At 43.7% G+C, this 144,179-nt stretch overlaps 1 protein-coding gene across 8 annotated transcripts; it reads right to left on the reverse strand.

The window, feature by feature from the left end:
- Nucleotides 1-11,285: 11,285 nt before the first annotated feature.
- On the reverse strand, nt 11,286-115,441 carry GOLGA7B (golgin A7 family member B). 8 transcript variants are annotated; one of them, XR_012221583.1, is made up of 6 exons: nt 58,890-59,087; nt 31,738-31,863; nt 27,975-28,127; nt 22,485-22,629; nt 14,765-14,813; nt 11,286-13,210 (listed from the first exon to the last, which is right to left on the reverse strand). XR_012221583.1 is itself a non-coding variant. In XM_073552840.1 (6 exons), exons 2-6 carry the CDS (start codon nt 92,689-92,691, stop codon nt 16,448-16,450), a joined length of 507 nt encoding a protein of 168 aa, XP_073408941.1. In that variant the 5' UTR covers nt 92,692-92,960; nt 115,284-115,349; the 3' UTR covers nt 16,194-16,447. The 8 variants fall into 8 exon arrangements, 7 of the variants coding, with proteins under 7 accessions (XP_073408940.1, XP_073408939.1, XP_073408941.1 ...); XM_073552840.1 differs by lacking the exons at nt 11,286-13,210; nt 14,765-14,813; nt 58,890-59,087 and adding exons at nt 16,194-16,558; nt 92,677-92,960; nt 115,284-115,349 and having other exon boundaries at nt 22,528-22,629; XM_073552839.1 differs by lacking the exon at nt 14,765-14,813.
- Between the last annotated feature and the right edge of the window lie 28,738 nt (nt 115,442-144,179).

Raw genomic sequence — 144,179 nt, forward strand, 5'->3', positions numbered from 1 at the left:
AATATTGACTTTCCTAGGCGCTTCTTCTGTGACCTGACAGGTCTGAGCGCTTTTATGTGGTTTCATTACACACTGCAGATAGAAATCACCTTGAGTCCGAGCAGAATGTGTTTATTGTTTCCAGTTCTTCCCGCCTGGAGATGGTCAGGAGTTTCTTCTTAGCGTGTGATGTTCTCCTGCAGCTGTTCCATCAGGTGCTTGGAGGATCTGTCAGGAGATGTATCCTTTCAGACCAGTAACCTTTAGCTGTGTTACTTCTGCAGCATTTAATAAAGGTACTGTGTGCTCTTTGAGGTTTATCAGATTTTGTATAAAGAGGAGACTGTTTTACAGCATAGAGTACATCAGTGACCCAGACGATGATGTTATTAGTGACTCTCCTTCTTTCGAGAGTGGAGAACCATGCGACGAGGCAGTAATAACATTCAAAAGGTCACCGTCGTCTCTTTGACACGTCTTTGTGGATAAGAACGACGACTCTTCTTAGTAGGACTCTACTTAGAATGTTACAAAAACATTAAAAAAAAAATCATACAAAATTTACATAACTAAACTCACTCAATTTAGTAAGTTTGCAAGCGTTCGTGGTAGAAAATTGCTATCTGCAATGTATTAAATAAAGGAATGTGACAAGAATAGTGAACCCTCTCTAAAAGAGCAATTTTTTTAAGTATATTGGTATAGAACAGATTAGCCAATGCTGGGTTTTCAACTCTCTTAGAATTTTTATATATGGATCAGGATGAGAGGACCAACTCTAATCAGAGTCGTTTAGAACTTCCCAAAATTCATAGAATTGTTTTGGCATTCAATTCCCAAATATGGCCATCATTTTGCTGGGCTTATATGGACTTGGGAGTACTCAGTCACTGTTCCGGTCTGAACACCGAACACAAACTTTCTTCTGAAGCCAAGTGCAATGTTCTGGATAAGTCTGTGGTGGCGCGGAGGAGAGAGAGAGGAAAGAGAAGAGAGAGGGAGGGAAGAGAGGAGAGAGAAGAATATAAATATATGTATGGCCAGTACAAAACACTGGCACATGACTTATTCCTTCCAAAGACGATATTAAGGACCAGGGGGCACTTATTACGGGTGGAAAAAGGCAATTCCGGGAGCTATATAGTTCACAGAGCAATCAGACTGTGGCATACCGACCACAAGAGGTAGTAAAGGGCTGGATGATTTCCTTGACACACATCATTGTGGGTTATGGTGGAGGAATGTTGAACTTGATGGACCTAGGTCTTTTTTCAACCTATGTAACTATGTAAGAGAGATATTTTTTTTCTAGTCTTAGCAGTTCGGGCGTCCATTATTTTCAGAGGGGTTCGGGTTCTGGTGGAAGTTTGGGTTCTGGTACCTGAACCAAACTTTCTAAAAAGTTCGGGTCAGGTACCAGAACCTGAACTTCCACCGGTCTGCCCACGCCTACTTGAGAGCTGTTAAAAAAAAATAATAAAATGTCATACTTCCCTAACTCAATGCCTGTCCCACCAAAGTAGCGCCCTGTTGGTCCTCTGCTTTCTCCCTAAGTAATCAGCTCTGGATCTGGTTTCTCTTTCACTTAGGGTACCATTACATTTAGCGATGCACCAGCGATTCCAACCACAATACGACCTGTTCAGGATCGCTGGTGCATCGCTAAATGGTCGCTAGTGAACTGCCAAACAGGCAGATCTCGCCAGCAACATAGCAGCGGTCGGCGGTCATTACTTACCTGTCAGACGAGGCGATGAAGACGTCCTCCAAGTTAGAATGGATCTAACTTGCTGCATGATTGCAGACAGATATACGTTTGTGGACCAGCGTTTCAAAGAAAATATATTTCAAATATCCAACTGCGGACAATAGCCGGAGATGAGACTAGTCAGAAGTTGCTCCGTGTCGGCTTTTCCCATCTCTCGTTATGGAAGAGACCGGTTAATCACTTGATGCTGCGCTAAGAAGCTAGCCGGGAGCGGTGCCTTATTAGTCTCATGTGATTTTGGCACATTCTTCCATGCAAATACTCTTCACATGCTGAAGGTCCCATTGGCTCCTTCTATGAACTCTTTTAGTTCCATACATTTTCGATTGGATTCAGGTCTGGTGATTGGCTGGGCCATTCTAGCAGGTTTATTTGCTTTCTCTGGGACCAATTGCAAGTTTCCTTGGCTATGTATTTGGGATCATTGTCTTGCTTATTTCTCTCACATATATATGGTTGAGGAAGTAAAGTGTGAAGGAAAGATGAGGGCATAGCTATAGAATAATATGATGCTGTTTGCAGGGAATGCAGGGCAAGAGTCAGTAATGAAGCCAGTGATGAAGCAGAAAAAAAAGGATTTGGGGGGTATTTCAAAGCAAAAGAAAAGTCAAAGATGCTATAGCATTTTTAAAGGGGGGAAAGGGTGAAGTGGTCAAAAATGATGTTGAGAAGGCCGAACTTTGAAATTCTTTTTTTTTCATCTGTGTTTACTAAGAAAGCAAATGTAACATCAACTGATCTTCATGATGCCATCAAAGGAAGAAAAGAATCCACACTATCCATAAATAGAGAGATGGTGAGGGAACATTTAGCTAATTTAAATTAATTTAAATCTCCTGTTCCAGATGAATTACATCCTAGGGTACTGAATAGTTACCAGAGGAAATTGCAGAACCACTAGTAAGAATCTTTGAAAAATCCTGGAGAACAGAAGAAGTCCCAGAAGATTGGAGAAGGGAAAATGTTGTCCCTATCTTCAAAAAAAAAAAAAAAAAAAGGAAAGAAGACTGAGCGAGAAAATTACAGGCCAGTGAGCCTGAAGGGCCCATCACACATAGCGAGATCACTGATTTTGTGACGCATCAGCGACCGGCTCCCCTGCCGGGTATTACTGATTGTGCAGGAATGTCCTGGGCCATTTTTTGATCGTTGGTCTCCCACTGGCCAGCATGCATCGCTGCGTGTGGCAGCGGGAGACCAACGATCAGCGAGCTCCCAGAACTGTAAGCAGACGCTGGGAGCTGGTATCCAAGTTAAATATCGAGTAACTAAGCGCGCGCGTCGCGCAAAAATACTGAGGCCACACGACCTCTCCCCCGCTAAATCAGAACTCTGATGTAACTGGACGCAACCAAAAGATACTGATATAACGGGATTAGAAATACTGCAAAGACTGACATAAGCTGTGGCAAATGAAACAGAGTCCAGCACAGGTCCCAGCAGGGAACCAGGCTGGACTCACACCAGCAAGGCATAAATCAGAGAAAAGCAAAAAATGGATCAAATGTAAAAAGATTCAAGCAGACAAATAACTTATCTGAAAGTTGCAGAACGAAGCAGGAGGCAAGCAGACATCCAAAATGCTCAGGGCGAAAACCAAATCACCGGCAAGAGCTGAGGGAAGGTTGCTCACTTAAATCACTCCAGTCTGACCTCCAGTCATCCTGCTCAGGTGATTGACTTCAGTCACCCAGACCAGCACCATTACCAGCAGCAACCACCAGAGGGAGCCCAAACTCAGAAGCCAGGTCAAAAGTGTTCACAACAGATCAAGGTACCAAAGTGCTGTACTCAACTTCCACCATGCATTAGAAGCAGTCAAGTGTGATCGTGCTCCTACAATCAATCCTAACTGCAATGGGGAGAGTAATGGGGTTCAGGACCCATGTTCTCATCCTCAGTTGGAGGTCATCAGTAGGGATAAATGGACCTGTGGAAGTGCAGGTTCGTCGGGTTTGAGCGAGGTTTAATCCATAGTTCGGTTTGGGTACCAGAACTTGTCCCAGAACCCAAAACCCAGAGAAGTCAATGAGGACCCAAACTTTGTAGCTTGAAAAATGGAAGTACTAAGGACTAGGGGCTGAAAAAGTGTCATTTTTTCTCTCTTACCAATAAAATGGATTTCCGGCAGAAGTCCGTGTTTTGAGTTCAGCACCAGGCACTGGATGTCCGGTATGAACCCCGAACTTACAGTTCCGGTTCACTCATCTCCAGTCACAAGTTATCCAGACAATTAATGACCTTTTCTTTTGACTTACCATAATATCCTGAGATGTGTGGGGCAAAATTACAAACTTTGAAAAGAAAAAATATATATATTTTGACACTCTTGTCATAAGACGCTTACGCTATATAATGTTAATCTGTGTACACTGGGCAGTTTCCATGTGCATTGTGGCAAGTCAAGGATTTTATGTTGTAATTTTAAGGACCGTATTTGCATATTTTTAAGTGTGAGGAGGGGATATTTATGCAAAGAGATTTTTTTTATTTTATAAAATTGACCCCATTGTTTGTGTCTAATTGAGAAAGATAGTAGGCTATGAGCCCCATTGGGAACAGGGACTGGAAAATGGGAATTAATTATCTCTTCTTAGTGCTGCGGGATATTTTGTTGCAATAAGGTACAGGAAATAATATATTCATTTACCTTTCTTATATTTTAAGCACTTTTGATGGCCTTTCAATGTTATGCCTTCTCCTTCCCTACAGCACCTAGTGAACGGGCTGGCAATAACAAAACATGATGGTTACCTTCAGGATAGCTGTCAATGCAATATTACTTTAACGAGTGAGTAATGGACTCTCCAGGGTAATCTGTACTAGTCCGTCCTTCCTAATACACAGCACTTTTAGAGATCTACAAACTTTTATAGGGTCGTACAACTACCATACAGCCAATTTGGGATGAATCTGCATCAAATCACCTAATAAATCTGAGTTAATTTGATTTTTATGACCACTTATTAAAGTAAAGCCATGGCATTTCACTTTCAAAATATGGCAGTACATTATCCTAATCTAGTAGAAGCTGATTTTTTATTTTTACAAAAATCACTAGAACTACTAATTAAGTCAAAACACTTAATTATTAAATATTGTATTAGTGTATTCTCTGCGCTGCATACTAAAGCCCGGCCGCTTATTTCATTGTGACTTTAACTTGCCCTTGTGTAAAAAAAAATAAAAAAATCATGTAACACTAAGTGAATTCATCTTGTATTTAATTTAGGAGACCTATTAACTGTCAATGCATATTTAATGCAACTCCGGAGTCCTAATAACATACTGACTAATTGCCAGGTCATTCCTTTTGGAAGAGCTAGCAGAAAGCAATTTAAATAAAACCATATTTTATAATAACTGTGTAATTCTGCCATTAACCTTTCTTATCTTTAAGCAATTTTGTGTGGCTTAGCTTCTTTTAAAGTGGCCGGGTGATGCAAAGACATTAACTATTGACTTACTATTAAATATGCAGAACTTCGGCTGCTTTCTGGGGTCATCAGTTGTGTCAAATACGGGTAGTGTAAACAATTTTGTACCATAGTATAAGATAACATGGAATGGGCAAAGATGACCCTTGGAACTTTATGGTCATCAGCAAGGAGCTACATCATCCTTCAGAACCATCGGTGTGGAGTCCTACACATGATGGAGCGCCCGCCAGGGCAGTGGGGATACTTGGTACCGCGCCATTTCTTAAAGGGGAAGTGTCACAGCGGCAGTGACCTGGTCCGGGGCGTCCAATAAAAGGGGATATTTACAAGGGATAATAGAGGTTGTAATAAAGTTTATAATAAAGTGTTCGTGACGCCAACTGTGGTTTCTGGTCAGAGGTAACAAGTGCTGCATAGCAGATCCTCTGGGACTGATGGTGATGCAGCAGAGTTGGTACAGCTCTCCACAGGCAGAGCTTAGTCCCAGGGCAGATGTAATATATTGAAGATGGTAATGATGTAGTATTTGGCAAAGGATGTAGCATTGCTGAGTGGGTGTTGCAGAAAGAATTCATAGGACACAGCTGGGTGCAGTTTCTAATGCTTTACTCACAGTTCTTGTGTACATGGATGCCCGTTTGGCACTGTGTCCTCCAGATGAGGGGTCCAGCAAACTCCCAGGTAGATCAGGATACACCTTCCCAGAAGTCCCTTCAGTATATGCCTCTCCTGCCATCTCACGGTGTTGCCTAACCTCCTCTCCTGCCCAACACCTCACAGTCAGTGTCCCAAGCCAGCAGCCACGGACCTTGTCGGGCGATGTCCTCTTTGCGCCCCCTTGCTCCTATTTTGCTGCCTTTTCAGCGATGTAACTGGCTATGGCTGAAACACCTACAGGTGCCTCTGCCTCCGGCTTGCTAGTAGATTCTGATGATCTCTCCACTAGGCTAGGGGGCCGGTACCCCACTACGACCTGATCCCTCCACCCGTTAGACGGCGTGGAACGAGTCCCACGGGCAGTATGTTTGCTGCGCCGTGCCTCTAGGATCCTTTCTGTCCTCCTGGGAGCTTCCTTCTCCCTCCTCACTTCTTCTCTAACTTTCCTGTCAGCACTCTTACAGACCAGTCCTGTCAGCTCCTTCCTCCAGCTCTCCCTCCTGCTGACTCCCTCTTCCAGAAACTTCTTTGATCTCTCTCTAAGCTCCTCCCCTACTCCTACCATCTCCACCAACCTCCCAACACCCTTTACTACCCAGACAGGGATGAGATCATCCTCCCTTAGGGTACATCCAGGGTGCCCTGCTGCTATAGTGTGTGTTGGGTGCAGGTGTTAGAGTCCTGGGTAGTGCTCCCTCCTTACCTGAGAGTGGGGTACCACACCTCTGGGTGAGGTGCAGTGCCTCTGTGGCGACTGAACCCTCAGGGGAGCCACAATTACATAAGGCCTTCATCATCATTGACATCTTGTTTTTGGTTACATTTTACCTGAAACCCAAGAATGTGACTTAAAGGCAAACTGCCAGCAGGTTTTTAGACCCTAAACTAATATCTATGTAAATTCCCTGTAATGTTGATGAAGTCCATACCATTGTGTTATAGTCCGTGCCTCCATATTCTCATAAATTCAGGGGCTTAGCCTATATTTACAGCTCTTCGGCCTCTCTGTCTTTCTGTGACCTGGACTCTTGCCTGAAATGTCGCACAGGTACCATTAGTCCCAGGAACGGTGCATGTTAAGATCGATATTCTGACTCTCATAACCTCATCAGGACCTTAGTTGTGAATTCGCTTTCTAGCCTACCTCTGGTTACTAGTGAAGGTAGTGGAGCTGGTTATTTTGACAGAGGGGTCGAGAGTTCTCTTTCTGGGCTCCCTCTGGTGGTTACTGGAGGTAATCGAGCTGATCTGATTAACAGAGGCTTGCCACCTGATAATGAGTACGATTGGCGATCTGGGGTTTCAGACTGGATTTAAGACAGCCGACTCCCTCTATTCCCTGCTGGTGATTTTTTCCTGCCTCCTGAGGTCTTAGTTTCCAGCTCAGTCCCTGCATGCTCAGCTAAGTGTTCTTTTGCTTTTGTTCACATTTGATCTGGTTTGTCTATTTCAGTTTTGTGTGGGTCAGCCACCTCCGGCTGGGACTGTGCTGAATCTCCATCCATATGTTACTGCTTGTGCCAGCTTTTTTTGTCCCTTATTAGATTGGTATATTCTGAAAGCAGAGCAAAAAAGAGGCCAGAGTGCTGATATAGTGGGCAAAGTCGTGCGACTTCAGTATTTTTCTATCAGACGTGTTGGACATTTTATGCAGGGTTTTTTGCGTGATTGCGGACGGTGTCTTTCCTTTCCTGTCCTGTTAGTGTGGGCCCCATTGTTTGCTCAGTCTCTTTTCCTGCCTGCATTTGTGTTTTCATCTTGTCTCACCGACAATGTAGGTTTGGGGGCTGTCTATTCCTTTGGGGTCTGCTCTGGAGCAGTTTAGATTTCCCCTTTCTTGCTTTAGGCTTATTTAGCTCTCCGGCTGTGCCAAGGCGTTTAGGATCATCGTGGGTGCGCTCCACGGCTACTGCTAGTTGTGTGGATAGGATCAGGGGTCTGCAATCCGCTTAGTTACGAACCTCTCTGGTTTTCTGTGTCTTAGCTTGGTCTTGCTCTCCTCCTCGGTGACCCAATCACAACAGACCTTACTGCGCATACACCGCCTCCAGGAATGATGGCAACTACACGAGTTCTCGAGCAGGGGAGCAGGTCAGAGAAAAGAGTGACCTGTGACTCACAGGCAGGAGGCTGGCGATGGGAGGAGAAGGAAGGGGTGAGGCCAGAGAACTTTAAGTGCAGGCCAAGCCCCTCCACATTCATGCTCATATGCATAAACATTTACCAATGGATTTCTAGAAAAGGGAAGCACGGATTTATAATACAATATAATATAATACAGGTATGGATGTCATCAACATTTCTGATGCTTAACAAAGGTGGCATTAGTTTAGGGTCTAAAGACCTACTGCTTGATCACATTTAAAGGAATACCTGCACATCTCTAGCACTGACAACAAAGGATTTTTATAGTAAGTTTTTGAGCATACAGAGATTCCCAGTTATGAGAATTCTACAGTCTCTCAGCTAGATTTATATACACCTCTTTCTGCTGCTAACGAGTGTCGTTTGACTACAAAGTTAACCAGGTCTCATTTAAGGCCCTTTTACATAGGCCAATATGAACTGTATGGGGCAGAACAATTGGTCATACGATCGTATGATCCTTATACAGTTTTGATGTTCTCAACTGCACATTCCTTGGTTATACGTGGAGACATGTTGCTGATGATTATTTTAAGGTCTGTTTAAATGATCCAATCAGCAAGTACATTTTTGTATCATTCATGGTATTGGAACAATTGGCTCTTATGAATGCCTATTCGACTCAAGATCACCCCAAGTGAAGAGACAAAAGAACCTTATGAACATAAAAACAGATCATCACTTTTTGATATCATCTGGAGACTTGTTACATCCTTGTGAAGCTTTACCAAGTCTGATTTTCACTTCGGAGTCCAAACACCAAATACAGTTATGCTCAAAAGTTTACAACCCCTGGCAGAATTTTTGCTTTCTTGGCCTTTTTTTCAGAGAATATGAATAACACCAAAACTTTTTCTCCACTCATAGTTTGTTGGTTGGATGAAGCCACTTATTGTCAGACCACTGTGTTTTCTCTTTCTATATCATAAATGACAACCCAAAACATCCAAAGTACCCTGGTCAAAAGTTCACATACCCCATATTTCTTATTACCGTGATCGCCCCCCCTTTAACATCAATGCCAGCTTGAAGTCTTTTGTGGTAGTTGTAGAGGAGGTTCTTTATTTTCTCAGATGGTAAAGCTGCCCACTCTTCTTGGCAAAAAGCCTCCAGTTCCTGTAAATTCCTGGACTGTCTAGCATGAACTGCGTGCTTGAGATCTGTCTAGAGTGGCTCAATGATATTGAGGTCAGGAGACTGAGATGGCCACTCCAGAACCTTCACTTTGTTCTGCTGCAGTCAATGACAGGTCAACTTAGTGTTGTATTTTGGATCGTTGTCATGTTGGAACGTCCAAGTACGTCCCATGTGCAGCTTCTGGGATGATGCAAATTTGCCTTCAGTATTTGCTGATAATGTGCTACATTCATCTTTCTTTCAACTTTGCCCCTTTCCTATGCCTTTGTAGCTCACATATCCCCAAAACATCAGCAATCCACCTCCTTGCTTTACAGTAGGAATGGTGTTCCTTTCATCATAGGCCTTGTTGACATCTCTCCAAATGTAACGTTTATGGTTGTGGCCAAAAAGTTAAATTTTGGACTCATCACTCAAAATTACCTTGTTCCAGAACTTTTGAGGCTTGTCTCTGTGTTGTTTTGGGTAGTGTAGGCAAGATACTTTGTGGCATTTGGCGACTCAACCATGCAGCCCATTTTTCTTCAAGTGCCGTTAGTGTTCAGAGAGTCCAGTATTTCAGCTGATGTTATTTGTGGGTTTTTCTTTGCATCCCGAACAATTTTCCTGGCAGTTGTGGATTAAATTTTTGTTGGTCTACCTGACTGTGATTTTGTTTTAACAGAGCCCCTGATTTTCCATATGTTGATCACAGTTTGAACGCTGCTGACTGGCATTATCAATTCCTTGGATAACTTTTTGTATCCCTTTCCTGCTTTATACAGTTCAGCCAGCTTTTCCCGTAGATCCGTTGACAAATCTTTTTGTTTCCCCCATGACTCACAATCCAGAAACGTCAGTGGATGTCAAGAGTCTGTCTGGATCCCATAAACTCACTCAGCTTTTATGCCCACACACTGATTACAAGCAAACAGGTCACAAGTGAGGATGGTACCTTTAGTAGCCATTCAAACCCATTTGTGTCAACTTCTGTGCATGACACCAGGGTATGTAAACTTTTGATCAGGGTCATTGAATGTTTTAGGTTGTCATTATTATTTAAAAAGAGAAAAACACAGTAGTTTGACAATAAGTGGCTTCGCTCAAACACTAACCATGAGTAGAAAAAAGTGTTGGTGTCATCATTCAGATTCTCTGAAAAAAGGCCAAGAAAGCAAAAATTCTGCCGGGGTTTTGAGCACAACTGTATGTAGAGGTAGATAAATACATTATCTATAGAACAAAACCACTAACAGTGTGGGGCCAGAAATGTGATTAACTAGTAAAAGGGGTCAATTTATAAAGAGGGGTCAATTTATAAAGAGATCTACTCTAACAACAAAGGAATTTGTAATGTGATACTGTAATAATCTTATCTTGTGTGTTCCTTGGTAAAAGAAATAAGAAAATAAATGCGCCATTTCTCCAAGGTGTCCCTCACGTATAAAAAGTTAGTCTAGTCTAATTTACAATATTTTTGGTTCTTTGATTTTGCTGAAAGCTGAAGTGTAACTGCACTTTTAAAAAATTCTTGATTTGTTATCGAGAAGTGGCAGAAATTTTAACTCGATGGAATCGGGGTATTGAGACTTTCATGCATGGCTAAAACGATGGTGCAGAAACAGTCTCCTCTAAAGACTGACAACAGAAAATTGATGCTTGATTCTTCCGTCTCGCGAAAGACCAGTTCAAGGTGGGGCATTCTTTCTTTTTGTGAAAAGAGGTCTCAATAATTAGACCACCACCAATAAAATCTATTATAGAAACCTTTTAAGATAACCAGGGCCACACTGGCCCAACAGGGAATTCTTCACTGAACTCATCTAATGGGCGCAAAACGTCAAGCAGAAAACAAATATAATATACTGTGTTTGGAGGTGACTTTAGAGCCAAATCATCCTCTGGGTTTGTTCCCAGATAGACTATGGGATCGAACAAAGATTACAATGCAATTAAAAGATGGATGTGCACGCGTTCTGTACAGAAACATGGAGGACCTTATTCCCTCCCTTGACTACAGACACTACAACTATGACATTTACAGTAAATGAGTACCTTCTTACAAGGATTGTTGCTAGTGGTCCCCCGTCATACACTGACCATACTCCTATAGGGTCACAAATTCCATCAACGCTATAGCCAAGTCTAGCACACAAACGTAGGCAATAAATGAAGGCACATTGGAAAAGTATATATTTATTTATGAAACCACAAAGATTTACAGCATATACTGTACATCAAAAAAGAACATATGTTTTCGATGGAGAGCATCAGAATGTCTACATAGAGGATCATTATCGCATTATATAATATCAGTGTACTGCATGCTCCATTCCTGGCCAAGCATGCAAGATAACCCATGGAAAAATGGTTTCTTCATTTCGTTTCATCCATTACCCAATGAAACATGAAAAATATTTTTATGTCTGATGTGCAAAGACTTGGAAGATCTGTAATCCTTTGGGATACGGCAGTTGACCAGTGTTGGGTTTTCTGCGGTTTCAAGTTCATTTGGAAGTGGCTCTGCCATCTGCTCAAGGTCTGAATAATTCAATAATTGTGTACATCCAGTGAAGAACGTTCTACATCTTGAGGAATGAATGAGGTAATCTGTACAGTAAGTGCAACATGAAACAGTCACATCGTACAGCACAATTCAGTTACCGGGAAGGAATACAAATTTGGATGTGTCCTATACATCCTGTACAAATATAAATTTTACTTTTAATTTTATTTCAAAATTTTTACAAAAAATACATGCAAAGTAATATTGTACACACATTACCTCTAAGACACAATTATCATGCGTCTCTTTAATACTTACCAACATTTACAGCTTAAAAATTTGAGACACTTACCTGACCTCAGGACAACCCAGAAATGTCCCAAAGACTCCCACTTTTGAGCACCTTTATAGGATTGTTGTCCCTTTGTGGATGGTGGGGATACAAAGGGTAAAAATAATCTTCTGGAGCAAAGAGGCAATGAAGGTCATAGTAACTATTGCCTTGTTTGTGAGAAGTATGAAGATGGAGAATTGGGACAACCCTCGACCAACCTTTGCCGAGACCTTCCATCCCAAAAAAACCATAACAGCTGCAGGGCAGCTTCTGCAGTACACAGTCTTGAAGCTTTAAAACCTTATGCTACGTTCCCAGGATAATCTTTTTTGGTGAGTTTTTGATGTTGCAGATTTTCTGCACCCATTAAGATAGGTTAAATTTTTTTCAAATATACTCAGCATCAAAAACTCATTGTGGGAATATAGCCTCATGGACACTGCCAAGTTTGGGTCTTAACACAACATTTTTTCTGTTTTCTATCTCCACATTGTGAAACTTTTTTTTTTTGGTTGACATAAAACTATTTTATTTTTAAATGTCACAATCTATTGTACAAATAACAGAAAACTGACAGTACATCAAGAACTAGTCTGAACAAGTGCATACCAAAAAAACGCTTACTTATCAAAATTAGGAAATGGTTGCACTCAATTGCAGAAGTGTGAATAGCGTAATGGCTTTTGAAATTTAGGAAAAACACATGAGATGCTTAACACAAAATTTGGCCAAAAAAATGTGAGCCCATCCACCAACGTCAAGGTAATCTCATGGATCGGATGGGTCCCTGACCTAACTGCCTAGTGTGATCACTTAACTCTGGCTAATAACTTGGTAAAGCCTATTTTTATAGGAAGGTCGGAACCAAATGTGATTGGATGTAATTAAAACCACAGCATGGTGAAGGGCGGAGTGCTCAGTCAGAAAGCTGAAAGCTTAAAAGATAATAAAGTATCTCATATTAATACCATTACATTGCTACAGATTAAATATATATATATATATACACACACACACACACACACACACACACACACACATATACACACACTCGGAAGCATCAATTCTACAGACATCACCCTCTTGTTAGCATAAAGACATAATTATCAACATTAGTATGTGGTCAGGCAGCAACTTATTGGCCATGTCCTCCTTTGCAATCAATAGATTTTGCAGCAGTTTTGTTCGTATTGTCTCCATTAAAAAATTGCTGCCGTCTTGTGTATACAGCTCTTCTGCAGACTTGGTGACTCCATGATCACAGACTACAAACAAAATGAAAGTAAAATTTAGACTCCTGCAGAAACCTCTCACTTCTGACCTCCCCACTCTCCCCCATTCCCTTGCAGACAGTAGATGAGAAAAAAGGTGAAGGAGAGGATCACAGAACTGTAGCAACAGACTACACAGTGTTTGTAGTCTGTTACCAGGGAGGCAACAGATAAGTCTTGATAGGAGACATATAACAAGGTAATAAATTGTTGTTCAAGAGTCAGACTTGCTTAATTTTTTAAACATATTACAGGTTATGGGCACTAGATTCTATTTTTGGACGTTGATCCAGGGAACTAGCCATATGTGGAGTTGGGAAGAAATATTTCCCATAATATGAAGTTATTAGTTTTTTCCCCATGGGGTTCTTACCTTCCTCTGATGAACTCGATGGACTTAAGTCTACCTTCAACTTTTATATTAATATATTATATATTTGAAAACTAGAAGTAATAAGTCATGGCGGTAAGCCAAAATGCGCCACTTCTCCCGGTAAGAGTTCTACTGCTTACAATTTATTTGTTCCCGATTCATACTTTATACCAGCTCATTTCATGGCATTTAAAGAGTTTTCCTGGGGTCTGTCCATCAGAAGAAGAATCTGTGAACTGATGGCCGATGTGCCAGAAGAGGTAGTTGATTGGAGAGTCTAATGCCAACCCGAGAAAACGCTGCCCAGTGGGTCACCCAGTTCTCTTTGGGGGGCCCACTGAGCAACAGTTATCACCCTCATATTCTTTAGTAAGGCCTGGATATTGCCAGATAGAGACTACATGGGCTGACCTCCAGATTATTACTGCTTAAAGGCCCCCCACACACATTAGACAAAAGTTGGTCAAACTGGCCGATTCCATCCAAAATGAACAGTAGTTGAGTGGTCTGGTGAAATGAAAAATTGTTCGTTTCAAGTACCAATGGCTGACCAATAAACATTTGTTATGTTTGAAAGCAAAGTTTGTGTTGGATTTTTCCGCTTCATGATCGGCACAGCATCGTTAGTCGGATGCTGTGTGAAATGAGGTTTCTGCCCTAACAAAAGACAAATGAGCAAACCAACAAAAGACACAACAAACGATTCATCAGCCCATTTTTTCCAATGTGTATCAGGGCCTTACCATTTGGTTAGGGTTAGTATAGGTACAAAAAAAGGGAAGCTTGTGGGCCTCTATTCAGGCCACCGCTGAAAGATCTGGGAAGAACGCATTTGTAAGCCTGCAGAAGGGTTCGTTCTGGAGTGTATGCAGGGTTGCGAGTGCCATCAGGCATAGAGAGAACCATGATGAGTTGAGTGACTCTTACACATAGCTATAGAATCTATGTTCTCCAGGAAAGAAACGTTGGCCATCAGCCTGGAAGAGACTGGTGAGCAGTGTCCACCAAAGGGTCAACTGCCTTGAGACCTGCAGCATGGCCTGTATGGTTGAGTCCTAGAGTGTGGTGCATGGAAGCATGGTAGAAGTGGTCATTTAAGGAAGGATACCAAGACTCTCCTCTAGCTCCAAGCTCGTAAAATAGTAGAAGGAGCAATGCAAACAAATAGAATGTACCTGTTAAAAGATGGCAGCCAGTCAATTGGGACTGTAGGTAGGCTTTCTTCTAGAAAAAAAAAAAAAAGCTTGCCATTGTCAAGGTGGACATAACCTTTAAGTCAGTTGCTTGGCACTGTAGATAGATTTGGCAGGCAATTATAAGCTATTCTATTATATTTACTTTCATTTACGAAAAGGCAATGACATCGAAACTGGATTTTCAAAAATATTAAATGCTACCTACAGTAGATCCTCCATTATACTCTATGTATGCAAATGCTTCAACCAATCATACAATCAAACCTTACTATATTTAACATTTGGTAGAAACTTAAACATTATCTACAAATATCAATATGAAATGGGATTTATACAAAAGATGACTTTATACAGTGATAACTTAAGGCAAAACCATGTGATGAGGTTTAATGTGATGTTACTGGAAGGCAATCTTATCCAAGCTAAACAGCACCGTAAAAGGGATTGTAAGACATTAGAAAAAAGAAACAGTGCCACTCATTTACAGGCCACATCTGGTATTGCACTTCATCACTATTCTGTAGAAGAAGCTGTAGACAAGGGTGGCACTGTGTCTCTATTATGTCAAACTCCTTCAAGGAAAGGCTGTCAAAGAAGGCCGTTTATGGGGAAAAAAAAAAAAAACACAACTCCTTTGTTATGTTCATTATTATTGTTAGTAGTTACTGAAGCCTATGAGAGCGGTCATAGCTTTGTTGGATTTCATAGATTTCTGTACTAATGGCATGGTCATACTACATTATGCCTCTTTTCTTAAAAAAAAAAAAAAAAAAAAAAAAAGGGGGTACTGTGACACTACTACTTCTACACTGGTAAGGATGGGCACTATTGGGGTTTCCCAGGATTGCAATACTGATGGTTGATTCTTAAACTGGATCAGATTGGTGGGTCTCTGCAACTCCTCTGATTTGCTTTTTCAAGTGGCTATGACACTCGGTCAAGCACTGCAGCCTCTCCAATGCTATCTGCTAACTGTGCTGACTCTTAACTTTCATGCTGCAATACCCAAAGCCAAAACTAAGTACATGCTACAGCTCTTGCATGAGTACAATGGCCCCTGATCAGATAGGATGCCAAGAGTCAACCCCCTTCTAATTTGATGTTTATGGCCTACCCTATAGATATCAGACCAGACCAATCTGATGTTGATCGCCTATCCTAGGACATCTATACTGTCGCAGTAACACCCCCCCTGAGATTTTAGACCCATCTAATTGACATTTTATGAACGTGTTATTCGTACCCCTATTTACTGTTCAATTGGTCTCATCTTTATCACCATTATTGACACCATCATCACCACCATTACCATCATCATACAGTAACAATCATTGTCACCATGATTGTGTGAAACAATGAAGCAATCATCAAAGCTTGGTCCGGTTGTGGAAAGAAATCCTCAAGGAAGTCATTTTTTTTATAATTTTTTTTTTTTTTAAGGAACAGGTATATGTTTATTTTAGGCATGATGTAAACAATGTAAAATTATTCTTGTTCATGGCTCAGATCAGTCAATGGCAAAAATACTATGGTGTTAATATTTCCTTCCTAGTTCTAGGCCATCTTAAGAGCCTAGAACCTTGTGCTCTGATATCTCAGTCTTCTTATTTCAGAAAGGCCATCATCTCGGCAGTACAGGTCCCCGCAGGGACTCTCTGCCAGTCATCGGGCACGACCGGCTACTCCTCCACCTCCGGTACTGCTGGCAGTGCTACTGCTTCCACTGCTGCTGCTGCCACTGCTACATCGGTCTTCATAGATGGAGATTTCAATCTTTGTTGTGGAAGTTAAGAGAAATAATAATAATGATAATAATTGCCAGGTAATGTATATGGTTGTAGAGCGGAGCAAAAAAAAAAAATAAAGTTTGCAGGACCTTAGCCTGACATCCACATTGAAGCATCGTGGCAACGAGACCTGAGCAATGTGATAGTCTATGGCTGGAACTCAAATCCTGAGCACCTCCTGTAATTACTAGTTCCCCCGCGATTTCATGACACCCTGGCACGCCTAGTGACTACACCTCATGCAACCTCATGATGTTGTGGTGGCCAAGTCACAAGAGATAACCACAATGCTGGCCAGGGAGGTTCACACTGCCCTGGTCCAGTTGTCGTGGAGTAGTGACTTGGATGAAGTTCAAGGGTCCTGCAAATTTTTTTTACTCAACTCTAGTAACTTTTATTGGAAGTTTTTAATTTACTTTACTCATACTTTTCCTAATCAAGCCAGAGTAATATGCTGAACTTAGGCTGGCTATACAAAAGAGCTAAGGGATGCAGGTAGGTACAGTGGTTTGTGAAAGTATTCCCCCCTTGGCATTTTTTGTGTTTTGCTACTTCACAACCTGAAAGGTCATTGTTTATTTTGAGTTTTTGCATCAGTTCATGTAAAGAACATGCCTACAACTGAACATTGTTGTTTGCTTCACAAAAAAAGAAAAACAAAATAGGCCAAAAAAATTGAAAAACTTCAGTGTGCATAAATATTCACCCCCCCTAAAGTCAGTACTTTGTAGAGCCTCGTTTTGCAGCAATTACAGCTGCAAGTCTCTTTGGATAAATCTCTGTGAGCTTTCCACTGGGATTTTTGCCCATTCCTCAAGGCAAAACTGCTCCAGCTCCTCCAAATTGAATAGTTTCCTCTGCTGAGCATCAATATTCAAGTTATCCCACAGATTCTCTATTGGATTAAGGTCTGAACTTTGACTAGGCCACTCCAAAACATTTACACGTTTCCCCTTAAACCACTCGGGTGTTGCTTTAGCAGTCTGCTTTGAAACATTGTATTGTTGGAAGGTGAACCTCCATCCCAGTCTGAAATCACTGACAAACAGGCTTTGCTCAAGAATTTTCCTGTGTGTTTCACATCATCCATCTTCCCATAGACTCGGACCATTTTTCCTGTCCCTGCTGATGAAAAACATCCCCACTGATTGATGCTGCCACCACCAGGTTTTACTGTGGGGATTGTGTTCTTGGGGTGATGAGCAGTGTTGGTTTTGCGCCAGACATAGCATTTACTTTGGTGGCCAAAACGTTCAATTTTGGTCTCATCTGACCACAGCACCTTCCTCCATACACATTTGAGGAGTGTCCCACATGTATTTTTTTCTGCCCATAACTCCATATATGTCACCTCTATGGAGTGCATGGCTTATTGTGGTTGTATGGAGAGATACCCCATGCTCTGCTGAGGAAGTCTGCAGCTCCTTCAGAGATAACTTTGGTCTTGGTTCTGGCGCTCAGATTAATGCCCTCCTTGCCCGGGCTGAGAGTTTTGGTGGGTCACCCTCTCTTGGCAGGTTTGTTGTGGTATCATGTTCTTTCCATTTGACGATATTGGCTTTGATGGTGCTCCAGCGGGGTACAGTGGGGGGGGGGGCGCTCACCAGAGGTTGGGATTTTTTTTATTTTTTAAATAATCCAACCCTGGCTTGCACTTCTCAACATTTTTTTCCATCACTTGTTTGAAGATCTCTTTGGGCTTCATGGTGTTGTTTGATTAGTGTAGTGGTGCCTCTTGTTAATGGTGTTGCAGCCTCGGTGGCCTTTCAGAAAAAGTTTAGTATATATACTGACAGGTGTGACACTTAAGTTGCACATAAGGGGATTTCTCTTCATTCCTTCATTAAGCATGTGACTTACGAAGATAATTGCTTGCACCAGAAATTTTTAGGGGCTTCATCGCAAAAAGGGTGAATCATATGCCAATTTTTAATTATTTGAGCCCATAAATTTAATTTATGCTTATATTTGTCTCACTTCACCAACTTAGCCTATTTAGTGCTGATGCTCACACAAATCGGATTACAAAAATATTTAAACACAGGTTTTTAATGTAAAAAAATAGGTAAAAAGCCAAGGAGGTGAATACTTTTGCAAGCCACTGTAGGAGGCAGCTCACAGGGCTCATCTTGGACTACTGATGTAGCAACTGGACCAGCAAATCGATTTGCACATTTCTACAAAATATGCAGTTCGGTTTGGGGGACTATCGTCTAGGCAATATCAAAAAAACTGCGGACAAACATGTTAGCGCAACGTTATGTGACAAAATGGCACTTCGGCCTGCGGAGGCACCTGGGCATCCTTATTGTTACTCCTAGTCATTCCTTCTGTAGAAAGTTACATGATTAATGCCATTCTTACCATTTGGAAGGAAGCCACTCAACAATTTCCAACGGCCAAGGTACAAAATAACATGCAGAATATTAAAGAGATTGGAGGAAATATGTACAAAATGATTACTTTGGAAACCATGCCTCATACAGAGAGCTATGAGTAAGGGCTGATAAACATGTGCTGAGATTACACATTCATCCTCTAGTCCTGTTTGTAATTGAAAACAATGGAGAGATATTGAATTTTCACATGCGCTTCCAAGTACGAGATGGAAACGGAACAACAAATAGCAACGGAAAAGCAATACAAGTTCACTGCGAGTTCATGCATCAATTAGGAGAGGGCCTAGGAGCTATGGAGGGCTGAGCCCAGCGCCGCCTTATCGGGGTTCCTCATCTCAGTTTTATTAGGAATTAGAACACTGGAGTAAACAGATTTAAGGAGAGATCATGTTATTAAGGAGCATTTCCGATAGAAATTACCTAAAAATACCCCTGAACGCCTTCATAATTGAAACCTTTTAATATTAGGTGCATACATATTGGATCTCTCTCCCTATACACAGTTCTTTGTCTCGCCGGAACGTTCATATGTTTTTAAGGGGGATAGCAGGGAAAGTCACTGCGAGACGTAAGATCATGAGAAGGGGGGTTCCCATATCTCCTGTTTGCATGATGTGGTGGTCATACATGTGCACCAATATCATTTTTTATAGATATTGAGTGGAACAGTAATGCACGCGAGACCACTGCTCAATTCAAATATGAGACAGGGACCCCGGTTTTCATGATCAGTAGAGACCCCCAATGGCTGTACATTTGTCACCTGTCCTGTAGATGGTTGCTAAATGTTTTTTATGGTCCACCCCATATAAATACCACTTAAGACCCCCATACACATTATACTAAAGTTAGCTGTAACCACCGATATCGACGGTTCGACAGAAAGTCTTGTTTATGGGGGCGCTGGCCAACTAATGGTCGGGAGAGATGGCGATCACACATGGCCAATTTAGGACTGCCGATAGCTTATTTCAGGGAGAAAAATGCAATTGACCAATATGTCAGTTGACGACTTTCTCCTAGAAAAAAGGAGCACGCGGCCAAAGAGTTTGACTGCCATAAAGCACTTTAAATGGCACGGATGTACACGTTTAACTTTTGACTGGAAAGCCACTATGTCTCCATTAATCAGTCAATGGAGGCCTGTAAAAGATTGCTGAAAGGCCTCTAGGTCCCACCCATGTTAATCTTCATATGATTTCCCTAGACCACAAATGTTTGTTTCAAACTAACACAAAACTGGTCCCAGTACCCAAATATCACAGAGATGTAGTTTCCTTATAGTTTAGACATCACAGGCGACTTTTTCACGTCTATGTCGAGAATGGGGGTCGGCTACTTTGGCCAATAAAAGGGGGTGACAGCTGGAGAATAGTTTGGCTGTTTTAACTCCTATAGAAGAGAATGGAGAAAGTTATGCACTTATTTTCTCCAAGTGGATGAGGTGAGCACTTCATCAGACCAGCATTGAAGATGAGAAAAAAAAAAAGTTAACATGTATCGGGGAACCTAGTAAGTGGCAGAGGTCTCCAGATGTGAACAGAGGACTTCCGGCACCAAGGAGGATCAAACTGGTTGCCGGACCAGGGTAGTTCAAATCTTTTTGCTCATCTCTAGCCGGTAAATTTAGTGTATATCCTGTGGATATGACATATACATGTCTGAAATGGAAAAGCTTTTTCCAACAAAAAATCTTCCCATTTATAATATATGGAATCTGATTGCTCCTCCGCTTCACAAGGAAAACAAAAAGAATATGCAAAAGGAGGACCTCAAATCCAAAAAAAATGTAACTTTATTATGAAAAAAAAAAAGAACACATAACACAGCAATTAAAAATGCCAAAAGCTGTGTATGAGAACATCTCAGCCCAAGATAATGATCGAGAATAGAACATGTCCTTGAACCGAAAAATGGGTAGAGATATGTAGTTGGAACACAAAAATCAGAAAAATACCCCCAGTAATTATAGTGTAATTCAGTTAAACAAATATGTAAAAAATGGGTGTGTAATAAATATATTTCAGAGCCTAAAGGGATGATGAGAGAATAAAAAATAAAGGAAAAAAACGCTAGAGGTGTGTAACGGCAACGGCGATATTGGACAAAATAGAAGAACCATGCATGGTAGAGAAATAGAGTGAAAAAACACTGTAAATAATGAGGACATCAACCAATAGGGGAAAAAGAAAATAAAGAAGCAGATCTAGTGAACTGTATTTGTAGACAAGGAGGAGGTGGACAGATAAGCCCAACAGCCCTGTGTAAGGCGATAATCGTTGAAAAACGCCGGCCATAATGAATCGAAGCTATGATGTGTCATCCACAGAGTAAGAGTGTGTGAGCGTGTAAAGATTTAAAAAAAAAAAAAAAAAAAGTCACACACTTAGAATAGAATATATTTCTATACCATGCACGAGACACTTAAAGCAACAACACGAAATTGCATCAAATATTTGATGACATGTACTCTTGTTTGTTACTATTGTATTGTTTGACACTTCCTAGTGACCTTCTTGAAGGGTTTGTTTAAGACTCCAATACTGATGATGTGTCTTTAGGATACATCATAGATCTCAGATTTTTGGAGGTCCGGTGTCACTGACCAATGAAATGTAACTAGGTCCGGAATCTGCCAGAAGTACACAGTGCAGAAGTCCAGAACAGTGACACAAGAGAAAACCAGCTCGCCCCTCTGAAGGCTACTGTGTGGTTCTTGGCACAGAGAAAGCCACTCCTGCCTGATATGGCACAATGAAGATCCAAGGAAGAAGTTGCTAAAGCAGAGAAAATGGTAAACCTTATTCCAACTTTGTCCTTGTCCTACACATTTCCGACCATATTTAGTCCGTATTTATGGAGATTATCTATGAATAAGGACCAAGTATGGCCTGAAACGCGTAGGTAAAAGGAAAAAATAAATATTTGGATATATTTAAAGAGGTCACACTCTTAATAAGATTGAATTAAGCTTAGCATTTTATCCAGAAAAACAGACAAAGCCAGAATACCTTTGCTCAGTGCATGGTCTAACAGCTGTTTTGGGGTACTGTAGTCATTTAAAGCGCCCACCGCACAGTGTAGGTAGCTGTGGCATTCTGGTTACATATACTGTGTATTTCCAGCAGCCACCGGAATCACCAATCGCAGTGGAGTCAAACTAAATTTTCCTATACATTGTGGACACTGTTGGGCATATACCCCAGAAGTATACAATCCCGACAGAAGGCTCATACGCTATGTGCACTTTGCTTTATTGCGTTTTCAATGATCCTGACCCATGCAGCTCCCCCTCCAGTGGCACCCGCATTTCCTATTGGTGTTAGTTTCAGGTTGGAATGCCACCATTTGTCAAGTTCAAAAATCTAATAAAAAAGATATATGAAATCTAACCATATAATTCTGAATTTGACGACATACAAGAGTATTTTTTTATCTTTGAAATCCCAATGATGTTGTATTAAATATATTGTAGGGGTATTAGTAATAAGAGCATAGAAATAGACGACTTACCCAACAAAAGAGCACAATAGCAGATTTATTGTGCAAAGGATACAACGCGCATTCCCCGCTCTACCGGGTCAGTAATTAGGAGGCCCCTGGGAGCGTATATCTTTTCATTCTGCTCTTGGATGTATTTGGAGATTTTCTTCAACACCTTCAATATTAAATCAGAGATTAGTCAAACAATGTAAGGTTCAGTATTTAAGACAATGGATGGGGAAAGCGTTACAATGAGTCCCTGAATGGCCGCTCCTGTAGGTTACCTGGGGGATGTGACACTATCTTTCTGAGCAATAGCCACCCACAGAGCTTACATAAAGGCCAAGCATTTCCAGTCCAGTCTTGTATTGTCCTTACATTGTATAAAGTTTAGAAGCAATGGGGTCTTAGGACATTGGGAAGGTCCTGAAGCCCCCTCCCCCTTCTTGCTGCAATTCTACCTATTTAGCTAACCATTATCAACATCTTTCTTTTGTTTTCGTGATCTGGGAACCTGTCCAGATTCCGATGTTTCCAGTGCACTTCACTGTAAAGAAGCTATTCGAGTTGTTCCTGGGAGTTTAGGCAGACGGGAAACACACTGTGCCAATTAAGAAATATAAAAATAATGCAAAAAATTTTACATTAAAAAATACAAAAATTGGGGATGGGATTTTGGATCAGGTTTTAGACCTTTCCTGATCATTGTATTGGCAAATTTTTAAAAAGAGGTTAAGAAAAAAAAAAAAGTTTAGAAGAGTACTGTACACTTCTAAATTAATTTTCCGAGACCTAAAAATTGCTTTCAAATGGGCGGAGAGTTAATATGTCTTATGCCTGGCCATAAGCGATGCTACTGCTATGGCCAGCTATTTCCTGATGTCGTCATGTCATTTGCAGAAAAGAAAGTGGTGTACAATGACAATAGGACGCAATGGTGGGACAATGTGAGCTGTGGGGCACGAACTGTACCAAGTGGTTGGCAAAATTCAAAGAAATTTTAAGGGTTGAAAGCGAGAGATATCAATTTGCATGGACACCTTTCCAAACTTTTTCTGTCTGTTAACCAATTCCCCAGGTAAGACTATGGTTGGGTTTTTCTTTATACAGTCTAATTTTGCATTACATTTTGGTTGCTTTTCTTTGCGCCGGAAATTGGTCCAAAATTTTGGCCTACAGCATTTCACCTTAAGTTAGGCTACTTGTCAAACAAGGTACAAAAAAAGTCTAAATATATAATAAGGCATATATCTCTCCTAGTGTATCTTTGGCTACAAATACTTATTACTAGAAGACAAAGTCAAGAGCAAATGCACATCTTAAAGCTTCAGGGTTCCAATGAAAAATTTAAGTCAGAGCCCCTCATATACCACTTATAATTCGGCTACCCGAACACCGGGGTCTGATTCAAATCCTGCCTGTGTGCTTCCTGTATCTTTGACCAGATTTAAAATCCTTTTTTTGTCTTCAAGCTCCGGGAACAGCTCCGGGAACATGTCCTGATTCAGATGTTAGGATTGCACTCCTTGGATAACTTTTAGAGATGAATGATTCTCCTGACATTCTAATGCACCAGCTTTGTCAAATTTTTACTTACAATTCTATTTGCAGCAAATTGATTTGCAAGAACTGCAAAGCCTCCAATTGCCATAAAACAACATGTATAACACTCAGTGGTCTCGTAGAACTGTATGGAATTTTTTTTTAAGCTCTAGCAAAAACACAGCCTTAGTAATGTCAAGATGACCTCAGCATGTTTGGCTATGGTTAATTGGACGATAGCTGTTTTTCACTAACAGACACTACAGTATCTATAATGTTTATCCAGTATTCTAAATCTTTCTCTCCTTAACTCTATTGCTAACTCTAAGTTGTGATCTGTGATATCCTTTCATTATCCAGATTCACTACAAAAGTGGCTGCTGCATTCTCTGCTTCTGCTTTTATGCAGGCTAGTATAGTTCTTACTGATTGGCTGTGCTATACCATGTGATATGATAGCTGCAAGACATTATGGGGAAGCCCGCATAGTCTCTCCTGAGGTCATGTGAACCTTTTCTGACTCTCACAATATTCTGAATTGTGTAAAATGGGGGTGGGCATTTTTTTGGTAATTTGCGTGAATCAAATTGCAAGTATTTTAAATTCCCGAGGTCCAGATAAATTCCTGAAAATTTGATTCACATCAAACTGATTTGTTCTGTCACAACTACACTTTATTTTTTTTAATAAATAAAACAGTATAAGTGATGGCAACAAATTTTATGGTACATCTTACAAAAAAAAGTCTCTTCTCACTTATCTACTTTTTTTTCCTCTCCCTGCATTGATAATTCTCACTCTCAAAAACTTTTCATTTGTGCTTACATATCTGTCTTCAGCGAGGGATCAAATTACAACTGCTGCCTATAAAAAAGTGTATGCAGAGGGGAGAAAACTAGAGAGAAAAAGAAGAGGAAGAGACGGAGAGAATCTGCTGAGGCTTCTAGTACATAGGAGAAAACTGCTAAAAAAAAAAAAAAAAATGCAGGATAAAAAAAATATAATTATCAAAATCACATTGGTCACAAATGGTTTTAGTTCACATGACAACTTATTCTGAAAAAGTCACCTGAAATGACAGGTACACTTTCACTAAGTATAGCCTATTACTGGGGATTCAAAGAGATCAATGGCTAGTTTTAATGCGAATGTGGTGGATTTTCACATTCATTATAATAAATAGGACCTTTTACATCATTTGCATTGGGCCCCAGGGCTATAGTTACACAATACAAAGGGTCAGGACATAAAGATACATTTGAACACAGATGTTTACATAAAATACATACAAATAGGGTATTGAATATGTATATTATTATATTTCCTAAGTATTGTATGTAACTGTGCCATAATATTTTTAATTTTGTAAAATTAAAATGTGATACAATTAGGAGAACTAAACATAATAGCTGCATCAAATGCATGATTATAATATGGTAATTTGTGGTCCAGAATACTAGGCCTTCCCTAATGTTATAAAACCAATCCTAGCTGTAGCAGAACTAATGAGGGAGGGTCTGTAAGACCATGCACCCTTATCAAAACTTGTTACTTCTCTCAGTATCAACTGGGGCCGAAGTGGGAATAGAATCTGCTGGGAAATTAATTTCCAATGTACAAAGGTTGAGTTTGCTTTGGAAAACTGCCGAGATCGACAGGGTGATATAAAAGAAATTGGGCAATTATCCCCCCACCAAAAAAAAAAAAAAAAAAAAAAAAAAAAAAACTTACCCTGCTGAGTGGCTGCATGTTGAAACAACCTTTCCCAAGCATTTGAAGAGAGGATTAAATCTGCTCACCAAGAAATAGACAGATAATAATGTGAAATACCCAGGTCTGACGTGTGACTCCATCCTGCTCTCAAAAGTCTAGTTGTGTCGATCTTGGATGGAGTTCAAAGCGGTAACGCTGCACGGAGACTTGGTGACTCTTTGCAAATACAAATCCTATTTTATACAAGCCAAGCATCCTTCAGGAAAGAGTCAAAATATGACCCAATTTCCCACCAACGACTTCCTTTCCTGTAATTCGCTTCGGCTTAGAAGATTCAGAGGAGAAAAAAAAAAAAAAGATGAAAAACTGTTGAGCCAAGAAACTTGGCAGGACGCATGGATATCGATATGGATAGAACATGAGAACACGCTAATCCTCCTTATCTCTAGCCCACTAGATCCAGGCTGCTGGAAATCTTAATGTCAAAGTCGTATTGAGATGGAATAATCTAATTTCTAAGGGAGAGTGGAAATTAAAATTCACATATTCCCATCAAAATGTATCCAGGGCATGCTACAAGTTGTAGCTTTACAACATGGTTGGGGGTCTACTGCCATAAAGACAAAAGTCTGAAAAAAAAAAAAATTTCCTCTTCAGTCTTCTGTAATTCTACTTCCACAGCGCTCATGCAAATTGGCTCTTTCCTAGAAGGAAATAAAACAGTTTCTTGTGTAACTTATGGAGGTAGGTACTATACCTTCTAAGCCAAGGTACAACCTGGTACTGACTTAGAGGGTAGCCAACTTTAATAGTTACTTTTGCTTCCTCCTGAGAAAGAGCTATTTTGCACGTTTTTATCATTGAGAATTGCAAAAAGGAATCCATATTTTTCTGGATTTAAGAGTTTTCTCTAAAAGATGCATCTCATTCAGCCAGACAAACCTTGCTAAGCCGTGATGAGGGACAAGTACCCCGAAACTGCTGTTTGTAAATGGGGGTCTGACTTGGCTTAATGTCTCTAGTTGTAAGGCTTGATAAAGAGTGCTTCTGGTGACATCATTTTCTTTCCTTTCGGGAAGGAGGGAGCTAATTTGCATGTTTTTCTAACAAAGCATTGCAAATAAGATTTCATACTTAGCTGGTCTCCGTAAGAAGAGACAGTTCCCTCAAAAGCTACGTAGCTCTTAATAAGCTTCGAGCAAAGACTCAGGACCGGTTTTCAGCAGGCGCAAACCGAGGGTAATGCCAAATAAAGTCCGTCATCTGCGGTTTGTGATCACCATGGGTCTTAAGGTTAGTAATAAAGCAATAATATTTACACTTTGTATAACAATGTTATTACATCAATTTATGGAGCCTTTATTTGGTCCCTGTAGAGTGGGGTTTAATGACACATTGGGGGGTATTTATCAAGCTAAATGTGCTACAGTTCTGTTGTAGTTTGTGACAAAAACCTGTCTTTATATGACCTGTACCCTATTTATCATGTCTTTTAGGCACTTTTTTTTTTTTACTTGTCCAACTAGTCGGTGTGGTCTTTTTGAAAAAGGTTGTGGCTTAATATGCAAAATAATAAAAAAAAAAAAAACCTCTTAAAAATTGTGGTGCATACTTCAGCCAACTAATAGATGGGGTGAACTATAAAGTCTTAGATTTATACCGATTTATCAAGGAAAAATGAACCACTTTAATAAGCTCGGTACATAATGGTTGTCTTGGATAAGAATCTGCACTGACACCGTGTGTACGCTCGGCTTATGCAGTGCCAGAGACTAAACTCAAGAAGCGCTCGCTGTGGGCCAGCAAATGCCATCAAATAAGGTAAGGGGAAGTTTGTGGCAACTAGACTGAGAGGGCAGAATGGTGGACTGAGCTTTTGGCTTCATCGAGGGTGCATTACTTACATGTGAAATAAAACAGTTTGTCCAAAATAAAGAAGTATAAACTATACCGCTGGTATGGATTTTTTTATGGGCCAAGTCCCCTATACAACTGTATAAGTTGTTTAAATCATGTTTCAGGGTGACAGACTCTTAATAACACATACAGTTACATCATTGTACCATCAGGGAGGAAGATACTGTAAGATTAAATCGCTAAATTCCCTCCAAGGCCCTACTAATTCTGGAGTCAGTGTGGCATCATATGGCCCCTAACGCAAAGTCTCAATTGGTGAGTACAGACCATTGCAGATCATTGGGAACCAGTAAATGGAGTCTTGACATGCCAAGACAACTAAGAAAGAAAATAAATTTGACAATGTACCTTCTCATAGTGTGTCTCCATGCAGAGGAAGATAAAATAAGCTGTGGCACAAGCCAAGCACCCCTCGAGGTAAGAGCTGCCCCCGATTTTTTCAGCTTCCATGTAGTACATGTTAAGGGTCTTCACGGTCTCTTCAAATAGTTGCTTCTCAATCTAAAAACAGAGGTCATAAAAATCTTCATTATTACCACTGATACAATTACAGAAACTTGCTTAGATAGGTAAATAGATATATGTACACCCCCTTTGAAAAGTAAGATTTTAATCAACATCTCACAAGAACAATTTCTAACATTTTGACAAGACTGAGTTTAAGGGTATCTGCCTTAGGCCGGTATCCCTGGGCTTTGGACACAACGGATACCACACACCGCCCAAAGTGCCGCCCCCTGTTGTACGCACGGTGATTCCGGATGTGTTCGTTGAACACACCCGGAATCACCGCATCGTATTCATAGACTGGATTATTTATCTTGCAGAGACTGAGCGTCTCCGCAAGATAAATAGACATGCTGCGGTCTATAAAGACGCACCGCATATCCAGTTACGCAGGGCCGCCGGATGCGGCAGTGCATGCATAGTGGAGACGGGATTTCATAAAATCCCCTCCACTATGCTGCAACATCTGGATTCTGCGGATTGGACGCTGTGGCTGTATGCAGCGTCCAATCCACAGCAAATCCTCAAGGATTCCGGCCCGTGGAAACATACCCTGATAGAATATTTTAACTCAAAACATAAAAGCAAGGTTAATAATAATATAACTTTCACTACAAAATTATCAGTTTTCCACAAGTTAGTTTGTAGAAAAAGGAGTACATCCCACATCAAACAAATGCTACATCTAGTATTGTGTATGACCTCCATGATTTCTAAGGACAGCACTGAGTCTTCTAGGCCTGGAATGAGTATGTTGGCGACATATTGTAACATCTATCTTTTTCCATTCTTCAAGAATGAGTTCTTAGAGTCTGGATGCTGGATGGAGAGTGTAACTTGTCTCTTCAGAATTCTCCATAGGTGCTTGGTTAGGGTCAGATCAGAAGACACTTTGCCACTGAGTCACTGTTACACTGTTCTTCTGCAGAAATGCATCAGTGGCCTTTAGATGTGCGTTTTGGATCATTGTAATGTTGGAAAAGTGCTCGTTTACCAAGGGCACGGAGTGATGGCATCATCTTCTCTTTCACTATAGAGCAGCACATCTGTGAATCCATGATACCATTTATGACATGTAGCCCCCACGACACCAGCAGCTCATGCCTCCCCACATAAGGACAATGACACCACCATGTCTCCCTGTAGGCGCCATGCATTTTTCGAAATTCATATTTCTGTGGTTCTCCTCATGAAGTCAGTACGACTTAGAAACACGTAGAGAATAAAACTACTTGATTCTTCACTACAACGCATCCTTGGAACCCTTCTCACCAGCAGAGCAGCATTTATCTGCTTTTCCTTCATCTTCACGTCACAGTACGGCAATAAAACACAGTAGAGGTTACAATACAGGGATTATACACATAGTGATGTCACAGTACTAAGATCATAAAAAACAGCTATTTCACCAAACAGGTAACAAAGTCACAGTGATGTTACAGTAAAGAGAACACACTAGCGAGATAACATACACAGTTAGGTTACAACACAAATAATTTGCACATTGTACATTATCCTTGTACTACAACTTCAATGCCATGTCTATACCACAGAAATAATTCACAAGAAAAAGTCACCAAGTTTAATATAACAGCAGTACAGGGGAAAACACTAGATATCACATCACAAACAGCAGGGGCTACCATGGTTTTGATCATTATAAAACAGATGACAGACATATCATATAATTTCAGACTTGTATATGACATAATTGGGTCCTATATACAAAGCCCTCATTTTTGCTCCTTATACCCCTAGTATTCCTTAAAACAGCAGTTAAATCACAAAATCTCCAAATAACCCAGAGTGCATGCCGAATTTATATTAGATTTATGCCACAATGTAGAATATCTGTAATTTATTACGACATCCCATCTTTTTCTGTACCAAGAGCCATTTTTCTCTGCACATTTCCGTTCCTTTGCTCTGCCAAAAATAATAGGACAATTTAATTGAAGTGTTTTTAAATGCTATCAAAAAAGTCCTTTTCCTGCCTACTGTATGTCGAACTTCATTCCAGTAATTAGAGCCAAGATGGCATAACTAGCAGTCTCTCTTTAGGCCCCCCATGGCTATTCTCCTCATTGAAGAAAGAGTCCCCTAAGAACCTTCTGCTCTAATGATTAATGACTAATCTCCATTCTGACAAGCAACGAAAGGACCCAAGACACTTCCGAGGAGGAACGGGAGGAGTGGAAACCTCTTAGAAGTCTCTTAAAATAGCACAGTGTGGGTAGAGGAACGATCTCTCATGACATTCACAGTCATATTGGTATCTGGGCCATCACTAGTGATGTAGCATCACCAATAGAAATGAGAGAATTGCTGAAAATTTGACTTCACCTGCTTTTTGCTGAAGATCAAATCTCCTTTAGTGAACTAGACAAAAGACAATAGATGTGGAAATGTTAAAATACCAATCCATATTTTAGTTTTCATCACCAGATTTTCATAGTTTTGCCCATTCCTAATTACCAGTCAGTCATAACATTGAAACCTAAGATTATGTAGGCCCCCTAGGTTGTGCCACCAAAACAGCTCTGACCCATTGAACCTCTGAAGGTGCCTGTGAAATATGGCACCAAGACATTTTCAGAAGATCCTTTAAGCCCTGTAAAAAGTGAGGTACGGCCTCCGTCTATCAAGACTTGTTTTTCTGGCATATCCCACGGATGATTGATCAGGTTGAGATTTAGGGAATTCGGAGCAATTCAACACCTTGTAAAGTTCCAAAATTACACTTTCATCCCTAATGACCACAACTATTATGGCATCCCACTCCTTTAATGGCGTCATTCTTGGTCTGTACAATATTTAGGCAGGTGGTATGTGTCACATCTACATGATGCCAGGATTTAAGGTTTCTCAGCAGAACATCACCCAGTCGACCCGCTTATCACTTATGACACCTGGATGCCTTCTCTTCCACAGAGCTACATACACACACAATTTGTTAATCTGACCAGGACACCTTCAATTGCTCCAGTTTTATGATCACATGCCCAAAATTGGCACTTTTTGCTGATTGACAGGTGTCAGCTGGATTAGTTTGTATCTACGCTGCCCTATATACTGTAAACTTCCATGCTCTCCATGTATTGAAACCTTTGTATCATAGCCAGAAGGAGCTTTTCTTTAGAAAGGTATACCACAGTACCTCTACTTTAGGATCGGACCAGGTGGACTAGTCGTCACTTAATATGTGTATCAATGAACTTTGGATGCCCATGTTGCCAAGTGCACCAGTTTTCTTTCCGTGAACCACTTTTTGACAGGTATTAACCACATTGCAAGCTGGGAACAACTCACAAGACCTGCCACATGAAGAGGCTCTAACCCCGTCATCTAGATAGCGCTTGCCAAAGTCACCAAGATCCAGACTGTGGACTTGCTGCCTGATATATCCCACCCCTTGACAATGGCCATTGGTACCTGGCACAAGATAACCAAGATCATCAACTCAGTAGTTCTGGAGAACCCCAATATAAATGTTATAGATAATGAATTAAAAAAACATTTGTTTTGAATATAAAAAACAATAACAATAAAAACGTACAATGATCTGGCTCCAAATCTGTGGTATAATGTTATAAAATGGTCATACCCGACTGTCCAGCTCTGCTGGGAACTTGGTTTGGAATTGACACATGGTTCCTTCGCTGTAATCCCGTTGAATGAAGACTTTGGTGGCCAGCGAGGCACTTCTTCTCAGCTCCTGAAGATTATGCATCTGAGAAATGAACAAAAAGGAAGAAAAAAGGGAAAAAAAAAAAAAAGTAAGAGCAAGGCACTGAGCCGAAGAGGAATAAAATCCCAGCATAATATTTTCTTTTTAAAGATCATATAAAGAGTCTTTTGAGGGGAGTGTGAATGTCTCAGTGGGATTATGAATATCATTTTAATATATTGAGACGTCTGGAAGAGCGGACATAATAAACAAACAGGAAGTTTGAAGTCCGATGTGCCACTATATACGGTATATTATATAATAGAGCAAGGACCAATTAAAATGCCTCCTGTGGACAACTGGATGCTCACGGTTATTGAAGAAATGCAAATTTCCCATTGGCTATGGTGTTAATAGTGTAAGTTATAGTCTTCTTCCAAATGTCATATGGGGAGATGCTTCCTGCCGTCAGGTCATGAGTCAAGTGAAGTTTAACGTATGGTTACCAAACGGTTTAAAGAGTCATCATGAAAGAATTTAGTAAATTTGTCCACACTGTAATAAGTTTCAAGTGGAAAAGTACCAAATGGATTAAATTCGGCAATGGCTAAAATGTTAACACGATTTTACTGGGTTTAAGGGGGTATTCCAGATCATCTATCCAATGAATAGGTGATAATTCGTACAAGATGATGAATATAGACGCTTGTGACCCTTATTCTCCTGTGGCTATAAGACCACATCCAGTAGATGTTAAATGGAGCAGCAGGTCACACATACACCCTACATTGTCTATGGCACTGACGAAGGTGGCTTATCACAGTGCCATAAGACCTAGCATACAGTGGCAGGGAGCATGGACAAACTGCATTTTCACAGCCACAGGAAAACCAGGAGAATCCCTTGTTCTGTTGACTGGTGCGGGGTCACAACTGTGAATAGATGATTTATGTAGACCAAAATGCCCCTTTAATTGATATTTTATATTTTCATGTTAACTAATATGAAAATAAAATGATAGCACGAAGAAGCCAACTTATGACTCCCACATCGGTGACAGCCACAGGACACTACTAACAATGACTCGCAATACAGTACCTGCCATCGGATCCACCTTAGGCCGGGTTTAAATGGCGATACTGAAAACTGGACCAGTTGCAATTGCAAATTGCAAAGTGACGGGCTATATCTGCTCGATGGCATCACGGACGGGTGCCTGAACTTCCTTTTGTTGCATATATTTTTCTGACCCAAAGTAGTGCCTGATTTCTTCCATGCAGACCAATTGGTCTGTGTGAAATACCAGCTATATGCACTTGCACACTGGCTATAATGGATCAGTGGCACACAAGTACCGATTAAACGTTTGTATTAATGAGCCTTTAGGGTATGTGCACATGTCGCAGATTCTGCTGCGGATCCGCAGCAGATTTGGCCCTCTGGATCCGCAGCAGATTCTGCTGCGTTGTACAGTACCATTATAGTCAATGGAAATTGAAAAATGCGCAGAATAGCTGCAGTTTTAAATCCGCAGCATGTCAATTCTTTGTCCGGATTCCGCAGCGGTTTGAAACCTGCTCCATCACCAGGTGTCAAAACGCAGGGGAAAAGCGCAGGCTAATCCGCACGCAGTCCGCAGTTAAATCGTAGGTCATTTGACCTGCGGATTTAGCCAAATCCGCGCGGAAAAATCAGCAGCAGATTCCGCAACGTGTGCACACACCCATAGTGTCAGCGGCAAGCCCTCAATAACATTTATAGATGGTGGACTTCTTAAATACAATGCAATCCACAAGACCTTCTTATAATAGTAATAGGAAGAACTCCAGTCAAGTAGGATATATAGGATTTATGTGTCGTCCATTTATCATCCGTTTTGCATATGACAAGAGGATGAAGAGGAGCGAGAGGCATGGCTTGAAAAGGGCAATGGTTATGAAGCACTCTTTGGCTTCTGCTTTGTGTGTCGCTCTGAACATCCTCAAAAAGTTGGTCATGCATGTCTTGCAGTGGGCTCTTATGTCCCACTACATACCAGTGCTTGAGTGCGACAGTCTTGGATCCAAACAGATCTTATAAGATACAGGATTAGAAGCTGCAATACCATCATCGTTTATGTCCAGTACTAGTAAATTTGTGGCACTAGATACTATACACTAGTGAAGTGGTGCTTAAGGCTTCATCCATTGGTAATATATCAAAGTTTTAGATTTTCCATATCTAGATGTGTGTTTTTCAGGAGCGATTTGCACGTTCGGGGTCATGTATAGAGCACTCCGCCATCGATCCTATGTTAGTGACTCAGGCTATTAGTGTTGTGGGTAGCTCGCTAAGCTTTAGAGAAGTATTGCTAATGGCACTGTATCTCCGCTTTCATTAATGTTCTTATGTAGGAAATGGAAACAAGAAAACCACAATCAATTAGTTTTATTCTCTCCAGTTGAATAAAGACGATTATACTGTTGTGGCATGAGGACTGCTACAGTCAATTATCAGATCTGTTTAAGCTTTATTATATGATTTATTTATAGAGCACCATTGATTCCTAGTTGTTGTACATGAGAAGGGGTTACATACAAGATATAAAAAATTAAAATACGGTGAACAAACTTACAACAGACTGGTACAGAAAGGAGAGGTCCCTGCCCTTGTGGGCTAAAAGTCTACAGGATAATGAGAAAGGAGACAGTAGGGTGGGGGGATGCGGCATCTTCTCTTCTGTGGTGGTGAGATGGCAGCAGGGTTATTGAAGGTAAGCCTTCAATAGAGGTGGGTTTTCAAGTTCCAGCTGAAGGTTCCAAGTGTGGCAAATAGTTCGATGCCTTGGAGGCGATTGAGTGAGGAACATATCAGTGTGGGGGCAGAGAAGGAGGTTTTGGCGGGACCAGAAGTTACATGTCGGAAAATGTCAGGTTGATTACTTCAGAGATATACGGAGGAGGCTTTGTAGGTCAGTGTTAGCAACTTGAACTGGATACGTTGGGGAATTGGGAGCCAAAGAAGGGATTTGCAGTGTGGAGAAGCAGAGGAGTAGCATGCAGAGAGGTGGATTGGTCAGACAGCAGAGTTAGGCTGGGATCACACATGTGAGAAACACGGCCAAGTCTTGCATGTTAATACCCAGCACTGCCGCCGGCACTCGGATCGGAGCGTGCAGCCACATAGCAATACATGGAGGCGCACGCTCTGCTTCCGAGTGCCGGCGGCAGTGCCGGGTATTAACATGCGACACTCTGCTGTGTTTCTCACATGTGTGATCCCGGCCTTAATGATGGACTGGGGAGGTGCGATAGTGTTAGCAATGAGGCCATAGAGGAGGATATTGCAGTAGTCGAGGAGGGAGATGACGAGGGCATGCACTAACATTTTAATAGATTCGGGGTTGAGCAAAGGACCGACTCTGGAAATGTTTTTGAGGTGTAGTCAGCATGAGGTAGCAAGGGCTGGGATGTACAGTTTAATGGGTAGGGAAGAGTCAAGGGTAAGTCCAAAGCAACAGACTTATGGTAATGCGGAAAGGATGGTGTTGTTAATTGTGATAAATCAAGTAGGGTGGTTAGGTGGGATGGAGGAAAAGTTATGAGTTTCATTTTGTCTACATTGAGTTTTAGGAAGCGAGAGGAGAAGAGAGGATATGGCTGACAAACACTCTGGGATTCTGGACAACAGACAGCCAAATCTGGGCCAGAGAGGTAGATATGGGTATTAATCAGTATATAGGTGGTAATGGAAGCCATGGGATTTTAGGAGTTGTCCTAGGCCAAAGGTATAGATATAGGAGACTAGGGGTCCCAGGACAGAGCCTTGAGGGACTGCAAAAGACAGAGTGCGGGTGAAGAGGAAGTATGGGAATGGGACACTAAACATATGGTTAGTGTGGTATGAGGAGATCCAGGAGAGTACAAGGTCCTTGACGCCAAAAGAAGAGAGCATTTGTAGTAGGAGGGAGTGGTCGAATGAGTCAAAGGCAGAGGACAGATCCAGAAGGATAAGTAACGAGAATTGTCAGTTAGCTTTGGTGGTAAGTAAGTCGTTAGTAATTTTGATCAGAGCAGTTTCGGTGTAGTGGCGAGGACAGAAACCGGACTCTAGGTCAAAGAGTTAGTTAGATGCGAGGTGTGAGGAAAGTTCAGCATGGACATGCTGTTCAAGGAGTTTGGAGGTGAATGGGAGCAGTGATATGTTATGATAGCAGGACGCATAGATCGGGTCAAAGGATGGTTTCTTTAGGATAGGTGTGATTGTGGCATGGGGCAGCACGGTGGCTCAGTGGTAAGCACTGCAGCCCTGGGAGTCCTGGGTTCAAAAACCACCAAGGACAACATCTGCAAGGAGTTTGTATGTTCTCCCCATGTTTGCGTGGGTTTCCTCTGGGTTGTCCAATTTCCTCCCACACTCCAAAGACATACTGATAGGGACTTTAGATTGTGAGCCCCATCGGGGACAGGGATGATAATGTGTGAAAGCTGTAAAACGCTGCGGAATATGCTAGCGTTATATAAAAATTAAGATTATTATTAATTATTATTATGCTTGAAGGCAAAAGGGAAGGTCCCAGAAGATAACGATAGGTTGAAGAGATGGGTTAGGGCTGGGTTAAGAGTGATGGATATGTTGGAGAGGAGATGTTATTTTAACCATTTCCCAGTGATTATCCACATAACATACAATATGTACAAGATTATATGTGTAGATAGTTATACATTTTCATACTTTATGTAGGTAATACAATTCTCAACATGAGATTTTTACACATACTTGTCAACTCTCCCAGAATTTCCAGTAGTCTACCACAAGAAGAAGAATCCTCCCGAATCCTGAGGTCAAGTTTACAGGGGCTCAAGACAGCTCTCCTTGCTCCTGCAATACTCTTTGCTCCTAGGTAATGCTCAGAAAAGGTGCTTGGACTGCCATCGGTGCCAGGACATTCTCTGCAGTGCTACCCAAGATAGAAAAGTACTGCAAGATGCAAGAAAAAGAGGAGGGGAGTAGCTGCAGAGTTTGGTTTGGGGTCCTGTACTTGTTCAGAGGTTTGTTTTAGAAGTCTATATTTGATTAGGGGTATGGGTTCCAATCTGAGGTTAGATCTGGTTGGTTTAGCGGTTGGATCTGAGGTTTGTATTTCTGTAGGGGGTCTGGGTTGTGGTCTACATTTGTTTAGGAGTATGGTCGAGGGTCTATATTTGCTTAAGAGTCTTCTTTGGGGTCTATATCTATTTAGGGGATTTGTATGGTGTTTGCATTGCATTAGAGGGTCGAGTTGAGTTGAGGGTCTGCATTTGCTCAGCAATCTTGTCTGGGCTTGACTATGTTTCGGAATTTGATCTGGGGTCTGTATTTTATTAGGGTCTTAGTCAAGTCAGTTTTGGGTTTTGTATTTGAGGAAGGGTCTTGTCTGCAGTCTGTATTTCATTGGGAAGATTAGACCATGGTATCTTGTTTATGGATCTAGTCTGGTGTTTATTTATGGAATTTGCCTTGAGGTCTGTATCTGTTTTGCGGTCTGCTAAAAGAACAGCAGAACTTTTTTCATAGAGTGTTTTTTTTTATCATTTTGAACACACTATTCCATGAATGTAGTGGAGCAATGGCTTCTCCACTTGGTCTGATTTTCTAACGCTTTAGCATCTCCCTAATACAGAAGCAGGTAACAATTACAGGGATCCTGACAATGCAGGTTTTGTGTCTGCTGCCAATCACTTTGGAATCGGCCTCCAATGCAGCAAATTTGTTAAAGGATCGCCCTTCTTTTATTTTGCCCCTAAAAGACACAGAACTGGGGCCCAATTTGTCCTTTACGCTTCCCTAGTTGACCAATGACACACTCTGCTAACTCAAGGCAGGTACAGTGTCTTGTATAGTTTTGGGGAATTTTTGTGAATGGGATTCTTCTGAAAATAATTTTTTTGCGTGTTGTAAGATTTGTACTTGCTTTGTTGCGGTTTGAGGTAGCCATATGAGACGGATTCAGTAAAATGTCCAGGCTGGTTTATTAAACTCCATAAACTGCTCAGGACAACACAGCCTGTTTGGGCACTAAGTGAAAGCAAAGCAAATAGTCAATACAGTAGTGCGGGTTCACCTGCTTGGGTTAGTGTCCTGGTCTTAAGTCCTTATAGCCCAGACAAACACACTGGAGGTCTGCACACCTGAACATACAGACACTAGATGGTACAACAGGTCTCCTTTTTATCTGCAGTACCACAGTGGCATGTAAAAGTTTGAGCACCCCTGGTCAAAATTACTGTTATTGTGAACAGTTAAGCAAGTTGAAGATTAAATGATTTCTAAAAGGCCTAAAAGTTAAAGAGGACACATTTACTTTGTATTTCAGGCCAAAAAAATTCATCTTTAAAATTTTTAAAGTTAAAAAACAAAAACGGGCTGATGCAAAAAGTTTGGGCACCCTTGGAGATCTGTGTGCTCAGATAACCCTAACAGGCTAATTAAGCTCTGCACCTTTCATAAAAGTTATGACTTGTTCACTGTCATCGTTAGAAAAGGTCAGGTGATGCACAGTTCCCAGTTTTAAAAAAACCCAGCCTCCTCTAACCTTCTGCCAAAAAACAGCAGCCATGGGTTCATCTAAGCAGCTGCCTAGCACTCTGAAAATGGTGGAGGCCCACAAAGCAGGAGAAGGCTATCAGAAGATGGCAAAGTGTTTACATGCTACTGTATGTCTCACCCATCTCTCTGACTGCTGGTAAACCAGGTGCTGGCACGCCTCATTAATTCTCTTAGCACTATATGTGCTGGAGTCTGCTTTTCTGGGCTTACATCACCGAGGCTACCAACTTTGATGATACATATACACATCTCACCTCACCTTGAGGACCTGTATGACGGCCATCTTAAAGCATTCATCCCTCTTCGTGATACAGCAAAGGTATAAAACCCCTACCGTATCCATGGCAAACAAGGTAATAGCCTTCCAGTGCCAACTAGGGAAGGTAAGAGCCCTGAAAGTAGAATATGCAGACAATACAACCTGAGATTTCTTACACAGGCTTTCAATATGCCGTTTCTGGCTCTCTTCTGAATGGTCCATTAAAATCCCTTGTGCCAATCCACATGTGATCTAGTCTAGGGAAAACGTGTGTAAATGGGTAAGTAACTTAGTGATAGAAAGCAGAGGGTGGTTATAAATGGTATATTCTGTAACTGGGTCGCTGTGACCAGTGGGGTACCGCAGGGGTCAGTGTTGGGACCTATTCTTTTCAATATATTTATTAACGATCTGGTAGAAGGTTTACACAGTAAAATATCGATATTTGCCAAAGATACAAAACTATGTAAAGCAGTCAATACAAGAGAAGATAGTATTCTGCTACAGATGGATCTGGATAAGTTGGAAACTTGGGCAGAAAGGTGGCAGATGCGGTTTAACAATGATAAATGTAAGGTTATACACATGGGAAGAAAGAATCAATATCACCATTACACACTGAACGGGAAACCACTGAGTAAATCTGACATGGAGAAGGACTTGGGGATCCTAGTTAATGATAAACTTACCTGGAGCAGCCAGTGCCAGGCAGCGGCTGCCAAGGCAAAGAGGATCATGGGGTGCATTAAAAGGTCTGGCTACACATGATGAGAGCATTATACTGCCTCTGTACAAATCCCTGGTTAGACCGCACATGGAGGACTGTGCACAGTTTTGGGCACCGGTGCTCAGGAAGGATATAATGGAACTATAGCGAGTACAAAGGAGGGCAACAAAATTAATAAAGGGGATGTGAGAACTACAATGACCAGAGAGATTAGCAAAATTAGGATTATTTAGTCTAGAAAAAAATGACGACTGAGGGGTGATGTAATAACGATGTATAAGTACATAAGGGGACAATACAAATATCTTTCCGAGGATCTGTTTATACCAAGGAAGGTGACTGTCACAAGGGGGCATTCTCTGCGTCTGGAGGAGAGAAGGTTTTTCCACCAACATAGAAGAGGATTCTTTACTGTTAGGGCAGTGAGAATCTGGCATTCCTTGCCTGAGGAGGTGGTGATGGCGAACTCAGTCGACGGGTTCAAGAGAGGCCTGGATGTCTTCCTGGAGCGTAACAATATTGTATCTTACAGTTATTAGGTTCTTTAGAAGGACGTACAGTAGATCTGGGGATTTATTCTGACAGAATATAGGCTGAACTGGATGGACTAATGTCTTTTTTCGGCCTTGCTAACTATGTTACTATGTTAGTTTTTACACTGCTGACATTTATGGGGATAGACGGCTTAGCAAAGAACTTATAATTAATTCACAGAGGAAGTAACTTTACTGTCACACATCATTTTATAATGTAGAAATGAATGGCTGCGCCAGTAATTTCCTGGCCAGGGGGCAATCCTACCAGTCACAGGCTGGGATTTACAGGAGGTCATCATCTTCACTATATACTACAGTAATGTAATAATGTATTATTTAGAACAAGCAAGCAATCGCTGGTTCAATTAATGAAATGAATGGTAACGTTTTGAAAAATAACATTTTTAAACTAACCCACTTTTCCCTGTTTAAAAATATATTGTGTATTTCCACATTACAAAAATCAGATCAAAATATACAATTATTTAAACAATAAATGGTGGAAAGTAGAAACACAAAATTTAAAAAAAAAAAGCCAGAATTCAACATTTTTCGGTCACCACTAGAGTTGAGCGACTTTTGGTTTTTTAGGGTCGCGTTTCGTTTCGTGAAACCCGACTTTTCCAAGAGTCGGGTCGAGCAAGATCGTCCGATTATAGGGAAAAGTCGGGGTCGTCCCGAAACACGAAACCCAATGTAAGTCAATGGGGAATAAAAGTCGGCAGTGAGAGGAGGACAGGAAACACACCTACAGTGCCCATTTGAATGCCAAAAGCATCAATTCTTCTTACTTAAGCTTGTCAACCTTAATTAACTTCATAATACAAGTTACGCACTGAAAAATGGGGGTTATTTGGCTAAAGTTGTGGGGGGGGTGCTGGCTCCAGGTTTTCATGTGCCCTGGGCGAAAGAGCGCCCCTTTAACACATACCAAAACTCATCATGCTCCGATACGGCAGAGAAATAGCGGTATAGTACAATGAAAAATACTTCACTTTTTACATCTCATGACGAGGCCCATCTATTTCTCCATACAGAATCATTGGTCCCATATAATGTTTGAAACAGCATATGATGAGCTCCACATAATGCTACAGTATATGTTGGTCCCCATGGATGAAGCTCCACTGTCTTATGGGCCCAAATAATGTTCCAAACATAATGGGCCCCATTTCTACTGCTCTAGTGTATAATGGGCCCTGTAAATGCTGCTCCAGTGTCTGATGTCCACCTTTGGAATGTTCCAGTGTATGGTGGGCCCATCTATCATTCTCCAGAGTAACGTGCTCCCCAAAAATTGCTGTCCCAACATTGAAAACAATCAAATAAGTCTCCTCGCTAGGGAATCCCTGTACTAGTCTGGACTCCTCGTCGTCCCCATCTTCCATCTCACTGCACAGTATTTCAACCTTGCAAGTGCTGTGATCCTGAGCAAGCAGGGGGGGCCCACTCGTTGGCGACGGCACTGGCACAGGGCCCCTGATAGTACGGTGGTGTGTCTGATGGCGGGTGGGCCGAACCTGCACTTTCATCTGCAGCTTCCTCTTTGTCACCGTGTAAGATGGAACTGTATATGGGAAGGGTAACCTGAGTTTCATCAGGGTCAGATTCAGGCCGTGTAGCGTGCGAGGGGAATGTAGTGGTCTGGGTCAATGTACTAGCAGATTCATCGAGCAGTGGCTGGGCATCAGTGCACTTGTGTCGCCCCCAGGAGTACGGTCGCCACAGTGGCATTACCTTCCTCCTAGGGAGTGTGATGTCATGCTTGGGAGCAACGAAGGATCTCTCTAGCAGGTTAACTGATTGGGCGGCATTATTCCCACGAGTCATGACCCTCCAAACAGCGTTCATGAAGGCAAATTGTTTGTTTTACGTGGGCAGTATGGTTGCAAAGCTGAACCTTAAAGGAATGTCCAGAAGGGCACCACCAGGAGTGGAGGCTACGGTTAAATTCGACTCCACCTGGGAAACCTCAACCATGCCAGCTACAGAACAGATGCACACATTGCAAGCTTAATTCCGTTAACGAACGAGACTCCGTCATGCCCCGCGGTCCGAGTCCGGCTTACTAGAGGGACACGTGAGGCTCTGGAACATGAGATTGGCCAATAACTGGTGTGTCATGCCCTTACATGTCCGTGGCTGCATGTGCGCTACACTGAAAAGGCCAGCGTTTGTCGCTTACAGGTGCAGATAACCCGCTGAACAACGTTAGTGATGGGGATCAATGATTACAATTATTACCCGCGAACAATGATTTCCCAGTAAGTGCAGGTCAACTGCAGTTCCGGAATTAGGCCTAACCGTCATTCCTGAAAAAATGAAAAACTTACGTGTGCAAACCACAGGTGCTGTAGCTTGCTTAACAGCTCGCCAGCCGTTCTCACGCCCAGTATGGATTACACGTGATTGCACAAAGGTTAGAAAGGGTACCGTATCCCCAGATAACATGTATGGATAGCGTACACATTCAAAATATATGTCTCAGGAGGCAGGCTCAGACGGTGTTAGGCCCAGTATGGATTGCACAAAGGTTAGAAAGGGTACCGTATCCCCGGATAACATGTATGGATAGCGTACACATTCAAAATATATGTCTCAGGAGGCAGGCTCAGACGGTGTTAGGCCCAGTATGGATTGCACGTGATTGCACAAAGGTTAGAAAGGGTACCGCATCCCCGGATAACATGTATGGATAGCGTACACATTCAAAATATATGTCTCAGGAGGCAGGCTCAGACGGTGTTAGGCCCAGTATGGATTGCACGTGATTGCACAAAGGTTAGAAAGGGTACCGTATCCCCGGATAACATGTATGGATAGCGTACACATTCAAAATATATGTCTCAGGAGGCAGGCTCAGACGGTGTCAGGCACAGTATGGATTTGACGGCCCAGATTACACAGCGGAGGAGCAGGGAGAGGTAAAGATTGCAAATGCTGGGGCCCTGCCCAAGCAAGGGGGGCCCACTCGTGGGCGTCGGTACTGGCACTGGGCCCCTCATAGTACAGCGGTGTGTCTGACGGCGGGTGTGCACCACCACCGTCAGAGACACTTGATTGCACTATGAGGGACCCTGTGCCAGTGCCCGCGCCCAAGAGTCGGCCTACCCACCTGTCCAGGGCAACGGCACTCGCACGGTGTCGTGCGCTAGGTGGTGACCCCGGCCATGGGGAGGGAGGCAGCACAATTAGGGAGTTTTAGAAAGTGGTATATGTTGATGTTGGACATTCAGCTGATGCAAAAGGCGAAATAGGTCAAGTCCCAGGAAGAGGTGGACCAAAGCAAGCCATTTTTCTGTCACCCTATGTGTCATCAGGGGAAGGTGGGACAAAATCCTTGGAAACCCATGCATGGTTCATTTTAATGAAGGTTAGATCATCCACATTTTGGGTTGACAGATGGGTCCTTTTTTCTGTCAGGATTGATCCAGCTGCACTGAAGACTCTTTCCGATAGCACACTTGCAGCTGGGCAAGCGAGCTCCTGTAAGGCATATTGGGCCAATTCAGGCCAGGTGTCCAGTTTAGCGGCCCAATAGTCAAAGGGGAATGACCTGTGTGGGAGAACATCGATATGGGAGGAAAAGTAGTTTGTAACCATGGTTGACAACTGCTGTCTCCTGTCACTTTCCATCGATGCAGTATTACCAGTTGTGTGAGCGGTATTTGAAAAATCAGTCCACAACATTGTCATGAAACCCCTGTCTCCAACGCCACTTCTGCTGTGTGCACCACGAACACCTCTGCCAAGCTGCCCCCGGCCCGTATGGCTCGTGTGAGAACCATCACCGCTGCTGTGTGCGGGGAATGCCTCAAGCAGCCGATTTACCAGAGTTGCTTGTTTATTAGCCAATATTAGGTCAAGGTTCTCCTGTGGCATGATGTTTTGTAATTTGCCTTTATAGCGTGGATCCAGGATGCTGGCCAACCAGTTGTCGTCATCGTTCATCATTTTGGCAATGCGGGGGTTCCTTTTTAGGATCCGCAAGGCATAATCTGACATGTGGGCCAATGTTCCCGGTGTCAATGATGCACTGCGAGTGCTGGTTGGAGGAGCACTTTCTGGCAAATCCACATCCCTCCAGTCACGCACAAACCCTGTACCAGACCTTGCCACGCCAACATTTTCACTTGCCCCACGAGATGCATCCTCCTCCCCTAAGTAATCATCCCCATCATGATCCTCCTCCTCCTCCTCCTCTTCTTCCTCCACCTCGTCCAGGAGAGGTCCCTGAGCAGACAATGGCTGAATGTCATCAAGAATTCCCTCCTCCTCTTCCTCCTCATCAACATTGGCTGCAGACGCCTGCTCCTTAAGGTGCGTCAAAGTTTGCATGAGCAGACGCATAAGTGGGATGCTCATGCTTAGGATGGCGTCGTCTGCGCTTACCAGCCGTGTGCATTCCTCAAAACACTGAAGGACTTTACAGAGGTCTTTCAGCTTCGACCACTGCACACCTGTCAACTCCATGTCTGCTCTCAAAGTGCCTGGCCGTGTATCCTCCCACAAATGCATTATGGCCTGCCTCTGCTCGCACAGCCGCTCCACCATGTGCAGGGTGGAGTTCCACCTTGTTGCAATGTCGATAATGAGGCGGTGGTTGGGAAGGTGGAGCAATCGCTGCAGCTTCTGCATACGAACGGAGTGTACAGGCGACCGGCGGATGTGCGCGCACAGTCTTCGCACCTTCTGGAGCAGGGCTGTTAACTCCGGATAATTTTTGAGGAAGCACTGCACCACCAGGTTCAAGGTGTGAGCCAAGCAAGGTATGTGGCTGAGTTTTGAAAGGGCTATGGCTGCCACAAAATTACGGCCGTTATCACTAACTACCTTGCCTGCCTCAAGATGTACACTGCCCAGCCATGACTCAGTTTGTCGCTTCAAGTACTCGGCCAGCACCTCGGCGGTATGTCTGTCGCCCAAACACATCATCTGCAACACAGCCTGCTGACGCTTTCCACTAGCTGCTCGATAGGGGGACACATCGTGTGCAACAGTGGCAGCTGCAGATGGAGTGCTCGTACGACTGCGCTCTGTGGACGAGCTTTCGCTTCTGGAGGAGGAGGAGGAGGAGGAGGAGGGTGGAACGCCTACAGCCAACTGTTTACTATACCGTGGGCTAGGCAGCACTGTCCCACCACCGCTGTCCCCTGTGGACCCTGCATCCACCACATTAACCCAGTGCGCAGTGATGGACACGTAATGGCCCTGGCCATGCCGACTGGACCATGCATCAGTTGTGAGGTGAACCTTTCCGCTCACTGACTGCTTGAGTGCATGGACAATGCGGTCTTTCACATGATGGTGGAGGGCTGGGATGGCTTTGCGAGAGAAGAAGTGGCGACTGGGTAGGTCATAGCGTGGTACTGCATAGGCCATGAGTTCGCGGAAAGCTGTGCTTTCCACCAACCGAAAGGGCATCATCTCAAACGAGATTAGTTTGGCAATGTGGGCGTTCAAACCCAGTGTACGCGGATGAGAGACTGAGTACTTTCTTGACCTACTCATAGTGTCTGGGAGGGTGAGCTGGACTTGAGAGCTGCATATGGTGGAAGTAGCGGTGGACAGGGCGGACTGAGAGAGGGTTGATGATGGTGATGGAGTTGGTGTTCTTTCTGATGGCCTAGAATCAGTCTTTCGTTGATATAACAGTGGGATTCCCTGACTGCTGTGGCCTTGCAACGACACCTCAACATTTGCTGCTGTGCTAACCGGTGGGCTTACAGTGGGGGAAACAATGTAGCGTTGCTGACTACCTTCGTTGTGATCAGTTGCACATGTGGCACTTGAGGTTTGGTGTTGTGTCCACGCTTGCAAGTGCATGCTGGTTAAATGTCTAAGCATGCAACTGGTATTCAAATTTTTCAGATGATTTTTCCCTCGGCTAAAGGTCTTTGCGCACTTCTTACAGATAACATTGGCCTGATCATGAGGATTTTGTTCAAAAAAGTGCCACACTGCACTCTTCCTACTTTGGCAGACATTTTGCGGCCTAGCACGCTGTGATCTTTTGACCCTCTGGACAAGCTGTCCAGCAACTCTTTTGATGTTTGGAACCTGTCTTTGGAGTGCTCCGGGCCTGCCAGATAACAGCTGTTGCGATGTCGATGTCTGCTGTGGATGCTCCTCATCTGAGCTATTGGAAGCAGCACCCTCTTCCCCCAATGGATGCCAATCTGGGTCAACAACTGGGTCATCCATCACCTCCTCTTCTATGTCATGTGTACCTTCCTCTGTGTCACCGTGTATGGTGGTATAGTGTGCGGGAAGGGGCACCTGAGTCTCATCAGGGTCAGAATCTGGCTCTGTACACTGCGAGGACAATGTAGTACTCTGAGTGAATGTACCAGCAGAATCATCCATCAGCGGCTGTGCATCAGTGCACTCCATGTCAGATTCATCTTGGCCTGGGTAATTCACCATTTCACTTGATAATCCAGGCATGGTATGTGAAAACAGCTCCATGGAGTAATCAGTAGTATGGCCTGCGTCATCCTTCAATCTTGGTTGGGGTGAAGGACACAAGGAAAGGTGTGGTTCATGAACATGAGCCTCCAATGACGACTCAGTGCTTTTACTTTTTACAACTGAAGAAGAGGAGGCGATAGAGCTGGAGGCTGAGTCAGCAATGTAAGACAAAACTTTTTCCTGATGCTCTGGCTTTAAAAGCGGTTTGCCAACTCCTAGAAAACTAAGCGTTCGAGGCCTTATGTAGCCAGACGATGACGCCTGCTCAACACCTCCTGCATTCGGTCCTATTTTGCTCTTGCCACTACCATCAGATCCACCACCAACACCATTATTACCAGCTGCCAACCCCCGCCCAATTTCACGGCCTCTTCCACCAGCCTTCCTCATTTTTGGTAGAAATGTAGACAAAATCCAACAAACTATATAGTATGTAAAACAAGGTACAAGGTGTCTATAGGACAGGGGAGATTTTGAATTTCTGCACACACTTTTGGACACTGGACACTTTTGGATTGTGTGAGGCCCAATGAATATCTGAGCGCTATGTGACAGGCTCGATGGCACAGCTGTGACCTAAGGCCTCTTTCACACATCAGGTTTTCGCCGTCAGGCGCGATCCGGCGCTTTTGACAGAAACCGGATCCGGCGAAATGCAATGCCGGATCCGGTTTCCCCCCCATTGACTTGCATTTGCGCCGGATCGCGCCGGATGGCCATGCGTTTCATCCGGTTTTCGCCGGATCCGGCAATGTGTCGCGATCCGGCGTCTGGAAAAAACGGCTACTGTAATGTTTTTTGTCTCCGGCGAAAAAGCCAGACACTCCGGATCCGGCGCGTCCGGCTTTTTCACACAATGAAAGCCTATGAGCGCCGCAATGCGCCTGATCCGGCGAAAGCCGGATCCGGTGGCCGGATCCGTTTTTTTTGGTCTGAGCATGCTCAGTAGCTCTGCCCACAAGACATATATAAAAGCAAGACAGTGGGACCCACAGCCACACCCAACATGCCACCCAAGAAAGCAACCAAGCGCAGCAGGAGAAGGCAGGAGACCACTGCAGCACCATCAGCACCACCACCACCCCAAATGGAGCAGCAAATGGAACATGCTGAGGAGGGGAGGCCAGCAGCAGATGAGAGACGGTAATTATCAAATCCCCCATTCCTCCAAACTAGGGCTATTGAATATCAAGATATTCATTGGCCCTTTGTTTCTCTTTATTCAACAGCCGCCCAATAGATGCAGCAGCAGCAGCAGCAATGGCAGCAGCTGGAACACCACCCACAGGCATGGAGTGTGGCCACCAGGAAGACAGCACATCATCTTCTGGGAGCCCTCCCTCGCATCGTCAGCGTTTGACGGTAAGTTTTTATTTCCAAAATCCATCATCTCTGTAATATATGTCTATTCATTGCCTTTTATTTCAAAACAGGATTCACAAGATGAAGAGGAGCTCCCAGAAGAAGAAGGAAGGGGTGGACAGACACTTGGAGTGGGCTCACAATTGGTAAGTTTTTTGCATCAAACGCAGAAACACAACATCACACTACACACAACACATAGAAAACAATGTTCTGCAGACCACACACAGCAAACAAATGCCTACATCCAAAGACATAACATTTTTTGTTTTCTTCTCTAGTCTTCCCAATCTGGTGCTCAGCCAAGAGGTCCTCGCAGTGCCTCCCAGGGTCGTCGGCGACAGCAACGCGGCGGTCACCAGCGTGTAAGTATAAATATTTTTGCTTTGTTTTTTTGCACTTTTTATTTCATTTCTTTTGTGGAGGCTAATTATGCTATTTTTGTCTTTTTCTTTAACAGCCTTCACAGCGTGCTCCCGACTCTGACGGTGAGGATGGAGGACTCGATGTGGACCACCTCATCGATCTCGTCAGAGAAAGGGAGCCGCTCTGGAATATGGCTGACCGCCGCCACTCTGACCTTATCGTTACCCGACGACTCTGGGAGGAAATCTGTTCGCTCCTTGTGGGCCGCTGGGAGGACCTCGATGTTCGGGCCCAGATTAGGCCGGTTTCACATTAGCGCATTTTATGCGCGCGCACGGCCGGGGGTAGCTCCGCCCCCGATCCGGCTCTCTGCCCGGCGTGCCCGCCCCTTCCTTGTAGCGCCGCCTCCTAGCGGACAGCGGCGCCTGCGATCGGCGCACCCTATCTTTAGCATAGGGTGCGCCGATCGTGCGCAGGTCGTGCGCTAGTTGCGCTTTGACCTGCGCTGCGCACTTTTGACGGTGCGCCGTGCGCGCCAAAATCGAACTTTTCGGATTTTGGCGCGCACGGCGCACCGTCATAAGTGCGCAGCGCAGGTCAAAGCGCTACTAGCGCACGACCTGCGCACGATCGGCGCACCCTATGCTAAAGATAGGGTGCGCCGATCGCAGGCGCCGCTGTCCGCTAGGAGGCGGCGCTACAAGGAAGGGGCGGGCACGCCGGGCAGAGAGCCGGATCGGGGGCGGAGCTACCCCCGGCCGTGCGCGTGTTGAAAATGCGCTAGTGTGAAACCGGCCTTAAAGAGCGTAAGTATATACAGTACCGGTTGCTTGATGTAAACCAGTGTTTCCCGAACTCCAGTCCTCGTGGTCCCCACGGATCATGTGTTCAGGATTTCTATTTACTATGGAAATCCTGAAAACATGACCCCTGGGGACCATGAGGACTGGAGTTTGTGAAACACTGATGTTGTATACTAACCACTCCTTTCTCGTTTCAGGGAACAGAATTGTGAATCGGTGGCGGTCTGTGAGGGATCGTTTCAAGAAGGAGTTCAATAAAGAGATGCGGGCCCCGAGTGGATCTGGAGGACGCAGGACCAAGTACAAGTACGCACAAGCCCTGTCGTTCCTCCGGGAAACAATGGTCACTAGAAGGTAAATATTACACACCACATGTGAAAAAAAATGTTAGATGTAACTTTTTTTTTTTCAGCCAGGGCCATACCATGTCAGTATTTTAATTGTTTTTTTTTCTCTTTATTCCACAGCACAGTGAGCAGCACTCGGGAGCCTGCACGATTGGACCCTTCTGAGGCGATCCCTGAGGAGACCGGCACCGAGGGACACTTCGACCGCCCCGGTACATCTGCACCTTCCCAGCCTTCCCACACATTCGACCCATCTGTCCCATCCACCAGCACAGGAGCATCGTGGCCGCCTACATTACATGAAGCTGCTGGTGAGGAGATCGCTTTCCCTTTACCCCACCCTTCTGCCCCTGCCACCTCTAGTACACCTGCGGGTACTGGGCGACAGCGGCAGAGGGGTCAGGAAAAGAGTTATGCGCCAGAGTTCTTGCATCTGAATGCATCTTTCCAGAACTGTCTACAAGTCTTGTCAGAGCAAATCTCCGCAGGCTTTCAGCAGATCAACTCCAGCATTCTGGAGGTGAAGACACTTCTGCAAACCATGCATTCAGAAGCAAGATCTTCGCCGAACCACACCTTTTTCAGGTCTGTTGTGGAGCGCATGGCAACACTATCTCCTACCCAGCAGATGCATGTAATGCATTCGTGCCACGGTGCTCTACAGCAGGTTACCTCCCAACCTCCACCTCCCACCACTGTAGTTCCTCCACCTGCACCCCCTCCAGCCACTTTCCATCCTCCCCCTCCTATTACATCTGCACCCCCTCCAGCCACTTTCCATCCTCCCCCTCCTATTACATACCAGCAATCTCACCAGTACCAGCAACCTCCCCAGTACCAGACATCTCCCCACTTCCAGCAACCTGCCCCGTACCAAACTCCTTCCCCGTACCAAACTCCTTCCCCATACAACTTTCCATCAACATCATCTGCTCCTACAGTCCCTGCCCAACCCTCCACTCCACCGCCCACCACCTCTTCTGCCTCCCACATGTCCACCCATTCTGTATCTTTTTCCACACCATCACCTCTAACTGTTCCTTCCCCACCACGATCCCAGTCCTCTCTCCACACTCCCATTGTCGAAGTGTCCCGCAGCCCCTCCAGCAGTATTTCCACCCCACACTACACCGAGTTATAATGTTTTTTTTGTAATAAAAATGCCCATTTGGTTGGTTTCAAACCTTTATTAAAAAAGTTTTTTTAACTTTAAAAACAGTTTACACAAAAAAAAATATTTTAAATAAAAGTTAAATTATTGTTTACACTGGTTGTCTGTCATTTCTTTCTGCGGCGAAATAGGTTTAAAAAAAAAAAAGGTTAAATACAGGGTATTTAAAAGGTAAAAAGGTATTCAAAACCAGGTATATAACTGTGGGTAAATTTTAGCTTTTTGCCACAGTTGTGTTCCTGGTTGTGTTTGAAGCAAAGTATTTCACCTGAAAAGTTGTGTTTATTGTTGGTGATTTCCTAACAATGTACACAACTTTTGTTAAAAGGTGAAATACTTTGCATAAAACACAACCAGGAACACACCTGTGGCCTAAACCTAAAAATAGAGACCATGACAAGATAGCCAACTTTGGTTGGCAAAGGTATATACTGTTGGTCCAGAAGGTACACAAGTTTGGTTAGGGCACAAATCTTTCACACTCTGTCATCCTGCCAGTGTACTCTGCCTTGAGGTGACAAAGTATAGTGCAAAATTGTCCCTCATTACTGAAACCGTCACAGAACTTCTAGTGGTAATATTTCCAATGACAACATCCATCTTCGCCAGTAACTTGCTCTTCTCTCCAACCTGCACTTTCTTCTCTACAACCTGTCAAAGAAGGGCTGTAGGAACATGCTATAGTTTTCCAGTAGCCAATCCCGTTCGGAAGGCCACAAGGGTCAATTTTAAAAACCGGATCCGGCGTAATCCGTCGAAAAACTGATAGAAAAACGGATGAACCGGATGAGACGGATCCGGTTTTGTCTGTCAAGAAAAAGACGGATCCGGCATAAAACCGGATCCGGCACATCAGGTTTTACAAAACATTTGCCGGATCCGGCATTCCGGCACGACGCCGGATCGCGCCTGACGCCGAAAACCTGATGTGTGAAAGTAGCCTTAGTGACTAGAGGATAAGGGAGATTTTGAATCTCTGCACACACTTTTGGACACTGGACACTTTTGGATTGTGTGAGGCCCAATGAATATCTGAGCACTACACTATGAGACAGGCTCGATGGCACAGCTGTGACCTAAGTGACTAGAGGATAAGTGAGATTTTGAATCTCTGCACACACTTTTGGACACTGGACACTTTTGGATTGTGTGAGGCCCAATGAATATCTGAGCGCTATGTGACAGGCTCGATGGCACAGCTGTGACCTAAGTGACTAGAGGATAAGTGAGATTTTGAATCTCTGCACACACTTTTGGACACTGGACACTTTTGGATTGTGTGAGGCCCACTGATATCTGAGCGCTATGTGACAGGCTCGATGGCACAGCTGTGACCTAAGTGACTAGAGGATAAGTGAGATTTTGAATCTCTGCACACACTTTTGGACACTGGACACTTTTGGATTGTGTGAGGCCCACTGATATCTGAGCGCTATGTGACAGGCTCGATGGCACAGCTGTGACCTAAGTGACTAGAGGATAAGTGAGATTTTGAATCTCTGCACACACTTTTGGACACTGGACACTTTTGGATTGTGTGAGGCCCAATGAATATCTGAGCGCTATGTGACAGGCTCGATGGCACAGCTGTGACCTAAGTGACTAGAGGATAAGGGAGATTTTGAATCTCTGCACACACTTTTGGACACTGGACACTTTTGGATTGTGTGAGGCCCAATGAATATCTGAGTGCTATGTGACAGGCTCGATGGCACAGCTGTGACCAAAGTGACCAGAGGATAAGGGAGATTGGATTGCTTTTAAAAAAGCAGTTTGCGGAGCAGTGGGTAAACAGCAATGCCAGCCTGTCAGGAAGCCTTAGAAGGCAGCCCAACAACCAACACCACTATATAGCCTCCCCTTGCACTGCACACACAGTGACTGGTGTGTTGTGCAGGCCAAATTGCTATCAGCAGCAGAAGCAGTTTTTTTTTCTTCTCAGCAGGACAAAAAAAAAAAAAAAATTGGGCTTGCTTTTAAAAAAGCAGTTTGAGGCCCAATGAATATCTGAGCGCTATGTGACAGGCTCGATGGCGCAGCTGTGACCAAAGTGACTAGAGGATAAGGGAGATTGGATTGCTTTTAAAAAAGCAGTTTGCGAAGCAGTGGGTAAACAGCAATGCCTGCCTGTCAGGAAGCCTTAGAAGGCAGCCCAACAACCAACACCACTATATAGCCTCCCCTTGCACTGCACACACAGTGACTGGTGTGTTGTGCAGGCCAAATCGCTAGCAGCAGAAGCAGTTTTTCTGTCTTCTTCCCTGCCTAACGCTCTCCCTACAGAATCAGCAGCAACCTCTCCCTATGCTAAGATCGGCAGAAGTAAGATGGCGGTCGGCGTGCACGCCCTTTTATACCCCCTGTGACGCCCACCAAAGCAAGCCAATCACTTGCATGCCCTTCTGAAAGATGGTGGTGACCCGTGCCTATGTCATCACGTTGCCCACAGTGTCCGTGGATCCTGATTGGCTGAAAAAGAGCGGAAAACAAACTTTTGAAATGCGACTTTGGCGCGCAAGTCGCCGACCTCGTGGCCGACCTCATCCTAGGGTCGGGTTTCATTTCATGAAACCCGACTTTGCCAAAAGTCGGCGACTTTTGAATTTTTTCGACCCGTTTCGCTCAACTCTAGTCACCACTCCTGCTTCGAAAAGTGCACTAAAAAACATGTACCTCAAAATATAAATCAATTAAAACCCATCTAATTGCCCTGTATAAAACTAATCTCTTGCAGTTGGATTGATAGAAAAACTAAAAATAAAAACATAAAAAAGTTACGGGTGTCAGAAAATGGCAACACAGGCCAAATTTATCTTCTTACAAATTTTAGATTTTTTTTCCACCGCTTAAATAAAAATATAATAAACATCCTAAGAGCAAAATACACAATATTCGGAATTGTGCTTTTTTTCCCCACTACAGATGAATTTTTTCTTGATTTTTTGGGACATTATATGGTAAAAAAAAAAAACAATTTGTCCAGCAGAACACGAGTGCAATATCGATTTAAAAAAAACAAAAAAAAAAAAACAAATTGTGATTTTTGGAAGAAGTGGAGGAGAAAAACGAAAGCGTAAAAAGGAAAAATTGACAGTGCGTGAAGGGATTAAAAATAAAATGGAGTGAAAATTTTTGTTAAGACAGCGTCTACCTTGGGTTATACATGGTATTACAGCTGGGACAGAATTAACACATTAATTAACGCATTTGCTTGCCAGTCCATGATCTCTAGTCACGTCGCTGCACATGTCTGGCATCCCGCTGGTGATTGCATGTGATAATCTTTTTATTTATATTGTGTTTTTGCCAAAGCTCTTCAGACCGAAATGCTAATTAGTAACTTGTGTTGAGCATCACTACTATTGCCAATGCCAAATCTGACAAAGTGAGCACATGTAAAAACTGGCCGGCTTCCTGGAGCAATGGTATGAAGTGAACAATTAGTAATACTGCGACAGAGTGATTAACCACATATTAGACTCATGTATGATATAATATACAAGGCTTTTTGGCAGATATAGCAACGGGGGTTACTAAGGTCGCCGAGACTGCTTATAAACTGGCGCCACCCTGTCCATAATCACTTACGGAATAATGGAGGCGAATTATATTGATCATACACACAAGGCCTCAGGCCTTACTGCAAAACTGGATTTGTTGCCCATAGCAACCAATGAGAGCATAGCTTTCATTTAGCCAGAGCAGTTTATAAAATGAAAGCTGAGCTCTGATTGGTCGCTATGGGAAGTAAAGTCAGAGTTTCACTGTAATGCAGTTTTGATGAATCACTAGGCTATGGGGGAGGTCTACAGTCACCAATGATTTGAAAAAAAAAAAAAAAAGTTACTGCAACCGGGATATTTAGGAGGCCAAAAATGAGAAAGGAGGGCAGGGGTCTTGCTTTCGACACCCACCGTCTTCCCGGTAATACGATCAACGGGCCGATGGGCTACGTTAGCACTAGCGATGAGCGAACGTGCTCAGAAGGATAAGTTGTTACCGGAGCTTGAAAATTATGGTTGAGTCCCTGCGGCTGCATGTGTTGCGGCTGTTCGATAGCACATGTAGGGATTTCCTGTTTGCTAGACAGTCCCTGCATGTGTTGCTCCTGTCGAACAGCCACAAGACATGCAGCCACGGGGACTCAAACATATTTTTCGAACACGCCTAAGACACTCTATTTGCACCCGAGCATGCTCAGATAACACTTTATCCGGACACCTTCAATCATCACTAGCTATTACACCTATGAAAATAGTAAACCAGCAATTATACAATATACTCCTCAACTCCAGTGGAGCAGTATACTATATAAGCGACTAATATTGTAAAAAATTTATTGTTTAAAAAAATATATAAAAAGGAACAAACAATATAAAAGTTTTTCAACTTCATCATTGTTCATGCAAATTGGAAAATAATAAAAATTGAAACAAGAAAGAAAATAGATAAATACAGTATGTACCGTAGATACTTGGTATCAAAGTGCACATAATTGTCTGAACTAATTAAAAAAAAAAACATTTATCCCATACAAAACACTACGAAAAAAAAAAAAAAAAAAAAAGATAAAATTGAATAATTGCTGTTTTTTTTGTCACATCAGCTCCCCTGCCAAAATAATAATAAAAAATAATAAAATTAAACTATAGCTCAAACAAGCACTCATGATGCAGCTCTAAAAAGCAAACAAACATAAAACAAAGCGTCATGGCTCTTAGATTATGGCAACTTAAGAAAAAAAAAAAAAAAGGCCTTTTTATTATTTTCATTTATGGCTTGTATTTTTTTTTTTTTTTAACAGAAAACAAAAATTATATTATATTATAATATATATATATATATATATATATATATATATATACACACATATATACACATACATACACATATACACACACACACACACACACACACACACACACACACATACACACACACACTACCGTTCAAAAATTTGGGGTCACTCAAAATTGTGTTTTCCATGACAACTCATACTTTTATAAATCAAATGAGTTGCCAAATGAATTTAAGATCTAGTCCAGACATTGACAAGGTTCGAAAAAAAGATTTTTTTATTTGAAATAATTATTTTCTCCTTCAAACTTTGCTTTCTTCACAGAATGCTCCCTTTGCAGCAATTCCAGCATTGCAGACCTTTGGCATTCTAGCAGTTAATTTGCTGAGGTAATCTGGAGAAATTTCACCCCATGCTTCCAGAAGCCCCTCCCACAAGTTGGTTTGGATTGATGGGCACTTTTTGCGTACCATACGGTCAAGCTGCTGCCACAACAGCTCAATGGGGTTGAGATCTGGTGGCTGCACTGGCCGCTCCATTACAGGTAGAATCCCAGCTGCCCGCTTCTTCCCTAAATAGCTCTTGCATAATTTGGAGGTGTGCTTTGGGTTATTGTCCTGTTGTATTATGAAATTGGCTCTAATCAAGCGCTGTCCACAGGGTATGGCATGGCGTTGCAAAATGGAGTGATAGCCTTCCTTATTCAAAATCCCTTTTACCTTGTACAAATCTCCCACTTTACCAGCACAAAAGCAACCCCAGACCCTCACATTACCTCCACCATGCTTGACAGATGGCGTCAGGCACTCTTCCAGCATCTTTTCAGTTGTTCTGCGTCTCACAAATGTTCTTCTGTATGATCCCAACACCTCAAACTTGGATTCGTCTGTCCATTACACTTTTTACCAATCTTCCTCTGTCCAATGTCTGTGTTCTTTTGCCTACATTAATCTTTTCCTTTTATTAGCCAGTCGCAGATATGGCTTTTTCTTTGCACTCTGCCCTGAAGGCCAGCATCCCGGAGTCGCCTCTTCACTGTAGACGTTGACACTGGCGTTTTACATGTACTTTTTAATGAAGCTGCCAGTTGAGGACCTGTGAGGCGTCGATTTCTCAAACTACAGACTCTAATGTACTTGTCTTGTTGCTCAGTTGTGCAGCGGGGCCTCCCATTTCTCGTTCTACTCTGGTTAGAGCCTGTTTGTGCTCTCCTCTGAAGGGAGTAGTACACACCGTTGTAGGAAATCTTCAGTTTCTTGGCAATTTCTCGCATGGAATAGCCTTCATTTCTAATAACAAGAATAGATTGTCGAGTTTCACATGAAAGTTTTTTTTTTCTGGCCATTTTGAGAGTTTAATGGAACTAACAAATGTTATGCTCCAGATTCTCAACTAGCTCAAAGGAAGGTCAGGTTTATAGCTTCTCTAATCAGCCAAACTGTTTTCAGCTGTGCTAAAATACCTGCACAAGGGTTTTCAAGGGTATTCTAACCATCCATTAGCCTTCTTACACATTTAGCAAACACAAAGTACCATAAGTACACTGGAGTGATGGTTGTTGGAGATGGGCCTCTATACACCTATGAAGATATTGCATTACGAACCAGATGTTTGCAGGTAGAATAGTCATTTACCCCATTAACAATGTATAGAGTATTTCTGAATCATTTAATGTTAGCGTCATCGGAAAAAACTGTGCTTTTCTTCTGATTGTTTCTTTCACACATGGGACATTTTTGTTATCATTGGGGGTTCCAATGGTCAATCCCTCAGTGATCATACATTTATCACCCATCTAATAATAATCCTAGCTTCACTACAAAAGCCATTTTAATTTTTAGCAACTGTGGAAATATCATATAGTCATAAGTTCATTACGTTGATGTAAAAGTTGAAATGGCAAATTCTGTCTTGGAAGTTCTTACCTAAATGAAGACTTTATTATATTTGATTGGGTAATGAGCTACATGAAAAAAGACATTTTTGCAATTCTTAGGAGTTTGCAACTAGGGAAGTCACATCTTAAAGGGTTTTTTTTTTTTTTTAAATTCATATGTCTTGTTAGAGAAGTTTTTAGAAGGGATCCTCTCTTCAGGATCCTTATCTCATGCTTAGGGCTCATACTCACATGCGAGAAACTCTGACGAGTCTCGCACGTCAATACCCGGCTCTGACACCGGCATTCGGATCGGAGCGTTCAGCTGAATAGAAATACATGCAGCCGCATGCTCCGCTCCCGAGTGCCGGCAGCAGTACCGGGTACTGATGTGCGAGACTTGTCAAAGTCTTGTCAAGTTTCTCGCATGTGAGTATGAGCCCTTAGAGTCTCTTACAAATTGCACCTCTCTCTCTGAAGGGCCAGTCTTGCCCTGCATCAATTCATTTAATAAAAAAAATTTACAATCAGTAGTCACAACTATAGATTTTCCCCCTGGTGTAATTGCTTCTGTTCTCCTGAAGCAGGTGTTTTCCTTTTGCGCCTCTCCATTTCTGAGATATGACCCCCTCTTCCTTGCAGATAAATTTAGCCCTGGCAGCCAAATGGGCGTGATCATCCAGAAGATTTACATAAAATTGGAGGACCCTTTCCACTGGACTACCAAGACTAGAATAATTATACAGAGAAGAGGAGGCCATATCTAAGGAATGGAGAGGCGCAGGGACAAAAAATATGCAACATTTAAGGAGAACAGCAGCATTTACAACAAGTCACAGGTCCTTATAATAAGATGCATATTTTTCCCATTTAAATCACTTTTTTTTTTCCCGCACAGCCAGCCAAATGAGGACTTGTTTTTAGAAAGCCAAGACAGTTTTTATTGGTACCATTTTGGGATATTTATAACATTTATGATATTTATACAATTTTGGGATATTTATAAAATGAACAAAAACGGCAATTCTGGCATGCGGATAACTAATATGATGATTTTATGGTACGTGTTGTTACAAATGATGCAAAGAGAATATTGTGATTGATTCCTTTAACACAAAAATCGCAATCATAAAAAAAAAAAAAAATGTGGCCATGTTCACACATTCAGTATTTTACATCAGTATTTGTAAGCCAAAACCAGGAGTGGGTGAAAAAAAAGCAAAAAACGGTGAAATATTTCTACTATACTTTTCCTCTCCACTCCTTATTTTGGCTTACAAATACTGATGTAAAATACTGACCATGTGAATGTGGCCTTAACCTGCGGATTCACCCCATAGCAATAATGTTTGTAAAGCGCTGTGGAATTAATGGCACTATATGAGTAAAATAAAAAAATAAAATATCTGCAGGATAACTGCATTCTAAAGCCGTGTGGCCGCTGCACTGAAAACCAGGCTACCAGTGGCGTAACTACAAAGGTATGGGCCCCGCTGCGAACTTTCAAATGGGGCCCCCCATGCCAAAATGCGCACACACACACACACACACACACACACACACACACACCTCCGCACACACGTGGCTCCATACACATTATACACACACGGCTCTGCTCCGTACACACACACACGGCTCCGCTCTGTACACATCGCAGACAAGTGGCTCCTCTCTGTACCCCTCGTACACACACGTGGCTCCGCTCCATACACCTCGTACACACACAGCTCTGCTCGGTAAACCTCGTACACACACTGCTCTGCTACATCCACACTGTAAACCCCTCCTGACCCCACACAAACTTACCCCAACCAGCACAGCAGAGTCCTGCAGACACGGAGGCCCCTGATCATGTGACCCCTGACTTCTCCCCTCCTGTGACCTCATCACAGGTCCTGTGCACACATAACAGCCATCGTGCGCTCCTGAATGCGCCCCTTCTCCCTGCACTCTGTAGTTACGGAGCTCCATGACTGGTCACTAAGAGGTGTCGGCAGCAGGTCTCATCCTACATCACCTGAGGGGGGGTGGAGTGCAGAGTTCAGGGGGGGAAGAATAACCGAGTCCATGCTGGAGGAGGGGGCGCAGGACGTGATGGATGCCCCGGTCCCACATGTAGCCGGCTGCTTCATTGCTGGACTGGGCGGGCCCCTAATCACTCCAGGCCCCGTCGCAGCTGCGACCTCAGTAGTTATGCCCCTGTGGGCTACCAGGAGGAAATGAACTTTATGCCTCCAGGCTGCCTTCAGCTTTCAGTCAAAGAGGCGTGGCTGACATGGCCTTAGACAAAGGCGGCTGTAACCATTCCACTGCACTAACTCACAGCTGGCTCAGCAGTGCTTCAGCACAGAGCCGGCTGTCAGTCAGTGCCTGGGGTGCAGTAAGGGTGTGTGCACAAGTTGCGGATTCTGCTGTGGATTTTTCCACGCAGATTTTGCTAAATCTGCAGGTCAAATGACCTGCATTTTACCTGCGGATTTTGTGCGGATTAGCCTGCGGTTTTCCCCTGCAGTTTGACACCTGTCATGGAGCAGGTGTCAAACCGCTGCGGTTTCCGTACACAGAAGTGACATGCTGCGGATTTGAAACTGCAGCAAATCTGCGCGGAAAAATCCACAACGTGTGCACTGCGTTTTTCATTTTGCATAGACTTAAATGGTACTATACAATGCAGCAGAATCTGCAACGTGTGCACACACCCTTACGGCTACTGCTCATCATGTACCGAGCGGTGACTGAAGCAGGGCCAGACGTGCCTCTATGACTGAAAGCCCGAAGCCACCTGAAAGACAGGTTCCCTTTGAGTGGATTAAAAAAAAAAAAAACACAACTTTTTTTTAATAATATTTATTTGTTCTACAAAAATGCTTAAATTTGCAATCATTTGATTGCTAACATAATATATTACATGGCCATAATAAAGCAAACATTTATAGTACAGGTTGTTTTGCTTACACAGATAAATAAATATGTATTTCTACATTTTTTTTTTTTACTACTTACAGTATATCATTGCCTTCTCCTCTATTAGCATATACTAGTTGGATACAATGATCAGCATTTATTATGAATTGGTGCACAAATAGCCTATTAGACTGTACTGATCATATTTCCTATATGTGTAATGCAGGAATTCTAGAGTGAAGTCAAAAGATTCTGGTCGCCCCCAGAGAACATTGCCATTCATGTTAACATATTCTACACCACTATTCATTTAAAGGCGCCCATGTCATTCTGTCACCATGTATTTGCTACCTAATCTGAGAACAGCAAAATGTGGGGCAGAGACCCTGATTCCAGCAATATATCACTTACTTGGCTGCTTACTGTTGTTTTTATAAAGTCATTGTTTTAATCAGCATAGGATTATTAAGGATTACTTTGGCCTGCTGCCAGGTAGTCCAGCCACACACCACCACTAATTGACAGCTTTCTGCCTATGCACAGTGTGCTCACATAGCTACTAATCAGAGTGGGGTTATACAGAGCTCAGTATTTAGAGAACTGGTAGATCTGCAGCAGATGAAAAAAGCACCCAGTAAAGTGACACGTCCCTGGAATCAAGGTCTCTGCCTCTACATCATGCTGCTCTCAGATGGGGGATTTCCTTTAAGGAAGTGGGTGGACTGCAGAATCAAGACAGGTTACCAAACTTGGGGTTTTTCAGTTTGGAAAAATGAAGGCTTAGAGGTATTCTTATTTTAATGTGCAAATATATGAAGGGACAGTATACAGCACTTTCTAATGATCCTTTTACCCCTAATTCTGAAATGACAATGGAGGATCAACTACATCTAGAGGAAAGAAAGTTTACTCTTCATCAAAGATGAGGATTCTTTTCTGTGCGAGCAGCGAGAGTATGGATTCTTCACTGTAAGAGCAGTGAGATTATGGCACTGTCTGCCAGAACATGTTGTACTTGTTTAGTTTATCAACCATTACAAGAAGGGTCTGGATGCCTTTCTGTTAAAATATAACATTACAGGCTAAAGGCTACTAAACCAATTCCAGTATCTAGAGTCAGGAAGAATTTTTTCCCCTAATATGAGGCAATTAGCATCTGCCAAATGGGGTTTTTGTCTTCCTCTGGATCCCCATGTTAGGATAAACTCTATGGATTTGTGTATTCCTTCAACTTTAATATCAGAGTCTATTAAGCCATCATATTATAGGACCGTGGGTGACACATATCAGCATAGGCAGAAGAGGCAGATAAGACCCTGGTTGCATTTGAACCCAGGTCTTCATTGCCATTCTTGCCGCCTGCAATATTTTGTGCAATGGGTACAACGGAGCTGTTAATATTAATTCTAATGAGTTGCGGTTAACATTTCAGCCTCTCAACAGAATAATGAGTCAGAGGAATGAACCAAAGCCCTATCCACATACAATGTGCAAGTCTCAGATCCACTGAATACACAGCCTCCCACTCATCTCACCAAAATAGCACGATTTTCCCTTTACTCGCCATCACCCACACTATTTTATTTGCTGACTATATTGTGTGCTCTGAGAATGACTCATTAATGCTAATAATACGTGACAGTTTGGGTTCGTTGTCTGAAAAGGCATTCTTTATATAAAGTAGAAAACTTATTTTTAAAGCTCACATTAGGGAGTTTGGTCACTAATTTGGCACTTCCATCTATTAGCTGGAGAACAAAGCAGGTTGATTTTAACGCAACACGTTTACCCTCTGATTTGCTTCACCTGCCTTCCATGCTCATGGTCGCCATCGTCATCCTGCACAGCATCCTGATTGCTAAATGTGCCACCTGTCGGGGATCTCTGGGGCTCAATCTAGTTGCCTAAAAACCTACACCCAGGCTTGGACTGGCCCATAGGGCAACAGGGAAATCCCCCGGTGGGCTCCTGTGCAGATCTGGGGCCCCAACCTTACTGTATGGGCAGTACTTGGCATAATTCACTTGATTCACCCTGTACAGAAAAAAAAGCAGCATTTCATCATTCATTAACCAAACTGCCCAATTTATTATTATATACAGATATAGGTAAATTTGTGAACGAGGGTAGTGTAATATTTGTATGCAGGTGAAAAGTGGGCCCCCCAAAGTCATTGTTACTGGTGGGCCCTTGGCTCCCCAGTCCGACACTGCCTACAAATATACATCAGGTCATCAGGTGAGCGCTGTCCCTTTAAGAGGCCAACATGACCCCTCAGCCCTCAATCAATGATCTAGGACCCGTCCCACATTGCTTCATGCCTGGACACTTTTTTTTTTGTTACGTTAAGGTGTATTTTTCTCCTAATTTATCTATTCCGGTACTGACTAATCCAGTGTTTTCTCCATATTCACCTGTCCACTCACTGCCTGTCATATATAATAATTCTGAGAATTATTCTCAGTTTAGCCCCCCCAAAAAATTAATTGAATTTGCTTCCTAAGGGGTCCACATCTCTTCAGGAAGGCTCATATCCTAATGAACAACATGTAATACTTAATTTACCCTGTGGGGGAGCTGTAGGAAAATGTAACGCTTCCAGGTTAACACATTAACACACATATCACTGGCTGTATATGAGCAATTTTTATTTTGTGTTTAGTGTAAAATATTACCTAAATGTATGAGTTTTTCTAATCTTTTCCATACACATGCTGTTTCGCTGATCTTTCCTGGAGGCTACTGAAGACAAATGAGATAGATTCAATGTGATTCCTGTTGATAAACAACATCTGACAAAGAGATATTACTGCTCATCTGCCCTGGGCAAATGACTTAAGTATTCATCATCCTCATGAAATGTATGGAAATATTACTTCATTTTCAAATTGCATAGGTTTTTACCAGATATAGATAGATATATACACTCACTGGCCACTTTATTAGGTACACCATGCTAGTAAGGGGTTGGACCCCCTTTTGCCTTCAGAACTGCCTCAATTCTTCGTGGCAGAGATTCAACAAGGTGCTGGAAGCATTCCTCAGAGATTTTGGACCATATTGACATGATGGCATCACACAGTTGGCGCAGATTTGTCGGCTGCACATCCCTGATGCGAATCTCCCGTTCCACCACATCCCAAAGATGCTCTATTGGATTGAGATCTGGTGACTGAGGAGGCCATTTGAGTACAGTAAACTCATTGTCATGTTCAAGAAACCAATCTGAGATGATTCGAGCTTTATGACATGGCGCATTATCCTGCTGAAAGTAGCCATCAGATGTTGGGTACATTGTGGTCATAAAGGGATGGACATGGTCAGCAACAATACTCAGGTAGGCTGTGGCGTTGCAACGATGCTCAATTGGTACCAAGGGGCCCAAAGAGTGCCCAGAAAAAATTCCCCACACCATGACACCACCACCACCAGCCTGAACCGTTGATACAAGGCAGGATGGATCCATGCTTTCATGTTGTTTACGCCAAATTCTGACCCTACCATCCGAATGTCGCAGCAGAAATCGAGACTCATCAGACCAGGCAACGTTTTTCCAATCTTCTACTGTCCAATTTCGATGAGCTTGTGCAAATTGTAGCCTCAGTTTCCTGTTCTTAGCTGAGAGGAGTGGTACCCAGTGTGGTCTTCTGCTGCTGTAGCCCATCTGCCTCAAAGTTCGACGCACTGTGCGTTCAGAGATGCTCTTCTGCCTACCTTGGTTGTAACGGGTGGCAATTTGAGTCACTGTTGCCTTTCTATCAGCTCGAACCAGTCTGCCCATTCTCCTCTGACCTCTGGCATCAACATGGCATTTCCGGCCACAGAACTGCCGCTCACTGGATTTTTTTTCTTTTTCGGACCATTCTCTGTAAACCCTAGAGATGGTTGTGCGTGAAAATCCCAGTAGATCAGCAGTTTCTGAAATTCTCAGACCAGCCCTTCTGGCACCAACAATCATGCCACGTTCAAAGGCACTCAAATCACCTTTCTTCCCCATACTGATGCTCGGTTTGAACTGCAGGAGATTGTCTTGACCATGTCTACATGCCTAAATGCACTGAGTTGCCGCCATGTGATTGGCTGATTAGAAATTAAGTCTTAACACACAGTTGGACAGGTGTACCTAATAAAGTGGCCAGTGAGTGTATATACATACACACATATACGCTCATAAATGGGGAAAAGGGACAACATCTGCCGGAGGGAATGCAGACTGCTGGCCAATGACTCGTTGTATCCTGACTGCATTTCATCTGCATTACTGAAAAAGGGAGAAGACTCGCACCAAGCAATTCCTAGTGCTCGGATGCTCTTTTCGAGTAACGAGTATAGTGGGAGTCAATGGGAAATCCGAGCATTTTTCCGGCAGACCCTACAAGGAGGTATGGGGGGGGGGGGGAGGGGGGAAGTAAAAATGTTGAAATGGATGTAAAATGTTCTGAAAAGAAGGAGAATAGCATGGGGAAGACCCCTGGAAGTATCTCTGGCTCCCAGATCGCTGCTGAGTACAATAGTGTCACACTTTTACTCTACTTTAAAGGACTGACATTAAAACATTCAAAATTGAAGAGAAATTAACAGGAAAAAAAATTACGTTAAGAAACAGTTTTTACTTGAAAATGACGTGGATATAAGACAAAATGTTAAAAGGATTTAAAAAATAAATTACACTGAAGTTTATCTAAATTATGAAGGAAACCAAGAATGGCCAAACATTTGATGGAAGAGAGACTCATGCACATTCTGTTCAAATTGTCATGTATTAATACTCCTACACTTATTAAAAATGTGCAATAAGTGCAAAACCTTCTAAAAATTAGAAACATGGTCATCCATACACCCATGAAGGCAACAACTGTAGTACCTCTATCAAATGTTGTGAACAAAGTAATTGTGGTACTTCTGCATTCATTAAACCTCTGCACACAGTGCAAAGCCAGAAAAAAAATTCTAAGGAGCGTCATCCACAGACCCTAGAGGGAAACAACTGGCGAGCCTCATTCAGATATTGAAGATTAAAAACACTATGTGCTGCTGTCACCTGGTGATGTGGAAAATTCGGGGCTAATCCAGGCTTTATTCATTTTTATCAGAGTGACCTTTCTGTTGACATGCGAAAGCGCCTGTGTGTTATGACCCATCAGCGGCAATAAAACCCGATGAGACCAGACGCTAGCGGCAGGGCAGCACAACACCTCAAAAACATAGTAGGACAGCTGATGTCAGGTGTCCAGCCTTGAGACCCAATAGTTGAAAGTCGCAGAGGAATTAGGACTAGGCTGGTTTGGTCAACCAGTTACTGCTTGACCATCTTAAAAATCTTTTCACTCCTTGTCAAAATTACCTGGTCATCAGGGACGGAACGCAAGAAGGGCGTCATGAAATTGGCCCAGGCCTTTGACAGTGTCGCCCTGCCTCTACTGTACATGTTTTGTGTCTCCCTTGCCTCTCCTCATTGGTTGGGCAAGGAAGATTGACAGCGCTGCTAGCGTTGTCTGATGAGAATTTTTTCAACATATTTTCCACAATGGCCTTCGGGTAAAGCACCATTACAGTAGACCTCTCCACATCAGGAAGAAGAGATGAAAGGTTCTCCTTGTAGCATGGGTCTAGCAGGGTGACCAACCAGAACTTTTTTTGCCCAAGATGAATATAACACGAGAGTCACGGGAAAGGCAGCAGTACATAAAGTTGGCCATATGTACTGCGGTCCCTACAGCCAACAGTTCCTTGTCTCGCCACCATGGAGACCACCCTCCCATCTCCTCCTACTCATACCCCTCCTAAGCCCATCCATGTAGGAGAGACGGGACGAAGCTTGTGTGGATACTAGACATTTGCTCTTCCTAGCTCCTGTTCCTCTTCCTCCTCAGCCTCCACCTACTCATTGTTACCCGATCTGCACTGAGCAGATGAGGCTGGGCTGGGCAGTATCTCTATGTCTTAGGTCTTCCTCTATATCCACCTGGTCTGCATGCAAAGCTTCATGTTTGTCAGCAGCCACTGTCTAAGTAGGGTCAGAAGAGGAATCGTTGCTCTGATCATAGGGCCATCACCACTCACCATCCTTGGAGTCCTCAAAGTTGTGGAGAACAGCACAAATGTCAGACATCAATGCCCGCTCTTCAGTTGTACTGTGCTTAGGCTGACCAGAATACAGGCGGGCGTATTGGAGCTAGCATTTCACAACTGGCCTCTGCTTCTCACAAAGCCTTGCAAGTACAGTTCAGAGTTCCAGTGTATGGTAACATTGCACCCCAGTCGGTGAGCAGGCACTTGCATGGGCTGCTGCAGCACCGCCGTAAATGGACGCTGACATGGCATACCTTGACCAGAAGCGAGTTGTGAGGTCTCCTTCGATGGAAGTCTTAAAACAGAGGCTGGATAGACATCTATCTGAGATGGTTTAGTGAATCCTGCATTTAGCAGAGGGTTAGACATGATGACCTTTGAAGGTCCTGTCTAACTAACTTTCTAGGATTCAATGATTCTGCTCTGGCAAATCTGAGTAGGTTTTCAGAAACCGCGGAACTACCAAGTTGAGCATGTGGGCCAAGCATGGTACGTTTGTGAGCTTGCCAAGCTTCACAGCTGCCTCCAGGTTACAGCCATTATCACCCATCATAATGCCTGGTTGGAGGTTCAGCGGCGAGAGACACAGATCTGTCTGGTCTGTTATTCCTTTCCATAACTCTGCGGTGGTGTGCGGTTTGTCACCTAGACAAATTAGCTTCAGCACAGTCTCTTTGGACGTGAGACTGGACCATGTGAAAGACTTGGTGGTGCTGGCATGAATGCTGGAAGCATTATCTGCTATCCAGAACACTCAGCTGCCAGGCACCTCTTTAAAGGGGTATTCCAGTACTGCGATACTGATTACATATCCATAGAATTAGTTATGAGTATCAGATCGGTGGAGGTCCAACACATAGGACCCCTACTGAATAACTGCGCTATACAGTGTCAGAACGGTGTAGTGGCCATTCTCGGGTACTGCAGATCAACACTTAATCATTTCAAAAGGACCTGAGCTGCAGTACCCAAGCATGGCAACTACAAACTGTATAGTGCTGCGCCAATCTGGCTCCATACACTTAACTTCTGGACTTTGACGGAGCAAACAGACGATCAGTGCAAGTTCTGGGTGTCGGACGGCTAAATTGCTGATATTAATGACTAATCCTGTGTATAGGCCATCAATATATCAGTTATGGGCAAGCCAATTAAGTTAACCTGCCCAATATAGGTTGGTCCTGATAAAATCAGTAAGATTGGGTGACTGTACAGTGCAAAAGGGGTCTTTACTGATTGTGTAGTTCTGACTGCTAGAACCTTGATGGTCCCGAGAACAAAGTGACCGGTTGCTTTAATTATTTTCTTTTCACAGGGTCACTCGAAAAAAATCCCTCTTGACAAACTATGTGGAAGAAAGCTTCTCATTCAAGTTAACGGACCGACGCCACAGTACCTGTGCCAAGTCAGGGAAAGCACTGTGCTGAAAAATATGAGAGCAGGGTGCTGCACTTTGCCTAGTCCCAACATTCTAAGGGTTGGTGGGTCCCAGCGGTTGCACCCCATAGATAGACCATTACGTACTGTAGTAGGAAACTTCATTTAATAGGTTTACAAGCAGTGACTTGGGCACATTTCTACAAAATAGTCAAAATATATAATTGCAAAGAAAAGCAAGTAAATAACTGTGGAACAAGAACTACAAGGCATAATAGATACAGTATGCGAACCTAATGTGAAGCCAATGAGTAGGAAGTTAGAAAAATAAACTACTATAATACTTAGTAAGATCAAGGAAATTATAACATGAAATCTCCAAAAAGTAACAAAGGCAGCACGTACCCAGGATCAAAACTGGGGGGAGATGGGGGGGGGGGGGGGTCAAGCCATGGTCATTCTGGTTGTAAAATTTTAGTACAAAAAAGGTGAATGAAGCGAAAATGAACAAATGACCGCCATACACAACACAGTCCCCCATACCAAGCCCAATATTACCACATACAGGGGAGAAATACCACCACATCATTAACAGATCACATAGTTACTGAATAATACCACATAAAAGGAGAAATACCGCCACACCATAACTAGAATACATGGTCCACCTCATAGTGACTGAAAAATACCACATACTAGGGACAAATACCGCTACACCGTAACCAGACCACAAATTACCACCACACAGTGATTGAATACTACAATACTGATCATGAATACAAACCACAATAATAACAACACTGTTATTTCCACCAGTGCTATTATACACAGAAGCTCTGCATATAGTGTATAGGTAATACAGTGAGCACCAGTGACATTATACACAGGACCTCTGTATATAGTGTCAGTGTAAAGGTAATGCAGTGATCAACAGTGAAAATATACACAGAAGCTCTGTATATAGTGTACAGGTAATACAGTGAGCACCAGTGACATACATGGGAGCTCTGTATATAGTGTACAAGTAATGCAGGGATCACCCTTGACATTACACTCAGGAACTCTGTATATAGTGCCAGTGTACAGGTAATACAGTAATCACCAATGACCTTATATACAGAAGCTCTGTATATAGTGTTTTCTGCTGATTGCTGATGCCCTGGACTGGGGCGGCTCCTTGCAGAGGACTTCCACTACTACAGACCAGTATGCTGTGGTGAGCGGAGTTTCCTTTTCCCCTACCCTATTTTTTGGTATATAGTGTAAGGGTACAGGTAATACAGGGATCACCAGTGACACTGTACACAGGAGCTCTGTATATAGTGTGCGTGTACATGTAATATACTGACTCATCAGTGACGTCTGTAGTTGAAGTCCTTCGTCTCTGCTTTTGTTCATCCAGCACAGACCATCACTTCTTGCAGCAAGGGCTCATCTCTACAAAATATAACAGTCGTCAATAGCTTTCCCCACTTTTTTCCATGACTTTAACACTATGTCAAATGAAAAAAAAGCAACATCTTGCCACACTGTATAGTGACAAGACCCCCATTTTGCTCCCTCCATGGCAAACAGTTTCCTAAAAAGTAAAATTATATGACAGTATTAATAATATCCCTAATTGGATCCTAAAGAAATTATGTTACTAACTTGTGACCATAAACTAATACAGCATGTTACTCATTCTGGCCTCCAAAAAATAATTAAGTCCCTCTTTATTTAATAATCTCGCCCAGCCTGGCACCCTTTATTTTATAATATGCCCCATCCTGGCCCCCCCCATGTCCCTTGTCTAGCCTGGCCCCCAATATCTGCAGCCTGGACCCAGATATCCATCCTGCCCCCCAGCTTTCCATACAGGCCCCCATCCATCCCTTGTGCTGCTCCCCCCAATATATCAATCAATCATGGGCCCATGTGCTGCTCCCCCCCATATATCCATCCTATTCCTTTGTGCTGCCACCCCCCATATATCCATCCTGGCCCCTTGTACTGTTCCACCCCATATATCAATCATGTGCCCATGTGCTGCTCCCCCCCATATATCTATCCTGGCCCCTTGTACTGTTCCACCCCATATATCAATCATGTGCCCATGTGCTGCTCCCCCCCATATATCTATCCTGGTCCTTTGTGCTGTCATCCCCCCATATATCCATCCTGGCCTCTTGTGCTGTTCCCCCCATGTATTCATCCAGGCCCCTTGTGCTACTCCCCCCATACATCCATTCTGGTCCCTTGTGCTGCTCCCCCCCCAAACATCCATCCTGGTCCCTTGTGCTGCCACCCCAATATATATATATCCATCCTAGTCCCATGTGCTGCTCCCCATATATCCATCCCGGTGCCATATGCTGCTCCCCCCATATATACATATGCATCCTGGCTCCCCCCATACATCCACCTTGGCCCCCATATATCCATCTTGTCCTGCCCAGCATATGTATCCATACTGGTCCCCCATATGTATCCATCCTGGCACCTTGTCCTGCTGCCCCCCAAGTGTCTCCAGCCTGGTCCTCCCCCCTAAGTGTGTCCAGCCTCATCTGCCCCCCATATGTCTCCAGCCTTGTCCCCCCCTCCCATGTGTCTCCAGCCTGGTCCTCCCCCCTAAGTGTGTCCAGCCTCATCTGCCCCCCATATGTCTCCAGCCTTGTCCCCCCCCCCCCATGCACACACACACAAAAAAAAAAAAAATCCTCTTTCCTTCCTGTGCTCCCAGCGCTGGGCGGCGTCCTCCTCTCTGCAGGTCCACTGCACACAAGGTAAAATGGCCGCCGGCTTAGCATAGGCCGGCGGTGAATGTGTGCGCCTGTCGCGTGACACTGACATCATACGCTGGGTGCACACTTGCCAGAATACATCAGGATGCACAACACGGCGGTTCAGGTAACGAACGCTGCGTGCGCCCCTGCACATACGCGGCCTGCGCTTTTAAAGGATCTGCGCCCCTTAATACTGCAGACTTTTTTTTCCCCCCCTTCTCTTCCTCTTCGCCTTCCCTCAGCCAAGGGCCGACTGGTGGAATCCCCGATACCCCGCCAGGCCAGTCCGACCCTGGCCGTGGCTAGGTGTTCTTTCATTGTGCGGCCCTGCTTCTAGGGGAAGGGGGGAGCGGCCCTCCCCCTGCCCCTTTGTGGGTACGTCCATGAAAGGCAACAAAGAGGTAAAAAGGAGAAATCTCGGGGCCTCAGGTAAGAGGACTGGTTTACAGAGCTTCGGCCATTTACACAGTGCTCAGAATAAGCTGCATAGGGATCACAGTAGGGATCACCGTGTGCTCACAGATTCGAAATAAAACAGCTGCGACCCTCAAAATCGCCTTTGGAGATTGAGCACACAAACTTTTAAAAGAGAACCTGTGAAGTTAGTTTTCTGAGGCAGAATAAAATAGAGATGCAAACACCGAGCTCGGTCTTGCTTTCCAGATCCTCCTCTCGTATGAGAAACCTGCGAGTCTGTCTTCACTGAAAAATCCAGAAAACCCTGCTCTCTTTGCCCAGCCAAGGGGACTGACAGACTCTCCTGTATAAGTTGAACTGTCAATCACAGCATGTGGGCAGAAGATGCAGAAATTACTGACTTTTTATATGGGTAGATGGAAAACCGGATTCACAGGCTCACCCTATAGGTAAGGGGAAGAAGCAGGACTCAAAGGCTTACTCTATAATTGAGAGGGAGAATAAGGATTCAGAGGATTTTCTGAGTGGAGATAATAAAGACTCACAAGCTCTCTATGGCACTAAGAGGGGAAAGCAGGAAGGAGCAGGACTCACAGGCTTTCGCTGAGTAGGTGAAGGAAGCAGTACTGACAGTCTCTCTCTATGAGTGGGTGGGGAATCAAGACTCACAGATTCTCTAAATGAATGACTGGGGAAAGCAAGATTCACAGACTTTTATAAGTGTACAGGGAGGAGCAGGACTCACAGGCTATCGCTGAGTAGGTGCGGGAAGCATTACTCTCAGTCTTTCAATGAATCCTGGCAGCAGTTAATAAACTCTTTGAATGAAAATATAAAAACTCAAATCATGATTATATCCCTCAGCTGAGACACTGTTCTTCCTTGGTAGCCCATGTGTCCCTCATAAAGCTGATCTGTCAGGTGTCCTATATCATTATGGAAACAGTCTTAAAAAAAATATATATATAAAATAATAATAATAATAATAATAATAATAATAATAATAATAATAATAATAATAATAATAAATATATTTATATTTTGGGTTTTTTTTTTTGGTAAAAGACTAAAATAACAGTGCTTGTATTGTAAACTGGATAACCCAAATACCTATGTTGGTCCAATTATCTGATCATTTTTGACACACAAAGAACGCACACCCAATTGTTGCCTTACACTGAAGTACTAATGGGGTGTTCAACCTGTCAGGCAAGTTTTAGACCCCAACCAGTTTGAACAAGGGTAGGACTTGGTATATTTTACTTTATAGATACTGTGGCCATTCAGATTATATCCTTGTACACGAGATCAGGTCATTGCTTCATTCTTTTAAAGCCATTACAAAAGTTTACTATTTTTTTTTTTTTTTGCTTCCTTCATGCAGAGTTTACACATATTCTACCATCTACGCTGCATAAATATTCATTGCCAAATCCGAGTAGTAGCTGATGCCGAAATATTGCATTTAGGATTTCAATGTAACATGTCACCTACAAAATGAGTAATCGAGTTATTATATGCAAGGCCATGCAACAACTTAAAAGGGAGTTTCCAGTGAAAACAAGTTATCACCTATCCACAGGACTTGCAGATCGGTGGGGTCCGACCACTGATCGGCAGAGTTTTTAATCACAATATGCAGCGGCAGGTGGGACGCCCGACCACTACTCTATTCGCTCTCTATGGGGGCTACCGGAAAAAGACGATCGGCAGCCCCAAAAGGAACGAATGGCACGGAGGTCGAGCATGTGCACTGCTGCTCCATTCTAACAATGCAGGTCCCGGAAGTCAAACCCGACCGATCGACAAGACGACCCCATTAAGTGCTAGTGTAGTATAGGCAGATATTACTATACCGATTAGCCACTATTAACTCACGATAGTCATCGGTGTGCAATAATGCATTATTAGAGCCATTTCTAAAGCTCATGACTGACCACAGTTCCTACTCAATCCAATAAACAGAACAGATCCATTGCAAATCAGCAGCTCCAACTTCCATTCATTAGCAGTATGACATGCTGATGCTGCAGAGCGCGGGGACTTACTGTACCTCGGCCATGTTTGGTGCAGGGATGAGACCCAGACAGGGGAGGCTGTAGGTCCCAGCACAGGATTGGGGTGAGATGCAGCTCCCTCCTTCCCTCCTCTAGTTCTGCTGGCTGCTACTTTGTATCAGTGGGAGAGCTGCATCTGCTGCTGCTTTGTCCTTGGAGATCTTGCTGTATCCCCCCTTTGCCTGGATTGCTCACACCTTGGTTTTTGCAGGGGGGATTACACCGGGCCCCTGGCACCCAGATCTGCAGATCGCGCTGTCCCTGGTGCTGCAGACGCTCCTATTAGCGGCCGCCGCTGTCCGTGGTGCTGAAAGGTCTGGGCAGCTCCAGCTTCCTTCCCTCCACTAGTGACGGCCAAGAACATCCGCACCGTCTTGTGCTGAGCTTGGAGGAAGTATGGGAGGAGCATGGCATCCTGGAGGCTACATCCTGACACCTATGGAAGACGTCAGCTCTCTCCTACTTACAGGCATTGTTCTAAATGCCGAGCAGTGCTCAGAGCACTTAAAAAGGGGGCTGAGCACTTTACAAGAAGAAAAAAAAGGCTCATCCTGCATGTGGCATTGAAATGCACTGAGATTGCATGGCATATATAAAGCAATAAAGTGCAAAAGTAAGAATGCTTACAGAAATTGAGATTGTCCACTACCAGGAAACAATTTTTGAAGAAAATGGTCACCCTAGTAAAAAAAATGAGAATCCATCATATTGTTATGACGGCTAAAGCACATTCACACTGAAAGCATACAAGGCAGGGAAAGTGACAGGTCCCTGTTCAGACTAGGAAAAGCCCTACTCTAATCCTAATCAGGTTCTGCCTGAGTGTGGAGGTTGGCACCTTTAAATAACACAATGGTGCCCCCACCTCGACGATGGCTTGCCCTGAAGGTGCTAAAATCTCTAGAGTAGCAATTCCCTAAGTAATAAATGAAACACACGCAAAACTGCTGCAAACAACAGCAAAGCAAATGAATCCAACAAGACTATGATGATGAAAAGGAAACAGCAATGGAAGGTATATAAAAGCTGCACCCAAAAGGTGATAGGACAGAGTAAATGAAAAACCACCAGTACCCAAAACCGACAAACAAAAAAAAGAGAACAGAACTAAAGCAAGCAAAGAAAATGTGCATCTGCTGTAGCTCAGCAGGAAGAGACGTTGACCCCAGAACACACGATCACGTGTTCGAATCCAAATGACGTGACACATATTCACTTCTAGGCTAACGCTTCTTCCGCTTGTCCAAGATTCACGCCTTTGGGCGAAGTTTGCACAAGAGGAAAAAGTAAAAAGTAAGAGTATAGCGGCCAATGATTGTCTGCAGGATTGGGAGACCCAGCGTTGACATCACTGGAATGCTGTCGGCACAGGAGATGAGTATATTTTCTCGTTTGTTTTTTTTGGTTTTTTTTTTGACAAGAGTGACCATTTCATTTATAAAAGGGATTGTGTAGTTAGTGGACAACCCCTTTAATAGTTTTTTTTATCAATTAAAATAAGTGAAAGGACTAATGAATATTTGGTGACTGCCCTTTGCCTTTATCAGTTCTAACAGGAACTCTTGCAAGAGCACTGGGATTTTGTAGGATTCGGTGAATGTGTAACTAATTATGACAAACAGGTAATAATGGTCAGCAAGGTCTTATGTAGGCTGAAACACAGACAACAGAAACAGCTATGTAGAAGACTTAAAACTGGGTGTGCAGGAAAACTCTGCTACAAAAAGGTGAGGTTTTAAAGTAATTTCATGTCTCAGGTCATACACCATGGTAAGGCTGAGAACAGCAAGGTAGTTATAATGCATTAGCATGGCCTCTCCCAGGCAAAGATTCCAAAGCAGACTGGTTTCAAGATGTGCTGTTAAAGTCGTTTTGAAGAAGAATCAAGAAATTAGCAAAGTTAAGGACCATAGATGCAGTGGTCGGCCGGAGAAACTTAGTGCAGCAGTTGAAAAACACATTATGCTTCACTTCAAAATCAGATGACCAGCAGTACCATCAGCTCAAAAATGGCATTAACCAGTGGGATCCACAGTTCAGAGTAGTACCGTCAGTAGTGGTCTTTATGAAAGAATTGGAGGTAAAAAGCCATACATGAAATAAAGACCAAGTGACTTACAGTAACGCTTGCACAATACTATGTGTATCTGCTGGGCTGCCACTAGGAATTTCAGGGCCCCATAATGGCAAAATTTTCAGGGCCCCATTGAGACTCTGCCCAGGCTCCACCCCAACCCCGCCTCCACCCCTTAAACTGTTCACAGCCCCACCGCTCACTTGGAAAAACTCCACTTCACACCAATGACATCACACAGTTCCCATCACCAGATCACACATATAGCTGGCAGCTTTTATTTTGGCCCAAACATTTTTTAAGCCGCCACCACAACATGGTAGACAATTTTGGCCAAACTCTACTCTACTATAGCCTATTAAATATTTGTTAAAATATGCAATACAATTTAAGTATATTTTTATTTATTTTTCAATTTTTAAAATGACCAATAACATCACATACAAGGGACAAATACCACCGCACCATGACCAGACACAATATTACCACCACATAGTGACCTATAATACCACATACAAGGAATACCGCCACACCATGTCCAGACCACATATTACCACCACAGTGACCAAATAATATCACATACAAGGAACAAATACCAACACAACATGACCAGACCGCATATTACCACCACAAAGTGACCGAATAATAGCACATACAAGGAACAAATACCGCCACACCATTGCCGGACAACATATTACCTCCACATAGTGACTGAATACTACAATACTGATCAGTAATATAAAAAACAATACTATCACCATAAGTGCCATTATACACAGGAGATCTGTATTTAGTATGCAGTGTCTGTCTATAGGTAATACAGTGATCAATGACATTATACACAGGAGCTCTGTATATAATGTATAGATAATAGTGATCACTGGTGACATTATACACAGGACCTCTGTATATAGTATACAGTGTATAGTGTCAGTGTATAGGTAACACACTAACTCACCAGTGACGTCTCTAGATGAAGTCCTTCATCTTCACTTTTCAACTTTCATCCAGCACAGACTGCCATAGCTTCTTCCAGCCAGGGCTCGTCTCTGCAGGAAATAAGAGTTATCTAGAGCTCTGCTTACAGAACACATTAACTTTTTTCCCCCAACTTCTACATTACACCACATGAAGAAAAAAAGGCAACATAGTATCACTCTGCACAGTGGCAGGACCCCCCATATAAAACAGTCTACTCAAAAAATAAAATAAATCACTGCAGTAATAATATCCCTTAATTAGCCTCTATGGTAATAATATCCCCCATCCTGACCCCCGTGTGTCTCATTCCTGGCTTCAGCCATATGTTCTCCCATCCTGCCCTCATGAGTATCCATTCTGCGCCATAGGATCCCCCATCCTGCCCCATCTGTATCCATCGTATCCATCCTGCCCCATGATCCTGCTTGATCTGTCCCCAATCATGCCCCATCTGTCCTCAATCATGCCCCATCTGTCTCCAATCCTGCTCCCATGTCTTTCATCCTGCTCCCATGTCTCCAATCCTGCCCCATGATCCTACACCATCTCATCCTGCCCCATCTGTCTCCATCCCACACCATGTCTCCAATCCTGCCCCCATGTCTTTCACCTTGCCTTGTGTCTCCTATCCTGCCTCATCTGTCTCCATCCCGAACCATGTCTCCATCCTGCCCCGTGTCTCCAATCCTGCCCCAGTGGCTGCGGGCCCCCCCTGCCTGCCCTAGGCCCTGCTGGTGGAATGCTGTGGCCCCCCTGCCTGCCTGACCTGGGCCCTGTTGGTGGAATGCATTGCTATGGCTGCGCCGGGCCCCCCCCTGCCTGCTCTGGGCCGGGGCCCTGTTGGAATGCTACGGGCGCCCCCCCTCTGCCTGCCCTGGGCCCTGTTTCTTGGTGGATGCTGCAGCTGCGCCGGACCCCCTGCCTGCCCTGAGACTACTCACCCTGCTCGCCTGCTGCCTCCACCTGCATGTCCGGGCACACCGCTGCCAATTCTCGTCTGGTCTGTGCCTCGCCGACCACCGACCATCGTCTTCTGCTCCCAGCTTCCCAGCCACGTGGCACACCGCACACGCTGCTCTGCTCCGGAATGAGGAAGTGGAGCAGAGCAGCGTGTGACGTCACGTGAGGCTCAGAGGTTGGCTAGACCATGATGCACCAGGGTGGGCCATAGCTTAAAGCTACAGTGCCTGCCCATTTCCGTTTGCCGGCCGGGGCGCTTATGAATATAAAACGGTGAAGCCTGCTGCCTGAACTAAACATCGGGGGGGCCCCCCCCCCCCCGAGTGCGCGGACCAGACTGCCAGCATGCTCGGGCCCCCCAGTCACCAGGCCCCATGCACTGGTAAGGGCTGTAATGCCCTGATGGCGGCCCTGTGTATCTGAGCAAAGAAAAGAACCTCCAATTTGCCTTTTAATATACTAAAGAAAAATTCATAATCACAGAAATACATCTTGTAATCAGGATGAACTACATTACATTATAAAATAAGCTCTGCTACATCTGCTTCCTGTGCAATGCTTAGCATTCACAATAATAGACCATGGCTACTGCTTGACATTCAGCACGATAGTCTACGTCTGCTTTTTGTTTGGGTACAGATTGGCATTTAATAGAACAGTACGACTAAACAACTTGACCACTATTTTAAAGATAAAAACTCAATTGAACTCCAATGTTAAATGTGTGTAGGCAAATAAAGTTTCTGGTTGCCCATGTACACCTTGTGTAAACATTGGTGTCTGGTGGTCTCCATCATCTGACCCTCCAATTTGCCTGCAGGTGAAGATGCAGACTAGGTTGACCTAACATTAATGTCACTGGTATTGAACCAGGAGTGCACAATGTTTGAGTAATTAATGTCACAGTTTCATCTTTGACTGTCCCAAGGATGCTGTGAGTGACAGCTCAGCCGCCCTTACAGTTCAGTCATGCAATAGGATCCTGGTGCACGCTGGACTGTCAGCATTTTGATTGAGCATCCCTGCTGTTCTATATGGTCTAGCCTGCGGGAGTTTCCCCAGTTGCCTCCCATCCTTAATTATTTGCTAGCTATATATTTGGCTAGCTGTGAGCAGTCCAGTGTCAGTTTTAGCTTTGCCTTGTTAGGTGAGTGTGTGCGCATTAGGGTGACCGCAAAAAATCGATGTCGGAATTTTGTCCGTCTGGACCCCACAAAACGATTCCCCTTTCCAGATATTGAGATAGCCAAAATTTGAGCTCGATCAAATGACGTTAACCCGTGCCGCTCGTCGCTCAAAGTTTGAAAAAATCCAAATTGAGGTATTTTAAGATTTAGGTATTTTGCATAGTCTGTTAGACTATAAAGAATGTGACAACAACATTGCAGAAATAGCCCTGACCAAATTTTCAAACCATTTTTGGTATTTGAATGCAGAGTTGGTGGGATTATCATTTTTTGATCCCACCATTACAGACAATGAAAAGTTGTTAATGGCTAATAAATTGCTCAGTAGCACAGATGAACCATCAGAGCATGCTAGGGTTGTAAAGCCAAAAGTTAGGAAAGAAAAATTAAAAGAGGTAGGAAGTAACCGACTTTAACGACCTTCTGACAAAAGATGAAGAACAAAAGCAATATGTCCCGCAAGTTGTAAGCAAATGCCGAGCATTATATTCTGACGTTTCAAAAACTACTTTAACAAAAGCTCTAGAATAGATTAGATAACTATGTAAAATTATCAACTCATGTAGGTTAGCGTGCTCTGATGGTTCATCTGTGCTACTGAGCAATTTATTAGCCATTTATTAACAACTTTTCATTGTCTGTAATGGTGGGATCAAAAAACGATAATCCCACCAACTCTGCATTCAAATACCAAAAATGGTTCGAAAATTTGGTCAGGGCTATTTCTGCAATGTTGTTGTCACATTCTTTATAGTCTAACAGACTATGCAAAATACCTAAATCTTAAAATACCTCAATTTGGATTTTTTCAAACTTTGAGCGACGAGCGGCACGGGTTAACGTCGTTTGATCGAGCTCAAATTTTGGCTCTCTCAATATCTGGAAAGGGGAATCGTTTTGTGGGGTCCAGACGGACAAGATTCCAACATTTTTTCCCCCCCATATGAGATCCGGTTACCCTAGTGCGCATAGACCTGTGTCTCTTTTCTCTGATCTTGTTGCTAGACCTAGGATTTGTTGTTACAATTAGTGTGGATTATCCCTTCTGCTGTTGATGCTCTCTGACTTCAGGTATCTGACCCCGGACTTGGCCACTGACTATCCATTTGTCTACTCTCTTTTCTTGACATACCTTCCCGGCATTTGACCCTGGATGGTTTCCTGACTACACCTTCGTCTTACCCCTCTGTACTATGAGATTTCCTGGTATCTGACCTCAGACCGACTGACTACCCTCTTTCATGGCTTATCCATGAGTAGTGACTCGGCATTTCAGTTAATATTCCTTAAACTGTAAATGTTCCCATTAATGGCCCTGCTGTAGAAGCCGGTAAAGGGGGTCCATGCTAGGTACTCGGCTTTCTAATGACACCCAGGCTCAAAATAGGCCAATACTGTAAAAAACCCTAATCCCAGAAGTTCAACTCTTTCATAGTAATGAACAACTGTGTCTTCTTGCTTTCACCTCCAACGGACCTTTACGGTACTGTGAGGGAAGCCCAGGGCCGTAGTCATGGCCGAACACTCCGGTACTGCTGTGCCCGAGCATCCCCTCACAGGAAAACTATGCTTCATACTTTGCTTGGCACGATCTGTACTCACGGTTCTGGCAGAGTTCTCTCTCTGCCTTCAAGAGTTGTCTTGGGTAACTTGCGTACGAATAAAGACAGGGTCCAAGCATAACTCAAAATGCAGAACTTTACTGACATATCTTCGCAGCACATCCAGATTACAACCATCACCAACATAAGAATCTTTATTACATTTCATAGCAGCTTTTCCTTCTTTACTCTCTTTCCTACGCAGCTCGAGGTCAAATCGTATGCTCCTGTACGTTTTACCGGTGTCCTTTCAGTCTGTGCTCACCATTACTGTGTTTCCCTCTGCCGTTTCGCCACGGCTCCTAGAGAATGCACCCAGACTGCGACATACCACATACTGAGACACCTGCCTGTTTGCCGTCTACTTCTCTCAATCCTTTCACTGGGGAACTATCCACTGGCCTTGCTGCTGTACTTATTCCTCTCACTTTTCCCTGTATGGCAGGGCAATTATCTTGAACGTTGCTAGGTAGCTGTGCCGTGTCCTGAGCACTTAAGCTCACGTGAAAACTCGGTCTTTCACCCCGGCACCTAAGCCCGTCCTAAGGGGTTCGACACCCCTGCCCCGACTACTTCAAACTAGGAATTACTCCTGTTATTACTCTCCAGCTAACCCCTCCTATAGTTAACTCTTCTTTCTCCTACAGAACCATCTACAGTGTAAAACTCTAAGCCCCAATCTAGTGGCCATAACACTAACTGCACTGTACCTATTATGTACATGGTGCTACAGCAAACAGCATATTATACATAGATTAATCAGCAACATAATATATACACACGTACAGTAGCAGCATGGGGGCTTAATTGATTCAGTTAAAACGGCCAAATTACACTTCACCGGCACCAAGTCACAAACTTGAAAAATCAATTATTCTAATGGTAAATTGATTTGTTGCTGCTGCTTCCATGGAGAAGGAAATAAAAGAATTGCATCCAATCAAAACCAAATTCTGCTCTTATGAGATTCCTGATAGACCCATACCATGGGGGCTCCGATTTTCTTTGTCTGTATCGAACACGTTGCTGCCAACTCACCTGTGTCCATTTTTATTAAGAGCGTCTAGTACTTTATCTAAAAAGTGTCAAAAGGCAGAAAGAAAAATAAGTCCTTCTGCCAATGATATCCTAATAGGTTCCAAAATGGGGGAGGAAATGCAACACTTTCCTATGAACTCATCTGGCTTTTAAATGGTTTATACATTTCATTAATCTTAGAGAGATTATTATGCTCATACTGCAATTTCTTCAAAGCTTTTAAAAAAAAAAAAAAAAAAAAAGAAGAAATGTTCTGGAGACTTTGCATAAGAATTTCTTATTTTATATCTATTTCCTGCATTATTTCTTCCACAAGATTCTGCACCCTGCTGCAAAATTTGTATGAGACCCCTTGCCCATCATGTACTATTGATGGTATTGGTCTCCTCATAAAGTGTCTTTTGTGGCCCACTCATTTTATCTAAATGCTAAAGATCTCTGGGGTAGGGCATCCCTAGCAGAATAACCTTTAGGGCGTATAAGCTGTGATGTGAGGCCTCCAGGGACGTAACAATCGTGGCATCACGATCAGGCCTGTGTGGAAGAGGGCCAACGCCAGCTGGATGCGCGTCCTTGGGGCGCATAGCAGTGACGTCACATGCTGCCCGTTGCTCCATACTGAAGTCAGCTGCTGGCTACAGACGAGAACACTGCGCGATGTTGGAGCGAAGGAAAGGTGAGCTGAATCGTTTATTTTTTTATGCGTTAAAGAACAGTGGAAAAACAGGGACATATATACCAGGATGGGTCCAGGAAGGGGGACATACAGTGGGGAAAAAAAGTATTTAGTCAGTCAGCAATAGTGCAAGTTCCACCACTTAAAAAGATGAGAGGCGTCTGTAATTTACATCATAGGTAGACCTCAACTATGGGAGAGAAACTGAGAAAAAAAAATCCAGAAAATCACATTGTCTGTTTTTTTTTCATTTTATTTGCATATTATGGTGGAAAATAAGTATTTGGTCAGAAACAAGCAATCAAGATTTCTGGCTCTCACAGACCTGTAACTTCTTCTTTAAGAGTCTCCTCTTTCCTCCACTCATTACCTGTAGTAATGGCACCTGTTTAAACTTGTTATCAGTATAAAAAGACACCTGTGCACACCCTCAAACAGTCTGACTCCAAACTCCACTATGGTGAAGACCAAAGAGCTGTCAAAGGACACCAGAAACAAAATTGTAGCCCTGCACCAGGCTGGGAAGACTGAATCTGCGGTAGCCAACCAGCTTGGAGTGAAGAAATCAACTGTGGGAGCAATAATTAGAAAATGGAAGACATACAAGACCACTGATAATCTCCCTCGATCTGGTGCTCCACGCAAAATCCCACCCCGTGGGGTCAGAATGATCACAAGAACGGTGAGCAAAAATCCCAGAACCACGCGGGGGGACCTAGTGAATGAACTGCAGAGAGCTGGGACCAATGTAACAAGGCCTACCATAAGTAACACACTACGCCACCATGGACTCAGATCCTGCAGTGCCAGACGTGTCCCACTGCTTAAGCCTGTACATGTCCGGGCCCGTCTGAAGTTTGCTAGAGAGCATTTGGATGATCCAGAGGAGTTTTGGGAGAATGTCCTATGGTCTGATGAAACCAAACTGGAACTGTTTGGTAGAAACTAGAGTTGAGCGATACCATCCGATACTTCAAAGTATCGTATCGGATGGTATCGGCCGATCTTTAAAAAAAGTATCGGTATCGCCGATTCCGATACCGGAAGTCCCATTCAAGTCTATGGGACTTCCGGTATCGGAATAAGAAAAACCCTTTCCTGCCCTTGTACAGCCTCTCTGGGGTCTGTACGGGCCTTTCGGGGGGCTGTGCCGGCCTGCCAGGGGGTCTGTGCAGGCTCCGGTGGTCTGTGCCGGCCTGCCGGTGGTCTGTGCAGGCTCCGGGGGGCTGTGCCGGCCTGCCGGGGGGCTGTGCCGGCCTGCCGGGGGGCTGTGCCGGCCTGCCAGGGGGTCTGTGCAGGCTCCGGTGGTCTGTGCCGGCCTGCCGGTGGTCTGTGCAGGCTCCGGGGGGCTGTGCCGGCCTGCCGGGGGGCTGTGCCGGCCTGCCGGGGGGCTGTGCCGGCCTGCCGGGGGGCTGTGCCGGCCTGCCGGTGGTCTGTGCAGGCTCCGGGGGTCTGTGCAGGCATCGTCCGATGGGACTACAAGTCCCATCTGGCGATGCCTGCTACCATGACAGTGATTGACACATTAGCCAATGATGGGACAGTAGTAGTCCCATCATCCGGCTAATGTGTTAAATGTAAAAAAAAAAAAAAAAAAAAATTACATGCTACATTCATACTACATACTACATACATGCTACATTCATACTACATACTACATACATGCTACATTCATACTACATGCAACATACATGCTACATATATACTACATGCATGCTACATGATACATACTACATATATACTACATGCATGCTACATACATACTACATATATACTACATGCATGCTACATACATACTACATGCTACATGCATGCTACATACATACTACATACATGCTACATACATACTACATATATACTACATGCATGCTACATATATACTACATGCATGCTACATACATACTACATATATACTACATGCATGCTACATACATACTACATGCTACATGCATGCTACATATATACTACATACATGCTACATATATACTACATACATACTACATATATACTACATGCATGCTACATACATACTACATATATACTACATGCATGCTACATACATACTACATGCTACATGCATGCTACATACATACTACATACATGCTACATATATACTACATACATACTACATATATACTACATACATACCACATACATACTACATGCATGCTACATATATACTACATGCATGCTACATACATACTACATATATACTACATGCATGCTACATACATACTACATGCTACATGCATGCTACATACATACTACATGCTACATACATACCACATATATACTACATACATACAATACATTCATACAATACATACATAGACATACAGTACATATAACATAGAGTAACATACTTACCAATACTTGTCACATTGTTCCCCGAAGCCATTGTCGTCTACGGAATAAATATTAACATAACAAACCACAAAAATACTCACCCACGATCCGAAGCAGTCCACGAGTGTGTCCCACGACGATCTTGGGTAGAGAACTGCAGCATCAGCTGATGCTGCCGTTCTCTACGGGCTGCAGGAATCCAATGACGGAAGGTAGGTATCCTTCCGCACTGTATTCCTCCGCCACTTAAAAAAAAAAAAAGTCCCTAGTCTCACTTTATGCCATTGCTGTGTGGGAATTTCCCACACAGCAATGGCATAAAGTGAGACTAGGGACTTTTTTTTTTTTTAAGTGGCGGAGGAATACAGTGCGGAAGGATACCTACCTTCCGTCATTGGATTCCTGCAGCCCGTAGAGAACGGCAGCATCATCTGATGCTGCAGTTCTCTACCCAAGATCGTCGTGGGACACACTCGTGGACTGCTTCGGATCGTGGGTGAGTATTTTTGTGGTTTGTTATGTTAATATTTATTCCGGAAAGACAATGGCTTCGGGGAACAATGTGACAAGTATTGGTAAGTATGTTACTCTATGTTATATGTACTGTATGTCTATGTATGTATTGTATGAATGTATTGTATGTATGTAGTATATATGTGGTATGTATGTAGCATGTAGTATGTATGTAGTATGTATGTAGCATGCATGTAGCATGTAGTATGTATGTAGCATGCATGTAGTATATATGTAGTATGTAGGTAGCATGCATGTAGTATATATGTAGCATGTATGTAGTATGTATGTGGTATGTATGTAGCATGTAGTATATATGTAGCATGCATGTAGTATATATGTAGTATGTATGTAGTATGTATGTAGCATGTATGTAGTATATATGTAGTATGTATGTAGTATATATGTAGCATGTATGTAGTATATATGTAGTATGTATGTAGTATATATGTAGCATGCATGTAGTATATATGTAGTATGTATGTAGTATATATGTAGCATGCATGTAGTATATATGTAGTATGTATGTAGTATATATGTAGCATGTATGTAGTATGTATGTAGCATGCATGTAGCATGTAGTATGTATGTAGCATGCATGTAGTATATATGTAGTATGTATGTAGCATGCATGTAGTATATATGTAGCATGCATGTAGTATGTATGTGGTATGTATGTAGCATGTAGTATATATGTAGCATGCATGTAGTATGTATGTAGTATGTATGTAGTATGTATGTAGCATGCAGTATGTATGTAGTATGTATGTAGTATATATGTAGTATGTATGTAGCATGCATGTAGTATGTATGTAGTATGTATGTAGTATATATGTAGCATGTAGTATGTATGTAGTATTTTTTTTTTTTTTTTTTTTTTTTAACATTTAACACATTAGCCGGATGATGGGACTACTACTGTCCCATCATTGGCTAATGTGTCAATCACTGTCATGGTAGCAGGCATCGCCCGATGGGACTTGTAGTCCCATCGGACGATGCTTGCACAGACCCCCGGACATCAGCACAGCCCCCCGGCAGGCCGGCACAGCCCCCCGGCAGGCCGGTACAGACCCCCACAGGGTGCACAGCCCCCCGGCAGGCCGGCACAGCCCCCCGGCAGGCCGGCAGAGACCCCGGGCAGTCCACACAGCCCCCCGGCAGGCCGGCACAGCCCCCCGGCAGGCCGGCAGAGACCCCCGGAAGGCCCGAAATGACGGCGCATCATGATGCGCACACACCGCGCATCATGATGACGTCAGGCCGTCAATCAACTGAACTTCCGATTCCGATGCCGAATTCCGATATTGAAAAAATATCGGAAGTCGGTATCGGAATTCCGATACTTGCGGTATCGGAATGCTCAACACTAGTAGAAACACAACTTGTCGTGTTTGGAGGAAAAAGAATACTGAGTTGCATCCATCAAACATCATACCTACTGTAAAGCATGGTGGTGGAAACATCATGCTTTGGGGCTGTTTCTCTGCAAAGGGGCCAGGACGACTGATCCGGGTACATGAAAGAATGAATGGGGCCATGTATCGTGAGATTTTGAGTGCAAACCTCCTTCCATCAGCAAGGGCATTGAAGATGAAACATGGCTGGGTCTTTCAACATGACAATGGTCCAAAGCACACCGCCAGGGCAACGAAGGAGTGGCTTCGTAAGAAGCATTTCAAGGTCCTGGAGTGGCCTAGCCAGTCTCCAGATCTCAACCCTATAGAAAACCTTTGGAGGGAGTTGAAAGTCCGTGTTGCCAAGCGAAAAGCCAAAAACATCACTGCTCTAGAGGAGATCTGCATGGAGGAATGGGCCAACATACCAACAACAGTGTGTGGCAACCTTGTGAAGACTTACAGAAAATGTTTGACCTCTGTCATTGCCAACAAAGGATATATCACAAAGTATTGAGATGAAATTTTGTTTCTGACCAAATACTTATTTTCCACCATAATATGTAAATAAAATGAAAAAAAAACAGACAATGTGATTTTCTGGATTTTTTTTTCTCAGTTTGTCTCCCATAGTTGAGGTCTACCTATGATGTAAATTACAGACGCCTCTCATCTTTTTAAGTGGTGGAACTTGCACTATTGCTGACTGACTAAATACTTTTTTTCCCCACTGTATAATGAGTGGACCAAAAAATATTATGGCCTGAGTTGCGTAAAATATTGATCGCTGGCTCCGATAGCGGAGGGCAGCAAGTCACCAGTGGAGTCAAAAATTATTTCAACATAGTAAAGTGTAGAAAAGCAGAGGAGGGAACCCCAAACCTATTCTTAAGATGAGAAAAAGATACAGATTTATGACCATCAAAGATGTCATTTAATTTAGAAATACCCCAGTCAGCCCAAGTAGAATGCAAATCGAATGAATAAACAGAGAGAAAAGAGAGAGGAAGCCTCAACAGGAGTTGAATCCTAGAAAAAACACTCTTAAATTTAAAAAACTTCCTCCAAGCCACAATAGCAGCCATAAAAATTGGATGTTTAGACTGAGATAAATGCTTAGATGTCAATAGATTCAAAATAAGGGAACAAGGAGGGGAATTTTTATTAAAATAAAATTCCAAGTCCGCCCATGAAGGTATATGGCCAGTTGACCAGCAACATAGACTTTGCTTATTAAGATTAGAGTAATAATAAGCTGAGATGTTAGGCAGTCCCATACCTCCACGTAACTTATGTTTGTATAACTGACTCGAAGCAATACGGGCCTTTTTATTTCCCCAAATAAATAAATTAAGGTGTGTCTGCAGACTAGTTAAATAAGAAGTGGAAACAAGCAGGGGAAGGGATCTGAAAACAAAGGATTTTGGGAAGGAATATTGATTTGGCTACTAGACATTTTCCCCACCAGGACAATTCTTTGTCCGTGTAAAAATTAAGGCCTTTAGAAATGGAGGCAATTAGGGAATCAAGGTTAGTGGAAATCAGAGATCCAAGGTTTCTAGAAAACCGCAGACCTAAATAAACAATTTCCCTCTCCATCCAACCCCAAGAAGAGACAGCCTTTATACTTCTGATTTGAGAATTGGTGAGATTAAATTGGAAAATTTTGGATTTGGACTCATTAATCTTAAAATAGGAAAAGGAGGAAAATTTTTGAAGAAGGGATTGTAAATGTGGAATAGAGGAGCAGGGATTAGTGAAAGACAGGAGGACATCATCAGCATATAGACTGATCTTAAACTCCTGACGATCTGTTCGAACACCCTCTATGGAGGAATGATCACTGATTAATTGGGCTAGCGGTTCTATTGCAAGGGCAAAAAGCAATGGAGAGAGGGGACAACCCTGCCGGGTACCATTAGAAATGGGGAGGAAAAGTGATTATTAATGTAAATTTTTCCTTGAGGGTCAGAGTATAAGGCCATAATTTTGGTGATAAAGTCTAAATTAAATCCAAATTTTAGTAGGGAGCATCGGAGAAAGGTCCAATTCAAGCGATCAAACGCTTTTTCTGCATCTAATGAAATTAGAGCAGAAGGAAATTTTTGGGAATTGATTAACTTTATAATATTTATCAGCCGTCTGGTCCCTTCAATGGATTGCCGATGTTTGGTAAAGCCAATTTGGTCCGTGGAAATTAATTTAGGCAGTAAAATATTAAGACGATTAGCTAAAACTTTAGAATAAATTTAGAGATCAGTATTTATTAATGAAATGGGACGATAATTAAGAATTTGATCAGGATTAGTATTGGGTTTGGGAATTAGTACGATTGTAGCATCTAAATTTTCTCGAGGGAAGGAACCAACGGATGCAGCGGCATTAAAAAGTTTAGTTAAGGGGGGGACAAGAATGTCGCGGAAAGACTTATAATAATTGTTACTATAACCATCAGGACCAGGGGCTTTATATGACTTTAATTGACTAATGGTGTCACCAATCTCTTGAGGCAGTAAAAGGAACAGATAAAAAATCTGCGTCCACAGAGTTGAGATTTGGAAGGTTAACCGAAGATAAAAAATTATTAATAGAGTCCGCATCTGGAGCGGGAAGAGAGGGATCAGACCTCAAATTATACAGTTGATTGCAAATGAATTTGCGAAATATTTCAATGTCTTGTGGGTGAGTGAGGGATAATCCCTTAGGAGAAGTAATTTTGTCAATGCGGTTGCGTACTCTAAGCTTCTTTATTCGATTAAACATAAAACGGGTGGGTTTATTAAGGGACATGTAATGATGTAATTTTGATTGCTTTACTGCTGAATCATAGAATGAAAAAATTGTGGCCCTTAATTCATTTCAAAGACGGGATAAATCAGCTAGAGATATGGAGCTAGAGGGAGGATTCTTAGATATGGACAATTCGAACTCTTTCTCCTTAATCAAAGCCTGCAAATTTTTAATTTTTTGACGGTTAAAATTTTTTATACGGGAGGAAATACGAATAAGAGTGCCTCGTATAACCGCCTTGTGAGCATTCCACTGGAGAAATGGTTTGGAAGGATCAAATATATTTTCCGAAAGATAAAAATTGAGAGATTTAGATATTTCCTCATGGTAAGTAGGATTTTTTAAAATAGAAGCATTACACTTCCACAACTGCTGATTATTAACAGAGTGCCCCTCAACCAACTTGGCAATAACAGGAGCATGATCTGAAATAGATTTATTTCCAATTGAAACTGAGGAAAATCTAGGGAGAGAAAATACATCTGACAAAATGAGGTCAATACGAGAGGCAGATAAATGTGAGTCAGAAAAAAAAAAGTATATTCCTTTGAGGTGGAATTGAGACAACGAAAAACGTCAAAATTCATTAGTGAAAAGCCAATTATTTAAAGAAGGGAAATTAAGTCTACTGGAAGAAGAGGCATCAAGCGTATTATCGGGTACCAAGTTAAAATCACCTAAGAGTAAAAGAATGCCTCTCCTTAGTGGTTCAAGTTTTTTTAGTAATTTGTTCAAAAACCTAATTTGACCTTTAGTAGGAGTGTAGATTTTGACAATGGTATAAGTTTGGGAGTCTATAGAACAGACAAGGACATGAAAATGACCGTTCACATCAACCAATTCCTCCAGCAGCTCGAACAACAAGGAGTCCCTGACTAGGGCTCACACCATTCCTGAACAGTTTTTCCAGTGTGGCAAGGTCCCCTTGCCATTAGGGGGATGTTCCTGCCATAATGGGGTGGAATTGGCCTTTACAATGTTTAGGTAGAGAGGTCTTGGATGGGACATGCACCAAAGATTTCCCCAAAGACCATTGCTCAGTGTCACACTGCTTCCACCAGCTTGTCTTCATCCCATAGTACGTCCTGCTGCTGTAAGGTACTGACTACCACATACTGGAAACACACCTCAAGATCTGCTATATGGGGATTCTCTGAACCAAAGCCAAATTGTGCCGTGTAGATGATCCTTCTATTATCCCACTCTTCTGACACATCAATTTCAAGACTTCAGACACAATATGTATGGCCCTCCTTTTTACCAATGTTATTTCTTCACATGTCATTGGTTTTATTGTAATATGTGAAGATATACTGTAGTATGTACCTGTGGCGCCCCTGAGGGTTCAGTCGCCACAGAGGTACTGCACCTCCTCCTGAGGTGTGGTACCCCACCATTCAGGTAAGGTGGAGACACCTGACCACACTCCAACACAACATAGTAGTGTAGCAAAGCACCTTTGGTGGCTCCCTGCTTGGAACACGAAGAGTGCTGGGAGGTGGGTGGCGCTTAGTTGCACAAGAGAGCGGGAGATTATTAGGACTAGGTCAGTCTGTGAGAGGAGATCCCCTGAGTGGGATGGATGGAAGGAGGTGCTGCAGCAGTCTCCTGTGACCTGGAGCTGCTGGCACTGGAAAGAGATATAGAAAGCCTGATTCTCTGAAAGGAAGATAGTTCTCTTCTTCTCCTTACGTTCCGCACCAAACTAAGGACTAGGGTCGGAGTGGAACCCTTCCTCAAGTTCTAAGTGCATGGCCGGGGTCCGGTCCCCGAGGTTGTATGGATACTAATGGTCCTGCAGCAGACACCGGAGGAATAGAAGTTGTCACCACTTTATTCCCACACAAGACTTGGGGGCACAACAGCAACGCGAGTGAGCCGGGACTTAGTAGTGAGGAGTCCCCGAAGCAGGCTACAGCTGTCTGCCGTACAAGTAGAGTTCAAGGGAACATCTTAAAGGAGGAACTTGGGTTTAACACACAACCACAAGTACTTCATTACAAGAGCTAGAAAGGAGACGTTCAGGAATGGCATATGTTGGCGGAGTGTTGGAACAGAGTACTTCATCTTGCCTGGAGGTTGGCTGAGCCCGTGACCTGGAGGACACGGCACTGACGTGGGCACCTGTATGCCCAACAGACTGTGAGTAAAGCTTTGGAACTACATGCCCTGGTGTCCTCCGCTTATTCCTGCGCCAACCCACTCAGCACTGCTACATCTCTGTGCTTAACACTGCACCGTTACGCTCTCCTCACTATCTCCCCATTTACACTGCCCTGGGACTACAGCCCTACCTGTGGAGGGCTACAACATCATTGCTGCACCACACCATCTGTCTCAGAGAAGCAACCCTGCAGCGCTGGTCAAATTGACCAGAAACCACAGGTGGCGTCACGAATCTTAATAACTTTATCCCAATCACTCTACCCCCTTTTACATGGACGCCCAGGGCCACGGACCGGGTCACCGCTACTGTGACACTTCCCTCTGAGATACCGGACCGGTACCGAGTACCCCATGACCCTGGCGGGCGATCCATACCATGGGTGGACATACCACCTGGGACAGCTGCACTGGGGCCCAGAGGCTCCAGGGGGCTCTGCAGGACAGCCAATAATGAGGGCAATCAGGCATGTTTCTCCAGGGGGCCCCTGGCCAGATTGCCCTCTTGTGCGGCGGGCAGGGAGCGATCCCAGCAGCTCCGCTGCCTACAAGAGAAAATAGCAGCTGAGCAGAGCTGCAGTGATCAATCCTGCTTCCTGCCCGGCGCCCGGGCTTCCTGTCTCTGACACGGACAGCAGCACCGCTGGATGACATTATCATTCAGTGGCCGGCTGTGCCAGAGAGAGGAAGCAGCCGGAGGCGGCGATGGTGCAGGTGAGCGGTGCTGTGTGAGAGATAGATATATATATATATATATATATATATATATATATATATATATATATATATATAGAGAGAGAGAGAGAGAGAGAGAGAGAGAGAGAGTGATGAGTGGTGGTGTGTGTGTGTGTGTGTGTGTGTGTGTGTGTGTGTGTGTGTGTGTGTGTGTTGGCAGCGCTGTGGGGGAATGTGCAGAGAGGTGAATGCTGTGTGTGTGTGTGTGTGTGTGTGTGTGTGTAGGTGAAGGAGAAGGCAATGATGGGGTGATGGGGAGAAGGCAAAAATGGGGATGGTGGTGGAGGAGGAAATGATGGAAGTGGTGGGATGGGCAAGGACGGGGATGTGGGAGAGGCGGAAGTGATGGAGGTGGTGGAAAGGGCAATGATGGGGAAGGATGGAGAAGGGAATGATGTTGATAGTGGAAAAGAATGATGGGAGTGATGGGGAAGGAGGCAATGATGGGAGTGGTGGAGGAGAAGGCAAATATGGAGGTGGTGGAAAGGGCAATGATGGGATGTAGGGGAAAAAGCAATGATGGGGTGGTGGGAAAGAATGCAATGATGGTGGTGGAAAGGGCAATAATGGGGATGGTGGGGGAGGAGGAAATGATGGAGGTGGTGGAATGCGCAATGATGGGGTGGCAGGGGAGAAAGCAATGATGGTGGGGGGAAGGCAATGATGGAGGTGGTGAAAAGTACAATGATGGGGTGGGGGATTGGGATGGGAGGAAGGGGGACTTATAATGGACTTAGGAACAGGGGGATGTGGAGGACGACTATCATTTATTATGTCTAACACATAGTATGTAGTGTACGTACTTATTATGTATAACACAGTCCCTTGGTATATAGTGTACTCACTAATTCTGTATAATACCATTCTTAGTTACATAGTTTCCTCTTTTGTTATGTATAACACTGTCCCTTATCACATACCATCCTCTCTAATTATATATGGTGCCGTCCCTTATTATATACCTTCCTCTGCTGTTATGTACATTGCTTTCTCTTACATAGTGTATTCTTGTTAATTTTGTTATTTACAGTGCCCTCTTTTATTACATAGTCCCCTCTCTTTTTAGATATAAAATGACGGCTGATGGAGCAGTCGGTGATCAGATGACCAGTCCATCAGCTCCCCCAGCAGATAAGAAGCTTACCCATGCTCCATCAGCCATCATTGCATCATACAGCTAACAAGACAGGACGGTATGTAACGATATCCAGGGCTCTATATAATCCAACATGTAAGGGATGGAACTGTACATAAGAGAGGGCACTGTATAAGGGACAGCAATATACATGATAAAGGATATATATATTATATACATAATAAAGGATAGAGATTATATATATATATATTATATATATTAGCTTTGTCGCCATGAAAGGAAGGGGGCCCAGACATTTCTTGCACAGGGGTCCCAAGCTGTCATTGTCTGCCCCTGGTATGTACACATGCAAGATCATTTTGGGGGTCTTCGAGTCTCTGAATAGGGCTGTACAAGAAGCTTAAAAGAGGGTCTGTTATTCGCTAAAAAAACTTAGTTAAATACCTTGTAAAAATCCATTCGCCCCCTGGTTCTGCCAGTCTTTTTGCGCTGTCATTCCATGGCAGAAATATTCATATTTGTAGCGCAGTATGAGAAATCTGTAGTTGTAGTCCAACCGGGCATTTGTCTTTTCTGGGTGTCTGCGCTTTCATCCCTCCTTCCCAGATGCTGCCAATCATACCTCGGCAGCTGATCTGGCAGTCTCAGATGCTGTTGAGCTATTACTGATCGCTCCAACGCCGCTCTTGTAATGTCAGGTGCAGTCCAATGTGGCAACAAGGAAAACCCTATTTATAGAATATAACTTAGTCAATAAATGTTTTTTTTTCTTGCTGCCATACTGGAAGATTTTGAGGCCTATTCACCATATTTGATCTTTTCTGGTGGATTTTTTCCTGCGACATCGGCACTGCAATTCTTGATGGTCACATGATATTGTTTAAGTCAGATGAGTGCTGTAGCCACTAATTATGTCATGTGAGCCCTATAGCCAATATGATGTCACCATTAGGAATCATAGTGCTGATGTCGTAGAAGAGAGCTAAGCATATAATTTTTTTGTTATGTGGAGGACTTAAAGGAAATCTGTTTTTTTTTTTGCTAACACATCTGACAACAGTATGATGTTAGGGGCAGGTACTGAAGTGCACAGGTGTCAGGAAAGGTCAGAGAGACCCAGCGCCTGCGCACTGCAGGAATTTGCTCTGCCCTCAACAGGGCATATAAGTACGCCTGCGCAGGAGCGCGATGCCGGGGAGTCATGAAGCAACAGGAGGGTGGCATCGCAAGAAGATGGGAGGCGCTGGACCCAGACGTGCACCACCCATCAGACCGGACCGCCCCACAGGGGAGTATAATAAAACTTATTTTTTTCTTATCTTTCAGGTTGGATCGGGGGGTTGTGTAAAGCATTCTATAATGCTGTAGGTAAGCCCTGAAAGGCAATGGCTGCATCTTATAGCGGCCAAAACTGCTGACAGGCTCCCTTTAAGCAGTTAAGAAGGGATTGTTTGTGCCATCTAAAAGAAAAGCTGTCCCAACAATCCAAAGATTGCTGCAGAAAATCTCCACCTGCTGGAGCCCTTAGAAGGTAAAATATAATATTACAAGGCACTTAGGCATATTCACGGGCCTTCATTTACTATCTACTATATAATCGTCTAATTCTGTTTGTAACAGAAATCCCGCGTCGCTGATTGGTCGCGACCAATCAGCGACAGGCGCAGTCTGGCCGCGAATTGGTGTGGAATTCGAATGACGTATGCTACCGTCCTAGGTCAGCGGCGATGCAGCCGGGAGATGACCGGCGCAGCGCTCAATGTGCGGATGGTACCCAGGGTCCGGAGGAGGGGAGACTGTCCTCCATGTCCTGGGTACCATAAACCTGTAAAAAATAGAATTAAAATAAAAAATAGTGATATACTCACCTTCCGACGGCCCGGACTCATTCCCTCCTCTCACCATGCGCCCGGCATCTTCCGGTCCCAGTAATGCCTTGCGCGAAAGACCGCTGATGACTTCGCGCTCTCGCGAGAGTGACGTCATCTTCGGTCCTTCGCGCTAAGCATCACTGGGACCGGAAGATGCATGGAGCGTGGAGAGGAGATCAGGGGCCGTCGGAAGGTGAGAATAACCTTTTTTTAATTGTTTTTTTACATTCTATCTTTTACTACAGTATTGATGCTGCATAGGCAGCATCAGTAGTAAAAAGTTGATCACAATTATCAAACACCATGCTTGACAAGCGTGACCAACCTGTTAATCACATTCCAAACGATGCTTCAAATCGCTTGGAATGCGCTTGAATTCCACATGCGAATATCGCGTGAAAATGCATGTTTTCCATGGAAAAATACATGCGAATTCGCAATTTTTCCAGCGGTGGGAGTTGCGGAAATGCTGCGGAAATTTTTGCAGCATTTGTGCAACATGGGTGCTTAGCCTCAGTGTGCGACAAGGCCCCTGCTGTGAGATCGCCGATCATGGTGGATCATCCTGGACCATCTTTTGAACGTCGGTCTCCCGCTGGCTATATTCTAGAATACCCGATGCGTTAGAATCGGGCCACCATCTAGTATATTATATATTACACACACACGTGTTCAAAATTGTTGGTACCCCTCGTTTAATGACAGAAAAACCCACAATGATCAAAGAAATAACTTGAATCTGACAAAAGTAATAAATAAATCTATGAAAATGAACAAATGAAAGTCAGACATTGCTTTCCAAACATGCTTCCGCAGAATTTTAAAAAAATAAAATTAAAACTCATGAAATAGGCCTGGACAGAAATGATGGTACCCCTTAAAATAATGTGACAAAAGGGACATCGCGGTGTGTCCACTAATTAGCATCACAGGTGTTTACAATTTTGGAATCAGTGAGTGGCCTGTATAGAGGCTACAGATACTCACTGGGCTGTTTGGTGACATGGTGTGTATCACACTCCACATGTACCAGAGGAAGCAAAGGAAAGAGTTCTCAGGAGATTAGAAAGAAAATTATAGACAAACATGTTAAAGATAAAAGTTATAAGACCATCTCCAAGATGCTTGATGTTCCTGTGACTACAGTTGCACATATTATTCAGAAATTTAAGCTCCATGGGACTGCAGCCAACCTCTCTGGATGTGGCCACAGGAGGAAAATTGATGACAAATCAAAGAGGCAGATAATACGAATGGTAACAAAAGAGCCCAGAAAACTTCTAAACAGATTAAAGGTGAACTTCAAGCTCAAGGAACATCAGTGTCCAATTGTACCATCTGTCGTTGTATGAGCTAAAGTAGACTTCATGGGAGATGACCAAGGACACCATTATTGACAACAACAAAAAAAATCATAAAAAAGCCAGACAGGAATTTGCCAAACTACATGTTGACAAGCTACAAAGCTTCTGGGAGAATGTCCTTTGGACAGATGAGACAAACTTGGAACTTTTTGGCAAGGCATATCAGCTCTATGTTCACAGATGGAGAAATGAAGCATATCAAGAAAAGAACACTGTCCCTACTGTGAAACATGTAGGAGGCTCTGTTATGTTCTGGGGTTGCTTTGCTGCATCTAGCACAGGGTGTCTAGAATCTGTGCAGGGTACAATGAAATCTCAAGACTATCAAGGGATTCTAGACAGAAATGTGCTGCCCAGTGTCAGAAAGCTTGGTCTCAGACGCAGGTCATGGGTCTTACAACAGGATAATGACCCAAAACACACAGCTAAAACCACCCAAGAATGGCTAAGAGGAAAACATTGGACTATTCTGAAGTGGCCTTCTATGAGCCCTGACCTAAATCATATTAAGCATCTTCGGAAAGAGCTGAAACATGCCGTGTGGAAAAGGCAGCCTTCAAACACGAGACAACTCGCTGTTTGTTCTTGAGAAGTGGGCCAAAATACCTGTCAAGAGGTGCAGAAGACTCATTGACAATTACAAGAATTGTTTGATTGCAGTAATTGCCTCAAAAGGTTGTGCAACAAAATATTAAGTTAAGGGAACCATCATTTCTGTCCAGGCCTATTTCATGAGTTATACATTTTTATTTTTTTTTTTTAAATTCTGTGGAAGCATGGTTGAAAAGCAATGTCTGACTTTCATTTATTCATTTTCATAGATTTTTGATATATTACTTTGGTCAGATTCAAGTTACCGTATATACTCGAGTATAAGCCAAGATTTCTCCTGGCGCAGTGTCTGCAGCCTCCCTGCTCCTCCTGCGTTCAGCAGTCACATGGTGCCGCTCATTAAAGTCATGAATATGTGCATATTCATGACTTTATTGAGTGGTACCACATGACCGCTGAAATCTGGAAGAGCAGCGGACCCGAGAACATAGAACAAGCAGGGGGGCTGCAGAGACCTGTGCCAGGAGGGGATGAGTATGACGAGGGAGTCATATTCACCTGTCCCCGTTCCACCACTGCGCACCTCTCTGCTGTCTTCCGTACTCTGGCAGTGATGTTCAGGTCAGAGGGTGCGATGATGTAGTCAGTGCGCGCCCTCTGCTGAACGTCACTGCAGAGACCCGGGAGACAGAGCGGCGCCCTGCAATGGAACGGGGACAGGTGAATATCGCCAGGGCCGGGGGCCTGAGCCAGCGGTGACACCGGCACCTATCCCATATAGCGCGCCGGTGTCTCCGCCTGCTCAGGACACCGGCACCTGGCCCCCAGCGACAGAGAGGTGAGTATGTCATTTGGGGGGGTATTTATCTATGGAGCATCTTCTTGGGCCACCATTAACCCTTGTGCAGCATTTTATGGGGGGGGTAAATCATCTATGGAGCATCTTTTTGGACCACCATTAACCCTTGTGCAGCACCACCCTCAGCTTATGCTCAAGTCAATAAGTTTTCCCAGTTTTTTGTGGCAAAATTAGGGTGTCTCAGCTTATACACTAGCATATACGGTCATTTCTGTCACCATTGTAGGTTTTTCTGTCATTAAACGAGGGATACCAACAATTTTGACCATGTGTGTATAGATGTTATATCAAATCACATATATATGTTTAATCCAAGACCAAAGATAGTAAAATTTTCTAATTTATCAATTCTCCTCTCTGGATAATAGACCATGTCCATGAAAACCGTGTGACCTCATGTAACATATGAACAGCGATTATGTCTGCGAGACAACCTCTTTAATTTTGTAAAAGCAAAAATGCACCAGACCATGAAGATAATAAGTCACTCAAACATTATTTCTGTGCACAATGACAAGTGACCATGCATTCTATAGCTGTAGGGTCTCAATGCTACGTTCGATCGTAGTCAGAAATGTTGATAAAATAGCAATTTGCTAAATAAAAAAAACAAAAAGCATGAAAATGAAGCATGTGCTAGATATTTGTCAATCCGTTGTCATCAGGCAGTAATAATGAGATATCGTCACGGGAGACTATATTCAGTAATCAGCAGTGGGATTTAACCAACTATTCATAGCGGGTTGTCATAGAGATTCTAACACTCCTACGGTATATGGTTTTCCCACATTAACTGACTCATTGACACAGTTGCAGTCACCTGCCTTTCACGGTTTTTTTTTTCGTTCTGAAAATGAAACGTTACATCATTAACGAATGGTCCAATTCCTACTCAAGATGAAGTCAGCTCCCATTTCAAGGCACTGAATATATAGAAAAATCAGAAGAAGAGTGGGCACCACAAAAAAGTGTAAATAAGTTCTCCAGCGTGGTCAGGAAATAAAACATCATGTTTATTGTAGAAACATTAAATGGACATGTAGTGGATACACTTGGAAGCCCAGGATAGCTAGCGACCGACGCGTGTCGACAGTGAGTTCTTAATCATGGAAACACGTCGGTCACTAGCTATCCTGGGCTTCCAAGTGTATCCACTACATGTCCTTTTAAGTTTTATTTCCTGACCACGCTGAAGAAAGTTTTCACATTGTTTTGTTTTTACAGAGCCCCCGATTTTCCATTTATTAATCACAGTTTGAACACTGCTGACTGGCATTATCAATTCCTTGAATAACTTTTTGTATCCCTTTCCTGTTTTATACAGTTCAACTACCTTTTCCCGTAGATCCATTGACAATTCTTTTGCTTTCCCCATGACTCACGATCCAGAAATGTCAGTGGCTGGATGAAAGATACAACAGTCTGGATCCCAGAAACTCACACAGCATTTATGCATACACACTGATTACAAGCAAACAGGTCACAGGTGAGGATGTTACCTTTAGTAGCCATTCAAACCCGTTTGTGTCAACTCCTGTGCATGTTATCAGGCCAAAATCACCAGGGTATGTGAACTTTTGATCAGGGTCATTTGGATGTTTTGGGTTGTCATTATGATTTAAAAAGAGAAAACACAGTAGTTTGACAATAAATGGCTTCACCCAACCACTAACCATGAGTGGAGAAAAATATTTTGGTGTTATAATACATATTCTCTGAAAAAACCCAAGAAAGCAAAAATGTTGCCGGGGTATGAGAAACAGTTGTGCTCAAATGTTTACAAGATGACCAGTTTTGAAAAACTAAACAAAACCTGATTTTGTGACACTGTCAAGAGATGTTGATACTATCAGTGTCTCTATTTGTCCACCCAGAGGTTTTCATGTGACTTTTCAGTTCATTGGGGATTTTGATAGAAAGCTACATTAATGAATTGAATTTATAGCAAAAGAAATTGGAGTCTGGAACATAAATTTAAAGAAAGATAAGGCTGGACATGGCTGCATGTATTGGTATTTAATGTTATGGTAAAACGGCCTCACATAAATGATTAATCTTTGAGGGTCCAGGAGCTCAAGTCCCCAATGATCCCAACCCATGAAGATTGGTAGGAGGTCATTAGGGGAAAGAAAAAAAAAATTCCCCTCTATGCAAAGTTTAAAAAAACTACTAACTAAAGATTTAAATGATGGGTCAATAAAGAAACAGGAATTAGAATATATCTACACACCATATCCCAGAACGGCTGGTTTTTACCATCTCCCCAAGATTCTAATAACTCCACCAGGTCGTCCCATCATCTCTGGGATTGAGAATATCATTTCTAGTCTATCCCATTATGTAGCTTGTGACCTACAAAGGATAGTACCAAGCCTGCCAGCTTACCTTAAAGGGAACCTGTCACCCCTCCAGGGCATTTTTCAGTTTCTGACCCCCAGTAACGCTGAAATATCGACTTTATAATTAGCTCCTCATACCTGTAATGTGTCCCACAGGTATGATGTGTCCCCCTGTAGCAGCCGCCTACCATCCGTCCATCATGCCTGTCCGGTGCCTCGGCTCCGCCCACCATCTGTCCATCACGATGCCCCGTGCATCGCTGCCTCCTCTTGATTTGAATCCCCGTGCCTTCGCTGTATCAAGTGTTCTCAGGAATGTGCAGTGTGCGCTGCCCGAGAACTGACATCAGGCTATTGCGCCTGCGTGTTGCGGAGGCCCCAGCCCCGCAGTATGAATACATCATAACACTCTGTGGGTGGGTTCTGGGGCCTCCACAATGCGCAGGCGCAATAGCCTGATGTCGGTTCTCAGGCAGTGCGCATTCCTGAGAACACTTGTCACAGAACACTTGTCACAGCACAGGCGCCGGGACTCAAATCAAGAGGAGGCAGCGACGCACAGGGGCATCATGATGGACAGATGGTGGGCGGCGCTGAGGCACCGGACAGACATGATGGACGGATGGTAGGCGGCTGCTACAGGGGGGACACACCATACCTATGGGACACATTACAGGTATGAGGAGCCGTTTATAAAAGTCGATATGTCAGCGTTACCAGGGGTCAGAAAAAGAAGAGCCACCTTCACAGAATGCAGCCTTAGTGCTGCTGAAGGTGGCTCTGTAACTGGAAAAATACCCTGGGAGTGGGGGGACAGGTTCCCTTTAAAGACAGCAAGCACATATTACAAATTTTGGGCAATCTACAATGACAAAATCATTATATTCTGGGTACACTTTAATTACTGTTTACAGAGATGTAATATCAACATGACAAAGGAACGGAAGCAATGAGTTATTTTTTTTTTTAAATAGATCACAAGAATTCTCTTCAGATAAGGTGGATTTTATCAAGGAATATGCACTTTTTATTCTAACTCAATTCTTTTAAATACAGGAAGAACTACTATGCCCAGCAATTGGGGACAGCCATGAGTACCATATTCGCGCCCAGTTATGCAATCCTCTACATGGGTAGATGGGAAGATATCCACATCTACCAGGAGGGTGCGCTGCGTGAATCTGGTCCTATGGCGACGTTTTATTGAGGACATCTTTTTATATGGGGAAGGGGGGGGGGGGGGAGAGAGAGGAATTGTTGAACCAGTTTTTAATTGATATAAAATAAAAATGATTTTTATTTGCATTTCTGCACGACCACCAAAGAGTATACATTTGTTTAGATCTTAATATTTTTATTGATCAGGGCAAAATCCAGACATGCATGTATAATAAACCTACGGGCTCCAATAGTTTCATTTCTATGAATAGCTGCCATCTACCAAGAGTGCTCAAATGTTCCTCGCAGTCAATTTAAGAGGTCACACCATAACTGGTCTAAATCTTCAAATTATGAAAAGGAGGCAGACATCCTCATTAAAAAAAAAATTAAATAAAGGCTATGACAAACTGGAGATAAAAGACAATGTAAGCAAGATCCCTAGAGATGAACTCCTTTTTCATTTTCAACAGAATGAGGGACCCTTAGCGAAAAATTCGGACCCAATATCCATTACAATTACTCAATATAACGTGAAAATCCCATCTGATAAGGAAAATTGTTAATAAGCATTGGGACCTCCTAAAAGAGGATAGAGTGATTGGGGATCAGTTATCTGAACATCCGAGATTTGTTTTTAGAAAAGCCAGAAATTTGGGCAGCATTATTGCCCCTGAAGTACAGGATCCTGGCCCATCAAATAATTTAATTGGCCCCTTTAAAAAGGAACAACTAAAAAGATTTCTTCCCATGCCAAAAATGCAAAATGTGCAAAACACTACATCCAACTAAACAGAAATTTGTGGCATCCCAAAATGGCATACAATTTCAAAATTACAGACTTCATAACATGTACTACACAGGGGGTCATATACTTTATGGAATGTCCATGCAGAAAGCTATACGTGGGGCGAACAAAGCGCCCCTTATGTAAAAGGATCAACGAACTTCTTCGTAACATAACAAATATGATGATCACCCCTTATCTAAACATTTTGCAACCTTCATGGGGGGTCCATACAGGGTGTGAAAGTAGTAGGCATCAAGGTGGTCCATAAACATTGGCGCAATGGGACTTTATTAAACAGATGTCTAAAGAAGAAACCCAATGTATCTTTGAACTGGACACTCTAAAACCTAAGGGTTTAAACAATGAGGTCGAACTATTTGCATTTGACTAATTTATGCAAGACGAGCCATTGGTATTTAAACCCACTGATACAGGAGAAGCCATCATCACTGATGAAGGAATCCACCGATATTCCAAAACGTGTTGGTTTTTGGCCCTTACTGCAATTCGTACTATTCCTGGGGCACCACGTGACCATGTGAGTCACGTGACCTGAAACATCGCGAAAGGTCCTGCTAGGTCCTGTAAGCAGACTGCAAGGATACCTACGTTTCCGGCTTAGCGAGCGCTTGTCACCGGCCGGGACAGCAACGAGTATACTTGATCACTAATGAAGAACTATCTGCATCGCAAAGGAAGAACAAGCAGTCCTGAAAATAATAATTCCGCCCCACAGAGCCCCGATCTCAACATTATGGAGTTCATCTGGGATTTCATGAAGACAAGGATTTGCACAAGTCTCATACACAGAAGATCTGTGGTTAGTACTCCACGATGTTTGGAACAACCTCCCTGCAGAGTTGCAAAAAAATTTGTCAATGTACACTGTATACACAATTATTAGGCAAATTACATTTTTATTTTTGAACAACTTCAGTGCTGACTGTCAATACAAAAGATTTATAAACCTGAGTATTTAAGAATGTAAAAGTGAGGTTTTCATTCCTAGGAGAATATATCTATATATATTTATTTATTTTACACACACACACACACACACACACACACACACACACACACACACACACACACACACACACACACACAGTACAGACCAAAAGTTTGGACACACCTTCTCATTCAAAGAGTTTTCATGACTATGAAAATTGTAGATTCACTCTGAAGGCATCAAAACTATGAATTAACACATGTGGAATTATATATGTAAACAAAATAGTGTGAAACAACTGAAAATACTGTGTCATATTCTAGGTTCTTCAAAATAGCCACCTTTTGCTTTGATTACTGCTTTGCACACTCTTGGCATTCTCTTGAGGAGCTTCAAGAGGTAGTCACCGGAAATGGTTTTCACTTCACGGGTGTGCCCTGTCAGTTTTAATAAGTGGGATTTCTTGCCTTATAAATAGGGCAGGGACCATCAGTTGTATTGTGCAGAAGTCTGGTGGATACACAGCCGATAGTCCTACTGAATAGACTGTTAGAATTTGTATTATGGCAAGAAAAAAGCAGCCAAGTAAAGAAAAGCGAGTGTCCATCATTACTTTAAGAAATGAAGGTCAGTCAGTCTGAAAAATTGGGAAAACTTTGAAAGTGTCCCCAAGTGCAGTGGCAAAAACCATCAAGCGCTACAAAGAAACTGGCTCACATGAGGAACGCCCCAGGAAAGGAAGACCAAGAGTCACCTCTGCTGCGGAGGATAAGTTCATCCGAGTCACCAGACTTAGAAATCGCAGGTTAACAGCAGCTCAGATTAGAGACCAGGTCAATGCCACACAAGAGTTCGAGCAGCAGACACAGCTCTACAACAACTGGAAATCTGTGCTTTGGTCTGATGAGTCCAAATTTGAGATCTTTGGTTCCCACCACCGTGTCTTTGTGCGACGCAGAAAAGGTGAACGGATGGACTCTACATGCCTGGTTCCCACCGTGAAGCATGGAGGAGGAGGTGTGATGGTGTGGGGGTGCTTTTCTGGTGACACTGTCGGGGATTTATTCAAAATTGAAGGCATACTGAACCAGCATGGCTACCACAGCATCTTGCAGTGGCATGCTATTCCATCCGGTTTGCGTTTAGTTTGACAATCATTTATTTTTCAACAGGACAATGACCCCAAACACACCTCCAGGCTGTGTAAGGTGTTATGAGCTCATTTTCTGCTCCTCCAGTTGAGAGTTCTCCCTCTGGTGGTGACAGGAGGTAGTGAGGTTGGGTTAAGTGGTAGTGATCTACCACCTGATGAGAAGGATAATGATTGGATCTCTGGAGTATCAGACTGGATATAAGACAGCCGACGCCCTATCCTGGTGCTGGTGATTCAGTCTGCTTCCACTCCTACTTATCTGTATTTGCCAATTTGCCTTTTTGTCCCTTATTAGATTGAAATATTCTGAAACAGAGCAAAAAGAGGCCAGAGTGCTGATATAGTGGGAGAAGTCTAGTGACTTCAGGGTTAATTTTGCTATCAGACATGTTGGACATTATTTTTGGTAGGGTTTTTTTTGCAAATTGCAAACAGTGGCTTTCCTTTCTAGTTAGTCGGGCCCCATCGTTTGCTCAGCCTATTTTCCTGCCTGTGTACGTGTTTTCATCTTGCTTCACCGTCAATACATGAGTGGGGGCTGTCTATTCCTTTGGGGTCTGCTCTGGGGCAGTTAGTTTTCCCTTTTCTTGCTTTAGGTTTATGTAGTCCTCCGGCGGTGACGAGGCGTCTAGGAACAACGTAGGAACGCTCCACTGCTACTGTTAGTTGTGTGGTTAAGATCAGGGATCTGCAATCTGTATAGTGACCAACCTCTCTGGTTTTCTGGGACTTAGATTTTTGTTGTTCCTCCTCGGTGACCCATTCATAACAGTAAGGGCTATTTGACCAAGAAGGAAAGTGATGGGGTGCTACGCCAAATGACCTGGCCTCCACAGTCACCAGACCTGAACTCAATCGTGATGGTTTGGGGTGAGCTGGACCGCAGAGTGAAGGCAAAAGGGCCAACAAGTGCTAAGCATCTCTGGGAACTCCTTCAAGACTGTTGGAAGACCATTTCCGGTGACTACCTCTTGAAGCTCATCAACAGAATGCCAAGAGTGTGCAAAGCAGTAATCAAAGCAAAAGGTGGCTACTTTGAAGAACCTAGAATATAAGACATATTTTCAGTTGTTTCACACTTTTGTTAATTATATAATTCCACATGTGTTAATTCATAGTTTTGATGCCTTCAGAGTGAATCTACAATTTTCATAGTCATGAAAATAAAGGAAACTCTTTGAAGGAGACGGTGTGTCCAAACTTTGTCTGTACTGTATATTTGCCTTAAATTATCCGTCATCCACTTCCGTCTGGATGTCCCCGAATCCCACAATCCACCGCGCCGGAAGTACGCCGACCGCCATATTGGATTACCCAAGTGATGGGTATTCCAATATGGCACCCACTGGTGGTACCAGGCCCTTCCACAGCACCACCAGCGGGACATGACCGGAACCCCCCCGCTGGACCCGACGCTGCCTGCCCACCCACCTCCGTGCAGTCACAGCTGGCAGAAAAGACAAGTGGGTGACGGATAATTTAAGGCAAATATACAGTACAGACAAAAAGTTTGGACACATCATCTCCTTCAAAAGGTGGGTGGGCAGGCAGCTGTGGGACACACACACACGCGCACTTCCCTCCCGATGTGATAGCATCGGGCACACCTCTAGTTATATAAATAAATGAAAAACATCAATTTTCCATCTCAATTGTTTACTTTCATCTGTTACAGTTAGAACCAAACAGCTCAATGTACAAAGATACATTTCCATCAAAAAATCTCAGTGACCAATATAGTAATATGGCCGCCCTTCTTCTCAATATCCGGCATAAGATCCATCTATGAAATCTGTTAGTTTCTTCATCTGTTGACCAACGATCCATCTTTTTGGGCAGCACCAACCACTGATCAGAGAGGGGACTGTTCTCCGTCACTGTAAGGGTATGTGCACACGTTGCCGATTGCTTTACAGAATCTGCTAATTTTGGCAGAAATCCGCCGGTCAAAATCCACACGTTTTTCCTGCAGATTTGGCTTGCATTTTTACATCTGCGGATTCCTATAACGGAATGGGTGTAAAAACGCTGCGGAATCCGCACAAAGAATTGACATGCTGCGGAAAATAAACTGCGGCGTTTCCACGCTGATTTTTCCGCAGAATATGCACAGCGTTTTTTTATTTCCCATAGATTAACATTGTGCTGTAAATCACTAGGAAATCTGCAACAAATCTGCAACGTGTGCACATACCCCAAATCTCCTGTTTAAGAAGAGCCCACAAGCTCTCAGTAGGGTTTGGGTCCGGTGAAGATGGGGACATGTTTTCGTTTTTTTCCTCCCCTTATTCCAAGAGCCATAACTAATTTTTCTGTCAGTACAGCTGTATGAGGCTTCTAGTTGTATTTTTAAATGACACCATTGTTTTTACCATGCAGTGTACTAGAAAATTGGGGGAAAAAAAATACAAGTGCAATTCCACAATTGTTTGAGATTTTTTTTTTTTTTTTTTACCATGTTCACTAGATGGTAAAACTAATCTAGGAACAGGATTCAGTACGAGTGCGCAGATACCAAACATGTATAATTTTCTTTTATTTAAAAAGAGAACAAAAATTCAGAAACTTGCATTAAAAAAAAGTGTTTTACTGTCGTCGCCATTTTCTAAGACCTGTAATGTTTTCATTTTTTGGGATCTGGGACTGGATGAGGGCTTATTTTTTCCATCCCGAGCTGCATTTATGTTGATGCCATGTTGGGGGTAGATACGATGATTTGATCGCCTGCTATTGTGTTTTATTGCAATGTTGTGGCGGACAAAATCATAATTGTTCCTTTTTGGACCTTTTTCTTGTCTACCGATCAGATTAATTTATTTTATACCTTTGCTAGATTGGACATTTCTGAACGCAATGATACCACGATACCAATTTTTTTTTAATTTCTTTTTAATGGTTTTATTTTCAATGGGGCAAAGGGATGGTGATTTGAATTTTTTTTCCCCCATATCTTTAAAAACAATTTTTCATTTAATAGTCCCCTTAGGAAACTTGAAGCTGCGATTGTCTTATTGTGCTATACATACCAGGACTTCAGCACTATTATGCATTTCAAAAATCACCATCTTCCATGAATGCTGGCCACGGGCCAGTGTTCACAAGAAGACCGCGAGAATAGGCATGGGGGTCTTCAGCAGACACCTGACTGTCATGACAACCTATCGTGGTCCCATGATCACGTGACTGGTGCGCCGATGGGCGGGATCAACAAAGCACTCCATGTCTGAGCGTGTTAAATGCTGCTGTCTATCATTGACAGCGAATCCACCTGCGGCTGTTAGAGGCACTCGATGGCTGGATAAATCATAAATCAGCCACCAAGTGTGAAGAAAGATGCGGGCTTATTGTGTGATCCCGCATCAAAGGCAGGGTCACGCATTAAGGAAAAAAAAAAAAAAAAAAAAGGATTCACCTTAACTCCTTCACATCTTCACGACCGATGGCATACATGTATGTCATAGGTCCTGAAGGAGTTAATGTGAATCTTTTTTTCTTAATGCTTTTTTTTTTTTTTGCAACAACCAATTTGAAGATTTGGAATCATTTTTGACTTTTCAGTGTTAGTTAAAGCTCCTTTGGCTCATTTTGCTGGAGGAAATCAAACCACCTAATAATTCTGCACACCTTGATTAAGGGCGCTGTATCCTTAGGCCGCACCCTACTCATTACACATCACCTGATCTGCTTCATCCAATAATCATTGACCTTTATTAAAGCTCGGAGGTGGAAAAGGTGCATAAAAATGAGGATATGCTCAAAATACTCCCTGGCTAATAATTCTGTACGCATTAATGCTCTTACGCTGTTTTTATGATAAAAAGGACAGTCACCAAATATTGATGGGAATTCAATTTTTATCAATTAACAAAATGCAAAGTGTACGCTTCTATTTGTGAAAGCGCTCGCGCTTTGCAGCCTTCTTCCATACCTGCCTAAAACTTTTGCACAGTACTGTGTATTACCTACTAATCCACATTTTCTTGTTTCCAGCTCCTAGCAATAGAAATACTGATTAACCAGCTTCGTGAAAGGTATATTAATAGTTCTACGGCTCAGGGCACAGACGCTCCATCCTGCCTTGGCCAGGTGCACGGGTGACATTTCCAAAAAAAAAAAAAAGTTTCTTTAATAAAGCGTAACCTTTGTATAAATCCTGAGACATATCACTCAGTTACCACGTTCGGGGCTTTTTATTACTGCTCATCCTCTCATACCAAGGACTAGTGTTTAAGTTCTTTCAGAAAAATAAAGGTGAAGAAGGAAAGATGTGATGATATCAAGCTCAATTTAAAAAAATGTCATCATCTAAAAGGTCAACAAAAGGGGGAAAAAAAAAAAAAAAGTATGGAGGTGGAAGAAGCAAATTCCAATAAATCTTTAAAACACTAAATTATTGTGGGATTGGCTGGGTAGGATGAGATTTAGACAGGTTCTTCTGTGCCTTTTTTAAAGTTTAATGTGCTTAATAATTAATAAACAAAACACGACTTCGTGAAGAACAAAAATGGCAATCCGACCTGATGAAGACCCCTCGTTGAAACATGTAATACTCTTATTATTAGAAGGGGAACGGATGTCCATTGTAATTTCGTCGATCGACAGCTCTTTGGTCTTGGCCATGGTGGAGAGGGTGGAGTGTGATTGAGAGCGTGGACAGGTGTCTTTTATACAGGTGTCAAGTTCAAACAGGTGCAATTAATACAGGTAATAAGTGCAGAGTAAGAGGGCTTCTGAAAGAAAAACTAACAGGTTAGAGAGAGCCAGAATTCTTGCTGGTTGGTTGGTGATCAAATACTTCTATAATTAAATAAAATATACATTTCACTACAGTATGTGTGACCTGTTTGGTCTTTGTGTCTAGAGTTTGGACTTGGTTACACGGGTAATTGCACATACTTTTGGGCCTCCAGACCTTCTGGTACCCTCTAGTGCAATTGTCTTTATGGTGGTCCGCTCTGTAGCAGCTTACATATGGCTGTAGGTTATTATTTCAACTAAGCCATAAATCCTACAAATCTCCCTTCCAACTTTTTGTGGTGCATTTTGGGTCTCCTTAGTGCAAGCCCTAAGATATCAATGTTTTGAGAAAAGATTGGTAAGTTTTCTTATGCATTTTGCTTAATTTGATAGTTTACTGTTTTTTTTCCCCCATGAGTGTTGTGACCAGTAAAAATGTAGCATGCAGTTCTTGTTACTTTATCTATAGACATCTTAATTATTAAGAACTGGGCTACTTTTCAGCTGGACCCTACAATTTCCCATAAGATTTGCCGACTATTCCTGGGTTCTGTAGGAAGTCTTAGGGTGTGTGCACACGCTGCGGATTCTTGGTCCTGAGGACCTGCAGCAGTTTCTGCTGCGGTGTACAGTACCATTAAAATCAATGAAAAATGAAAACCGCTGTGCAGACAGTGCAGATTTTTCTACGCGGATTTGCTGCAGTTTCAAAACCGCAGTATGTCAATTCTTTGTGCGGATTCTGCTGCGGTTTGGACGTGGGACTTCTGACTTGGAACGTGACACCACATCTGGTCCAATTCATCCACATCTTCTCCTGGGACCAACACGTTATGAGCTAGAACAGAAATCCATTCTGTATGATCAGCTCCCATTCTGACTAACATCTCTCTCATCGTATTACAGAAAACGCCTTTCATTTAAAATGACCGCAATGTATCTTGGACACATCATAAGAAGATATCAATCATACGAGAAGGACATCAGGGTAGGAAGAATAGAAAGAAAAAGGTGAAACAGCAATCCGATGGCTTGATATCATCAAGAAAACAGTAGAGAAGACCCTGGTGGACCTACCTAGGCTTACACAAGAACAGGCTTCCTACAGAGAGTTCATCCATCAAGACGCCATGACTTGAGATTGAGCCAAACATCACTAAATAATAAATTGTACTACTTTGCAGCCACTTATTGACTGCAGACAATCCGTTTGTTCAGTAGGTGGCCACATATACCATGCTACCATATTGCGAAGATTGTCCACATGGATCCATAATATGGGGTCTATGGGCCAGGGTATTCTAATAACTTGTGCTAACTTAGCTCTGCAGGGGTGGAACTAAAGAACATTGCTCTCCAATAATGGCACATCTTGTATGTTCACAAGTATGTATGTATGTATGTACGTATGTATGTATGTATGTACTTGTATGGTTCACAAGTAATTGAGAATCATGAAATTTACCAGCTCTGTCTCTTACGTGGAAGCCGGTTTTAAGTAGAGCATGGGGCCTCTTACCCACCGGTCCCTCTGCAGCTTCTTATGATGCACAAAGTGCAATGTTACAGAACTGTATGAGCAGCCAAACCTTATCAGGTCAAGAAATCAAAATCCCAAGACACAGAGAAATGTTGACTGGCCTATCATTTACTTCCCACCACTGGTAGGAATCGTACAGAACTTCCTTCTAATGATGTTCAATGGAATAGGGCAGCGACTCCAGCAATTACATCGGGGCCGCGGACTTACTTCTAAGAAACTTCTAGTCTTTGGAAATGGGATCGGAAATTATAGGCTGAAGTTGGCTACAATCTTGTCTGCTTATCTCACCGCTGTGATGTCTTACAAATGGAAAAACGGGTCAAAGAGGAGAGGTGAGACCACGCACAACTCCAGTTAAAGTAGTGACTGAAGATGAAGAAGACGCCGCTCTGTGACAAACACTCGACAGGCTCAAGCCCGTTATTAGGAGTTGCTATAGTGACTGAGCTGGATTCATCCTTGCAAACTAATTACCAACAAAATATGAATAAAAATGTCAAAAATCTATGCCATTCGCACACGGCAACCTTATTAGAATAACATGAGCTTTGGGGGCTCTTACAGATGCAAAATGTCAAGTGCAATTATACAATTTGCCCTTAAAGCAAATTAGATAACAAAACCGGAGAAAGATATTATGGGTCACAGAGTTGAGAAGACAAATTTATCTGATTTATATATTTTTATTCTGGGTCATATATGCAGCAATGGGCCAGTGCCTAAGGCGGCAAGGGCCTGGAGTGGCACCAGATAGAAAATGTTCTTCTGCAATTCCCTCCCTTGACCCCAGTCAGGCCAATGTCTTCCTTGGGGCAGGAGCACAGCTGTTAGTTGCAAAAGAGGGAGAAACCTAATAAGCAATGGGAAGGAAGAAGGAAGTGGCCGCTGTGCTAATTGACAGAATAGCGATAAATCTGCTGCTTCACTACACAGTGCTAAAGGCAGTTCCTATGAATTGCAGGGGGGGGGCAGGGAGGCTACAGGAAATGGCACAGCATGTCTGAGAAAGCTTCTACAAACACAACACACACCTAAAAGATTCAGATATCCTCACTCTTGCACAGGCTAAGGCCAAGGTTACACTTGCGTGTGCAATGCGAGAAACTCACGCATCAATGTCCGGCACTGCCGCCGACACTCGGAACCAAAGTGTGCGGCTGCATAGAAATGCATGCAGCCGCACACTCCGGTCCGAGTGCCGGGGGCAGTGCCGGGTATGGATGCGAGAGACTTGCGTGAGTTTCTCGCATTGCACACGCAAGTGTGACCCAGTCCTAACAATCAGAACCAGCACGAGATCGAATGAGGTATATAGGGAGAAGTCTCTGTTAGAGAGGGAGAGCTATTTGGATTATTTTTTGTGAGGGCAGAGCAGGCCAGTGGGGCCAGTCTATAATGGTGGAGAGGGTCATGGGAAGCAGTCTGTGCCAAGGACCGAGTCAACTGGAACATTCTGAGAGAGAGTGACAGGGACTATGGGGATCAGTGTACGCTTGAGGGAGGCAGAAACCGGGAGGAACCGTGCATGTGCACGATGGAGGCGGAAACCGGGAGGAGCCATGCGTGCGCGTGAGGGAGGCGGAAACCGGGAGGAGCAGTCAATGTGAGGGAAGGGAAAACTATGAGGAGCAATTGGTATGAAAGAAGGGGACCAAAGGGCACAATCTGTGTGCATGAGGGGGACCAAAAGGTGCAGTCTGAACAATAAATTATAGAACGTATTTTGAGACTGAACTGCAATACAAGACACAGTATGGACATGAGGGGGGAGTATTCTAGAAGGAAGCAGCATTGTTACGCTAATCCTGGACAGCACCTTAAATGGAGACATATAGATGTGTGGGTTTTTGCTAATAGGAACCCTACATTCTCTAGTGTTACAGTACCTGAATACATAATATTGAAGTGATAGGTTGTACAATGCTCTCCGTTAAAAGATACCTTATGTTCCCAAACCTGCTTGAAGCTTAATTATTTATCTACATTGCTGCCATATATTTTTCTTGGGACTTATTTTGCTAGAAAGGCTCTAGAATGAAATTTTATTACTAATCCTCCAATACAGAAACATGATAATATGCTTCAGAAGAACTTCCTTTGGATCCACTTTACACCTAAAATATTACCATTAGACGTCAACTCGGTGCTCCTTACCCGGTCTGCTTTGAACATTCATATTAGTTACGGCAGAAAGCGTACAATTTCTCTGCAGCACCACTGGAGGATTTAAGTTTGGACACGCTTTCCATCTGGAATAACAGAGGGCTAGCCTGTGCAATATAGACACACATCAGAGGTTTCAATCATTAGGCTATGGGCACAAGTCCGGAATTCACACGGAAATTCCAGAATTCCATGCCGCGAGAAATCCGCATTTTTAATTCCCGTGTATTTCCCGCTGAAAAACTAGCATTTTGCAAGCATAGTTAGCTTGCAGAATGCTAGCGTTTTCCAAGCGATCTGTAGCATCGCTTGGAAAATTGATTGACAGGTTGGTCACACTCGTCAAACATAGTGTTTGACGAGTGTGATCAACTTTTTACTATTGAGGCTGCCTATGCTGCATCAATAGTAAGATAGAATGTTAAAAATAATTAAAAAAAAAAAAAATCATGATCTTCTCACCTTCCGGCGTCCTACGCAGCCTTCCCAACAAGTCCCGTTCCCAGGGATGCCTTGCGAGAATGACCTTTGATGATGTCGTGGTTTTGCGAGACTGCGACGTCAAAGGTCATTGTCGCAAGACATCCCTGGGAACGGGACTCCCTGGGAACGGGACTTGCCAGGAGCATCGTTGAGGCTTGGGGATGCTGCGGGTGGCGCCGGAAGGCGAGAAGATCACGATTTGTTTATTTTAATTCTATTTTTAACAGGGATATGGTACCCAGAGCCTGGAGGAGAATCTCCTCTCCTCCAGACCCTGGGGACCATCCGCAAATTTGCCGCTTACTTTTTGCATGGTGGGCATAGATTCCGCACAAAGAACATGCTGCGTATTTTTCCGCGATGCAATTCCACCGCGGAAAAATCCGCAGCATTAGCACAGCATGTGCGGAATGCCATAGGATTGCATGGGATGCTTTTTTTGCGGCAAAATTGCGCATTTAAAAATGTTGCGAAAACGCGAAAAAAAAAAAAAGCTTCGTGTGAACACAGCCTTAGGGGATCCCATGGTAGGACCACCACTGATTGCGAAAACAGAGCAGAGAAGCTCTCAGCTAAATGCTGCACTCCTCTGGGACAATGGCAGGCTCAATAGACTTTCCATTATGGCCACGTTCACATATTCAGCATTTGGTCAGTTTTTTTACCTTGGTGTTTGTAAGGCTGAGTTCACACGGGGCGTTTTTTTCGCGTTTCCGCGGCGGTTTTAACCGCGCGATTTTGCCGCGAAAATGCAAAAAATAAGCATCCCATGCATTCCTATGGGATTCCGCAATGCTGTGCTAATGCTGCGGTTTTTACCGCGGCGGAATCGCTTTGCGGTAAAAACCGCAGCATGCTCATTAATTTGCGGAATTGCGGCGATCCCGCACCCATAGGATTGCATTGTTCCGCTTACTTCCCGCATGTGGCTGTGCACACCATGCGGAAAGTAAGCAGAACAATTGAGGATGGTACCCATGGTCCGGAGGAGAGGAGACTGTCCTCCGGGCTTTGGGTACCATATCACTGTAAAAAATAGAATTTAAAATAAAAAATATTGTTATTCTCACCTTCCGGCGTCCCGCGCAGCCTTCCCGCCTCTCTCCACGCTCCCGTTCCCAGTAAGCCTTTGTGAAAATGCCCGCGATGGCGTCCGTTCTCGCGGTCATTCGCGCGACGTCATTGCGAATTACCGCGAGACATCGCGATCCCGCGAGAACGGACGTCATCGCAGGCATTTGCGCAAAGGATTACTGGGAACGGATGCGCGGGACGTCAGAAGGTAAGAATAACACCATTTTTTTATTTTTTTTTTTACATTCTATCTTTTACTACTGATGCCGCATAGGCGGCCTCATTAGTAAAAAGTTGGTCACACTCGTCAAACACTATGTTTGACGAGTGTGACCAACCTGTCAATCAGTTCTCCAAGCGATGTTACAGATCGCTTGGAAAACGCTAGCATTTTGCAAGCTAAATACGCTTGCAAAATGTTAGTTTTTCCGTGGGAAAATCGCGGGAATTCAAAATGCGATTTTCCCTCGGAATGGAATTCCGGAATTCTCACGGTAATTTCCGCGAGAGTTCCGGTGCGTGTGCACTTAGCCTAAGAGTGTGTTAAAGATTCACACATGGTGACCGGTTTCTATTATACTTTTCTTCTGATTGCTCCATTCCCGATTTTGGCTTACAAATAATCAGAGGAAAAATATAATAGAAAACACTTCTGTATTTAGCACCCACTCCTGGTTTTGGCTTACAAATACTGACTGTGTGAATGTGGCCATAAATAGTCTTCAGTCTTGGAGAAGAGCACTTCTCAGCTGAGCATTTAGTCTGCGCCACCAGTAAGTTTCCTGCAAAGAGATCAGGCTTTGCTGGGAAAAAAAAAAAAAAAAAAATAGAAAACGCTAACACTGCCTAGTGTGGACATAGCCTTACTCAGAGTAAACGGACCCGCGGTGCGTGTTTCAAAGCCACAAGTAAATTTGTTTTACATGAAGATTTTTCCCATAGACTTTGCATTAGATACAGAAAATTTGCAAGCAATAAAAAAAAAAAGCCGATGCATTTAATCTGCACATGACTGTATCAATAAAAGCAAGAGACCAAACGCTGCATCAAGAATGAGAAAAAGAAAACGAAAAAAAAAAAAAAAAAACCACAATAATGTTTAATAGATGCAGAATATGTGCAACATAAACCACGCACCAAAAACTCATTGTGGCAATGAAGCCTATTCTCTGCGTTCGCCTCTTATTTTAGGTTTGTCACTGTGATCTGTGTTTCAGCCGATTCACTAACTACGACTTTTTAAAAAGTCAGAAAATATTTTACAAATGTATTCCGGTCCTTATGTGGAGTGATTTTTGTGTGCGCCTCAATTTTTGAACCCATTTTTACAGCATTTTCATGGAATATGTAATTTTATGTTTAAGACCGGGATCACACATGCGAGAAACACGGCCGAGTCTCGCATGTTAATACCCGGCACTGCCGCCGGCACTCAGGAGCGGAGCGTGCAGCCGCATACTCCACTCCTGAGTGCCGGGTATTAACATGCGAGACTCGGCCGTGTTTCTTGCATGTGTGACCCCGACCTAAAGGCAAAAGTAAGAATCATTTTCGATTCAGGAATCAGTTGCACCATTTTGAAGATTTTAGTACAAAAAAAAAAAAAAAGGGACTTGCAAATGCCGAATCAAGCAATAAGGCCTCATTCAAACAGTCCTGATCTTTTTTTAATTAAATGGAAAAATGCAGTTCATTGGTGTTAGTTTTATCAGGGATGTGTTGCGGCTGTCGATCAACCACGAGACATGCAGCTGCGGGGACTCGGGCGTTTTTTTCGAGCACGCCGAAGATACTGGTTAAGGACACAGAGTGCTCGGATAACACATTACCCAAGCACGCTTGCTCATCACGAATCGGTACGTGTCCATGAAAAACACGGATGGATCACACATGCAAAAAATGGACATGAACCAGATATTAGATAGTCTGCAAATGTCATTACCGCCTAGCAACGCCTGTAGCGGTTGAGTGCAGTGCAAATCATTGCTGCCACGTTCCCGTGTTCCGTTTCCCTACCTTCTTGAAGTGGTGTCCGACAGCGAGCGAAGACGATCAGGGGAAGCGTCTCCGCAGGTGTGAAGACAGATGGCACTGACTGCACGAGGAGCGCGGAGCAAAGAGCCATATTGCATTAGGCAGGTGCAGCCAATTCTCCCAAGGATTGTGCTGTGAGCTAATGTGGCTCCATGCCATAACCAAGCACTTTCAGGCTTATTAGGATAAGACCAGAGCGAATGGACAGTAAACCCGACACAATGCGCTAATTATGTGTTATTTATCTGACAATCAATTTAGTAAGCCGTGAAACTGACATATTAATAAAGCGCAACGCCGGCTAATTACTTGGGCGCTTTAATCCAGATTCTGGAGATTTTACCGTCGCTGTAGAAGCTGGAACGCAATGTGCTAAATTTATTTTATAAAAAGAAGCAAGAAAAAATGCAGACGAATTCAGCAGTGAATTTAGGCTATGTTCACACGAGACGGGTTTTTTTTTAACCTTTTTTTTTCAACAGCAAAACCTGCTCTCTTGGCAAGAAAGAAGCTGCAGAAAAAAGCAGGTTTTACTTGGTTTTCTTTGTGTTTGCTGCATTATTTGTTTTCCTGCTTTTTTCATGCTATACTGGTCTCTTGTGCATGATAAAATTTAGTGCAAAAAAAAAATCTCATCTCTGCCTACATTTTTTGGTGTAAATGTTTTCATCACCTTTTAATGGGTTAAAAATGCTGAAAGAAGTGACATGCTCCATTGTGCAAAAAAACATGAAAAGCACAAAATACTGATCACAAAAAAAACAATGTGTGGGCATGAGAATTCTGAAATCTCATAGACTTTGCTGGTACTGTAAAACGCTGCTGAAAATTAGCATAAAAAAGTATAAAAAAAAAAAACGCTGAAAAAACGCCCAGCGTGAACATAACCTTATTGTGATCTACATGCAGAGCATTAGTGAAAATCATCCAAGTGCGATCCAATGCCTTCCACGTCCCATAGACATGAATGGCCGAGTGACATCCAATTATTGAAAAAAAATCGGACATTTGCACGTCCTCATTGTATAACATGGGGACGAGTGCTATCAGTCAAAACAACGGATCACACTCGTATGATTATTATGGTCATGTGAAAGCGATGAAATCTGCTGTGAAAATCTGCTACAAAGCCACAACAGAATAAGCATAATGTGGACTAAAAAATCCATGGCACGCTTATACAGTTGTGGCCAAAAGTATTGACACCCCTGCAATTCTGTCAGATAATACTCAGTTTCTTCCTGAAAATGAATGCAAACACAAATTCTTTGGTATTATTATCTTCATTTAATTTGTCTTAAATGAAAAAACACAAAAAGAATTGTCCTAAAGCCAAATTGGATATAATTCCACACCAAAGATAAAAAAGAGGGTGGACAAAAGTTTTGGCACTGTTCGGAAAATCATGTGATGCTTCTCTAATTTGTGTAATTAACAGCACCTGTAACTTACCTGTGGCACCTAACAGGTGTTGGCAATAACTAAACCACACTTGCAGCCAGTTGACATGGATTAAAGTTGACTCAACCTCTGTCCTGTGTCCTTGTGTGTACCACATTGAGCATGGAGAAAAGAAAGAAGACCAAAGAACTGTCTGAGGACTTGAGAAACCAAATTGTGAGGAAGCATGAGCAATCTCAAGGCTACAAGTCCATCTCCAAAGACCTGAATGTTCCTGTGTCTACCGTGCACAGTGTCATCAAGAAGTTTAAAGCCCATGGCACTGTGGCTAACCTCCCTAGATGTGGACGGAAAATAAAAATTGACAAGAGATTTCAACGCAAGATTGTGCGGATGTTGGATAAAGAACCTCGACTAACATCCAAACAAGTTCAAGCTGCCCTGCAGTCCGAGGGTACAACAGTGTCAACCCGTACTATCTGTCGGCGTCTGAATGAAAAGGGACTGTATGGTAGGAGACCCAGGAAGACCCCACTTCTTACCCCGAGGCATAAAAAAGCCAGCCTTAAATGTTTTGGAAGAATGTTCTCTGGTCAGATGAGACAAAAGTAGAGCTTTTTGGGCAAAGGCCTCAACATAGAGTTTACAGGAGAAAAAAAGAGGCATTCAAAGAAAAGAACACGGTCCCTACAGTCAAACATGGCGGAGGTTCCCTGATGTTTTACGGTTGCTTCGCTGCCTCTGGCACTGGACTGCTTGACCGTGTGCATGGCATTATGAAGTCTGAAGACTACAAACAAATTTTGCAGCATAATGTAGGGCCCAGTGTGAGAAAGCTGGGTCTCCCTCAGAGGTCATGGGTCTTCCAGCAGGACAATGACCCAAAACACACTTCAAAAAGCACTAGAAAATGGTTTGAGAGAAAACACTGGAGACTTCTAAGGTGGCCAGCAATGAGTCCAGACCTGAATCCCATAGAACACCTGTGGAGAGATCTAAAAATGGCAGTTTGGAGAAGGCACCCTTCTAACATCAGGGACCTGGAGCAGTTTGCCAAAGAAGAATGGTCTAAAATTCCAGCAGAGCATTGTAAGAAACTCATTGATGGTTACTGGAAGCGGTTGATCGCAGTTATTTTGGCTAAAGGTTGTGCAATACTTTTGTCTGGCCCATTTTTGGAGTTTTGTGTGAAATGATCAATGTTTTGCTTTTTGCTTCATTCTCTTTTGTGTTTTTTCATTTAAGACAAATTAAATGAAGATAATAATACCAAAGAATTTGTGTTTGCAATCATTTTCAGGAAGAAACTGAGTATTATCTGACAGAATTTCAGGGGTGTCAATACTTTTGGCCACAACTTTATTTCTGTGTGATAAAATCTGGATCATATAAATGAGATTTGTTATGATATATCCACATGCCAGCTACTGTAATCCTCTGTGTATTTTATCTCCCATACAGTGTGGCTTTACATACATTGTACCCATGTGGTAAGGGCCCGGATCGGGGGGTGGTCCACTGCTTACCACGACCGGATGATGCAAAGACGAGATGGAGGCAGAATTCAGTTGTAACAGATCCGGGTTTATTGGCCGTTCTCCTGACGACCTTAGCCATGCACCGCAGTTCCTTTACAGCTCTCTGTTTCCAGGCCCGAGTACCTTTCACCTTTCTTTTAGTCATGATGACGTCCCTCGCGGATCTTTCGCTGGGGCTGTCCTAGACCAATCTACCGCCAGCGCTTCACCTGCCCGAGGTCGTCATCCAATCGGTACCCCCGAGGCCTCATCTGTCTTGCGGTCCATCGGGTCAGGGCCACCCCCCTGACTGTCTCTTTGCTGTCAGTCCCCTGGTCGAGCTCTTCTCTGTTCACCGTCTTCTACCGAGCTCCTCCCGGGACTAGCCTGCCTGGAACCCTACCCTGTCATATTTATCCCCTCTCTCACCTGGAATTCCCCTCCTGGGTTCCTATCTCCCCGCCCCCCATGACTAAGCGTTTCTCAAGCCGTAAGCTGATGTTAAGTCCTAAGCTACTCCCCCTGCCATCTTGTGGTCAATTCTAGGTACTGCACTCTCCTATCCACCTTTCTCAGCTGTCACCCTTCTATCCTGTCAATCTCCGTCTCTAGTGCACAAACCGTCCCTTCCTGCTACCAGTCACGTCTGTCCATCAAGTCACCTTCCCCACACCCATGTCACTGGGCTCTATATTGCCTCTGCCCCTCTATAGACACCATCCAAAATCTCACTGGAAAGGAGGTTTATCATGTGCAATTGCCATTAAAATATATGCAAAGTGCGGTAGTTTTTCCAGAACTACCATTTATTTTAATGGAGAGTTAGCAGATTTTAATCTCTGTCTCAGTGGATTCTCAACTAGTGATACGTGATTATTCTAACCTTCTTTGATACGTGTTAACATGTTAGATCCTCTGATGTTAAAATTATCAAATGCCCATATAGATCACTTATTAGAGGCCACCTGACAGCATGGTTTAGATGTGGCCTTTCCCGTATTTTTTTTTTTCGCGACATGTCCCGAGATGAGTGATATGAGATTAACATAATTTCATGATACTCTGTTAGGAGATGTTTATATTATAATAATAGCAATAATAGCAGTGTTTTTAAAACAACTGAGAAAAAGCTCAATCCTCATAATACCAGTTATTTCTATCATGCTTCTAGCTCTCAGTGTGTCTGGGATATAGTTATTGACAGCTCAGCCATCCAATCTGGTACCGGAGCATTCGGAAGGTGTCAGTGCTTTGATTGACAGCTCAGTCATCCAGTCTGGAACAGGAGCATGCTGAGCTGTCAGTGTGTTGATTGACAGCTCGATTGTCCAATCTGAGATTAGAAGGCGCTGGCTGTCTCCAAGTGTTCATTAATAACATTAGACTACAGCATTATTTTATGCAGAGACGAGTAGCTGGAAGAAGTGGTGGAGGTCTGCACTTGATGAAGAAGAAAAGTCAGTGTATTACCTCTACACCTACAATATATACAGAGCTTCTCTGTACAATGTCACTGGTGATCACTGTATTACCTGTACACTGACACTATATATAGAGCTCATGTGTATAATGTCACTGGTGATCACTGTATTACCTGTACACTGATACTGTATACAGAGCTCCTGTGTATAATGTTACTGACGATCTCTGTATTACCTTATACTATATACAGATCTTCTGCGTATAATGTCACTGGTGATCACTGTATTACCTGTACACTGACACTACATACAGAGCTCCTGTTAGGCGTCGGATTTCTGTCGCTGCACAGCGAGAATCCCAAGCCTTACTTCTGGCAGTCTCCCATTCCTCTCCAGCCACAGAGGAGCTTGCTCAGCAAACTCGTCGGTCCCAGCGCTCTGCCCAGACCAGCTTCATGGGTTTGCTTGCAGCTGTCACCTCTGGCACAGCTATGGCAATGCATGCTGCTCAGCAGCGAGATTCTCCAGGGACTAAGTCCTCATGTCGGGCCACTGAGCATGCCCGTGGTGTGATCTCCCATTGGAGATCGAAGGTCACGTGCTCAGGTCCTGCTCGTGTTCGGATTGGCCCATCCGAGAAGCCAGGAAGGTCCCGGACGCTCGCGGCTATAAAAGGTTCACATGGCCGCTCGGCCATGCGCTAGGATAGCCAGTATTTTCTGACTATAAGGAGTGATGGATGCACGTATGAATGTCTCTGGTGACTGACTCATTATGAAACCCCTACCCTTGGTACGCATGTGTTGTGCAGCCTAGCCTGCTAGCGCCCAGGCTTAGGCGTAGGTAGGACAGAGTTGAGTCAGATATTAGCCACTGTCAGTGACTCGGCACGCCTCAGAGCAAGTGCTCCGCACTCCTTAGCCAGCATCTATAGCGGCATTTGTGGCAGCGACGCCGCGCGCTCAGTGGCTAGAAGGACTCTAACCCCGTGCATTGGGGTGGAGTTCTGTGGCTGTTTGCTGTGTGCTCTGTGGCCGGGCTCTGTGAGCTAGACAGGCTCCGCTATTCACTTTCAAGCGGTTGTGTGGTTCTGTGAAGCAACAGAATCTGCTCCTGTTCACACTGGGTGACGTAACCCACGTGTGACTGTTTTCACGCCGCTCTTCCCTTCCGCCATTATCTAGCAGCAGTGTACCACCTCTGCACGGTGGACCCCGGGCTGCAAACGCACTCTCTACTATTTTATAATCTGGTGCGTTCCGCCAGCCCCAACATTATCCGAGTGCCAGGGTCTGGCTAGTAATGGCGGACGAACAGCGTCTGCATAGATACATCCAGCAGCTGGAGGGTAGGTTGGCAGCGCTAGAGCGTTCGACCTCAGCTGCGGATGTTACTTCGGTCGCTGTCCAAGCAGCTACAGAGGCTGTCGCCCGTGTCTCCACGGCCAGTCCTGCCCCGACCTTGTCCCGCCTCCCACTGCCCGAGAAGTTCTCAGGCGATAGTGCTTCATGCAGGGGTTTCGTGAGTCAGTGTTTCATTCACCTGAAGTTGCTGGCCACACGATTTCCCTCTCAGCGGGCCAAGGTGGGGTTTATCATCTCCCTCCTGTCGGGCAGGGCCCTGGTACAGAGTGCCACCCATTTCCTGGTCACTCTGAAGCAGGTGTTCCTGGGTCCTCGGGTCACGCACGACACCGCACTTCAGTTGCTGGCTCTGACCCAGGGTGCGTCTTTGGTCAGCCAGTATGCCATCCTCTTCAGAACTCTCGTCTCGGAGTTGGAGTGGCCAGATAAGGTTCTCATACCCATATTCTGGAGAGGCCTGGCTGATCACGTCAAAGAAGCCCTGGCCACCAGGGAGGTGCCCACCACTTTAGAGGAGCTCATTACGGTCGCTACCCGAATAGACATTCGCTTCACGGATTGAGGGCTGGAGCGTTCCAGGTCCCGCCAACGTTATAAGTTGGCTCCAAATTTCTCGAGACCTCTGGAACCTTCCGGTCAGCCTCCCGAGCCTCCAGAGGCCATGGAGGTGTCCCGTACGGGGTCCAGGACCCGGTCTGCGCGGGTACCTCCAGTCTGCTTCCGCTGTTGGCAGACTGGGCATTTTGCTAACCAGTGCCCACAGCGCTCGGGAAACGCTCCCGTCTAGTGGTTATCGGAGGGGGCATACTAGACACCGCGACTTTCTCCTCCAAGCTCCTGTTTAAAGGGGCATTAGAATTTAATTCCTCCACTCTGATGGTGGAGGTTTGTGTGGACTCAGGGGCGGAGGGCAATTTCATGTCATCTGCCTTCGCTCAACAACACGCAGTCCCCCTGGTCTTGCTGCCTCAACCAGTCACCATCAGAGTGGTGAATGGGGCGACACTCCCGTCCCAAATCACCCACCAGACGGCTCCACTGAGACTCTCTTTGTCTCCTCATCAGGAGATGCTGTCTCTCCTTGTTATGCCCGAAGGGATCGACCAGGTCCTCCTAGGGGTTCCCTTGTTGCGATCTCACTCTCCCCATATAGAGTGGTCTTCGAGAAAAATCCTCAGTTGGAGCAAGGCTTGCGAGGGTAGGTGTCAGAGGGACTGTGTACAGGTTGCCACTTATGAGGTTCCTGCAGATCTCTCCTCGCTTCCCAAGCCATATCGACAGTATGCAGACGTATTCTCCAAGAAGGCGGCAGAGACCCTTCCACCACACCGCCTATACGACTGTCGCATTGACCTCTTGCCCGATGCTGACCCTCCCCGGGGTCGAGTATATCCACTATCTCTCCCAGAGACAGAGGCCATGTCTCAGTATATCAGGGAGAATCTGGCTAGAGGATTCATTAGGAAGTCGGTGTCTCCGGCGGGTGCGGGATTCTTCTTTGTCCAAAAGAATCATAGAATCATAGAATCGTAGAGTTGGAAGGGACCTCCTGGGCCATCTGGTCCAACCCCCTGCTCAAAGCAGAATTCGCTAAATCATCCCAGTCAGATGTCTGTCCAGCCTCTGTTTGAAGACTTCCATTGAAGGAGAACTCACCACTTCTCGTGGCAGCTTGTTCCACTCATTGATCACTCTAACTGTCAAAAAGTTTTTTCTAATATCTAATCTGTGTCTCCTCCCATTCAGTTTCATCCCATTGCTTCTAGTCTTTCCTTGTGCAAATGAGAATAAAGTTGATCCTTCTACAATGTGACAGACCTTTAGATATTTGTAGACAGCTATTAAGTCTCCTCTCAGTCTTCTCTTTTGCAAACTAAACATTCCCAAATCCTGCAACCTTTCCTCATAAGACAGGGTTTGCAGACCGGTCACCATTCTGGTCGCTCTTTTCTGAACTTGCTCCAGTTTGTTGATGTCTTTTTTAAAATGTGGTGCCCAAAACTGGACACAATATTCCAGATGAGGTCTGACCAAAGAGGAGTAGAGGGAAATAATGACTTCACGTGATCTAGACTGTATGCTTCTGTTAATACATCCTAGAATTGCATTTGCCTTTTTTGCTGCTGCATCACACTGTTGACTCATATTCAGTCTGTGATCTATTAGTATACCCAAGTCTTTTTCACATGTGCTGTTGCTTAGCCCTATTCCTCCCATTCTGTATGTGCTTTTTTCATTTTTATTGCCCAGATGTAGTACTTTGCATTTTTCCCTGTTAAAAACCATTCTGTTAGTTGCTGCCCACTTCTCCAGTTTATTTATATCTTTTTGAATCCTCTCTCTCTCTTCTCTAGTATTAGCTATCCCTCCTAGCTTTGTGTCATCAGCAAATTTAATCAGTTTACCCGCAATTCCTTCATCTAAATCATTGATAAAGATGTTGAACAATACAGGGCCCAGGACAGAGCCCTGTGGTACCCCACTTGAGACATTCTTCCAACTGGATGTGCAGCCATTTACGACCACTCTTTGGGTCCGATCACTAAGCCAGTTATGAATCCACCTAACAGTTGCCTTGTCCATTCCATACTTAGTCATTTTTTCAATAAGGATTGTATGAGATACTTTGTCAAATGCTTTGCTGAAGTCAAGATATACTATATCTACAGCATTTCCTTGATCCACCCAATCAGTGATTCCGTCATAGAAGGAAATTAAGTTAGTCTGAAGAATGGAGAATTACGTCCATGCATCGATTACAGGGGTCTTAACCGTTAAGAACAAGTATGCTTTGCCCCTGATATTGGAACTGTTTGATAGGCTATGGGGAGCGAGAGTATTTACTAAGCTCAATCTGCGGGGAGCCTATAACCTGATTCAAATCCATGAGGGGGACGAATGGAAGACGGCTTTTAACACCAGAGACGGGCACTATGAATACCTAGTGATGCCCTTAGGGCTATGTAATGCGCCAGCCGTCTTCCAAGACTTTGTGAACGACATCTTCCGGGATATGCTTACCACCTCGGTAGTAGTCTATCTGGATGATATTCTCATTTACTCTCCAGATATTGACTCCCACCGGAGAGATGTTCGCAAAGTTTTCGATCTCCTGCGGGCCAACTCTCTTTATGCCAAATTGGAGAAATGTGTGTTTGAGCAGGAGTCCTTGCCTTTCCTGGGTTACATCATCTCAGCCCAGGGTTTGGCCATGGATCCTGCCAAGCTACGGGCAGTGATGGATTGGCAGGAACCCCATTCTCTCAAAGCGGTGCAGCGCTTTATGGGGTTCATAAATTACTATCGCCAATTCATTCCCCATTTCTCAACTTTGGTCGCGCCTTTGGTTGCCCTCACCAAGAAGGGTGCAAATCCCAAACTGTGGTCGGAGACTGTCTCCAAGGCCTTCGCCTCCATTAAGTCCCACTTCGCTAGCGCTCCCATTCTACATCGCCCTGATGTAGATAAGCCATTCATCCTGGAGGTGGAGCGGTCCTTTTTCAGAAGGACTCGCAAGATCGGAAGCACCCATGCTTCTTCTTTTCTAAGACCTTCACACCGGCGGAGAGGAATTATTCCATCGGGGACAGGGAGTTGCTAGCAATGAAGCTGGCCATCTCAGAGTGGAGACACCTCCTGGAGGGGGCTCACCACCCATTCCAGGTGTTCACCGACCACAAAAATTTGGTCTATTTATAGGCAGCCCAGCGGCTGAATTCTCGCCAGGCCAGATGGTCCTTGTTCTTCTCCCGATTCCATTTCACGCTGCATTTTCTCTCCGGGGAGAAGAATGTCCGGGCTGATGCTCTTTCCCACTCCGTGGTGTCATCGGAGGAGGAGGAGCCTCGGTTGATGGTCCCATCAGAGAGCCTGAGGACCGTGGCTCCGGTTGCTCTCGAGTCTGTACCTCCGGGCAAGACTTTAGTTCCTGCCCATCTGCGACCGGAGGTCCTCTCTTGGGCCCATTCGTCCAGGGTGGGTGGCCATTTTGGGATCAAACGGACCTCTAAACTCCTGGCGAGGACGTACTGGTGGCCGCATATGGCCCGTGACGTCAGGGACTATATTCAGGTGTGTGTCTCTTGCGCCCAGAATCGGTCATCTCGGCAGCGGCCCGCTGGGTTACTGTATCCTCTGCCGGTTGCGGACAGGCCCTGGGAGATGGTTGGTATGGACTTTGTGGTGGGTCTGCCTAAGTCCAGCGGCAGCACTATCATTTGGGTGGTCACCGATCATTTCTCCAAGATGGTGCATCTGGTATCACTCTCTCGGCTACCATCGGCACGGGGTCTGGCAGCGTTGTTTATTAAACATGTTTTCCGCCTGCACGGCACGCCGGATAAAATTGTCAGCAACCGGGGTCCTCAGTTGCATCTCGGTTCTGGAGAGAGCTCTGTTCTCTGCTCAGCATTGAGCTAAATCTCTCCTCGGCCTATCATCCCGAGACGAATGGGTTGGTTGAGAGAGCCAACCAGACCCTAGTAACATATCTGCGACATTTTGTCTCGGCCAGGCAGGATGATTGGGCATCCTTGCTGCCATGGGTGGAGTTCGCCTTAAACAATTCTGTGGCCGACTCCACCGGTCAGACCCCATTCCTCTTAAATTACGGTCAGCATCCGCGCGTCCCCGTGTCCATGCCCGTGTCGTCCACCAACTCTAGGGTGGCAGACTGGGCGGTGGAGGCACGTGACATTTGGGATCACACGCAGGATGCTATCCAGGCCTCCAAGGAGAGAATGAGGTCCTCCGCTGATTCTCGCCGGCGCCCTGCTCTGACCTTCGCACCTGGCGACTTAGTGTGGCTCTCCGTTTGAAACATCAGGCTGCGGATAGAATCCGCTAAGCTTGCACCACGCTATATTGGCCCTTTCAAGGTCCTCGAGCAGGTTAACCCTGTGATCTACCGTCTGGCCCTTCCACCACATTTGGCTATCTCGGACACGTTTCATGTGTCTCTCCTTAAGCCGGTTCACATGTCCCGGTTTACCAAGCCATCTGCCAGGACATCAGACCTGTCGTCTGACGAGTTTGAGGTCAATGCCATCGTGGGATGCAAGGTGATGCGGGCAAAAAGTTTTACTTGGTGGATTGGAAGGGTCATGGTCCAGAGGCTCAGACCTGGGAGCCAGTGGAGAACATCCACACTCCTCTCCTCATTGTGGAGTGAGGCTCAAAGAGGAGGGGGGGTAATGTTAGGCATCGGATTTCTGTCGCTGAACAGCGAGAATCCCGAGCCTTACTTCCGGCGGTCTCCCATTCCTCTCCAGCCACAGAGGAGCTTGCTCAGCAAACTCATCGGTCCCAGCGCTCTGCCCAGACCAGCTTCGTGGGTTTGCTTACTGCTGCCACCTCTGGCACAGCTATGGCAATGCATGCTGCTCAGCAGCGAGATTCTCCAGGGACTAAGTCCTCATGTCGGGCCACTGAGCATGCCCGTGGTGTGATCTTCCATTGGAGATCGAAGGTCACGTGCTCAGGTCCTGCTCGTGTTCGGATTGGCCCATCTGAGAAGCCAGGAAGGTCCCGGACGCTCGCGGCTAAAAAAGGTTCGCATGGCCGCTCGGCCATGCGCTAGGATAGCCAGTATTTTCTGACTGTAAGGAGTGAGTGATGGATGCACGTATGAATGTCTCTGGTGACTGACTCATTATGAAACCCCTACCGTTGGTACGCATGTGTTGTGCAGCCTAGCCTGCTAGCGCCCAGGCTTAGGCGTAGATAGGACAGAGTTGAGTCAGATATTAGTCACTATCAGCGACTCGGCACGCCTCAGAGCAAGTGCTCCACACTCCTTAGCCAGCGTCTATAGCAGACGCTCAGAATCCGCTCCTGTTCACACTGGGTGACGTAACCCACGTGTGACTGTTTTTACGCCGCTCTTCCCTTCCGCCATTACCTAGCAGCAGTGTACAACCTCTGCACAGTGGACCCCGGGCTGTGAACGCACTCTCTACTATTTTATAATCTGGTGCGTTCCGCCAGCCCTAACAGCTCCGGTGTATAATGTCACTGGTGATCACTGTATTACCTGTACACTGACACTAGATACAGAGTTCCTGTGTATAATGTCACTGGTGATCCCTGTATTACCTGTACATTGACACGATATACAGAGCTCCTGTGTATAATGTCACTGATGATCTCTGTATTACCTGTACATTGACACGATATACAGAGCTCCTGTGTATAATGTCACTGATGATCTCTGTATTACCTTACACTGACACTATATACAGATCTCCTGTGTATAATATCACTGGTGATCACTGTATTACCTGTACACTGACACTATATATAGAGCTCCTGTGTATAATGTCACTGGTGATCACTGTATTACCTGTACACTGACACTATATACAGAGTTCCTGTGTATAATGTCACTGGTGATAACTGTATTACCTGTACACTGACACTGTATACAGAGCTTCTATGTATAATGTCACTGGTGATAACTGTATTACCTGTACACTGACACTGTATACATAGTATCTATGTATAATGTCACTGGTCATCACTGTATTACCTGTAAACTTGACACTATATACTGAGCTCCTGTGTATAATGTCACTGGTCGTCACTGTATTACCTGTACATTGACACTATATACAGAGCTCCTGTGTATAATGTCACTGATGATCTCTGTATTACCTTACACTGACACTATATACAGATCTCCTGTGTATAATGTCACTGATGATCTCTGTATTACCTTACACTGACACTATATACAGATCTCCTGTGTATAATATCACTGGTGATCACTGTATTACCTGTACACTGACACTGTATACAGAGCTCCTATGTATAATGTCACTGGTGATAACTGTATTACGTGTACACTGACACTGTATACAGAGCTCCTGTGTATAATGTCACCGGTGATCCCTGTATTACCTGTACATTGACACTATATACAGATCTCCTGTGTATAATATCACTGGTGATCAGTGTATTACCTGAACACTGACACCTCATACAGAGCTGTTGTGTATAATGTCACTGGTGATCACTGTATTACCTGTACACTGACACTATATACAGAGTTCCTGTGTATAATGTCACTGGTGATCACTGTATTACCTGTACACTGACACTATATACAGAGTTCCTGTGTATAATATCACTGGTGATAACTGTATTACCTGTACACTGACACTGTATACAGAGCTCCTATGTATAATGTCACTGGTGATAACTGTATTACCTGTACACTGACACTGTATACAGAGTTCCTATGTATAATGTCACTGGTCGTCACTGTATTACCTGTACACTGACACTATATACTGAGCTCCTGTGTATAATGTCTCTGGTCGTCACTGTATTACCTGTACACTGACACTGTATACAGAGCTCCTGTGTATAATGTCACTGGTGATAACTGTATTACCTGTACACTGACACTGTATACAGAGCTCCTGTCTATAATGTCATTGGTGGTCACTGTATTACCTGTACACTGACACTATATGCAAAGCTCCGGTGTATAATGTCACTGGTGATCACGGTATTACCTGTACACTGACACTATATACAGAGCTCCTCTGTATAATGTCACTGGTGATCGCTGTATTACCTGTACACTGACACTATATGCAGAGCTCCTATGTACTATGTATAATGTCCCTGATGATCTTTGTATTACCTTACACTGACACTATATGCAGAGCTCCTATGTATAATATTACTTTTGATCACTGTATTACCTGTACACTGACACTATATACAAAGCTCCTGTGTATAATGTCACTGGTGATCACTGTATTACTTCTACACTGCCACTATATATAAAGCTCCTGTGTATAATGTCACCGGTGATAACTGTATTGCCTGTACAGTATACACCATTATATACTATGTACAGAGCTCTTGTGTATAATGGCACTTGTAGTAATTTTAGTCTTCAGATCAGCATTGTAACATTTGGTCACTATGTGGTGGTAATATGTGGTCTAGTCATGTTGCGGTATTTGTTTCTTTTATGTGGTATTATTCGGTCACTATGTGGAAGCAATATGTGGTCTGGTAATGGTGTGAAGGTATTTGTCCCTTGTATGTGATATTATTGGTCACTATGTGTTAGTAATATGTGGTCCGGCCATGGTGTTGCAGTATTTGTCCCTGTATGTGATATTATTCAGTCACTATGTGGTCACAATATGTGGTCTGGCCATGGTGTGGTGGTATTTGTCCCTTATACGTGGTATTATTGGTCATTTTAAAAAGTGTATGTGACACATTCCCTTAAAGAAAAATATACCTAAAAGAGCATTTGATATTTCAAGAAATGTTTAATACATTAAAGTAGAGTAGGGTCCAGCCAAAAGAGTCTACATGGGCGGAGTCTCAAGGGGGCCCGAAAATTTAGCACAATTTTTTGGAGACCATTAGACAGAACATAGGGAGCTGTGGGAACCATCATGCAGGGTTTAGGGAGCTATGGGGGCCATCATACGGTATATAGGGAGCTGTGGGGACCTTCATGCAATGTGTAGGGAGATGTGGGACTATCATACAGTGTGTAGGAAGATGTGGGATTATCATACAATATACAGTATAGGGAGCTGTGGGGACCATCATGCAGCGTGTAGAGAGCTGTGGGGACCATCATACAGTATATAGGGAACTGTGGGGACCATCATACAGTATATAGGGAGCTGTGGGACTATCATACAGTATATAGGGAGCTGTGGGACTATCATACAGTATATAGGGAGCTGTGGGACTATCATACAGTATATAGGGAGCTGTGGGGACCATCATACAGTATATAGGGAGCTGTGGGGAACATCATGCAGTGTGTAAGGACATGTGGGACTATCATACAGTATATAGGGGGCTTGGGGGTCACTCAGGACAATGCTTCTTTTAAATGGGTGAATAACTAGTTTTGATTGTGGCTTTGAGGAGGCTTTATTTTGGAGAGGGGCATTGTTACTTAAAGAGGATACTCAAGGGTATTTGTTGCTTGGAGGGAACACTTTGGATTTTATAACTTTCTAAAGAGCATATCGGGCTTTATTACTTTATTTACATGATTACTTAGGTAGCACAGTGGGTCCTTTACTACTTTCTATGAAGCAGTATTATTTTATAGGCCCCCTCTATTGGGCACATTGTCTTCATAACATTAATTGGTGGAGGGGTAATCATAGTAATCACATAATTTTTGTAGTATTGGGGCTTCTACTTCACGCTGGAAGAGCATGGAGGATGGGGAGGTTTGTGCAGGTTGGGGATAGATGTGGAAGTGCTGGGAATATGAGAAGTTAAATGTGTCTTTGTTGTCATCTCTGTAGCTGAGTCCTAGCTGGAAGAAGTCATCATGTCGGTCTGGGCCAGATGAAAAAGATGAGAAAAGTGAACGATTCCATCAGAAAGAACGTCGTCTGTAAGTCACCATACTGTAATCTCTGTAATATGGGTGGCAGGACTGGTATCTACCACTATATGGTCACCATATAGCGGTAATATCAGTCTTTTCAATAGCGTGTTTTTCATTTCTTGATAATTTAGTAGCAGCTTAATGCATCTCAGTCATGCAGTGGTAGGTGTATGGCGGTATTATTGGTCTTTGTACAGTGTGTTTTGTAGAGGCAATGGTTATTTTATATAATACTACGTACTCACTGTTTAGTGGTGACGGTAAAAGACATTATGTAGCGGTATTATATTTGCCTTGTGCAGTAGTAATTTTGGTCATATTTGTCTTTACATTGTGTATTTTCAGTCAGCAACAGTGATGAGTGAATGTGCTTGGATAAGGTGTCATGGTGTGGATAAGGACTTGTCCCCAATAACAATACACTTTTTCAATAGAAATCCGATGTGCCAGTCCTGAGAAATCTTAGTATTGAAGCCACATGTAAATCAGGCTTGAAGTGCAGTGGGGGCGTGTCAATGCAGCTGAAGAAGCCGTCCAAGTGCACTGACACGCCCCCAGTGCACTTCCAGCCTGATTTCCATATAAATTCCACTCTAGATTTCTCCTGACTGGCACATGGGATAGCTACAAAAATGGTATCATTTTTATTAAGGGAAAAACCTCTATTCGGCCATACTCCTACTTCCAGATGTAAAAACCTGCTGATAGATTCCCTTTCATGAGCAGTGACCTCTGTAAAGAAAAACGCCAATATACATGATAAGGATTGTAAATCTGATCTGCATAAAAGGTGGTCTGAAAAGGTGGTCTTCTCTAGAGGTTGTTCCATACATGCTGTACAGATTCAATAACCTTATTTTGTTTAGTCTGTGATTAATGGACGTTGGGATTGAAGCCGGATCATACATTTCCCATATTGGATTTAAAGCTTAGACATCACATGCCTGACGATGATAAATCCAGAGGAGAATTCCAAAGTCCAGCTGGGACTAGTTTATTCAGCATTATTTTATATTGTTATCACTGTCTACATATTTGTCCTGTCACCACATATCTAAAAGTTTACATTTCCATTAGTTTAATGCAAAGAAGCAATCAATAAGGTTCAGAAACACAACCCAGGGGTGTCTGATTGAGACGGGCGTGGAAGGAATGAGCTGGCCAAGAGCTTTTGGCAGAACGGCGTGTTTCTCCCCCTGTGTGGCTCTAAGCCCTTGGCCGGCAAGCGCAGACTGTCGTCCCTTCAGCTTCTCCCCGACAGCCCATCCAGTTAATTCTGAGAGACAGCAGCCAGATGGGAATGGTTACCCTTGGCGAAGGCAAGGGTGGTGCTACGGGGGGGATCAAAGAGTAGTGAACGTTGGGAGAGGTTTGAGATTTAATGAGACTTTTTTACTTTTAACGAAAAGAAGAAAATGAAAAAAAGGCAAATAGAAAATGAAAAGAGTTAAGCGCAAAGACAAGGAAGGAAATAATGAGAGAAGGCGAAGAATTCCAAATTGTTTTTGGCTTCAGCTTCCTCTAAAGTCAAATAATTCTTAAACAAGAGGAGCTTCGAGCTGCCGTTGTTTTGGAAAGTTTAGCGGTCATTCTGACAGGGAAAAATCGGTAAAACAACAAAAATACATTTTCTGATTTGAAGTATAACACAAACTGGCACTGATAATTTAATGGTTTTCTGCTGCCAAGTTTAAGGGTTTGTGCCAAGTTATCTCCTAACGGTAGGATTGGGGGAAAAGTATTCATTGTCGGAGGTTTGACCCAAGATCAATAAGTTATTATCACCTATCATATCAATAATAAATTGGTGCAAACCCTTTAAAATGTGCCTTCTTTGATGGTAGCACAAACCTAATAGAGGGAAGACCTGATTATCTGGGTTATAAGACCAGGATCAGATTGGCCCACCAAGGGACCAAACGATTTCTCGAAAGACCCAATCTATGACAAATTGATGTGTCCTAAGATAAGTGAAAATAAAGCCATTTGGAGGTGACTTTGTAGCCAATCCTTTGCCACCAAGGTCTATTTGTTATGTTTCATCTCATGAGCTGGATTCTTGTAGCCTTTGGTCCAGATGACCAGCTGTTATGTTACAAGGACAGATGACATTGGTGCAGCAAGAGGCAGGTACATTTGGAACAATGGAGGAAGATGTAGAAGAATGGCAACTAGAGAAACCAACTGGAACCAGGGAAATAGAAGCTACGGTAACAGGAGTAGTAGAATTTTGATCCACAGAAACGCTGAGGAGGCTAAATGATGAAGAAGTGAGATCTGAGAGATCTGCAGATCTGAGTTGCAGAGGTCATTCAAAGGTAGATATTGTCTGGGAAGTAGCAGAGATAAAGAGGCTGTCAACTACTCTAGGGCCCCGTCACACATAGCGACGCACCAGCAATCCCGACAGCGAAATTACCTTGTCAGGATCGCTGGTGTGTCGCTACATGATCGCTGGTGAGCTGCCAAACAGACAGCTTCACCAGCGATCAGCACCAGCGACACGCGGGTAACAAGCGATGCACGTCGCTTAGTTACTCGCAGTGTATCTTAGTTACCAGCTCGCTGGTGCAGGGGGCTGATAACCAAAGTACACATCAGGTTTCTAAGGGGCGTGCGGCACTTAGAAACCTGATGTGTACCTTGGTTACCAGCTCCTGCTCGCTGGTCTCCTGCCTGTCACACGCAGCGATGCGTGCAGGCCAGTGGGAGACCAGTGACCCTGAAAATGTCCAGACGTTTCAACAACGATCAGCGATACTGGCAGGGGGGCCGGTCACTGATAGCTGTCATATGATAAAATGAAAACCTGGCACTCAACTTAATGTTTGGTGAGGCAGTTTATTGTAGTGCCAGGTACTACAATAAACTGCCTCACCAAGCATTAAGTTGAGTGCCAGGTTTTCATTTTATCATATATGGTTTGGGAACCTAACTTGGCACCACTACAGTAGTGCACACGGTGTTTTCTACTGATCGCTGTCACACACAGCTATCTTGCTGGTGAGATCGCTGTGTGTGACGGGGGCTTTAGTGTTGATGACCTAATTGTCGGGATTCGGGTCCGACACCAGACACCCCGGCTGATCAGCTGTTATCGGTATCGATGACCACCAGCCAGAAATATCTTCAGATAGTGGCCACCGCAGGGTACTACACATCTGCCTCCAAATGATTTGAATAGAAGGTGGATGTACAGTACCCTGCCTTGGCCAGAAAGAAGTTTCAGCTTCGCGAGTGAGTTCTTCCGGCTGGCAGCCGCCGCCACCAACACTGAGATAACTACTCATCACCTAGGGTACTGGGTGGCGGATCCTAATAGATCAGACATTGATGACCTATCCTAAGGACGGATAGGTCTGATTCACGTTATTATATGGGGCTGTGAATGTCCAATTTTTTTATTTTTTTTATAGATTCAGTCCAAAGAAAAATTCTCAGCATGCATGATTTTCATGAGTCCATGGCATGGCAAACATCGGATCGCACTCAGATGACTGGAGAAGAAGAGGACTTGAACTCTAGCACCACCGATTGGAAGTAAGGCTTGCTGAAGGGTCGATATTGACTTTTAGGATTGCTGCTTCCAATCGGTGGTGCTAGAGTTCCAGTCCTCGTCCTCTCTGGAGAGACAATTTGCATCTACAAGTGCTAGTCACCAAATCAGAATATCATAAAAAAAGTGAAATTATTTCAGTTCTTCAATACAAAGAGTGAAACTCATATATTATACAGAGTCATTACACACAGAGTGATCTATTTCACGGGTTTATTTCTGGTAATGTTGATGATTATGGCTTACAGCCAATGAAAACCCAAAAGTCATTATCTCAGTTTGCTGTTTGTAATGACTCTATATAAAATATGAGTTTCACTTTCTGAATAAACTTTTCGATGTTATTCTAATTTAGTGAGAAGCACCTGTATGCTTTCCCAGGAGAGCATTGCATGGCTTTTAAGTCTCCTCACTATGACATGCCTGGCTTGACTTGTCTCTCTCCACAAGAAGGAATGTTACCCTTTAGTCTCCAGCTCTGCATACAGTGAATGCAGAATTAAGCACAAAGTCGGGACAACCCCTTTATATAGATTCGGATGGCGAACCTCCCGAAGGTTGTGTTCATACGATGAGTTTTTGATACTGTGTTTATTCGCTTTGTCAAAAAAGCAGCATCTTACGGTTCCGGCAAATTGGTTGGGATTTATAGAAGTCTCAAAGCCCACTGTCCTTTTATTTTACTCAGCGTAAACTGACCTGCAGTGCAAGTTTCAAATCCACAACATGTCAGTCTCTCATAGTTTTTTGTGCAGATTTTTCCCATAGACTTGCATTCGGTGAGGATCATCCGCGGGTAAAAAAAAATGCACATGCGGAACCACATCAAGAGCGCATGCAAGCCACATATGACTGCATCAATAAAGTTTTACCATAACCAAATACCAGGAAGTGTCAAAAAACAAAGCAACTTTTTAAAACATGACGCACCAAAAAAAGACAACCCCCCAAAAAAAAAATTATGATAAAAACAGATAAAAAGGGTTAAAAAATGCAAAGAAAAATGGAGGTAACTAACCTAATTTTATTAATAGGTGCAGAAAATCTTCAGGAATCTTCCATGTAGGCATTGACGAGTCACTGAGGCTTCTGCTCCAGTGACCTCTGGAGTACGCAACGTCAGAGTGCTCTCTCCACCGGCGCCTGCGCAGAAGATTCCTGAATACAGTGCCCATGAAAGGAAGAGGTGTGGATTTTTGAAGGAGTGCAGGGTGCAGGCGCGGGATTCTGGCACCACAATTGACGTGCATGGGAGGGGGGTAGTATTGTAATGTGGACAGGAGGCAGGAATTTCTTTCAGATACCGCATGCCCCGGAGCCTGGAAGAAATCATTAACATAAAGACATAATATGACATTTCTCAGCAACAAGATCGATAATATGAGGCAGACAGGTAGGACTACTGTAACATTTCTATTACCTGTATGCCCATATTAATAGGTCATACATAGAGTTGAGCGATACCGTCCGATACTTCAAAGTATCGTATCGGATGGTATCGGCCGATCTTTAAAAAAAGTATCGGTATCGCCGATTCCGATACCGGAAGTCCCATTCAAGTCTATGGGACTTCCGGTATCGGAATAAGAAAAACCCTTTCCTGCCCTTGTACAGCCTCTCTGGGGTCTGTACGGGCCTTTCGGGGGGCTGTGCCGGCCTGCCAGGGGGTCTGTGCAGGCTCCGGTGGTCTGTGCCGGCCTGCCGGGGGGCTGTGCAGGCTCCGGTGGTCTGTGCCGGCCTGCCGGGGGGCTGTGCAGGCTCCGGTGGGCTGTGCCGGCCTGCCGGGGGGCTGTGCCGGCCTGCCGGGGGGCTGTGCCGGCCTGCCGGGGGGCTGTGCAGGCTCCCGGGGGCTGTGCCGGCCTGCCGGGGGGCTGTGCCGGCCTGCCGGGGGGCTGTGCAGGCTCCGGGGGGCTGTGCCGGCCTGCCGGGGGGCTGTGCCGGCCTGCCGGTGGTCTGTGCAGGCTTCGGGGGTCTGTGCAGGCATCGTCCGATGGGACTACAAGTCCCATCGGGCGATGCCTGCTACCATGACAGTGATTGACACATTAGCCAATGATGGGACAGTAGTAGTCCCATCATCCGGCTAATGTGTTAAATGTAAAAAAAAAAAAAAAAAAATTACATGCTACATACATACAACATGCATACTACATACATGCTACATTCATACTACATACTACATACATGCTACATTCATACTACATAAATACTACATGCAACATACATACTACATATATACTACATACATACTACATATATACTACATGCATGCTACATACATACTACATGCTACATACTACATACATACTACATGCATGCTACATACATACTACATGCTACATACATACTACATATATACTACATGCATGCTACATACATACTGCATGCTACATACATACTACGTATATACTACATGCATGCTACATACATACTACATGCTACATACATACCACATATATACTACATGCATGCTACATACATACTACATGCTACATACATACCACATACATACTACATGCATGCTACATGCTACATACATACTACATATATACTACATGCATGCTACATACATACTACATATATACTACATGCATGCTACATACATACTGCATGCTACATGCATGCTACATACATACTACATACATACTACATACATACCACATATATACTACATACATACAATACATTCATACAATACATACATAGACATACAGTACATATAACATAGAGTAACATACTTACCAATACTTGTCACATTGTTCCCCGAAGCCATTGTCGTCTACGGAATAAATATTAACATAACAAACCACAAAAATACTCACCCACGATCCGAAGCAGTCCACGAGTGTGTCCCACGACGATCTTGGGTAGAGAACTGCAGCATCAGATGATGCTGCCGTTCTCTACGGGCTGCAGGAATCCAATGACGGAAGGTAGGTATCCTTCCGCACTGTATTCCTCCGCCACTTAAAAAAAAAAAAAGTCCCTAGTCTCACTTTATGCCATTGCTGTGTGGGAAATTCCCACGCAGCAATGGCATAAAGTGAGACTAGGGACTTTTTTTTTTTTAAGTGGCGGAGGAATACAGTGCGGAAGGATACCTACCTTCCGTCATTGGATTCCTGCAGCCCGTAGAGAACGGCAGCATCATCTGATGCTGCCGTTCTCTACCCAAGATCGTCGTGGGACACACTCGTGGACTGCTTCGGATCGTGGGTGAGTATTTTTGTGGTTTGTTATGTTAATATTTATTCCGTAGACGACAATGGCTTCGGGGAACAATGTGACAAGTATTGGTAAGTATGTTACTCTATGTTATATGTACTGTATGTCTATGTATGTATTGTATGAATGTATTGTATGTATGTAGTATATATGTGGTATGTATGTAGTATGTATGTAGTATGTATGTAGCATGCATGTAGCATGCAGTATGTATGTAGCATGCATGTAGTATATATGTAGTATGTATGTAGTATGTATGTGGTATGTATGATGTATGTGGTATGTATGTAGCATGTAGTATGTATGTAGCATGCATGTAGTATGTATGTAGCATGCATGTAGTATGTATGTAGCATGCATGTAGTATGCATGTAGCATGCATGTAGCATGTATGTAGTATGTATGTAGTATGTATGTAGTATGTAGCATGTATGTAGTATGTATGTGGTATGTATGTAGCATGTAGTATGTATGTAGCATGCATGTAGTATATATGTAGTATGTATGTAGTATGTATGTGGTATGTATGATGTATGTGGTATGTATGTAGCATGTAGTATGTATGTAGCATGCATGTAGTATGTATGTAGCATGCATGTAGTATGTATGTAGCATGCATGTAGTATGCATGTAGCATGCATGTAGCATGTATGTAGTATGTATGTAGTATGTATGTAATATGTAGCATGTATGTAGTATGTATGTGGTATGTATGTAGCATGTAGTATGTATGTAGCATGCATGTAGTATATATGTAGTATGTAGTATGTATGTGGTATGTATGTAGCATGCAGCATGCATGTAGCATGTATGTAGTATGTATGTAGTATATATGTAGTATGTATGTAGCATGTAGTATGTATGTAGCATGCATGTAGTATGTATGTAGTATGTATGTAGCATGCAGTATGTATGTAGCATGTATGTAGTATGTATGTAGCATGTAGTATGTATGTAGCATGCATGTAGTATGTATGTAGTATTTTTTTTTTTTTTTTTTTTAACATTTAACACATTAGCCGGATGATGGGACTACTACTGTCCCATCATTGGCTAATGTGTCAATCACTGTCATGGTAGCAGGCATCGCCCGATGGGACTTGTAGTCCCATCGGACGATGCCTGCACAGACCCCCGAAGCCTGCACAGACCACCGGCAGGCCGGCACAGCCCCCCGGCAGGCCGGCACAGCCCCCCGGAGCCTGCACAGACCACCGGCAGGCCGGCACAGCCCCCCGGAGCCTGCACAGACCACCGGCAGGCCGGCACAGCCCCCCGGAGCCTGCACAGCCCCCCGGCAGGCCGGCACAGACCCCCACAGGGTGCACAGACCACCGGCAGGCCGGCACAGCCCCCCGGCAGGCCGGTACAGACCCCGGGCAGTCCACACAGCCCCCCCGGCAGGCCGGCACAGCCCCCCGGCAGGCCGGCAGAGACCCCCGGAAGGCCCGAAATGACGGCGCATCATGATGCGCACACACCGCGCATCATGATGACGTCAGGCCGTCAATCAACTGAACTTCCGATTCCGATGCCGAATTCCGATATTGAAAAAATATCGGAAGTCGGTATCGGAATTCCGATACAGCAAGTATCGGCCGATACCCGATACTTGCGGTATCGGAATGCTCAACACTAGTCATACACGTCCCAGGGGATGTGTATGACCTTTAAATTCTATAAATTATTGCAAAATGCTGTCAAAACCCTGGGCAGCCTGCAATACACATCACAACCACTGGATGGCCAAATAGACACAAACAGAACAAACATCTCCCAACAGAGTATCACAAAATCATGTTTTTCTTTTTCATGCCGCAAATAACGGAATATGCTGCGAAAAGGTAAAAGGAAGGACACATCTGTATGGTGAGAACATGACAAATATATTTGGAAAACTTGAAACCGGGAGAAAATACAATAGATAAGTTCAGTTCAAGATTATATCTTTAGATCAAAGGTTTTTCAGAAGAATGGATAAAAGTTGTCTTACATCCCTTCTGCCCACAGCTCCAGCATCTTAAACTTTGTGCTAGGGTGCTTTCAACGTGAAACGGGGTCCAGACGCATGCGCCGACGGGCCAATAAACTGCAATGATCATTGTTAACTTTTTTTTTTGCTGCTATTTGATATTAAAAAAAATGTTTACTTTGGCTTGAGCAGATGTGTGGACTCACGACAAACTCATAGAAACGGCTAAGGGAAGGTGCAGACGGACGTAGATTCTCTCATCCGGGAGCATCAGATCGATTATGCAAATTACACTCTGTTCAAACTCTGATCATAATTATAGTGTGTTCCGATTTTTGTCCAAAGAGAAGAAGATCTGTCTTCTTCATTCAGTCAGTTCATGAAAATTGGGCTGCACTCAGACGTCATCCAAGTGCATCCAATGTTTCCACTTACTCATTGATTTGCATGGCCTAATAATAGATCAAACTCTTGCATGCGGGCGATTTTTGCCTTCCAACTGCCTTGGTCCATGGAAAAAATCAGACACGTGCATGACCCCATAGAATAACATTGGTCCGAGTGCGATTCAACAAAAAATTCAATTGCACTCGGACTGAAAATATGGCCAAGAGCACGATCCTTAAGGATCACGCTGGAGAATGAGCTGTTGTTTCCTGATAACAGAAGTCGGCTGGTGTCTTGTCAGTAGTCATATTAGCTATAGCACCTATGAAGGACCATATTCGGGCTGCTTGACGCTTTCTTTACCTTTTTTCTGGGCAAAAATATACTTTATTGACTCCAAATCTCAATACAGTGATTGTGAATGAGTCTTTGGATTTCACTGCACTTTGTCGTTTTCTTTTCTCTTTCTTATGACCACTAGTTGCCCCAAGTATAATAACAATTGAGCTCCACAGACAAAATGCAACAATGTAACAAAGCAAAGTAGAAAATGATATATCTGTTTTGCTATAAAATATAAACATAAAAACATACTTCCCTTCACTATTTTTGACAGTTAATTCCATGGTCATATTAAAGGGTTATATCCCCCCAAAAAAGGAAGAACTTTCTGATTTCTGAGAGCCCAAGCACCGGGACCCACTGGAATCCTGAGATCGGGGCTCTCCATGAATAAAGTGGAGGTCTGCATTCATTATCTGCGGAACTGCTGAGTACAGAGGTAAAAAAAATCCTGGCTTTTTTTATATGGAAGCTGGACGTTGCAGCAACTGTCACAGTCTCTTCGTCACTAGAGCTCCCTCTGGGGACTGGAACTTTCTGGAACCCTCCTGTCAAATTTATAACTTTTCCGGTTCCCTATTACTCTGCCCCCCATGACCAACGGTTTCTTAGCCCTAAACTGATGTCAAGTCCTATGCTCACACTCCTCCGTGCCCTCTAATGTCAGTTCAAGGTACTGCACGTCACCTACACTTTCCTAGCTGTTTTCCCTTTTTAAATCTGACCAGTCAGTCCGTCCGTCAGGTCACCTTCCCTACACTTCTACTGCTCCAATGACGTCACGCCTCCTCAGCCGGATTGATACCAGGCTCAGGGATGGCATACCGCCTTAGTATGCAAGTAGCCGGTATTTCTGCTTGTACTAGTAGCTGCTCAGCTGTTCGGCTCTGATGCATCAAGTGTCAAGTACTCCATCCCTGTAGCTCAACTCTCCACTTCTTCAACACCATTGTTCAACTTTGCTAAATCAAGTGCTCCTTACTTCAACCCTACTGTTCATTTCTGCTACATCCAAGCCTCCACTGCACTAATTCTGCTATTACGATCTGCTCTATCAGTCTGGACTCACTACCAGTTCTGCTATTTCTTTGCTACCACTGCATTACTGACTTATCTGCACCATTGCACCGGTCTGTGCTGCTTAAGGGGGTCGTCCAGTTAAAACAAGTTATCACCTATCCACAATATAGATGATAATTTACTGAACCGTGAGGTCTGACTGCTGGGACCCACACCAGTCGGCAGAATGAGGAATATTTATCAGTTTTATCCCTGCTACAAAAGGGAGAGGCCGGTCAGAAGCCCAAATTCCCTTCTATTCATTGTCTATGGTCTGCCATAAAAAAAAGCCAAATGCAACTCGGGAATGAATGGACCATTCTAACTGGCATAAAAGGGCTCCATTCTGCCGATCACTGTAGGTCCCAGTGGTCAGACCCTATGGATAGGTGATAACTTCTTATAACTAGACAACCCCTTTAAAGAACAACTCAATGCAGACCAGAGGCTTCATATATCCACCCCACCAGGTCAGACCTAACCACACATAGGACTATGCCTCTTTGGCCAGAAATAAGAGTCATACGTTAGGTTCATATCCATGCATTTAAAAAAAAATTCAAAAATGCACAACTTTCTATTTACAAATCTCCATAAAATTTAAATCAGATAAATAAAAAAAATAAATAAATGTGTATGCCTTTAAAACACACAAAAAATGTATTTATTTTCTCTTATTACTATGTAGGACTTCCAACCACGATTTATCAAATTATAATAATTCTTTATTACATGTATTTTTCATCAGAACCATAACTTTTGTAAATGATTGGACACAGAGGCACGAACTGACTCGTCCGAGGCCCCGTATTCCGCTTCACCGATGTTCAAAGGAGAACCGGGATTTCAACGAATACTGATTCTTCCTGCTTCATTTCGAATGGAAAATGTAAACCATATGTAAGAGAAGGTGCCAGTCAACTAATGTATAAGGAGACGGTGCTATACAGGGAGGTTGAAAGGTTTTGCATGACTAGTGCCTTCCTCACCAATAGGAATATGAAAGATTGATTATCTCGCAGCTACATCAAGAAGGTCCCAATCGCCGGATGAAATCTGACGGGAACACACACCAAGAAGTGGACATGTCTTATAGGAATTCAGCCGACTCTGTAGGCCATCTCCATGAGATGTTCTCCAGACTACGGAGCAGTGTATTTAGCCTGATAAATTAGACAAGGGAAGACTATTAAAAAAAGAAATAAGAAACAGCTCCATGGAGGCAAAGACTCATGTGTCTCTATCGAAAAGAATGATGCATACATTATTTCTCTTGGCAACAGTCCAACCAGTACAAAACGTTACTGGATCACAATCAAAGTTGCTCCAAGACATTAATTGAAAACTCAAGCAAATTTGTTACCAGGTTTTGACTGCTTAGCAGACTTAAGGAGGCACTGGATACACGCCAGATATTCCTACATCTTCTAGGAGGACTACAACTCTGGGGGAAAGCGAGCTGGTTCCTATTGAATAGACCCAGCTGGATCATTGAACCATGTTTACTCCTTGGGAAAAAAAATTAGCAAATTAGGTCTCGTCCAGAAAAATGAAAGCTACATTATTCAAAGCCCCCCCATTCTCTTTAGGTAGCTGTTAGCCGAAAGATTGTTTGGCTGATCATTAGGTTGACAACTCAACTATGTTGACAAAATCTTCCATACATAGGATCACTTGATTTGCCGGTAGCATAGAGAACAAAAGTATTGGCAGTTCGAAATCAGACTTCCCAGATCCTTTTCTTCCCTGACATCATCTGTGAGGGGTCCCCATACAAATTAGACTGTGAGCTGAACCTGTCGATATTGGTGGATTTGGTTGATGTTAGTCTAATGTGTATGGGGGAATGAAGTCAAACGTACTCAGGTCTCTTCACACCTTTATAGCCATCGAAGCCCCCCATCCGGTCTGTTACGCCGCTCCCTCCAGCCTCTTCATTCCCATTGGCACTGCACAGAAGACAGGCTATTCGGCACTTACGGAATAGCCCCTCTGCCTCAGAGCTTCTGGTGCTAAATAGCCTTTGAAGTCATGATGCACCATGTGACATCATGATGTTATGAGGCCTAATTAGTACCTTGTGCCGCCGACACGTGTTGTGACGTCAGGGGCTTGCTGGCTAATGGATGGCACTGACATCAAGCGATGAATGTTGTAACATCATTGTCACATGCCCCGTCCTGCGTGACACGGCCAGCAGGCCGGTAACTAATACAACAGGACACGGCACGTGTAATTGTACAGTGTGACACGGCCCGCAGGCCGGTAACTAATACAACAAGACACAGGGGATAGGAAAACATTTACAATGGTGGGCCCTACGATAGGGAACGTGGAGACCTCCTGCACTCCCCTGAGTCAGTGTCCCTAAGGCCTCTTTCACACATCAGTTTTTCGCCGTCAGGCACTGCGTTTCATCCGCTTTTTGCCGGATCCGGCTACTCGTCTCATTCCGGCGTCTGGAAAAAACGGCTACTGTAACGTTTTTTGTCTCCGGCGAAAAAGCCGGAAGCGCCGGATCCGACGCTTCCGGCTTTTTGCCAAAATGAAAGTCTATGGGCGCTGGAATGCGCCGGATCCAGAAAAAGACGGATCCAGCCACCGGATCCGTTTTTTTAAGTCTGCGCATGCTCAGATCCAATTGGCCAGCCCCCAGGAAACAGATATAACCTGCTAGACGGATCCAGCAGAAAAACGGATCCGTTTCTACAGTTCCCCAAAATTTATGCCAGATCCGTTTTTTCTAAAAATAGCCGGATCCTGCCTGACGGCAAAAAACTGATGTGTGAAAGTAGCCTTACACTCCTAACATTCCCTATACAGGCTCCTCACCTGTCGCCGATCAGAATACCTGTCACCCTAGCACACCCTACACCTATTCCTTACTAGGGAGCTGGGTGGTGCAGGCACAGGCCCCACCGCTGTACTAACACCAACATGAGGAAAAGTGACAAACAGGGAAACACTTAACTTTGCTCTGATGCACTTGCTCCTGGCAACAGAGTCCAACCCCTGAGTGCATCTTCCTCCCACTGTGTCCAATACCTGGGTGCAGCTTTACAGCAACAGCGTCCAGCACCTGAGTGCCGCCTTGGAGCAACAGAGTCCAGCACCTGAGTGCAGCTGTCCAGCAACAGTGTCCAGCACCTGAGTGCAGCTTCCAGCAACGGAGTCCAGCACCTGAGTGCAGCTTCCAGCAACAGAGTCCAGCAACTGAGTGCAGCTCTACACCATAGCTGCCACTCC

The sequence above is a fragment of the Dendrobates tinctorius genome, unplaced genomic scaffold (genome assembly GCF_039654945.1).
Source record: "Dendrobates tinctorius isolate UK_male_01 unplaced genomic scaffold, ASM3965494v1 ptg000196l, whole genome shotgun sequence".
In the NCBI taxonomy this organism is placed as follows: Eukaryota; Metazoa; Chordata; class Amphibia; order Anura; family Dendrobatidae; genus Dendrobates; species Dendrobates tinctorius.

What these genes read in the sequence shown, in the direction of transcription:
- GOLGA7B (XM_073552837.1), bottom strand. Translation starts at nt 59,054, where the DNA reads ATGGAGCTCCGTAACTACAGAGTGCAGGGAGAAGGGGCGCATTCAGGA. An exon ending in ACTCTGCTGTGCTGGTTGGG is followed by an intron (nt 31,864 to 58,889) that starts GTAAGTTTGTGT and finishes TTCATTTCTCAG; the next exon opens with ATGCATAATCTTCAGGAGCT. An exon ending in CAGCAGAGCTGGACAGTCGG is followed by an intron (nt 28,128 to 31,737) that starts GTATGACCATTT and finishes CTCTGTTTTTAG; the next exon opens with ATTGAGAAGCAACTATTTGA.